The sequence below is a fragment of the Ceratotherium simum genome, chromosome 22 (genome assembly GCF_057802395.1).
Source record: "Ceratotherium simum simum isolate JZ-2026a chromosome 22, ASM5780239v1, whole genome shotgun sequence".
NCBI lineage: Eukaryota > Metazoa > Chordata > Mammalia > Perissodactyla > Rhinocerotidae > Ceratotherium > Ceratotherium simum.
The window spans coordinates 36,761,718-36,900,921 of NC_141921.1; the positions used below are offsets into that span (position 1 = coordinate 36,761,718).

General features: G+C 56.1%; 3 protein-coding genes across 5 annotated transcripts in view; all 3 read left to right on the forward strand.

The window, feature by feature from the left end:
- IFFO2 (intermediate filament family orphan 2) overlaps positions 1-30,544 on the forward strand; it is a 48,288-nt gene extending 17,744 nt beyond the window's left edge. The window contains exons 2-9 of the mRNA XM_004426109.3: positions 15,159-15,219; positions 16,386-16,481; positions 17,662-17,802; positions 19,132-19,271; positions 23,105-23,225; positions 23,358-23,450; positions 24,654-24,784; positions 26,084-30,544. Of these exons, the coding sequence (XP_004426166.2) occupies positions 15,159-15,219; positions 16,386-16,481; positions 17,662-17,802; positions 19,132-19,271; positions 23,105-23,225; positions 23,358-23,450; positions 24,654-24,784; positions 26,084-26,189 (889 nt within the window). The 3' untranslated portion in view covers positions 26,190-30,544. The remainder of the gene's footprint in view (positions 1-15,158; positions 15,220-16,385; positions 16,482-17,661; positions 17,803-19,131; positions 19,272-23,104; positions 23,226-23,357; positions 23,451-24,653; positions 24,785-26,083) is intronic.
- Positions 30,545-32,373: 1,829 nt separating this feature from the next.
- Positions 32,374-58,687, forward strand: ALDH4A1 (aldehyde dehydrogenase 4 family member A1). 3 transcript variants are annotated; one of them, XM_004425643.3, is made up of 15 exons: positions 32,374-32,498; positions 41,583-41,676; positions 42,418-42,510; positions 44,906-44,953; positions 45,791-45,946; positions 47,761-47,910; positions 47,996-48,070; positions 48,843-49,030; positions 51,267-51,340; positions 53,301-53,497; positions 53,652-53,699; positions 54,500-54,652; positions 55,417-55,538; positions 56,336-56,454; positions 57,171-58,687. In XM_004425643.3, the coding sequence occupies exons 1-15, from the start codon at positions 32,443-32,445 to the stop codon at positions 57,281-57,283; spliced, it is 1,686 nt and encodes a 561-aa protein (XP_004425700.2). In that variant the 5' UTR covers positions 32,374-32,442; the 3' UTR covers positions 57,284-58,687. The 3 variants fall into 3 exon arrangements, with proteins under 3 accessions (XP_004425700.2, XP_087302831.1, XP_087302830.1); XM_087446705.1 differs by lacking the exon at positions 57,171-58,687 and adding an exon at positions 56,790-57,152; XM_087446704.1 differs by having other exon boundaries at positions 32,438-32,487; positions 41,581-41,676.
- A 9,274-nt stretch (positions 58,688-67,961) lies between these two features.
- Positions 67,962-92,004, forward strand: TAS1R2 (taste 1 receptor member 2). Its single transcript, XM_004425642.2, has 6 exons — positions 67,962-68,143; positions 69,606-69,906; positions 72,320-73,093; positions 76,927-77,136; positions 89,764-89,887; positions 91,076-92,004. The coding sequence occupies exons 1-6, from the start codon at positions 67,962-67,964 to the stop codon at positions 92,002-92,004; spliced, it is 2,520 nt and encodes an 839-aa protein (XP_004425699.1).
- The last annotated feature ends 47,200 nt before the right edge of the window (positions 92,005-139,204 follow it).

A 139,204-nucleotide genomic window follows, 5' to 3' on the forward strand; every position in this document is an offset into this window, starting at 1 on the left:
GGAGGACAGGAGGCCCGAGTGGACGACAGTGATTAAGTCGCCCCAGGGACACTAACTCCCGGGGCTGGGCGGGAAGGGGTTAAGCAGCTCTACTTGCCAGGGCTGGACTCCCAGCTGGTGTCCTGACCGCTCAGGCCAACCAGGCCATCTGGCTTGACAGACACCGCACCGTGTTCCATCCATCCTGAGGCAAAGTCACCAGGAGGAAGCCGCCCGCTGCCCTCGTGGGCCTGCTGGGTGGGCACGGACCCGGCCATCTGTCCCCAGGAGGCCAGGCAGGTTGGGAAAAGGCCCTCCACTGGGCAGGCTGCCCTGGGGGTGGCTGGCTTCCGTCTCCCAGAGGCAGGAGGAGGGAGAGCCTGAGCTCCCGGGGGCGCTCAGAGCTTCCTTATGCACATGGGTCCAGAGAGGTGCAGGGACCGGCCCAGGGTCACACAGCGGGTCAGTGCAGGGAGAGTGGGACTCGCACCCAGGCCCTGCTCGCTGCTCGCCCCATGGCTCCAGCTCACGAGCTCATTCATCCAGTAAATACTGGTTGAGGGCCTACTACATGCTGGGCACTTGGAGACTCTGGGTACCAGACAGCACCCCTGTCCCAGCGGGAGGGAGAGGGAACCCAGAGGAGGAAGCCTCTGAGGGGAAGAATGGCACATCTCAGCCAAGCCCAGGCCCCTGGATCCCGGGCCAGCCCCCTCAGCTGCTGGAAGTGGGGCCTGCTCGCTAAGATGCACAAAATATCAAATGCTTGGTGTCCACAGTCTTGTGCGATCCTCGCAACCCAGTGAGGTGGGTACTGTTGTTACCCCATTTGATAGATGAGGAAACTGAGGCTCAGAGAGGTAAAGTCACTTTTGCCAGGTCACCAGCTGGGGAGTGGCTGAGTCTGCCTGTCTGACGTCCAAGTGTTTGGGGACAGGGGGCAGGAGAGCAGTGCCAACGGCCTCACCCCTTGCCCCAGGCCACTCCCTCTCGTCCCTCTCTCTGGGACCATCTCCTTTTTGGCCTCTTGCTGAGTCCAGGCCAGGGACTGTGTGGCTGAAAAGAGGGGAAGAGGGGAAGAGGGGAAGAGAGGCCCCGGTTGGATTTGAGCTGGAAGAGAAGCTGGGCTGGCCTTTCGGCACGCCTGGGTGGGTGACCCTCTGCGCCACCCCCCGCCCTGGGGCTGGGCACCTGGCAGGACCTGGCCACTGCTTGGGGGCTCCCTCTGGAGGACCCCTGGTGTCTGAAGGACTCCCTGCCCATCTGAGGGCCCTGGGGGGCTGGGCCAGGCCAATGGGCACCTCACTTCAGGGGCCACGTGGTCGGGCCAAGCCGGGCCCAACCTGGCAGCCCAGGTGGGGGCCTCAGCACTTTGTTTATGGGGTTTGGAGGTGATGCAACTTGGGGTCCATTCTGACCCTCAGAAGACTGAGGTACACGCTCCCTGACCTTCCCGCTCCCATTATGAGGCCACCTGGCACAGAGTAAGGAGTCCAGGCTGTGGGATGGGAGAGGCGGGTGTTCTAACCCAGCACGGGGTGCTCCCTAAGGAGAACAGAGGCAGGTGAGTCTGCTGCTTATGAGCCTGGGCTCTGGGGCCTGGATTCAAGTCCTGGCTCTGCCACCTCTGAGCTCTGTGACCTTGCACAACTTGTTTCACTTCCCTGGGCCTCAGTTTCCTCATCTGTAAAACGGGCATAATAATAGTAGCTACCTCATAAGGCAGGTGTGAGGATTAAATGAGGTAATAGAGCCTATCGCATACTAACACTTCATGTCAGCTGTTTTGATTATGTGACCCTGGACAAGTCGCCTCACCTCTGTGAGCCTCGGTTTCCCCATTGGCAGAATGGGGGCGAGGAAACCAGAGGCTCCATTAAGGTGCTTGACTGTCACAGAAGGATCCCTGGGTGTCTGTCCATTTCATTCCCCCTCCCGTCTTCCCAGAGGGCACTGACTTCTCTGTCCGCTGAGAGGGGTACCCCAGCCCCAAGGATGCTCTGTGTGTGCGTGTGCGCTGGGGACACCCCGGGCCCTCCCCACCGGTCCGCATCGAGTTGAGTGTCAGGGCCCGTGTGACAACGGGAGGTGGGTGTTGAGTCGTGAGTTGGTACCCTGGAGCTGTGTTTAGTCGCTGACCCCTCTCCTGGCGCTGGGATCGCGGTCTGTTACCCGTCCCGGCCGTGCCTGAGCCCTCCCGGCCGGTTAGGACAATTAGGACGCTGCACGTGCAGGCAGCCGCCGCGACCCGTCTCCAGTTGCACAAGCCCACACGTAATTGGCTGCCTGGGTCCTTGTCCCTCTTCCCGCCTTCCTCCTGACGATGGCTCGGGAACGTCCTCCTCCTCTCACCGCAGCAGGGCAGGAAGCACACGGGCTCTGGGGTTCAGTCCCTGCTCTGCCGCTGTCTGGCTGTGTGACCTTGGGCATGTCACCTCACCTCTCTGAGCATCCGGCTTCTCACTTCCGTATGCCTGGGCTTCTGAGCGCCCCCGTCTGACATCCTGGGATCCTGTGTTCTGTGAGTTCTTTTTCACACCTGGAGCCTATTTGTGCTTGCCCATCCTTATTGGATCCAGGTGGGGAGATGAAGAGACTGAGGCCTCGAGAGGGGACTCATTTCACAGATGAGGAGACTGAGGCCTCGAGAGGGGACTCATTACACAGATGAGGAGACTGAGGCCTCGAGAGGGGACTTGCTCGAGGCTGCAGAGCCTTGGTTGGAATCCAGGACGGGGTGGGTGCCAGCTCCTGCCCGGTGGGCTCTCTGTGGCTCCGACCCCTTATTTGTCCAGGCTGCGGATGATGAGGGAGACTTGGAAACCAGAGCAGCTGGCCCCAGGGTTGCTGGCGGTGAACAGGCGTGCCCCAGGGAGTGATGTGGCTTTGATGGGGAGACGCATCGAGCTGCAGACCCACAGCGCCCTGCATTTACCTGTGGGCGGCACAGTCACCAGGAATAAACAACCGAGAGACCCAAAGTGCACATTAGGTTTCCAGAATAGCCTTGGGAGTAGCTGATTTCCTCAGAGCTGTAAACATATCCCTGGGTGGAGCCCCCCAGCCTCCTGGGCACAGACCCCCCCGGGCCTCCTGCTTCTTGGCCTGGGTGCCCAGACCCCCTGCTGGCTTCTGGACCTGGGCCGGAGCTGGAGCCCCGAGGCCGAGAGGCGCTGAAGGCCGGCTGGGGTGGGGTGGGGTGGGGTGCAGCGTCTCTGGGGCTCGGTCAGACCTGGGCGGAAACGCCAAGTCCTGGGGAAGGAGAGCTGGGAGCGCCGACCTTCCTGCCGTCCACCCCGTGTGAGGCAGGCCCAGGTGCTGAGAGGAGAGAAGAGGATCACTGGAGGAGAGCAGCAGAGCTGAGGGGACTGTGGAGGTTGTCTGGGGAAACTGAGGCTGGTGGGGAGGGCAGGCAGGAGGGCATGTCCAAGGCGACACAGTGAGCCAGTGCTGTGCTCCAGATGAGATCTCCTGAGGAAGGCCCTAGTGGTGACACTCGATGGGCCCTTTCTCCAGGAAATATTTACGTGGTGCCTACTGTGTGCCAGGCTCCGTGCTGGGCTCTGGAGTGGCAGCTGGGAGCCAGAGATGGGCCTGATCTTGCACGAGCTGGGCTAAGTAGGGAGACCACCAGGGGAACAGGTAACCTCAGTAGCAAGTGACCGGGGCCTTCGGAGCCAGAAGAGGGGCCCTTGACCTTGACCAAGTAGTCAGGGAAGGCTTCCTGGAGGAGGGGGTCTATAAGCTGGGTCCTGATGTCGGCATAAGATGAGCAGGAGAGAGAGATGACAGAGAGGGTGTGTAGAGCAGAGCCTCCAGGCAGAGTCTACGGCACAGGCACAGGCCTCGACTGTGATGCAGCTGGGCACGCCTGGGGCTAGGGGTGCCGCGGGGATGCTGTTTTGTCTTGCCCTACCCTAGCATCTGGCCGCTTGCTCAGGGCTCCTCACCTACCAGGTGGGAACATCTCTCCTTTCAGAAGAGAGTTGTGGGCCCCTTTCTCCGATGTGCCTGATCTCTCAGCCCTTGCTCCTTGGGGAAGGCAGAGTGCCACCCCAGTGAGGGGAGGAAGGGCACTTATGGTGGGGTCTTCTTCCACCCGAGGGAGAGGCAGCCTTTTGACTGATGGGGAAACTGAGGCACAAAACAGTGTTGCTGCAGGAGCTGGGGTGAGGACCCGGGGCCCCTGCTTTTCCGTGGCTCCCTGGGCAGCTGTCTGGGTTCCAGCAGCTGCCGAGCCCCCGAGAGTGCAGCCTTGTCACACACAGTGCTTTGGAGGGACACAGAAGCCTTTTCCAGGCCTGCACCCTCGACCCAGCAACCCACTCTGCGGAGGTAGCTGGACGGTGTGCAAATACGTGTGCACCGAGAAGCTCTTGGCAGTGTTTAGATTGCTGGCACTTGGGAATAACAGTGCAGGACCCGTTAGATCATTGGTGCCCCAGCCAGCTCTGTATCACCCGCTTGGAAGGATGCTTGCCGTGTGTCGTGAAATAGAAAAAGCACACTTGAAAACCTCATATGGTCTGATCCCATTTTCACTTAAAAAAAAATCTCGTAAGAAAAAAAAAATCTCAAAAGCAAGAATTGGGAAGGATGTGCAGCTAATATTCACAGTGACTCTCTCTGGGGGGGGCACTGGGTGGGTTGTAAATTTTTTTTGGTTTGGTTTCCCTGATTTTTTTCCATTTTATTGTGTAATCATTGTAAAATACTCATGCAATTAGAACAAGGGGACAATGAGCAGGTATTTTTGTCTTTTTAAAATTTACAGGGATTTCACTTTTTGACTAGGTGATACATTACATCATTCAAAATTAAAAAGATACGGAAAGAGAGGAATTCAGACACATGCTGTAACGTGGATGAACCTTGAGGGCATTCTGCTAATAAGCCAGTCACAAAAGGACAAATACTGTATGATTCCACTTACATGAGGCACCTGGAGTAGTCACATTCCTAGAGACAGAAAGTAGGATGGTGGTTGTCAGGGGCTGGGGGCGGGGGAATGGGGAGTTCTTGTTTAATGGGAGCAGAGTTTCAGTTTCAAGATGAAGAGTTCTAGAGATGGATGGTAGTGATGGTTGCATAACGTGAGTTTACTTAACGCCACTGAACTGTACACTTAGAAATGGCTAAGGTGGTACATTTTATATGATGAGTATTTTACCATGATTGAAAAAGAAGATACAGAAGGGGACAGAGTGACAAGTCTCTCTCCCATCCCTGTCCCCCAGCCACACTGTTCCCTCTCTGGAGACAACCACTGTTTTCAGTGTGGTGGTGGATCCTTGCCTCCCTCCCTCCTGCCCCCGGGTACTGATGGGCAGAGCAAGGATGCTGCTCGGCCCCAGGAGCCCAGGATGAGCACCCCCTGCCATGCCCGCTCCAGGGCACAAGGCAGCCAGTGCCTGGATCTTCCCGCCCTGCTGAGTTGCAGGGATTGAGGACCTGAGGCCGGGATGCCTCGGGGGAGGAGAACGCTCCTAATCCACTTCCTTGCTCCGGCCCTTGGCTCCCGAGTGGGCACTGGGGAATGTTTGTTGAATGTCGTGGGGGAAGGAAGACGGAATTGAAGCCAACAGCCAGACGGAGCCGGGCTGCCGAGGACGCTCGGAGGGTCCTGGGCTTGGAGTCCCAGAAACACCTAACACCCCCTCGCTGGGGTGTCCTCAGTGCCAGGTCTTGTGCCACACTGGGACATGGCACTGGACTGGACACGAGAGAGATGAGACGTCCTCCCGTGTGTCTGTTTGACGGCCCCGTGTGTTGCCGGTTGATAGCAGGGCATTTGGTCTGGCACCCAGGTATCCTGCTGGTGCCCGGGACCCTGGCCAGTCCCCCAGTGGAGCTGCCACCCCAGGCTGAGCTGCCCATTCTCCATGGCGAGAAAGACAACGTGAAGCCCACGTTCCGTGGCTAATCATTAGCATCCTTCTAGTGAGTGGGGCTCTGTGCTAAGTACTTACGGCGTATGGACTCATTTAATACGCCAGCCCCACGAGGGAGGTGCTTCCATCAGCCCCGCCCCTTAGATGGAGAACCTGGAGCACGGGAGGGTCAGTGCTTCGCTCAGAGGCACACGTCTGCCCCGGCCAGCATCCCCGTCTGGTGGGGAAAGTGTGGGACCTCTGCAGTCAGCGCCTGGGGGCCTCATGACAGTCTGTCGCCGTCCGCCCACCGTGCTTTCCATAGAGCAGGGGGACCGAGAGAACTGAGCCCTTTTTACAGAAGAAGAAACTGAGACCCGGAGAGACAAGGGTGCTGTCTCAGACCTCAGAGCTAGGTAGCGACAGGGAGGGCAGGGCAGGCAGGAGAGCCTCCGTTTATTCAGAGTCATCTCGTTCACACACTGGCAGCCCCGGGGAGGGGTCTTTATGATCCCCATTTTGTGGATGAGCAGATGGGGAGGCTCAGGGGCAGGGCATCATTTGCCCAGAAGCATGTGGCCAGTAATGTTGGGATTTGGACTCAGTTCGGTCCAGCTCCGAAGCTGGTGCCTGTTTTGCTCATCAGGTGCTAGCTGCAGCCAGTTGGAGGGGTGGTCGGGGGCAGGGCTGTGGGCCGATCCGTCTTGCCCAGTGGAGGAGGAATGGCAGGCCTTTCCCGTGTGGTTCTAGGGCCCTGAGAAGTGAGTAAACGGTCAGAACAAATCCCCAGCCAAGTGGCTCTTTTCCAAGTCGGTGACTGTGGCCCCTGGGCACACATCTGTGCCTCTGACCCTGGTGTGGTCATTTGGGGGGTTTTCTGAGCAGTGTGCTGGGGGGCGTGGAAGGGAGTGGGGTTTATGGAGCTGATGAGACCCTCTTACCACCGAGAGGCTGCTCAGGCTTGGGAGTCAGAGGGACCTGGGCGTGACCTGGAGCAAGTAATTTCTCCTGAGCATCCGTTTCCTCATCCGTAAAGTGGGAGTGCTGACACCTGGCTCACGGAGCTATGGTGGGTGTAAAGTGACTAGACTAGCACGTAATAAGCATTTTATGGTAAATGCAAGTCCTCCCTTTCTCCTGGGAGAGTAAAGTCTGATAAGACAGGCAGAGAAGTGAAGATTTACAGCACCCCACATGCTGTGAGGACTGCATGTGCCGGGACTGGAAACACCGGGATGGGCGGTGACTCATCCTGGGGAAATCCTGTAGGGCTTCCTGGAGGAGGTGATGAAGGTGTCGCAAGCCTGGAAGAGATTGGAAGTGGTACCCCAGAAACCTCACGGTGGCCTGCAATTTGGGCTGCAGATCCCTCCTCACCGTGAGATGCTCATTGAGTTGCTTTCCTTCTCAGAGTAGCCTGGTTTGGGGCCCAGTGGGCAGTGCCCACTTGGTGTGGTTTCTAGGCAGAGGCATTGGGAGCAGGGCCATGCCCAGCATCCAGCTCTGGATTATGAGCATCCACAGAGCTGCCAGGTCTCAAATGTGTTTTCAGTAAATGACACCAAAGTGGGAATGGTGCTGGGAATCTGGCGAATATGGACACCGGGTAATTGGAACAGGTGGCTCATATAAATGGCCAAAACCTTGGATTGGCATGGGGCAGGTGGTCAGGGGCTTCTCTGGTCCCAGGAGGATGCTCCTAAAGGTGCCTCTGGGGGTGGCACCTTGAGACTATCTGGGCTCTGGCTGGCGGGTCCTCTCCTGCCTTGGTCTCCCCTGCTGTCATGGTGACTCTTGTCAGGACAGACCCCAGAGGGCTGAGCGTGTGCCCGTTCAATCTGAGGGCGTGTCTGAGGGCACGGAGGGCAGAACAGGACATTTGCTGGGTTTTGCTGGCAGTGGAATCGGTGGTGTTAGTGTCTGGCTTCTTTCCTCTGCCACCCCCACCCCCGTGTGCCCCTGGCCACCCAGCCAGGTCACGGTGGCGTTTAGCTCATTATCATTATCATCATCAACATGACTGTTATGGCAGCATAGTGGCTCTGGGGTCAGCCAGTCCTGGGTTCAGGTCTTGCCCTGTCACTTGCAATGTGGTCTGAGACCACTCTCTCAGTCTCTCCAGACTTTTCTGACCGTCTGTCACTGGGAGGTCATGAGGGTGAGGATGCTGGCCCTGCCTGCATGCTCAGGGGGTGCCAGGCCCTGTCCTAGGCACCTGTCATACATGAGTCCATTGAATGTTTGCAAAAAACCCTGTGAGGTGGGTGGTTGTAGCGAGGCTCAGAGAGGGTCGGTGGCTTGCTCCGGGTCACAGAGCTGCAAGATGTGTAGCTGGGGTTTGATCCTAGGACCCTCTGGCTCCAGAGCCCCTGCCCTTCTCTTCTCTACGCACATTGGTTTGAACTCAAAGACTGATGTCCCAGCTGGCTTTGAGACTTTGCGGTTTATCAGATAGCTTTGTGGTCGGTTACCGGTGCTGAGGGCAGGGGCCGGAGAACCGACACTGTTACCCAGAATAACTCGCGGTGAGTTGACTTCCCTGAGGCTGTCACCTCTTCTGGGCTCCCAGGAAGGGCCACATGCAGAGTCTGCAGACAGCACTGCAAATGTCACATCCAGAGGGACTCTTGGAGATCGTGTTATAGATGGGGAGACTGAGGCCCAGGCAGAGAAGGGACCTGCTGAGGTCATGCAGTGAATTAGTGACAGAGCCGGGACTTGAACCAGGGTCTCCTGCCTCCTAGCCCAGAACCCTTTCCTCTGCAGGATGCTTCCCTATGGACATTAGACACCCCATGCCCCCTGAGCAGGCTTGCACAGACCTCACCCACTGGGATCTCTGGAGGGGGCTGCTGTTTCAGGTCGTGGGGGAAGCATGCTGGGTGGAGGCTCACGTTTGGTATGGTGGTTCCTCAAACCCGGCCCAATACCATCTTGGAGCCTGTGCTCCGGCCTGCCCAGGCCATTACTGTCCGCCCGTAATGGAATTGGCTGCCCTGGTTAAGTGTTCACATTAAATTAATACCTCCTCCGTGGAGACAATCAGTTGGCATTTAATTTGTGTTTCCTTCTGCGAGTACAGCTGGGCAGCTGGGCCTCTGATGGGCATGTCTGCGAGGCGTCCCTTCCCGGGATCGGGGGCTCAGTGCAGATGGGAGCATCAGAGTCCCCAGGGAGGAGGATGGTGAGCGCAGATGAGGCGGTACCTGGAGGTACCCGTGAGAGTGGGGCTCAGGGGCATGGGGGGTCTCCCTGCTCGCAAGCTGGGGGACCCAGCCCTCCATTTACTGGAGAGAAAAGATGCTCACTGTGAGCCAAAGGGGAGAAGGAAGTTGGGAGGTGGAGAGACTGCATGTTTCCGTGTGTGGCTGCCTGGGAGGAGGAGCTCCTCGGAGGGGCAGGTTCTTATTATGTATTCCACCCGCCCCCGCCCTTTTTGCGTCTCTATTTTTTTCTGTCACAAACGTGAATTGTTCGTGGTGTCAGACGGGGGTGGTGTGGAACGAGGAAGTTGACTCAGTGGTGATTTTTAAGCTCTCTAGGGAGGCTCAGCAGAAGCACAGCAGGTGGGGGGCTCCGGATCTTCACGGGTACCCCGGACCCCACCGGAGCGCCCCCTCTGACCTGTTCCCCGTCGGCTTCTGCGAAACCGCATTTGCAGAAAGGGTCCCCCTGGTCTGAGTCTGGGCCGGCAGCCTCGTCCTCCAGCTGGGGTGTTAGTCTAGAGAAGAACGTACCACTGGGCACCGGCTCGGCCCCAGCTGTGCAGCGAGGCCCGGGGCCAGGCGCTGGCCACGCGGGGAGTGGAGAGGTGCCTCCGTGCGTCTGTGGGTGGGCTCACACAGAAGTGGGGGACAGCGCAGAGCCCAGGGGCACCGGCGGGCACAATGGCTCCAGTGCACCCCAGCCACCCCCAGGCAGCCTGCACCTGCTATGCTGCAGTGGGGTGAGCTCCCCGTGGCCTGGGGGGAAATTGCTCTCCACCCATCCTCCGTCTGCCAGAGGCCGGCCCACGCTTGGCCCAGAATGAGGTTTTCCACTGACAGCTCCTGCCCAGCCTCACCTGAGTGAGTCGGCCTAGGTGTGCCGGCCACTCGCCTTCCCTGAAAAGGTGTGGACCATTCCTCTGGCCCCCTCCCAGCTCTCTGAGGTCTGGCCGCCAAGCCAGCCACAGCCTCTGTGGTTCAGACTGAGCCATCTCATTAATTGTCTGCTGTGTGCCAGGGGTGGGACTGGGTGTTTTCATCCACATCGCCCACCTCATGTAGTCCTCACAACCACCCTCAGATGGGATTGTGTGCTTCTCGTTTCACAGATGAGGAAACTGAGGCCCAGAGAGGGTCATTGACTTGCCCAAGGTCACACAGCTGGGAAGTGGCAGGGGCCCAGTCTCTCGCTGCTCAGGAGTCTCCAGGACTTTCTCCCCAGAAGCCCCAGGGCTGTCCCTGGAGCCTTAATGGTTTTGCTGGGGCCATACCCACTTTCCTCTGAGCCGGAGCCCCAGAGCCTCTTTCTCTGATGGCACAGGAAGTGAAAAATCTGTGAGTCAGTCCCTCTGCCTGTGACTTCACTTGGCTTCCCGCCCCTCGGCAGCCAGGCATCGTAGGCCCCTTTCCTGTGGGTCTGTGTCATGAGAGCTGATGGGGGAGGGGGAGGTGCTGGCCCTGAGTGTTGCCTGGGGGTGGGGGCTGTCGTGGAAGCTGCCCATCCCCTCCCCCCAGGGGCCTGCCGTGACTTCTCGTCTGTCACGTGGTGGCAGCGGTGGCCCCTTAGGAATGTGGGGAGACCACATCTGGCTGGGGCGGGTGCTGCCCCCTCCCCCTCCTGGCCGCTGGCCTCACATGTGTGCTCCTTCTGCTAAGATGGTGGCTGAGGCCCGGGATCTCGGCTGCAGTGTCGTTTTGTGGAGTCATTTCCTCTCCCTGCCCCCATTGTCCTGACATCTCTGCCTCCCCTCCTGGCCGGCCAGCCGGCCGGCCGGGGCGGGGGGTGGGAAGGTGTGTGGTGCTGTGGGAAGTGGGAGAGGGAGGGTTTCTCCTCCTCACTGCTCTCTCCCTGCCCTGGCTGTCCCTCTCCTGGCCTGGCCTCCCCCTGGAGAGGCTCTGGAGCCAGTGGATGGAGCTGAGGGGGAGCCAGGGCTGGGAAGTCGGCTCCCGGGAACCCCCAGGCCGGGGCGGTGCAGACGAGGATGTTCCAGGCAGAAGAGCCCTGGCTGGGGAAGGGCGAGCAGGAGGGCTGAGGAGTGATTGCAGCTTGGGTTCATTCATTCATTCATCATTCATTCAACAAATCCATGCAACAGCTATCTGACACCTTACCAAGTGTGGGTGGGTTTTAGGGGCAGGGAGTGTGCAGCGAGACTAGTGATGGTAACCATAACCAGTTCTCTGCACTAGTGGAAGGGCTGGACCCCCAGCTTTAGACCTGGTTCCTCCGATGACTTGTATGATGGCACCCCTCCCTGTGCCTCTTTTCCCACCAGAACAGGCATCTTACCCATGTCTCCTCCACGCCTGGACAGGCCGGGGCACAGGGTGCCTGAGACTCCCTGAGATGGGTGCTGGAGGGCTTCGCCGTGCTGCCCACACACTCGTCCAGGTTCACTATTCGTAGACTCCACGCTCTGAGCCCCTGCGTGTCCTTGGCATTGGCACAGGGGCCCTCCAGGACTGCCTTTGTCCTCGCCCAGCAGCCTGTCCCTGCCGCCATGCTGTGGATCACGCCCCGTGGGACTCCAGGGGCCTCCGGGGCTGTGTGTCGGCCCCTTCCTCCTTGGATCCTGATGTCACACTCAGTTCAAGGCTCGAGGCAGTGGGAGATATGAGCATTGGTCACCAGAGGGATGGGAGTGACTGAGTTGCGGGGGCAGTGGGCTGGGGCCAGGAGACATGCCCTGAGATCCAGCCCAGCCGGAACCATCGGTGGCTGGGGGCCAGGAACCATCGGTGGCTGGGGGCCAGTCCCATATCGGTGAGAGAGAGTGGGAATAGAATGGTTTTTCTTGAGTGCCCCTGGGTGTGTTGGGCCCACCCTTGTCTCATTTACAGGCAGAGGGACCCAGGCTCTGAGAGAGGGAGGCAGATGCTGGGGTTCAGAGTCATGTCCCTCCACTCTCCTCATGAGTTCTGGCCTGGGCCGGGGGAGTGGGGGTCCCTCTGCCATTCACTCCTGCACGACCCGGGTCCTGTTTCCTTATCTGTACACTCAGAGGTTTGGACGAGTGAACTCTGGTCCCTTCCAGCCTCCTCTTTTGGAGATTCTCTGAGTCTCAGTTTTCCCCTGTCAAATAGGAACAACCCCCCTCCTAGCTGTGTGATGTTGGGTGACAGTTTTGGATGGCAGCTTCTTCATCGGGGTGGAGGGGGGGTGTGCCTGGGAAGCAGGTGCTGCTATTTCAGAGCCCACAACATGGTTGACCCGTTTTCGGTTCAGCTGCGTACTCCCTCCCCAGGCTGCGTTGCAGTGAATGTGGGCGTCTGGGCGCCTTAAGCAGCACATCCCCCGTCGTCCCCTCACCCCAGTCAGCCCGAGCAGCTGAAGGGCAAAGCTCTTCTGCATTGTCAACATCGGCCAGGTTTCCCGCCGTGGTGGGGAGGGATGTCAGTGCGGGCAGCGGATTCAGTCTGTCACGCCAGCTGCCGTCGACATGCGGGGGTCTGTCCTCCATCTCCTGGGAGCAGGCACGCCGGCTGCCCACCCAGCCCCGCTTTGGAAATAAAAGGCTCGTGAAATCATTTGTGCAAGCTCATGTGCTGGGGTGCAGTTTAGAAACAACTAGCGAGGTGTGGGCCGCTCAAAGTGTCGTCTGCAGGGGAGCTCATTGGAAATGCAGCGTGTCCACCCCACCCCAGACCTGCCGGATCTGGGTCTGCATGTGAACAAGATCCCTGGGGATTCCTGTGCATATCACGTGTGAGACTTGCTGCTCTAGAGCATGGGCTGGGCTTGAGTCCCATCCCTGCTTACTGGCTGTGTGACCTTAGACAAGTGACCTCACCTCTCTGAACCTCAGCTTTCTCATCTGCAAAATGGGTTTGGAGGAAAAGTCTTTACCCAAGAGGGTTAATAATTCACAGGAAGGCTGATGAGATATGAGTACAAGGCATGGACCCTGGTGTGTGGGACCCAGACCGTGCTCGCCAATCAGTGGCTGCTGACGTGTCTAGAGAGCCAAAGACATGGCTTGTGTTCTCGCTCTGGGTTGACTTGGGACAAGTTGCTTTTCATCTCTGGGTCTCAAGTTTCCCATCTGTACATTGGGTCTGTTGACCCTGCCCCACCTTCCTTGTGGAAAGGTTGCTTAAGGAAACGTGAGGGGGGGCTGGGCCTTGTTCCCAAAAGTCCGTCTGGGAAATGGGTGTGTGTGGGTGAGATGCCCCTGGGCGCTGCGTCTTCACCCCTCGCTGCCCCCTGCTCTGCTGCTGCTGCTGTTGCTGCAAGACGCAGTAGCGAGGCGGCCCCAGAAGCCAGGCTGCAGCCAGTGCCACCCCTGGGCCCTCCCTGGCCTCTGCTCTGCTCAGCGGCTTTGGAATGGAGTCCCCAGCCCCCCTCAGAGCAGCCTGGCCAGGAGAGATGATTCAGCTCGGGGCTGTGTTCTGGGCCTTGGCCTCCCCAGATGCCCCGTGCTGCTGGGCTGGGGTGAGGACGCCTGTGAACTTCAACCCACGCGGCGTTCCTGTCCCCCACGTTAGGCACGGGGCTGGTCTCCTGGCCTTGCCCCTGACATACTGGGTGACCTTGGGCAAATTCCTCGCGCACTCTGGGCCTCAGTTTCCCTGTTTGTACAATGAGGGTGTTCAGTCAGGTGGTCCCCCCTGCATTAGACCCTTAGGTTCTCTGGCTGGCCCCCCTTAGCTTCCTCTGTGTCTTTCATTCCTGGCAGGAGCCCCCACCCCACTGCCCGTTAGGTTCTAGACCTTGCAGCCCACGGTAGATCTAGGCCTGGCCGCCCGTGCTGGGGGCTGGTAAAGACCACGGGGAACTGGGGAGACGGGAGCGTGTGTGTCCGCCAGGAGCCCTGGCCAGGCCCGTCTCGTCTTGTTTGGGGGAGAGGAGGAATTTTCCTCTGTGTGTGCAAACAGTATCCGTTTTCTCTTCTTTCCAAAAGCCGGTGACGTAACCCAGTCTTCATCCATTCCTCCCCTCTGGCCTATTTTTAGTTGGCCCTGACAACATCCTAAAAGGCTTCCAGACCTGCCTGCTCCGAGGCCATGTAGGGAGGCGGCCGTGGGGTGAAGAAAGAGAGGAGTTCTGTCCCAGGATGGAGGGAGGGGAGAGAGAGGGATCCCGGGTGGGGCCCTGATGGGTCCTGGGTCTGCGGGGAGCCTGGCAGGTTACGAGCTCTCAGTTTGAGCCTCCAGCCTGGGTCTGAGTCCTGGCCCCACCTGTCCTCACCATGACCTCTGACTCTCTGCCTTGCTTTCTTCACCTGTTACCTGGGGATAAGATGGTTGTTAGGAGGGTTGAATTACGGCGTGTAGCACGCTGCTTGGTACGAGGTCGGCACCCTGTTACGGTGAGCTGGTGTTGTTATGGCACCATAATTATCACCATCCCCTCCTGCCTCCAGTGCGTGCTGGGGGCGCGCTGTGAGCCCGGTGTGCCTTCTGCGTCTGTCCTGTCCTGTCCAGTTTCAACCAGCATGCGCACGAACGAGGTAATACATGGAACACCCTGGAACAGGGCCTGGCACAGAATAAGCGCTAAATGAGTCAGAGCTGTGTTTATTATTTTTTGTTTTAACGTAATAGAGCAGACCCGGGTTTGAAGTTCAGCACCCCCTACTAACTAGCTGTGTGTCTTTGGGCAAGATGTTTAACTTCTCTGAGCCTCGGTTTCCTCATCTGTAGGTTTCCTCTTTGTTGGTTAGGGTAGGTGGCAGGATTGCAATGGTTAGGGCAAGGGAAGTTTGTTTCTTTCGGGTGCAAAGAAACAAGAGTGTGGTGCTGGCTGCAGCCTGGCTCCCGAGTGCCAGCTTCCATACTGTGGCTTGTAGCAACATCAGGAGCAGCAGCATTTACACAGCACTTTACAGTTTGTGTGAATCGGGGGTGGCAGTCCCTCCCGTCTTCGTCTCCTCCTGGTGCTGTGCTCCTGCCTCGTGTGTGGCACTCGTCACCACCACCTGGTGTTATGGTTACTCGTCAACCTGGTGGGTCCTCCCCCGACCCCCCAGACCGGGAGCTCCAGGAGGGCAGGCAGGGATGGGTCCACTGGGACAGGCTGAGGGTGGGTGCTGGCTTTGTGTCTGCGGGCTACATTGGCGTGGGGAGGTCACGCTCTGACCACCTGTCCTTCTTGGTCTTGCAGGTGGGAGGAGGAGCTTGCCAAGCGCATGAACCTGCAGACCATGGTGGACACGCTGCAGGAGGTAAGAGCCCTGAGTCCCGACCGGGAGAGGCTCACCAGAGAGCCATCTGGCCAGTGGGCACAGTCCATGGGGCAAAGCTGGGGGGGCAGTTCCCAGCCCAGACCCTACTCTGTTACCTCCTGATGCCTCAGTGCCTCCTCGATGGAGCCAAGGGGCCTCCTCCACTTCTCTTGCTGTGGAGCTAGCAGGGGACCAGCACAGTGTTACAGAAAAGCTCGGGTACAGGAGTTGGGAAGCCTGGGTCCGAGTCCCGGCTTGCAGGACCTGACTGGGGGCTAGATGCCTTGGAGAGGGCGGTGGGCCTCACTGGGGGTGGCCCCCAGCCCCAGCGGGCTCTCTGTGGCGGCCATGAGGACGTTCCCTTGCTGTTCCCGGGAGCTCTGGGCCCCGCACCTCACCCACCTGCCGTGTGCCCCGGGCAGCAAACTCCACCTTCTCAGCCTCTGTTTTCCTCTAGTCAAATGGGCACAAGAACAGAGACTCCATGAGAAGGCCTGGAAAGTTCTTCCAAACATTTTAAAAAATTGCTTTCTGGAATTTAAAGTGCTGATCTTCTCAGAAAGTTAGAAACATTAAAATAATGTCAACGTATAGGAGGAAGAGGATGAACGTCCCCCTTTTATAACGAACGTGCTTTCTCCTTTATACATATAACATGCTCATGGTCAAATACTTGAACAAAACTTACTTCCAGCTCTGGCCCTCCACTGTTGATAAATCAGTGTGGGACCTTCTGGTCTTTTCTGTGCAAACACACACATACTCTGGATGTGTACATTTGGTTGGGTTGACACATGTGACTGCCATTTTTGAGATCAGAGTTGGTCAGCTATTGGCGATTTCACATGAATTGACATAGTATTTTAACCTATTGGATCCCTCCCTTGTGACATGAATCTGCTCTTTTTCTCTTAATATCTGCCATGGATTTTTCCATGCGTAAATATTCCTTTTGAGAAGGGTTTTACGCTGAGTGGTGCTCTGCAGTGAGCAGGGCTGGGTGGGAGGCCGGGCTGGGATGACGTCCTTGGCGCCCCTCCCTGGCACTCAGGCACCTGGCCTGGTTACACGTCAGGTGTCCAGGGCTCTGGACCCAGGTGTCCAGTCCCTCTTACCCCTCAGGGTGGCCAGCGTCCCTAAACCCTCCCCATCTCCGTCCCCCGTAGGCGGCACAGGAGGCAGAGGCCATCCAGGAGGAGATGAACGAGAAGATCGAGCGGCTCAAGGCTGAGCTGGTGGTGTTTAAGGGGCTCATGAGTGACGTAAGTACCATGGCCACTGCCCCCAGGCGTCACGACCCCCCCCCTCCACCATCATGCAAAATGCTTCATTCACTCCGAGGCTCCGGAGCTCAGCTTCTAGTTAGAGTCCTGGCTGGCTGCGTTTGACGTGAAGGTGACGGATGCATCAGAGACCAGGCGCCCTCCCCCACGTCCGCTTCCCTTGGTCTGAGTAGAGATGCATTAATCTGCCGCTTAACCCCTCCCGCCCTCCCGGGGCTCCTCTGATGGTCTATGTGCGTGTTTGCTCCGACTCCTGCCCGGCTCGCCGTGATGAGGGAGGGTGGTGGCCGTGGGCCTCGGTGTCTGGGCACAGGTTGAGGGAGACCCCCAGGTCTGGTCTGTGCCAGCCTGAGAGCCCCTCAGGCCAGCAGTCTTCAGCAGGGTTGCTTGTAAAGTCGGGAGAGGCCAGTGTGTGTGTCCTTTTGACGATCGGAGCCCCTCTGAGTAACCGTGGCGGGGGGAGCTGTTGGCAGCGAAGGCCTCCTTCCCGTTGGGGACCCGGGAGTCCTGCCCCCCTCACGCAGTGGGCAGTATGTAGGAAGGGCTGCCAGAAAGGAGAAGGAGCCCAAATGCGGGTGACTCAGCCTGGCCTGGCTTCTGGTCCTGAGGGTCGTGAGGCTGGCGTGTCTGGAAGAAGCCTTGGGGGCTTCAGGTGCAGGCCCCCTGGCTTCCCCTCACTGGGGTCCAAGGGGTCCCGCTTGCCCTAGGCGGCCTCCCGCTGTCAGCCATGGGAGGAATCCTGGAGAGAGAGCGCCGCCTTGGCAGGCCCCTCTGTGTGGGGACAGATGGGGCACGGGGGTGGAAAGAAGGGACGTCTTTCAACAGAGGGAGTTGTTTTCTTTTTTTTTTTGCTCTAACAAAGTAAACACTGACACTGCGTCTGCTGAGAGGGTGCCTTCCAGCCCTTAGGGAGACTGGCAAACGGTCTCACGTTGTCCACGTGGCACCAAACCTGCAGTTCCCACGTCCCCTCCACCCCTGCCCTGACCCAGTCCTTCACGCCCAGGAAAAGCTCAAGGCCCCCCTCGGCCTCCGGGGCCTCCCACCCCGCACCTGGGGGCCTCCCGCCTCTCTGTGCAGCAGGAGCCTGGGGGCGACTGCTCCGCCCCCGTGCTTGCTCCGTCCCTCGCTCACGTAACCCCTGCTGTCCTCCCTGCAGCCCATGACAGACCTGGACACAAAGATCCAAGAAAAGGCCATGAAGGTGGACATGGACATCTGTCGCCGAATCGATATCACGGCCAAGCTGTGCGATGTCGCACAGCAGCGGAACTCGGAAGACGTGTCCAAGATCTTCCAGGTGAATAGGGCCACTCCGCTCAGCAGCCGCCACGCCCACCTGCCACTGCCCCCTCTCAGGGCGGCCGCCCTCCCCCCCCTGCCTGGCCAACCCCTGTTTCCCTGACACCCCGCTCACTCCCCCTCCCCCAGAGGCAGCGTTTACCCACCCCTCTGGCCTCCCCAGGAAAACAGAATCAGGGACTCGTAGACTGGTGGGCTCACCATCACCCATGCTGACCCTTCATCCTGTGGCTCAGGAGGCCACTCACTTGGGCGGGGGTGGCGTGACGGCTTCAAGGAAGGAAAGGGCAGAGCCGAGACTGGAACTCAGGTCTCCTGACCCTCCAGGGCTCCATCCACTGGTTCACGCAGGGTCCACTGCCCCAATTCTGTGCTCTTCCTCTGGGGGCCATCGCCACATTCGGGGAGCCAGGGCCAGGCTGGGGAACCCTGGGTGAGGTGGGCTGTGCCCTGGCAGATGAGCCTCAGAATTCAGAAGAGGAGCTGTTGGCCTTTGACTGTTTTCCATTCCCCCTGAAGAGTCTGTCGGCACCCCCCCCCCCCAAATGAGCAAGGGTGTGTGTCCCCAGAGAAGGCGAGAAGTTAGCACCGGCAGGCTGTCCTCCGGGGAGTGCTGGGGGGCTAGTCCAGCTGCCGGAAGGGTGCGCGTCATTCTCCAAAGGCTGCTTCTTGAGTTTTGGATTGTGGTTTGGCTTTTGCTTGAGCCCAGGGCAGTCCAGTGTGTTGTCGCTTTAAGTGTGTGAGTTTGTGTATAGCTGGTGAGGTCTGGGCTTCCCCGGGGCCCTTTGTCCACCTCTGTGCCTTCTCGCTGCCCCTCCCCTGGGAAGTGGGGGACGCCGTTTCAGCCCTCTTGGGTTCGCTCGAGTCTTGTCTGCTGGGAGTGGAGGAAGCTTGGTGAACCTGGAGCTGCCCACCCCTCTGCCTTTGCGTGGGAGCGGGAGGGCTGTGGGGAGCATGGGGCCGTCTGGGCCTCTCCATGTCTCTGGCTGGCTCTGAGACCTCCCAGGTGACTCTGCGCCCCGGCCTGGCCCACTGCTCTCCCGAATTCATGGGGCTGTTTCTCTGGTGAAGGGGCGAGCTGGGCCAGCCCAACCACCAGGGCAGGGAAGGGTCCAGGCCGTCTGTGTCCTCCATCCTGCATGTCACCCCCTCACGCTTCCTGCTAACGCTGCCTGCTTCTTAGAGGACCTGTGCATCTCTCCCGGCTGTGGCTGGCCCCAGCCACGCTCCATCCATCCTGCGGGAAGCCAGCTCCCTTCCCAGCCCACCGCACCCTCCATCCCAGCAGAGCCTGCCAGTTACCTTGATCTCTTCCTTTCCGGGTCAGGTGGTCCCCAAAAAGAAAGAGCGTAAGGTCGCTTCGGACGATGACATCTCCGAGCAGGACGGGGAGGGGAACCGGTTCTCGGATGACGAGGTCGGCTCCATGAACATCACGGACGAGATGAAACGCATGTTTAATCAGCTGTGAGTATCGCCCTGCCCCAGTGCGGGGGGGGGTCCTCTCCACTTCTGCAGACTGCTGGGCGGGGGTGGCAGACTGGGGGCCTAGGCTGAAAGTAGCCCACTGGTGTGTTTTGTATAGCCAGCATAGTGTTCTGAAAGAATTTGCATTCATTTTCAACATGTATGATTTGGGGAGTTTCACATTTTCAGAGAGGGCCAAATGGTGGTGGACGTTGGATTTGTGTGCGAGTCTTGATCAAGCCTCAGACCCACTCTCACTCGTTTCTTTGTGGTGGGAGGGCTTAGAGCTGACCCACACCGGGACCCACCACACTGGCCGAGGGAGGGCTCCCAACGTTCACTGAGCATCCTCCATCTGCGAGGTGCTTTACAAGTGTGACTCAGTGACCCCAGACAAGCCTAGGAGGTGGAGTTATCGCTCCCCTTTTGTAGATGAGGACACTGAGACTCAGAGAGGGGAAGCCACTTGGCCAAGACCATTCTGCTAATAGGTGCAGAGCTGGGATTCACAGCCCGGCCTGTCTGCCTGTGTTCTCTCACGGTGAGATGCTGCCTGGGTTAGTGACAGAGTCTGGGGCTGGATACCGTCAGTGGTGGGCTGGGGCCGGCTTGGACTGGCTCGTGAAAGCTGGTAGTGTGCATGTCTGCCCACTCTAGCTTCAGTGATGGCACATTGGTAGCTTAAAGTTTGCCATGGTGGGAAATTGGCAAATGCTACCGATCGGGGTTCCTCTCCCTGCCCCTGCGGAGCACTGGTTTACCAGAACCTCTCTGGGTCTAGGTGCCTGGGGCAGGGATGTGTGGTGGCCTTGGCCTGTCCAGTGCCATATTTCCAATCCTGATCTATCTTTAACTCTAATCCGTGTTGTACCCTAAAGTGGAGTGGGGAAAGAGGGGAGAGGTGCTTTGGATGACTTAACTAAGGGCCTGGGGTCAAAGGGCAGGGCTGAGACTGGGCCTCTGGGGTCCACCTTTCTCCCTGGCCCACTCTTGCCCGCTCTCTCTGGAGTCCCTCACAGTTGGGCACCTGGGCTCTGAGAACTCAGTTTTCCCCCAGGATCCCATTCCTCCCCATACCCATTCCCCCCTGACTCACCCATCCCCCTGCATCAGAGTCTCCAGGCTGAGCCAGCTTTCTGGCCTGATGTGCCCCCTGGAGTCCTGAGTTTCCGACAGCAGGGCTAGGGGTGAGCTCCTGCCTCCGATGAGCCATCACAAAACCTCCCAGAACCCCTCCAGAGAGCACGCTGCTGTTAGCAGATCACTCTGACATCTGCTCCTTCAAAAGCCAGGGCCCAGAGCCTCTCCTGACAAAGCTCCTGCAAAGCTCTGGGGTGGGCTTTTACAGAGTCCGAAGACCACTCCGCCCAGCCCCTTCCCGTACAGATGGGGAAACTGAGGCTCAGAGAGGGGCGCATGAGAAATGGGGACAGAGCTGGCCCTCGACTCTGGGTCCAGTGCTTTGTCCCAACCAGCTGTGTTCGTGCTTGGAAGAGATGTCCCTCCTCTGCTCTCTCTGGGACCATCCCTGCCCCGGTCCCTTTGCCCCTGAGAAAGGCGACTCTAAGGAAGACAGGAGTTGGAACTGGGCAGGGATGGGTTTGCCCGCCACTTCCCTGTACTTGCCATTCCCTTGAAACAGAACGGAGATGGGGCTGTGTTTTGTGGGTTTGCTGTTTGAGGGTGACGAGGAGACTCCTAGATTCTTGATCCATCTTTTGACATACCCCCACATCTCATATTCTCATCTCTTGCTGACGAGAGGGCCTTTGGAAGAGAACCCTGGTCGGCTCTGGGTTTTCTGAATGTTGCTCTGGGCATTTCTGAGCCTAAGGCAGGATGTACACCCCACAGACACAGGCTGGGTTCATTTGGTCGAATGAAAGGTCTTCTCTGAAGAAGTCATTGTCCCCGTTTTCATAAAGTCCCTAGGGAATTGTTAGGCTGCCCATGAATGGAGTGAGCGGAAAGGGACAGTCCTGAGAGCCGAGTCGGGGGCTCCACTGGCAGTGCTCCTGTGTGTAGGAAAGAGCATTCCTGTGCTGCGGAAATGGTGCCTGAGTGCTGACAGGTCTGAACTGGGTGATTTAGTGTCCAATCAGATTTATCTGGTCGTAAAGTTGTCTAAGTTAAAAAAACATCCTCTGATCACTCCCCCACCCTTGCAGTTCTAATCTAGGCCATGCCGACCCCACCCTGAGTGGGGCCCCGGCCCCTCCCACTGATATCTCCCGCCAGCTACTGGCTGAGACCCAAGCAGAGATGCCCAGGCCGGTTCCACTGAAGTCTCTAAATGAGGCACTCGTGTCAGGGTTGTCTTGTTTTAATCAAAATCGGTTCCTTGGGCTTCAGACCAAGGAGCAGGGGAGGAATTTGCTACTTTCTCTGCACAGTGGCCAGCCCTCCTCCTCAGCCCCGCCCTCCAGATCTATGGGGAGTGGGGATGCCTCTTCTGACCCCTTTGTCTTGTCCATCTTCCCGTCCTGTCTGGCTCCCCTATCTTCAGCTGGGATATCCTTCAGATCCCAGCCGCTGGGAAGGAAGTGAAGTCAGCAGTCGAGTATGTAATGCAGTGACAGTCAACCCCAGGGGCTCCTCTGAAGCTAGCCAGGCGCGGCGCCTCCCTCTCCAGCCCTGGCGCCTCTGGTCCCTGGACCCCGGAGCCACCTACAGGCTCCGGCAGGAACTGCTTTTTGGCGGGGACCCTGGCTCCAGGGGGCCCTCTTGGTAGCTTTTTACCAGAAATTCTTTCTTCTTGGGCCCTGCCCAGTGGCCCCCAGCCTGGTCCCTTGTAGGGAGTTTGGGAGTGGTGCCCTGGAGGACCCAGGAAGGAGCCGAGGGAGGCAGTGCAGGCAGTGGGGGGCCCTGCCACGGGAATCTGGAGACTTGGGGCGCACATCCTCCTCTGCGGCTAAGTCCCCCGGTCAAGTGATTTCACTCCTGCAGGCATAGGCTTCCATCTGAATAATGGGCGTGTTAGGCCGAATGATTTTTAAGATCCCCTCCGGTTGGGGTAATGAGTACATCTCCAGAAACCCGTTAATCCCAGGCAAACCTGTCTGCTCCATCACCCTACTTCTAGTTCTAGTGAAGAAAGAAGCCCTAAAGTCACTCAGGCTTTGAATTCAAACCTGATTTCCAGCATGTGTTGGTCTAGGAGTCCACCTAGTCCCTCTGAGCCTCGGTTTCCTCACCTGGAAAATGGGAATAATAATCAGGCTTGCCTCAAAGGATTGTTGTGAGGGTGGAATGGATTGCATTTTAATACATGCTGAGCGGCCGGTCCTTGCCCAGCACATTTGGTGCCCAGCGAGGTTTTGATGGGGAGGAAAGGGCTGTAGGAAACAGGAAGATCTGCCTGTCAGCCCCAGTTTCTGTTACAGGCTAGTCGCGTGACTTTGGACAAGTGAGTTATTCCTTCTGAGCTGCAATTTCCTCATCTGTAAAATGGGTATAATAGTATCAACCTTGCCGAGTTGCAGAGATTATATAAAGTGCCAGGCTCAAAGTAGGGGCTCAGGAAATGCACTGTTAAATGAATGGAAAAAGTTATTAGATTGACTTGGGAGGCAAATATCTTTAGTCTCCATTAATTCAAGCCAAGCATCTTAAAAAATATACATTTTAAATTGTATGAATAATATGTGAATACCTTCTGCATTTTAAAAGGGTTAACCCCAGGGGTAAGGCACATGTCCACTTTGGCCACTACCCCTGTCTTTTTAGAGGGCCGCCTTGTAGGAGCATACCCGTGGGTGGTGCCCCCCTCTCTCCCCCATCCGGACCCCTGGAGCCTGGCCTCTGTTCAGTCACGCCCTCTCGTGTCCCCCCAGGCGGGAGACCTTTGACTTTGACGACGACTGTGACAGCCTGACGTGGGAGGAGAATGAGGACACACTGCTGCTCTGGGAGGACTTCACCAACTGCAACCCATCCATCGACCTGCAGGGCGAGGTGGGCCGGGCCTGGCTTCCCAAAGGCCGGGAGGCGGGGACCGGGGCCCTCCCTTCAGTTATCCCTTGTCCCCGTTCTTTCCCTGCAGCCTCCACCACCAGCTCAATCGTCCCCTTTGTTCTCTTTCCCCAGCAAGAGGAAAACCTGGGCAACTTGATCCACGAGACCGAATCCTTCTTCAAGACGAGAGACAGGGAGTACCAGGAAACCATAGGCCAGATCGAGGTGAGGGTGCGGGCTGTGGAGCCCCCGGGGAAGCTCCACTGAGGCCACAGGGTTGAGACCCCCGGTGGTCAAGTGCCCATGTGTGCAGGGGCGAGTAGAGGGGGGCAGGCCCAGGATCAGGAGTCAGGAGGCCTACCGATTCCTTGCCTGGCGCTGGGCAAGCCATACCCCTCTTAGGGCTTCAGTTTCCTAATCTGTAAAATGGGGGTGATGATCCCTGTCTGCCCCAGAGAATTTTTTTTTGTTCCTCAGCGTAGATGGTGATCCCAAAATAAAGAGAGCTGACATTTGAGTGACATCATTTGAGTGATGCTGGGCACTAGTAAGCCCTTTGAAGTCCACCCTCCCTGGTATCCACATGCTGTGTGTGTGCCCAGAGGTCCCTCGGAGCCTCCACCTGGTGCAGTAGGCACTGTGTATCCCGTTTCACAGAGGAGGATGAGGTTAAAAGAGACCAAGTGACCTGCCCAAGGCCTCAGCCAGGAAGCGGCCTTCGAGCCCAGTTCTCTCTGCTCCAGAGCCTGTGGACTTGGCCACGTCTATTCCTGAGAGTCATTGCTCTGGTCACGCTTGGGAGAGAGAAGCAGGCTCCTTCCCTGGGGGGGTGTATCATTTGGTAGAGGAGAAGGTCAGAAACGTGAAAGAGACTCGAGGACTTTTCTTTTTTTTTTTTTTTTTAAAGATTTTATTTATTTATTTTTCCACCCAAAGCCCCAGTAGATAGTTGTGTGTCATAGTTGCACATCCTTCTAGTTGCTGTATGTGGGTCGCGGCCTCAGCATGGCCGGAGAAGCGGTGCGTCGGTGCGCGCCCGGGATCCGAACCCGGGCCGCCAGCAGCGGAGCGCGCGCATTTAGCCGCTAAGCCACGGGGCCGGCCCTCGAGGACTTTTCTAACCAAGTCCGTAGAAAGGAGATGCCGGGCAGGGTGGAGTTGGCAGAACCAGGTGGGGGCCCATCAGGGAAGGCTGGCCCTGTGGTTGCTAAGCAACCAGTCCCCTTTCAGCAGAAGCAGTTCTAGAGGCCATGGACCACTACGCAGAGAGCAGAGAGAGGATTGATGTCCACGAGGCAGGGCCCTGAGGGTGTGGGGGCCAGGGGTGGCCTTGATGCTGCCACCGCCGAGGTCGCGAGGAGGGAGGTTGCTGAGGTTCTGCTACAAGGGTGACTTGGCCTGACTCTTACCCGTGTTGGTTCCTCTCAGCTGGAGCTGGCCACAGCCAAGAGCGACATGAACCGGCACTTGCATGAGTACATGGAGATGTGCAGCATGAAGCGTGGCCTGGACGTGCAGATGGAGACCTGCCGCCGTCTTATCAAAGGCTCCGCAGACAGGTACCCCGTCTTGTCCTCCCTGGGGACTCAGTGGTTGGTTGGGTTCTTGGGGGGAATTCGTGGGGCTGAAACTTACAGCCTGGCCTGTTTCATCTGCCCAGCCCATCCACCTAACCCTTCCGGGCATCCATCCATTCATCTGCCCATCCATCCATCCGTCCATCCAAGCATCCAATGGATATTAGCCACCTACTATATGCTAGATGCCTTACATATTAATTTCACATAACTCCCACAGCAACTGTGCCCCCAGTGATTCAACAGTTACTTGTCAAAGGCCTGCTCTGTGCAAGGCTATGGGGATACAGTGATGAACAGAACAGTCACAGCCCCTGTCTTCAACGGGCTTACACCCCACTTTCTGCTGAATCGGCAGCTGGAGGGAGTGGGCAGGGCCCTCCTCTCCACCGTTGCTGATGGGGCTCGCATTTGTCCATAGGAAGCCGTTTCCCTTCCTTTCCCAACTTCCAACCCAGGGCTAAGTGGGTCTGTCCCAGGAGACTGACATGCATCAGGCCCCTTTCTTTGCTGGGGGACCCCAAAACAAAGATAGAGCCCCTGCCTTCAAGGAACATGCAGCCTCATTGGGGAGACAGACATGCTAATAATAAAATGAGATGATACATGTGAAATGCTTGGCATAAAACACAAGTGTATGTTAATTGTAATTTTGTTTCTCTTATTATGAATGTATTCCTGCAGGCCATGGTTCAGGCCATAAAAGAGGCAGAAGCTCCGTGGGAAGCTGTGTGTGTGGCCCTAGGCTTAGCATGACATCCATTTAACTCACTGAATCCTCCAGAACCCACTGTTGTTATCTCCATTGTTCAGATGGAGGAGTGGACACTTAGGAAGGTTAAACAGCTGGCCCAAGGTCCCCCAGCTCATCAGTGATAGACCCAGAATTCGAAGCCAGTGCTATTAACTGCTATCCAGTGTGGCCTCCCTTTGAGCTCTGAGTTAATTGGGGTTTACTGAGCATCTCTATGTGCCCAGACCTGTGTTTGGTGGTTGGAGGGTCAGAACCAAGCTTGATCCATGGTCCCTGCTCCCGAGGAGCTCTTAGCACCCAGAACTATAAGAGGCTAGTGCAGGGGGTCCCAAGAGGTCTTGAGGGCTACTTTCAACGCGTGAGCTTAGAAGATTCTAAGGAAAGCAGAGCAAGGGCGAGGTGTCAGGGCAGGATCCCCTGAGGTTAGATTTTACAGGAGTGGCTGCTCGGCCTGTCTCGCTCCTTGAATCCCTTCAGGGGTCCGCAGGCTACCCTCTGACCGCCCCCCATTCTCTCGTGCCTTCCAGGAATTCACCGTCCCCCAGCTCTGTGGCCAGCAGTGACTCAGGAAGTACAGACGAGATCCAGGACGACTTTGAGCGGGAGGCGGACGTGGAGCCCATGGTCAGCTGATGACCGAGGCCCCCGTGCCTGGTGGTCTTGGTGATGGGGCCTCTGCCCCTTTCTCCCCGTGGGGCCAGGAAGGCTCCTCGGAGTGGGGCTCCAGTCCTCACCATACAGACTTCCTCTGCCCTCCCTTGTCTGGAGGCCCTGAGGGACCGCTGCTTCCTTCCTTCCTTCCTTCCACCCCACCACCAACCAGTGCCCCTTCTCCATCCACCCACCCAAGGAATGGTGCTGTCAATTTCTATTGTTCTCCACATTACAAATGCAGACTTCTGTCCGGACGATGCAGTGTTAACTGTGCCTTTTCCCTTAAGCTGAGCCACTTTGAGCTCCAAAGAATTATTCCTTGCAGGTGTTTTTATACAAAACTCTAGGTGAGGGCGGGGCCCCCGGGCATGGTATAACGCAGATTTTCTACCCTCCCACCTGCTCCTCTGATTGGCTGTGAGCTATGCCCTCCCCTCCTTTTGCTGGCCAGCGCTGACCAAGCTGCGCTTGGAGTGATCTGCCTACCCCCAGGAAGGAGCTGTTTGCTTCTGCAACCTTCCCAGGCCTGGACGGGGACCTCCCAGGTGTTCTTCACTTACCGAAAGAGAGAAAAGATGGAAGGAGGGAGGGAAGACAAATTTTTATTTTCTTTTTGGATCGAGTGGCAAAGCGGAGGGACAAGGCACTGTGGGGGAAGGTGGAGCCTCACTGTGTTTAAACTACTATGCAAAAAACAAAACCAACAGAAAACAGCAGCTTGCCTTATATCATTGTGGAAGGTAGGCCCTCTCCCAGACCCCTGGTTTTCCTGGGAGGGAGGCCAAAGCTAAGGCAATCTCTCTCGCAGCCTCCGAGGGTGAGCACTGACTCGGAGGGGGTGCAGTCAAGGTCGGTCGCGGGGCCTGGCTCCTGCAAGGCCCTCGGTCACCTGACTGCTTGCTTTCTTGGGACTTCTGTGGGTTGGGGGGGTCTTTTATTGCCCTGATGACTTGATGTTTTTCTGTCCCTTTCCAGCCAACGATAAAGGGTTGCAGATCTCTAATTTCTCTGTGAGAAAGTCTGAAGAGGCCAGGCCTGGTATCCACCTCTCCACGGTGGAGCCGGGTCAGTACCGCCTGCCGCCATCTTGGTTCTCCACTGTCTCCCAGTCGCCTGCTGTTTGGCCATTGGTAGACACTGGAAAGGGAAAGGAAAGGAGGCAGCAAGGGCTGCTGGTGGATCAGAGGTGGCAGGAGTGGAGCGGGAGTGAGAACCATCCTTGTTCTGCTCACAGGCACATGCAAGCCTCTTTCCATACTTCACTTGGTTGACTGACCAGTTGGGGAGTTAATCTGAGCCAGTATCTCCCCAGGACTGGAGTGGGCCCGAGTTGAAGGGCGCTGTGTCGAGGCCACCCGCCAAGTCTCAGCTTGGAGCCAGCTGAGCAGGCTTTGCTTTTTTTTTTTAAATTTCTTTTTGTACCCACTACCGTGGGCTTTAGTGCTGATTTTTGTTTTCGTTGGCCCAGGAGCTCCCCCTGGAGGTCAAAGGAGCAAAATGTGCCCGAGGACCAGACCTTCCCACCTGCTGCTTCTGTCTGCAGGCAGAGGAGGGCTCTAGCTTTGAGTAGGATGTGGCCCTGTCCTTCCTCCAGGGCACCGGTAAGGGCCTTCTTTCTCTTCCATTCCCTTACCTATTTTTCAGTCTTAAAACCATTGTACATAACATTCATATAATATATATGTGGAGAGAGTGAGAGAGTGTTAGTGACCGTGTGTCATTTTTATTTATCAGAACTTGGTGGCCTTTATTGTGAATTTTTTCCTCTTTTTTTATGTTGAGGGGACCTCCTACTGGTTCCCAGTGGCAGTCTGGCTGAGAGGCTTCCATTCCCAGCGTCTCTGATTGGCCGCAGTCCCTTGGTGGTATGTGGAGGGACGATGGTTTCAGAGGAGAGACAGCCCTTCCCCTCCTCCTCGCTGACCCTTGTTCTAAAGGTTACAGGGTTCAAACATATTCGATTATTATTGTCGTTATTGTTATGTTGTTTTAGTTTTAGTTTTACTTTAACCAAAGGTTATCAGAGCCAGTTGGGCTTGGACCTCAGCTGCTGAAAAGATTTTCCGTTTTTGAGATGGGGGAGATGGCCGCCCCCGAGGGCCTCCTCAGTCCAGGCCTGCAGGAGGCATCGAATGGCGTGGTTAGGCGGGCAGACTAGAAGCCAGCCTTGGGTTGTTTTTTAAGGTGGTGGGAGGGTGGCAGACGTATCGTTAGGGTTAAGACAGTAAGGCAACAGTGTAAGTATTGGGGGTAACTAGGTGGCCGTGGCGACTGGTGGCCAGTGGTATTATTTGTGCTTTCCCCCTTGTATACATAGGATGTTTGTCTTTGGGGACTGGGGTACTCTGAATCTGTCCAGGGAGTATGGAAATGGCAGGAGCCAGAGACATACGTTGGCTGGAAAGTTATTCCTCCTGGTTTTTAATAGCTGCTCTCCCCTGGGGAGCAAAGATTTGGGGCAGGTGGATGCAGGGGGGCAGCGAGAGTGTGGTGACCAGCCTCCTGGGTGGGGTCCTGGGTCTTGGCCTGGACCAAGGCCTGGCTGCCTCCCTCCCCACCACTTTTTTTTTTTGAGTTAGTTGCCAGTGGGCCCTGCTTGTCCCCCGCCAAGAGCCCACAGCTTGCCAAGAAAGACCCCAACGCTCGCTGGGGCAGCACCAGGTCCAGTTGGGACAAACTGGTCCGTCCTTTGTAAAGCTGTAAATACTTAATATTGGTTTTCTATTTCTAAGCCCAGTGTCATATTGACATTGGTATTTTGGAATTGTTCTCAGATGGGCTCTCCTGTGCTGCCCTCTTTCACTCTCCTATTTTGGGGGGGTTTATAAAAAGAGAGGATTGGGGAGGGGCAGGGAGAGTAGCTTCCTTTTGGCTCCCTGGTTGTGGAATATGTGCACGCATACACACACACACAAATACACACACACACTCTTCTGAGACTCCGAACAGGGAAAAAAATTATTGGCAGGTACACACATTTTGTTTTCTTGTAGCAATATGTCTTGAGGTCTCTGAAGGGCCAGTCCATCATGGACTTAGCCCCTGGGTGTCCTTCAGATGACCTATGGAGAATCAAACCACTTTGGCTTGGGGTGGGGGAGAGGGTGTGGGGTAGGGGATAATATAAGGTATAACTTAAGCTAAATGTAATCTATTTATAAAGCAAGAGTCTCTCATCTATTTTTATGAAAGGAAAGGTTTTTTTAATCTAGGGTAGGCAGTTGTGGTAGCCCAGCATTTTTCTGTGGACAAGATGCATGTTGCTGCTGGATTTAATATAATCAGTACCCATCCCCATCTCCCGGTCCTCACCGCCTGCTCATCTACACCCGTGAGCAGCTTCAGCAGAGTGCAAGTCCCACCTCACCCCATTTCTCTGTTCCCTGCTCCCTCAGCTCTCTGGTCCTTGGAAGTCTTAGTGGGGAGGGTACTTGTGGGAGTAGGTGGGCAGTGAGGAATTCAGAATTGGGAGGGGGAGGGGTACTCCGTGGGCAACAAGCCCTGCTTTTCAGAGGGTGGGCTCTGATTAGTTCCTTGAGCTCTGGTCTCCCGAGATCCATTTCCAAGTCAGCTGTGTTTGGGAGCGAATTGAGAAGCAGCAGAGCGTGGGCAGCAATGGGGCTGTAGGTTCAGGGGGCACACGGCTCCTTGGGGCCTGGGCCCTAGTGGGTCCCAGGTTGTCAGGCACTTGGAAGAGGAGAGGAAATGCTGTGACTTGCTCGTAGCCCAGCCCTGGCTGTGCCCGCTCCAGGCCCGGGCCTGGGCTACAGTCCTTGATGTGCTCCTCCAGGGTCCTGGTTAAGGAACTAGGGTGCTGGGGGCTTCCCCAGACCTGAGTCATCCACCTTGAGACACTGAGCTTGGGTTCTAGAAGGGCTGTCTCCTAGAGTGGGGAGTCTGCAGGTGGCCGGTGGGTATGGGTAAAGGCAAATTCTCTCTGGAAGGGAACTTTCCATGGGTGGAAGCTTTCTAGGCTCAGGATGGGCTGTGTGTTAGTCTTGGGCAAATCCCTCACCATTCCCCTTGCCAAGCCCGAAAAGAAATGAGGCAAAGGAAACTGCTCCCCACCCCCCAAGACCCATTCATGGACATTTTAGCATCAACCTGATTTTTAGCCTCATCCAGGGAGACTTTGTATCCTGCAGTCCCATCCCACCCCACTGTTGCTGTTTGTCTGCCAGCTGGGTCTAGCATCAAGGGGAAGGGGGGGTTTATACTCATTGAAAGACTACTGATCCTACCGGAAACCAACCTGTTTACTGTACTGTTGTAAATATCATGCCCTTTATATCCTGTATATTGGCTTCTTTTAAATAAAGTGAAATGTCTTAGAATTGATGGTGTTTTTTTTTAAATTGACAATAGAGTGGTGATGGGGGATGGGGAAGAGGACTGAGGGCCACATAAACACTAAAACAAAGTAGCCAACTAGTGACACAATAGGGGAATTTCACATCACTGGTTACATTTGCCTCTGACAGTTGTACACATTTTACAGAAGGGGAAGAGAGAGCCAGAGAGATTAAGGCTGAGTAATTGTTGTAGCCTGGTTTGGAATTAAGGTCCTGTTAATCACAGAGCCCCCATTTCTTGCTTTCTTTTTTGTGAGGAAGATTGGGCCTGGGCTAACATCCATGCCCATCTTCCTCTACTTTATATGGGACGCTGCCACAGCATGGCTTGACAAGCGGTGGTGTCAGTGGGCGCCCAAGATCCGAACCTGCAAACCCCGGGCCACGGCAGTGGAGCGTGCATACTTAACCACTACACCACCAGGCCGGGCCCCAAGCCCCCATTTCTTAAACCTCCTCCCAGTGCCCATGAGAGGCCACCTCCTGGGGCTCTGGATTTGACACTGTCCAATGTTCTTGTTAATGGCCAAGTTCAGGGAGACATTGCCCTATGTGAATGGCCCACCGACTAGGGTTTTCTTCAAGGATGAAGGGAAACAACCCCCACCAATTCCAATTTATTTTCTACCCTAAGACGTGCTCTTAATGTGGTTTCCTTTCGCCGCTCCCCGCTCTGTTTCAATTCCCCAAAGTGTCTTAAAGGGATGATCTGGAGGAAGGGAGTAGCATGAGATAACCAGGGCATTCTAATGTGGGGATTATTACCCCCACTTGATAGACAGGGAAACTGAGGCCCAGGGAAGTTACGTATTTTGCCAATGTCCTAGGGAGGAACCACAATCAGCATCAGAACTTTGGCTCCTAAGCAGATTTTCGGTTCACGCTGCTGGAGGAAATATAAACAGATAATTAGACGAGAGTGTTAGAAAAGCTATAACAGTTCCTTAGGAATAGAATGGGTCCCTAAGACCGTGTCATCACGAAGGCTTCAGAATACGAAGGCTTCAAATAACGTTCAAGCCTTCACCAAACTTCTGCAAGAGAAAACTGAAATTTTGATGGGGGGAGGGGAGATAAAGCGCAGGACCAACTGGTTCCGCGGCCAGAGGCTTTGAAAGAAAAGTTAAGCAAAGACCGGCTCGCGTTTTATCTTTTATTGACCGTAAACTGCAAGGAAGCAGGCCGATTTATCTAAGCGCCAGGCCCCGGGCAGCTGGGTGGCCCCGCGCCAGGCCGGTGGGGGGGGGGGGGAGTCTGGGTCACCGCCAGGGGGCTGGCGGCAGGGACTCCAAGCTGGAGGCAGGGGACTGGCCGCGGTGTGGCCCTGCGGGGTCGAGGAGCCTGGTAGCCACACGGCAAGGACAGCCTAAGTGGTCGCGCCGCGACGCCGCGCGCCAGCGACACCTGACCCGCGGCCCTGCGGTCCTGCCGCCCCGCCTCACACGTGACCCAGCCCCGCTCTCTCATTGGCTCGTTCAGCCCCTCTCCCCGCCTAAGAAGGCTGCAACATGACCGCCCCTCTGATTGGCCTGGGAGCTTCCATCTGTCGCTCTGATTGGTCGATGGGGCTCACGCCCTCTCTCCCGCGGCCCTCTCGAGACCTGCAGGGTCATACCATAAAGAGAGGAGGGGGAAACGTGTATATTTCACGGCTTCCCTTTTGGGTCGCCTTGTCCTAGGTCACGTAGGGGCCTCTATCATGCCCTCCAAAAGAGAATTATTTTAGTAACAGAAGGCAACTTTCGGTTGACCCCGACTCGGAGGACAGGCCGGCAGACCCGGTCCCCCCGCCCGCCGAGGTGGTGCGCTCCGGGCGGGGCCGCCCCTCCCCGCGGCGCCCGGGCTGACGCCCCGGCGCACAGCCGCGCCGCGAGCCCGAGATGCTGCCGCCCGCGCTGCGCCGCGCCCTGCTGGCCCGCCCCTGGAGGGGGGCCGGGTGAGTGAGCGCCGGGCCTGGGGAGGCCCCGGGAGGCGCCTGCTGGCCCGGGAGGCGCCGGGGCCCCCCGGCCGGACTCCCTCCCTGCCGGACCCCCGCCGGGTTCCCCTGGGGCTCCCCTCCCCCGGGGTCGCTTCCTCTAGTGCTCCCGCCCCCCACCCAGGCCCTCCTCCCACTGCGATCCCCTTGTCTCCCTCGGTGGTCGCCTTCCTTCAGGGAGGGGGACCCCCTTCCCGAATCTTGCGGCCGAGTGGGGTTCCTCGGTGCCCTCCTGGCTCCCACGCTCGGAAAGTACCTTCCCCATCACTCGTCTTCCTCCTAATACTGGATCTTCGAAATCTGCCCACCGCCTGAGTGCGGCGGCTTCCTCCCAGGAGCACCTCTATTTTTAGCACAGCCCACTTCTCACCTCCCCACCCTCGGTCTCACATCAGGACCCACCTCTGGGGTTCCCTGAGTCTTGCCTCTCCTCTCTCTAAGCGGATTTCTACCTCTCTTTTCCTCTTCCCCTTGTTTCAAGTTAAGTGTTGGGCAGAAAAGGGACTCCTTCTGGTAGCTGGAATATGGGCCAAATGCTGTGCTAGGCACTTGGTATGTGCCTTATTGTGATGATTAAACGAGTTAGTACATGTAAAGTGCAGTGAACAGAGCCTGGCACATAGGCAGGGCCCAGTTATTATTCATCATGATCATCGTTGTCACTTGTATTTCAACTTCTCCTGTGTGGCAGGTAGTATTATTCCAAATTACAGATGAAGAAACGGAGGTTTAGTTTCAGGGTGGAGCTGCCCTGCAAACCCAGATTTGCAACCCCCTACATTGTAGAGTAGGCTTCCTGGACCCTTGTCTGCTCAATGACAAATGTTTTCGGAGCTCTTTACTGCTCTGGGCTCCACCGTGGGGGGGTGGGGGTGGGGTAGGACACAGACTCTGCCCCCCAGGGACTCATGGTCTGCTGAGGCTGCCCCTTATGGACCCGTGTTTCTGTTGGCCTCCCTTTCAGAGCTGGGCAGCCCCCGCCCGCAATTTGAGTTTTGTTTACCTGACCCCTAGGACTGTCACCAGCTATGCCTCCCCTACTGAGCTCAGCTTCTTTCTGAGTTAATCAGTGTCCCAAGGGATGCACAGGGGTGGCCTTCAGCCATCGGCCCAGGTGAGTTTCATCACTGCTGTGTGTCCTCTGTGAGTGGGGGTGGGATGGAGAAGGGCACAGGAAGAGGACATGGAGAGAAGGGCTCCTCTTCCAAACTGAGGTGGGGGGCCATACTTGCCACACCCTCAGAGTCGTCCCATTTTCAGGCCTCTCCCTGCAGTCTGAGACCAGCCCTCTCAGACCCTGGATGGAAGTCCCATAGATTCATGTGTTAGCTGAGTACCTACCGTGTGCCTATGCCATGCTAAACCCTGGAGGGAAGGGTCCCCGGGGGATTCACATGTGGATGAGTCCTTTGAAGTTTTCAGTTTAATGGGGAACAAAGGCTTAGACATAAAAAACCCTCTAATGTCTGGTAGAAAGCAATCCATATCCCCCCCCAAAAGCCCATAATAATAATATTTATCAAGCAGTCAAGGACCATAGGCCTGGCACCGTGCTGATAAGCCCTGTATTAGCCCCATTTTACGGATGGGAAACTTATCTGCCCGTGTAGGCAAATGTGGGACTAAAATCGCCGTTGGTCTGACTCCAGATTCTTGCTCTTTTTAATTACAAAGCCTCTTGAGTGGAGAAGAACGTTTTGCAACCGGAGAGAAAGCATTTTGCAACCAGATCTGCAGGCTCAGATCACCTCGTCTCATAACAGTGGCTGGCCCAATGCCCCAGACAGGGTTTCTCAGTTCAGCACTACTGACACTTGAGTCAGATGATTCTCGGTTGTGGGGCTGTCCTGTGCGCTGTAGTGTGCTTAGCAGCATTCTTGACCTCGACCCCCTAGATACCGTAGCACCCGCAAGTCGTGACAACAAAAAAGTGTCTCCAGACATTGCCAGATGTCACCCGGGGGGCAAAATCCCAGTTGAGAGCCGCGGCTCTAGATGAAGAGCTTTGGTGTCTGGTCACTTGTTCATTTATTTGACAGATATTTAGGACACACCTGTGGCATGCCTGCATTTATGGAGAAACAATTTTAGGACATTTTTGGTGATATCTCTCAGTGTCCTATACGTAAAACTCTAGTGCCGAGAAAAACCATCTCCAGGAACTGGTATGGGTGAGGTTCTGTAGTGTTTCCCTTTTTGCCTGGAGTGGCAGGAAGCTCAACCAGTTTTTACAAATACTCTTGATTGTGCATTTTCTTTTAATTTAATTAATATGTGTCCATTGTAAAAAGTGCAAGTAAAGCAAAAAAGAATGCAAAAATCACCTGGAATCTCACCAGGCAGAGGTAACCATTGCCATCGTTTTGATTAATATCCTTTTAAATTTCCACGAACATATATATGCTTAAAACAACAATACAAAAACGGTCTCATGTGCAAATACTTTTTTGTAGCTTGCTTCTCTCACCTCATGGACTTGTCTACCTTACTCTCTGGCCCCAGGGCCTAGAACTGTGTCTGGCACCTGGTAAGCGCTCGGCAAACAATTGGTGAATGAAGGAATGATCTTTGAGGTCGTCCTCGTCAGCAGATCTTGATCACGTCCAGTCTTGAGACAGTCGCCACAATGGCCTTTATGGCCTTTAGGGATGGTCACTAATGACAATGGCTGCCACTTACCTTTGATGCGGGTTATTTTACCTAGCTCCTCAGCAACCTCTGATGCAGGTGTTATTGTTCCCATTTCACAGTTTAAACAACTGAGGCCCTGGGGGAATTAAGGAAAACTTGCCCTCGGCCTTAAGCTCGTAAATACCAGGCCTCCATCTCCTTTGACCCTGACTTCTTGCCCTTTTCTCTGTTTCATTGAACTTTATCATCTGTGTCCTCGGTTGTGTCTCTGCAAATTCTCTTTGGAAAGAGCCAAGATACATATTTATATTTATATATAAATTCAATAAATAAAAGAACTAGCCCAGGCACATCGTCTGCGTACAATGAAGGTTAGTTTTGTCCCTTCCTTACTCTGGTACCAGACCCTGCCGGGTGCTGGGGGTCCAGAGATGACTCCAGCTGCGTCCCCCAGCGGCAGGGGGCTTGTGGGCTGGAGTTGGGCACTGTCCCGTCCCCTGCAGGAATCCTCTCAGCCCACCTGCCTGTTTAATTGTCAAAATTTCACAACCCCCCAATGCTTGTCTCAGCCACCTGCCCCCTGGATGGGCAGAGGTTGTGCGGGGCAGGGGGCTGGCACGGCCTGTCATTCCCTGGACACACTGTGCTCTCTCAGCCCTCCAGGCAGTGGCCGGGCAGTGCCCCTGGTCTGGAATGTCATCCCCTGGCCACTTGGTGAGCCCACACTCCTCCAGCGCTTTGTGGCCTCGGACAGGCAGCTCTCCTCTGGCCCTTCAGTGTCCTGTCTGGAAAATGGGGATAATCTGATGAACAGCCACGTAGCACAAGGATTACAGATGATGTGACAGTGGCTTCCTGGGTACCCAGTGTGTGCTTGGTAAATAATTGAGTAAAGGAATAACTAGAACCTAGAACGATCCTGATACTTGCTTCTAAGGTTGTTAAAATGCCCACTCAGGCAACATCGGCTCTGGCACACCTTGGAGCACCTGCCTCTGGTGCCGGGCACCTGGCTTGGCACATAGTAGGTGGCTACTGTGATTGGTGGCTGTTGGAATGGCCCAGAGGACAGCCTGTGGTGGATCCTGGCTCCACCTCTTAGCAGCTCTGTGGCCCTGGGCAGGTTACTTAACCTCTCTGTGCTGCCTCATGTTCCCATGTAGAAAATAAAGATGATGATAGCCACCTGCAAGAATTCTCTTGGTGATTAAATGAATTCATACGCAAAAACCATTTTGAAGAGTGTCTGGCACCTAAAAAACTTGATAAGTGTTGCTTCCATCCTTATTTTGGTCCCCTCCCCCACTGGTGGGCTGAACGACCCACTGAACGACCGTCCTTGATTGGGATATCAAGGCAAGAGGGTCCCAGCAGCACAAGGATGGTGGCAGGTGTGGAACTCAGATGTCCTCAGTCCCTTCCCTTTATTCTAATTCCCCCGGTGCAAAACCCCTTCTGTTGGAGTTGAGCCTGCTCACCCCAGGGGCTGGGGCAGACACGTGCCCTTCTTGGGGGCTCCTTAGCCCCCAGACCTTCCCTGGCAGAGACCACGTCGTGGAGTGGAAGGCCCTGGCTGAGCTGGCAGTGTCAGTGGGCAAGCCGCTGCCCATCCTGGGGTGGCCTCTTCCCTCAGCTGGGGATTGAGGAGGTGCCAGCTGGACGGTGAGGAGGATGAACCTGTCCCTTCGGCTCCAGCTGACTGTGGGTCTCTGCAATGTTCCAGGTGCTTCTGCAGTAGTGTGTGCCTCCTCAGTGAGGAAGACCAGGGTTCAAATCCTGCTCTGTCACTGACCGAGCTGAGGCCATGAGCCGAGAGTACCGTGACCTCTGAACCTCAGTTTCCTCACCCGTAAAATGGGGTTAATAATGGTGCCTCCCTTGTGCATTTGTCCTGGGGATTCAGTGAGATAATCACTTAGCGGAGTGCCAGGCGTGTTATAAGTGCTTAATCAAAGTCCCTCGGTGGCGCTGAGGTGGAAACAGCTTGATGCCCCTCCCTCTGGGCTGGCCCTGGGCCCCGCACTTTCTCTCTGCTGGCCTCCTCTGCCGGCGCTTATCTCAGCGATAAGGGGAATTAGCCTTATCGGGCCCCTGATAACAGCTGGGAAAGCCTGGAAGGCCCATGAAGCAAGGATAATTTCCTGTCTACTCCTCTCCTTGGCCGTGGCCACCGATGACTCCAGCCACTGGCCAGCCCAAGGGACCTGCGCCCAGTTCTGGGGGCCTGGTGTCCCTCTGACACAGCTTGTGCGTTGTTTTAGAGGTATTTCTCAAGTGCTTACCCTGGGCTGCGCGGTGTGTCCGGAACAGTGTGTTCACCAGCACAGGGGACAGGAGCCGGCCAGGTGGAGCTTACGGCCTGGCCGGAGCCCAGACAGTCAGGGCTGCTGCGAGGAAAGTGCGGGCTGAGAGATGAGCCAACGGGCCTGTCCAGGCTGTGCGAGGCCAGCCAGGTGAAGAGCATCCACGCAGAGAGGACCACGGAAAAGACCAAGGGGCTGGACTGCAGCAAACGCGGTGGGAGGGGGTGGGGGGTGATGGGAGATGAGTCTGGAGGCCTCGGTCAGCATTCTGAATTTTTATTGTAGAAGAAACGAGAAGCCACTGAGTAGTGCTGAGCTGAGCGCTTGTCCTCTCTGTGTGCCTGTGTGTGATCAGATTTTCCTGTTAAAGCTTTAACTTTGGCTGTGGTTTGGAGAGTAGCTTGGGGACACTGGGGCAGGAGTGGCTGTTGCCACGTCCAGGCAAGAGCTGACAGTGCCTTGGACCAGGGTGGAGGCCCTCTGCTTCTCCTCTAGATTTCTGAGGTTGCACTGGCGGGCCCACAGCTCCATCCAGCCCTGACGTGATGTCTTGGTGTTGTGGCCTTTGCAGCTCAGATCTGGTGCCTGCAGAGGGAGGGGAGGGGCAGCTGAGGTCTCGTGCCCAGGCTGTGAGGTCCCCGGGTGAGCAGAGGGGCACCCCGGGTTGTTGGGGGAAGCGGGGTCAAGTTGACACTGCCCCGTGCCTCCTTCCTGGAGTGGGAGGGCTGAGCGCCGCCCTAGGAAAGGTCGATGGGACGCATCTCTGCCTCCCAGAGCTGGGCACCTGGTGGGCGCTCAGGAAATGGGTGATGAATAAGGGAGTGAGCCCTCTTGACTTCATCTGAGTTATGTCTGCATCTCTGTGCTGTGCAATAAACATGTGCTGACCGCATGAATGAATAGGAATGCAGTCCTGCCTAGCAGGGCCGCGCAGATCCTCCTAGAGGCCCCAAGTCCTGTGAGAGAGTGATCTCCACCTTCCCTTGAGCCAGTGGAAGGGTGCTCATGGTAATCCCGAATGGCCCATGAGCCAAAAACACATTGAGAGAGTCCCTGGATTATTTTTGGCTTTATTGACTCTGGCTGATCTTTGAATTAGTCTCTCCAGGCCCTGGAGACTTTCTAGGCATAGAGATGGCCATGGGCACATATGATCCTGAGGTCACAGTGGGCCTCTGCCCTGAGGGCCTCTCCCTGCGGAGGGAGACCTGCAGGATTTCTGTTCCTGACACTGTCAGGGAGGGAACACAGAGAGGAGAGCTTGTAGCTACTACATTGTAAGCTTTTGCCCTGGGTGGACTACGGTGCTACGTTTATTCCAGCAGCATTTTTGACACCTTGGGGGTGTCTGGGAACCAGTTTGCCTTTGAAAACCTGGCCTGGTGGAGTAAACATTCTGGAAGACCTTTGCAATTTTCTTAGAAAGACCTCAGAGGGGGAGGGGTGAGGAAAGGCAAGTGCTTTTAATCCTCATGATGACCCTTCAGGCAACAGGGTGTTACTCCCATTTTTCAGGCGACAGAGCAGAGGCTCTCAGAGGTTGTGATGATGTGCTGAGGTCTCAGATGGAGCAGGTGTGGTTTGTGGTCCTGGGTACGTCTGCTCCTAGAGCCTGTGCTTCTCGCCTCCCCGGGAATGGGGGTTCAGAGCAGGGTTGGAGCCGCCGCCTTCCTGGCTCCCAGCCCAGCGCTTGTTCCCAACCGCGCTCTCCTGGCTTAAGGAGGACATGGTGCCGTCTGATCTGCTGATTGGTGGTGTGCTGCTCCTGAGGCCCAGAGAGAGGCTGCTGGAACCTTCCAGATGGCCTGGGAATAGATGCCACCCTCCCCTTTCCTGTTCAGGCTTGTGGCTGCTGGTATTTTTCCTGCCTTTCTGTTCTTCCCCACCACAGGAGGTGAAAGCCTGCCGTGTGGATTTTAATTTATTGAGCCAGTCTGTAGCTCTGCATTGTCATCTCTTCAGATCTCCATCATAACCCCATGAGATGGGGTCACCGTTTGCCATCCTCTAGGAGGAATCCAGCTCCAAACCAATGACTTGCCCCAGGTTACCTGCTCGTGGAACGCTGAGCCAGCCCCACGTGTCTTCCTTCAGTTTGGGGAGGGGTGGGGCCCGAGGAATGTAACTGGCTTCCTTGGGTGTGTAGGTGCAGCCTGGGGCGGGGGGACAGGAGGAAGAAGGTCACTCCTTTTGCCCGTGGGGATTGTGGGCCACCGGCCTGCCCCTGTCTCCCTCCTCCTCAGCTGCACAGGCCCCTTTCTGCTCTTCCTACCTGCCCCTCCCTCTGCCTGGAATGTCCTCCCAGCTCTTCTCAGACCTCCTGCTGGTCTCCTGCAAAGGTCACCTCCTCAGAGAGGCCCTCCCTGACCACCCTGGCTGAAGTAGCCCCTCCTTTCCCCTTACTCACTCATTGTTGCGTCCCCTCTGTCATCGTGTTTGTTTCTTGCCCGTGCCCCCCACTGGAGGTCAGCTGCGTGCAGCCAGAGGCCTTCCTTTCCCGGTCACTGCGGTATCCCCAGGGTCTAGAACAGCATCAGAGACGTGGCAGGTGCCCAGTAACCTTGTAGAAAGAATGAAGGACCTGCCCTCACGGCCCTGGTTTCGTGTCCTTCCTCCAGGCCTCCCAGAATGCGTTGTTGAGCCTCCAGACCCCTTCCCAGTGAGAAGGGAAAAAAAGTGCCCCTGACGCTCGTAGCTGGGCCGTTTTGTTCTCCTGTTGGGCATCAACAGCCTTAGAGAACGCCAGCCTCAGACGAGGCCTGAGAATGGGATGAGGCGCCACAACCCCCGTCATAATTTTGTCTAAGCACAGAGGCCACCGTGCCACCCCCAGAGTACCAGACACCCCCCTCTCTTGCTAAATGAGGAACTGCTGCTTTGAACATGGGGAACACGCCCCCGTGTTCTGACAGCATCCAGTCGAGAGCAAACCCCGGCCTCCTTAAGCCCTCCCCAAATCACCCAGCCGGCACCCAAATCCTATAACAGGTTCTTTCTAGCACCCTCTTCTCGCGAGGCCCTACGTCCCCCAGATGTGCGCGCTCCCTCCCGCAGTGACCAGTAACCCGACTTGTCCACCGCAGGTGTGTTCCCTCTGGTCTCTGCAGGCTGTTGACACTGGGGGAGATCCATCTGGCTTTTTCTGGACTCAAATCCAGGTTTCTCCTGATCTTGATCTTAAACTAATCTTTTTCCTTTAAGGACCTAAATTTCCCTATTTCTATAATGGGGCCGCGGGTGAGAGCCATTGGATGCCACGATGGATGGGAGGCGTTATCAAGTCTAATGTGCCCTGTGTGCGTTAGGTGGCCTTTGTCATCGTGATTGTCCTCATTTACAGATGAGGAAGCAGGCCTGGAGGGGAAGCCCCACAGGGACTGGGGATGACTGACCCTAAAGTCCCAGCTCTTACCCACCCGTCCTCCCACCTGTGACCCCCAGACACATTAGGGAATGTGGTCACTGGAGGTCACTAGTCAATGAGGTTGTGAAGTTCAAGACTGAATAGGCCCCCAGAACAAGGAGTTCTTGAAACTCAGTGCCAGGAATCAGCCCCTGAACCTGCAGACCAGTCCTCCCTGTCTCTGGACTGAGCTCAGGGCCCTCCTCCAAGTTCACGGTCCAAGCCTGGACGTTCTCGCCCACCCAGAGCTCAGCTCTGCGTGCCGAGGGAACTTCAGCGGGTTCACATTCCGAGAGACTCAGCTCTGGAGTGTGCTGCCTTTTCAGGTTCGAGACAGAAGTCACGTGGCTCTGTTTGGGATAACGTCTGCATTGTGGGGAAAGAGCGCGAGAATAAACCCTCTCTGTGTGCGGAACACTTGGAAATGGTTTTGCATCTATGAATTTAAACTTCAAACAACCGCGTGACTTTGTACGATGATCTCACTTTCTAGATGTGGGAACAGGCTCAGAGGAGGCAGGTCACATGCCCAAGAACACACAGTGGCAGGACTGGGACTTGAACTTGGGCCAGCTCTCACCCCCCAGTTCTGTAGTAGCTTCTGGGCCAACCCAGGACCCCACCGTCGGAGATCGAGGGGCTGGGGCTGGCACTGGCGCTGGCAGTGGCGGCTGCTGATCTGCTCTGTTCTCCACTCTTGCACCCCAGACTGCGGTGGAAACAAACCTCCTCCCTGACGGTGGCCAATGAGCCCGTCTTGGCGTTCACACGGGGCAGCCCTGAACGAGATGCACTGCAAAGGGTAATGGGAGGGTTGGGGACACGCAGTGGGTGGAGGGCATGGGGCGGAGATGCCTTCAGCTGCCCTGGCGATGCTGCTCCGTGCCTACGGCCGTCACCCCCTCCTGCCCCACCTCAGCCCTGGAAGGAGACGTGGAGCATGGGAGAGGCTGGGGGCAGCAGGGTGGCAACCTGGACCACCTTGGGGCCTGAGTCCAGGTCAGGGGTCATAAGCCCACAGATGTTTTATGCTTGAAAACATTCTCCCCTTAATTGCCAGTATTTTAAAAATCATGAGATTTCACATAAATTTCAGATGCAGGTTTTTTTTAAATCTGTTTGTAATGAGAAGACCTGGCAGGACAGACAATGACGATGGATGGAGGCTGAGTCCTGCTGTTCCCAGGGGAACACATGCTCTCTCACCCAGACCTGCTTGCCCCCTTCTCATTTCTTTTTTTTTTCTGGTGAGGAAGATTGTCCTTGAGCTACCGTCTGTGCCCATCTTCCTCTATTTTTTTATATGGGGCGCCACCACAGCATGGCTTGATGAGTGGTGTGTAGGTCTGCGCCCGGGATCCGAACCCATGAGTCCCAGGCCGCCGAAGCGGAGCGCATGCACTTAACCACGACACCACCGGGCCGGCCCCCCCACTCATTTCTGTTGCTGCCTGGGCATCTGCATTTGCAGACTCTGGATTGGGGTTTTAGGTGGGTGGAGAGGAGAAGGAGGTGCCCATCTGCCCTCTTGTCCTCTCCCCAGGCCTTGAAGGACCTGAAGGGTCGGACAGAAGCCATCCCATGTGTGGTGGGGGATGAGGAAGTGTGGACCTCGGATGTGAGGTACCAGCTGTCGGTAAGTCCAGTGGGTGGGCAGGGCTCGGCCTCTCCCTGAATCTGGGGTGTGTCTCTTGGGCCACACATATAACGTAGGGTCTCTGCCTCCAGAGGGGTTTATAGTCCCCTCCTGGATTTTGAATTCCATGCACTGAGATAAAAGTTCCGACAGCAATCTGGGGGGGGCTGCCAGGAGGAAGTTAAAAACAAGGACTACTGCCAGCTTCGCCAGCTCTCTAGAAAAGTTCTCCCATTGACCACCTGGAGAGTAGGAAGAGAGGACTGGACGTCAGAATCAAAGCTAATCCTTCCAAAGAAAGGGGAGTTACCCAAGTCCTTGTCTGTATTTGGGAACCACTGGTCTAGCTGACAGTGAGCTTTCATCTAAGGTAAGCACCCGGGGCCGGGCCAGGTGTCACCTCCTCCGAGAAGTCCTCCTGCAGGAGCCCTGCTCCTTCTGCAGATAGTCTCAGAGGCCCTGTCCCATCGCACGAGCTCCTCCTTCAGTCCCTGCCACTCCTCTTGGAGGCGGGAGGAGCAGGAAGTTAGCTGCCCATTGTGCAGATCAGGGGACAAGGTCAGAGATGTTAAATGACCTGCCTGGGGTGTCACAGTTAGACCTGGAAGATGGATGAGATGTCCAGGTTTTCCAGTCTGTATCCCTTTGATTTTGATGTAAATGAATTCATTCACCCTGTTTCTGAAGAGGATTAATTTGCATACAGTGTGGCAAGGTCATCTTGCTGTGACCTGTGATGACCTTGGCCTGAGAAACCCACCTGCTCCGAGTTCAGGGAGGCAGGAACTGGCGTAGGCTTAGGGTAGACCAGGAAAGTCTTAGGTCTCTCATTTAGGGGAGCATAAAGGGTTGGCCCCTTTGCAGACGGGTGAGCACCTCTGGCTCTGTCCAGATAGAACCCTGAGCAGGCGTGTGCAGGGGTGAGGGAGAGGACCCAGGGCCCCCACTCTAAGGGTTCCCAGGACGGCCTGGGGCAGGAGTTGCCCACAGAGGCGTCCCAGAGCCCCTGCTGCTGGATCAGCAACCAGATGGCCTGACACCTGGAGCCATTGGAGCAGGCCTGGGGTCAGCATGCTTCAGGCCCTCCTCAGGTCTGACCAGGTGTGTGCCAGGTGCTAGCCCAGAGCAGCTCCCACGGCCTCGCTCACCGGCTCTCGTCTCTGTACCTGCCTGGAGCCTGCCCTCGCCTGCAGCCCCCCGAGGCCTCCGAGGCCGCTGCGGCCCCTGGGGATTTTCCAGGCAGCTGGGATTTTGATAACCCCCTGGGCGGGCACTTCTTTCCATTTTCCGTGTTGCCTCCGTGACCTGGCCCCGTGGTAGTGGTTGGGACCCAGGCATTTGGGGGCGGTGCAGGGGTGAGGGCAGGAGCTGTGTTGCGGGGACACATTGCTAACTTGGGGTATCCACAGTCCACTGGGACATGCTCAATTGAAGCGCCCGGGTCCCAGGTCCTTCCTGGCCCCTCAGTGCCACAGGCTGGTCTCAGGTGTGGACAGGATACAGGTGACTGTGCCAGGGTTAAAGCGAAGGGGAAAGGACCACTTTCTACGCAAACCTAGACCAGCGCTGCCCAATAGAGCTTTCTGTTTGCGATGATGATCGTGATGTTCTGCTGTCCGTTGTGGCAGCCACCGGCCACATGTGGTTGTCAAGTGTATGAAAGTTGGCTCATGCAACTGAGACAGGGAAAAGAAGCGAACTTTTTCCCGCTGTATTGCTCACGCTAGTCTCCAGCACTGCCGGGTTCTGTTTGTAAATGTTCTCGAGGATCTTCCCTTTTGGATGAGTATATCGGGGCCTCATGCAAGGGGCTCAAGAGGCAATTGCTCTGTTTCCTAGGGACTTAGGGGCATGGCAGAAATCCTGAGCGTTTCACACCAGTGCGTTGTTTTGGGCCTCCCATGGTCACAGTGCCCATCACTGAGCCGTGGCCTCATGCCAGACCTGGTTTGGAAGGATTTGCGCCTGTGACCCCATCTGGTCCTCTTCTCCGTGCTGTGAGGCAGGAAGTCCCCATTTCCCAGGCGGAATGACTTGGGAAGTCGGTGAACATAAGGCCCCACAGCTAGGAGGTGGCAGATTGGGATTTGAACCTGTGTCTGCCTGACCACCAAGTCCATGCCTTCCCTGAAAAAAGATTGCGCAGTCCATGTCCTTCTGGACTGTGAACCTTCTGGAACAGGAACCGTGTCTTACTCATTGAAGAGCAGGTGCTCCTTAACTCTCGAGAGGGAGGTGGTGTGGGCCGGGGCGGCGGGTGAAGGCTTTGTGGGGAATGGAGGGAGAGAGCGAGCGTGCCGAGGACTCGTGCCTGGCAAGCGAGCTTTGAGCCCGGCCCCATGCTCGCTGTCCTCGGTGAGTTCCCGCAGTGACCTCAGCCTTCTCTCTCTTTCAGCCCTTTAACCACCGACACCAGGTGGCTAAGTTCTGCTATGCAGACAAGGTGAGTCCCTGTGACTTTGGGGTTGGGGCACTGCCCCTGTCTGGCCTGCGAGCTGCTGATGTGGAGGTGGATGTGTCGCTGCTTCCCTCTGTGGCCGTGGGGGGTGGGGGCTGGGGGGTGGCTGGCCCTGGGAGAGTCTCTTTGGCAGGCCAGGCATGCAAGGGTTAACTTGAGCCAGTGGGAACTGCCTGGGCCAGGGCTGGACATCCCCGGACATGCACATTTTGGTGAGGCAGATCTTGCTTTGGGAAGTGGGGGTAGGTTCTGGAAGGTTGAGTCAGGGAAATTGGAGACATCATGGATGGAAGGGCAGGCAGAGAATTGGCATCACAGAAGGCCATTCAGAGGGGATGGGGTGACTTGTGGCCGGGGGTCTGGGAGCTGGCATCATGTGGCAGTGAGGGCACTTGGCATCTGGGATGCCAGCGGCAGGTATGTGTCTTGGGCTGTGGTTCTGGCCTGGCAAGGGCAAGGCCAGCCCCCTCGAGGGCTGGAGGCTCTGGTTGGTGGGGTCAGGGGCCCCAGGTCCCAGGAATAAGTTGAGGCTGTGATGAGCCCACAGGAGACAGTGGAGCAGGTTTAACAGCTGTGGGACCTAGTGCCAAGTCCCTGGCCTGCTGCCCTACCTGGCGGGTCCCTCAGACGTCTCCAGACGAGCAGGACGGGCTCCGAGCCTGGGGTGGCCCAGCTGGCAATGGGACCGCGGTGTCTGCAGCTGTGGGGAGAGGGGGCTGGGGCCAAGGGAGCCAGGGCTCTTCCAGATCTTCCTCCCTCGCTCACTCCCCTGGGACCCCTCCTGCCGCAGGAGGAAGCCCCTGACCTCTTCCTCTTCATTAGGCCCTGCTCGACAAGGCCATCCAGGCCGCCTTGGCCGCCAGGAAAGAGTGGGACCTGAAGCCTGTCACAGACCGGGCCCAGGTCTTCCTGAAGGCGGCAGACATGCTGAGCGGGCCACGCAGGGCAGAGGTCCTTGCCAAGACCATGGTGGGACAGGTGAGGTGCCCTTGGGCACAGTTGGGGTCGGGGTGGGGGGAGTCCTACCCCATCCGATTCAGCAGACATCGGCTGAACGGCTTCCGGGTGCCAAGCCCTGCTCTGTGTGCTGGAGACCCAGAGATGCCCTCGAGGGACGAGGCCTAGGAGAGGGACAGACAAACAGAAATGGTGGACGAAGTGGACTGTGAAAAGCCTGCGTGTCCTACCATGGAAATGTCCCCTCCCCTCCATCTCTGTCCCCGTCCTGGGGCAGGCCTGTTGTGTTTGCCTGGACTGATGGTTGCCCTGTGCAGTCCTCCAGGCTCGGTCAGACCCTCAGTCCTCAGAGCAGTCTTTCTTACACCTCAGCTGGTCACTGCAGGTTTGCAGACCAACAAGATCTCTCTGTCACTGAGTCACGTCCCAAGTCCTGAGCCCAGCACCCAGGGCCCTTCGTTCCAGCCTCTGTCCAGCTCGCCAGCTGCTCTGCCCTTCCCACCAGGCTATCCTGCCTTGACATTGCCGTTAGCAAGACTCCTGGACACCGCAGGTGTTCGTCTCCCTGCCTGTGCCTGGTGTCTCCTGCCTGGAATGCTCGCTCTCTTTTCTCTGCCCCGTGAACTCCTACCCATCAAGGTCCAGTCCAGATATCACCTCCACTATGAGGCTTCCAGAACCTTCTCAGTCTCAAAGCATCAGTCCCGCCTCTGTGCTCCCATAGCATGCGGTTCGTTCGTCAGTTACAGCTCAGATCACGTTGGGATGTTATGACTTCCTATGGGTTTGTCCCCCTTTATGAGCTTTTTGGGGACAGTAATCACGTGTTAATGTTCTCTGTCTTTCTGGGCCTTGCACCGTGTCTTCCTGGAATCATAGGAGTGAGTGCATGTTGAGCCAGTGATTGGCACTGGCAGCACAGAGCTGGGGAGGAGCAGAGGGAGATAGGGTTAATTTCACCGTCCCCAGGAGTAAGCCTTGGGGTTGGGTCCCTCCGGGAGCTCTTCCTGGGGGTTCCGCGCCGAGAGCCCCTTCTGCTGCCTGGAGGTGGTACAACAGCTCCCCGCCCTGCCAGGTGTCTCCTGGTTCTCTCAGCAGCCCCTGGGGTGGGTGTCGGGCTCCAGAGTGTCCCGAGTGAGCCACACCTGGGCAGAAGACACACAGGCTCCAAGACCAGATGAAGGTGATGAGACCAGCCTGGTGGTGTAGTGGTTAAGTTTGCACACTCGGCTTCGGCCGCCCGGGGTTTGCGGGTTTGGATCCTGCGTGCAGACAGACCTACACACGGCTCATCAAGCCATGCTGTGGCGGCCTCCCATTTACAAAATAGAGGAAGATGGCGACAGACGTTAGCTCAGGGACAATACTCCTCACCAAAAAAACCAACCAAAAAAAAAAACAAGACCAGATGAAGGTGTCTCTATTTTACTGAAGACTCAGGAGCTTGTAGGAAGCACGGCGGCCGCACAGAGCAGGGGGCAGTGCATCTCAGCCCAGCCTCCCCTGCTCTGCATCCCAAACAGGGCGAGCTGCCAGTGACCCCATGTGCCAAGAGGGGCCGCCGCGAGCCGAGAAAGCCCTATTCTTGCTGCCCGGAGTCCTTCCCCACGGCTCACGTTGCCGTCGGGAGGAACGGGCAGGCTGACGAGATGTTTACAGCTGCCAGGCCTCCTGGTTCTCGGCCCAGACGCCCCAGAAAGGGCACGTAGTCGTCCCGGGGAAGGAGCCGCCAGCACCCTGCACACGATGTCACCGAAGGCGCAGGGCCCAGTGTCGGGAGAGGGCTAACAGGAGGCACGGCCACCCCCACTGACCCCGGCCTTCCCGCCTCGCAGGGTAAGACGGTGATCCAGGCCGAGATCGATGCCGCGGCCGAGCTCATCGACTTCTTCCGATTCAATGCCAAGTTTGCCATGGAGCTAGAGGGGGAGCAGCCAATGAGCGTGCCGCCCAGCACCAACCGTGTGGTGTACCGCGGGCTGGAGGTACCCGCAGGCGGCGGGGCGGCGGCGGGGCTGCCGGGGGCCTGAGCTCGGCCTCACCGCCCCCCTCCCCCTTCCCGTCCCCCAGGGCTTCGTGGCAGCCATCTCTCCCTTCAACTTCACCGCGATCGGCGGCAACCTGGCGGGGGCGCCGGCCTTGATGGTGAGACGCGGGCAGCGGGCGGGGATGGCGGGAGTGTCACCATTCCCGTCTCAACAGACAAGAGGCCCCGCCCGCGCCCCTCGGGTCTCGGCCCTGGTGGTGGGGGAAGCACAGGAGGCGGGGGCAGCATGGGGCTTATTTGTCAGGGCCGCACAGCTCGTAAGTGCTGGGACAGATAAGGATTCGGGTTTAGTTTTAAAGTCACCCCAGTCTGGTGGGGGAGCCGCAGCCCTGCCCCCAGAGGGCCCGGTGGCTCACGGAGGAGCAGGAGAGGGGCTGAGAGTTGTCGGGGGTCTGGACCCTCCGCCCCAGGGCGGCTGGGTGACCTTGAGGACGCTCATGCATGGGGCCATCCTCGTGCATCTTGCACAGGCAGGCGTGGCACACATGGAGGTGCCCACGTGCCCTCAGCCGGGACACGTGCAGAAATAGCCCTGCGAGCACTTGCCCGGCCACACCCAGTGAGCGCCCAGCGACTCGGAAACACCCAGAACAGACCTGCCCGAGGGTGCTGGCAGGACCAGTCTGCGCGGGCTGCTGGAGGAAGGGAGCCCTGGCCAGAGTGTGGGAGCAGACGGGCAGGGTGTGGTCTTGTTGGCAAGGGGTTTTAGAGCAAGTGCCCGACACCTGGAGGAGTGGCGTTGGGTAGGGGACATCCTGGCCTGCACAGAAGAGGGTGGTTCCAGGCGAGGGATGGCCATGCTTCGGGGTGAGGTGGGAGTCGGGGCAGGTGGCCCCAGCCTCGTGGGTCATCACCACGCCCCCCGGGCAGGGCAACGTGGTCCTGTGGAAGCCCAGTGACACTGCCATGCTGGCCAGCTATGCCGTCTACCGCGTCCTCCGGGAGGCTGGCCTGCCCCCCAACATCATCCAGTTTGTGCCAGCTGATGGGCCCACATTTGGGGACACCGTCACCAGCTCAGAGCACCTGTGCGGCATCAACTTCACAGGCAGCGTGCCGTGAGTCCCTAGGGTGGGGTGGGGCTGGGTGGCGTGGGGACATTCACCCAGCAACTGCCTCGTCACCTCTGTCCCAGAGCTGGCGCTGTGAACCCAGAAGTCAGGCACTGACTATACCCACTTACTCGCTGTGTGGCTGTGGGCAAGCCACTTCACCTCTCTGAGCCTCAGTTTCTTCACCTGTACAGCGGGAGTCATAGTCCCTACCCTGCAGAGTAATTGTGAGGGTCAAACTAGGTAATGAACAGGGAAGAGCTTCACAGGCTGGGAGCTGCTACAGGTGTTTGGCGACACTGATTTTGACACCTCATCTGTTACTGGAAAGGGTACAAGGGAGCCTGGAGTGAATTGCAGGAGGAGATCAGGAAGGCTTCTTGGAGGAGGTGGCATCAAACAGGAGTTGGCCAAAGGGGGGTTGGGGAGAATGTTCTAGGAGAGGGCAGAGCATGTGCAGAAGCCTGAAGGCTAAAGTTCTCGTGGTCTGGGAGGGGAGGTGGAGGTGGCCCGTGTGGCTGAAGTGGCGTTTGAGGGGCAGGACACAGTTTGATCATGGTCGCTCGTTTGTTCACTCACCCAGCAGGTGTTTATCGAGCCCCTGCTCAGCGGTGATGGCGTGCAGGAGACAAGGTCCCACCTCTCAGGGGATTTAGTCCGGTGACTGTAAGGCCCTGTGAGCCTGCAGAGGTGTCTGGACTTTATTCCAGAGGTGATGGGAGCCACGGCAGGTTTTACACAGGGGGAGTGGCTTAATCAGAGTTCTGTCTCAAGCACAGGTTGCAAATGGTGGCTCTCCGGGCGGACCTGCCGTGTGGCTCTGTTTTCTTTGACCCCTAAGAGAGATGGACCAGCCTTATACACTGGGACAGTTTCATGTGAAAATCCAAACGTTGGCTTCTCTTGACGACCTGGACCCCGTGGTCGCTGCCCGCATTTCCATGTGGTGCCACTGGCCGGAGGCGGGTGGGTGCTCCCCGGTCCCCGACTGTCCCACCAGCCCGGGTCTCTGCATGCCTGGATGGCCTCGTTCCATCCCTGCCGGCCCCTCCAGGCCCCTGCGTTCGCAGCCTCTGGCACATGGTCGCTCTGGCCGCTCTGCGCATGAGGCGCTAGTGGCGGGAAGCAGGAGGCCGGTGAGGAGGCTGACCACGTCTGGGGAGGGGCGACGGGGGCCTGAACCTGGGTGGAGACGGTGCCAATGGAGAGAAGGGGGCCGATTGCAGTGAGCAAGGAGCAGGGTCAGGTGGGGGGTCGGCCGAAGAAGGTGAATCATGTGCTGGTCACTCTGAGGCTGAGCTGCCCAGGGGTCGTCTAGATACAGATGTCAGGGTTTGCTCTTGGAGACCTTCCAGGTGTCCTCGGGGACACCTACAATGGCTTCTCCCCTCTGCTGGCCTCAGGCTCCCCCTGCCACTCCCCGCCAAGGTTTTCCGGGTGGCGGTGGCAGCGTTAGAATTGCTGAGGAGGGCCATTTTCCAGAAGGCCCACTCTGCTGGCTGCGGGCCCCACGGTCTCTGCCTATTAGCGGGCGGGGCGGGCCGGCCCCTGTTGCCGTGCTCTGGTGAGCAGCGGGCTCAAAGGTGGGAAAGTCATAAATTAGCATTAGCTGCTGTGTCGCCAGCTCCCGGTGATTAGCATTTTTATTGTTTTGAGGTGCTGAGGTTGGTCACACTCAGAGCCCGGGGAGGAGGCAGGGGCCGGGCGCCCTCTCCCGGGACCCTCGTTGGTTTGGCCTCTGGAGCCTGGGCGCTGGGCTGGGGTGCCCTTGACAGACCACGGCAGCGTCTGTCCCCGTCAGGCACTGCAGTGTGCCCAGCACTGACTCTCATTCGGGTGAATCAGGACAGCCCTGCCGGGTGGCATTGTTCTCTCTTGTTGCCAGAGGAGGTGCAGAATTTGAGGCTCAGAGAGGTTAAGTAATGAGCGTAAGATCACACAGCCGTGTCTGAGTCAGGACTTGAACCCAGCACCCCGTGGCCTTCTCTGCACCATCTTGCCACCACGCCTCCCCTTGCTCCCTCCTTGTAGGCCTGGAATGCAGCCCATTTCCAGGTGCCACCACCTACTTGGCTCCCCACCACGCTGCCGTGACCCCTGCCCGCCTCCTGCTGGGCCGCGACCCTGACACTCCTCCCTGGGCTCTTCGGCCCGTCGTCTGGTAGGGGCTGCCCCACCCGAGACCCTTAGCTTCTCAGGAACCCGAGCGCGGCCCCTCATCCGTGTCTTGTCCTGGTTTTAGCACCTTCAGACACCTGTGGAAGCAGGTGGCCCAGAACCTGGACCGGTTCCGCACCTTCCCACGCCTGGCCGGAGGTGAGGGCCCCTCTGCACCCCTCCCCTGGCCCCAGGGACCCCTCCCATGGCTGTGCTGAAAGAGGAGGAGTGGGGGCGAGGCAGCCTCCGGGGGTGGGGGGTGGCCCCGCAGGAGCTGAGAACCGGGGGGCCCTGAGGGGAGCCTCTGCCCTGGCAGGCCCCGGCTCGTGCAGAGCGCGTGTGCCTCAGCAGGTGCATTTTTTCGTTCATTCATCAGTCCTTCAGCAAATACGTTACTAAGTGTCCACGCGGGCACTTTGTGGACACTGGGGAGGCAGAGATGAGGAGACGCAGACCCGGCCGTCACCCACTGCTCCCGTAGCAGGAGGCAGACGGTAAACGCGTGTCAGGTTGCCACCAGGCTGTGAGGGATTAAAGGAAGAAAGAGAGGCGACGGGCAGGGCCCCCGAGGGCTGGGAGTGGTGGTGACCTCGGTAGTCAGGCAAGCCCTCTTCAAAGAGGGGACATTTGAGCTGAGACCTGAATGACGAGAAGAAGCCAGCCTCACAGGGACCTGGGGGACGAACCGTCCCAGCACCAGCACCGTCCAAGAGAACTTTCTGTGATGATGATGTTCTGTGTCTGCGTGTCCCGTATGGTAGCCACTGGCTGTGTGTGGCCATCAGGCAGTTGAAATGTGGCTGGTGTGACTGAGGAAGTGAGTTTTCTGTTTTATTGAATTTTAATGAATTTGAATTTAAATAGCCACGTGTGGCTGGCAGCTGCCGTGTGGCACAGCCCTGGTCTAGGCTCGGGGAGCTGCCAGCTGCCATGAGGTGGGAATGAGCTTGCATTTGAGGAAGCAAGGCCAGTGTAGCTGGGGCAATGCTGAGACCTCGGGAGAGGGAGGGGGTGACAGGAGATGGGGCTGAGGAGTCGGCAGGGCTAGATCTTGTTGAAATATTAATAATTGTCCCACAAAGAAGCAGTTTCATGGTCAAGGAAATTAGGCACATGCTGTGTTAAAGTAAAATGACTTTCTTGCCTGCAGGACTTGTCAGAGCCTTTACTGCTCTAACATGCATTGTGCATGTTCAAGAGCAAGATCTGATGTGTGTTTCCCAAACTCTTGAGGCCACAGAGCCTCATTTTTGCAGAGGCCCCAGGGGCCAAGTGTTTTGTGGAACACACTTTGGGAAAATGCCAAGACCTCGAGGGAGGGACGGCCATCCGGGGCCACACAGCACGGTGATGGCAGAGCTGGGGCTGGTGCTTCCGTGTTCTTGCTCCAGGGCGTGAAAACTGGACCCCTCTCCTGTGCTGGGGGGAGCTTTGGTGGGGTGTCAGGGAAGGTGAGCCCTCCTCAGGACCAGCTGCAGCATCTCCAGCTCCCAGCCCTCAGGGCCCTCCAATCCAGCTTTTACGAGACGGGGAACAGCGAGCCCCTTCGGGCAGCTGCCCGTGGTTTTCTGCTCTGTCTCCTTCCCCCGCCTCCCCGAGGGAGAGAGACCACCACTTACTCTACTGCTTCCCACCTCAGGCCTGTGACTCAATCCCTCTGTGCCTCAGTTTTCGTGTCTTTGAAATGGGAATAATGCTGGGAGGTTGAGAGACTTCAGTGGGGGAGGCTCTAAGAGAGCTGCGCCCACTTCTGGGAATGGACTGGCTCTCGGGAGCCTTGGGTGCTGGTCCTTCCTCTGTCCTTAGGTTGGGCGGCACCCCCGCCCCCAGTCTCAGTTTTCTCGTCTGTGTAGTGGGGGTGTTGGTCCTGAAGAGCTCTGACGCCCTTCACCCCAGCCCGGGCCTCCGTTTTTCCATCCGTGTGGGGGGAGGAGAGGCCCGGCTCATGGGTTTCTGGGACGTTGTCCATCCCTAACTCTGCCTTCTCCTGTTCTCGTCTGCCCAGTACGGGGGCTGGTCGCAGGGCCCTGTGGACGGGTGTAGGCGGTGTGCGGGGTCCCTGGGCCGGCGGGGGCACCGGCTCTGCTGCCCTAGTCATCCCCCACCCTGGCCCTTGTAGAGTGTGGCGGGAAGAACTTCCACTTCGTGCACTGCTCGGCCGACGTGGACAGCGTGGTGAGCGGGACCCTGCGCTCGGCCTTCGAGTACGGAGGCCAGAAGTGCTCGGCCTGCTCCCGCCTCTACGTGCCTCGCTCGCTGTGGCCGCAGATCAGAGGGCGCCTGCTGGAGGAGCACGGCAGGATCAAAGTGGGCGACGTGAGTGGCGCCCTGCTCCCCGCCGCCACGCAGCGGGTGGCTGATGGGATTGGAGGCTCCCGAGCGGGTGGGGGGCTGGGGTGAGTGGGGAGGGGCTGCCTTTGTCTCGGGCCTGCGGTGACTCGGTCTCTCCTGGCGTCTCCCTTGCCTCCAGCCTGCAGAGGATTTTGGGACCTTCTTCTCTGCAGTGATTGATGCCAAGGTACGGGCAGGAAGCGGGGTGTTCCTGGGGGGCCGAGGCCTGGACCGGGTGGGAGGGGGAGGAAGAGATACGGGGGGCCCTGACCCGGGGTGACCCGGCCCCACTGCTTCCAGCAAGGCAGCTCGATAGCCACGCGTACCCTCCCACGCCAGCTTTGAAAACGGCAGAAGCATCCTCAACCAGAGAAGAACTCGCCTCCCACACCCCCTGCAACCAGGCTCAACAAGCTCCTTCAAGGGTCTGTGTTCATATGCACACGTACAAGAAGGCACACATATCTGTGTGCACGCACCTACATATACGTGCACATGTGCGTACACATCAGTGAACACTATCACGTAGATCTCTGTGTGGGCGTGCGTGCAGGTTTCCCACATGAACACACACACATCTCCCTACACAAACGCATTCACCCACGGGTGTGCACGCACAATCGTGTACACATTGATACGTGTATATAGGCACACGTGTAGGTCTATATGCATAAGCATAACCACATATCCCTACGTGCTTAAACATAAAGACACGTGGCCGTGCATATGCCCATGTGTTCATTTATGTGTGTGTTATGCTTGTACGTAAGTATACCTGTCATTCTGCCACACACACACACACACACACACACGAGCGTGCACGTCCGCCCTTGTCTCTGCCGTGGCTCAGCCAGACTGCCTTGGCCCTCCCCCCTCCCCCGTTTCAGAATTCGGGCTCTTCAGGGACGGGTGTTTCAGGGTGCGTGTGTTGGGGGCTGCTGGTCCTCCCCGCCGGTCCCTGACGCCTGTCCTCCCCGCCCACCGCAGTCCTTCGGCCGCATCAAGAAGTGGCTGGAGCATGCCCGCTCCTCGCCCAACCTCACCATCCTGGCCGGGGGCAAGTGTGACGACTCCGTGGGCTACTTCGTGGAGCCCTGCATCGTGGAGAGCAAGCACCCTGAAGAACCCATCATGAAGGAGGTAGCGGGGCGGGCAGCCTGGGCGTCGAGGGGACAGTCTCGCCCGAGCACAGTGCACGCGTGGGGCCCTTGCACGGCGTTTTTTCTCACTGCGTTGCCCCATTCCACAGATGGGAAGAGTGAGGCCCTCAAGAGGGAACGTCTCACCCTAGTGGGAGCAGAGCCGGTCCTCAAGCTCGGGTCTCCTGACCCCACATCCAGTGCTCTGTCCTGATGCCGCTGACCCTGGCTGGTGTCAGGGCACTTCCACTGCCCACAGCCCCGCGGCCATCCTGACATCCCTCACTGGGGCTGGCCGCAGCTGGGCACTTGCTGAGATGAGTGGGAATTCCCATTTTACAGATGGGAGACGGAGGCTCCGAGAGGTCAAGGCACTTGTCCAGGCTGGCAGTGCAGGGGTGGGGGTCTTCCCCCAGCCCCTTGGTGGCAGAGGGGACTGTGACACTGCTGGGCAGTTCCTGTGCCAGCTGCTGCCAGAAGTCTCCCATTGCCAAGGGTCCTGGCTGCTCGGGTGTGGGTTTGGCTGGCAGGGAGGGCCAGCAAGTGTCCAGGGCTCTTTTGCCGGGGTGGTGGGCTGGGGTGGGCAGGGCAGGAGCTGGGCACGTTGCTGTCCTTGGAGGGAACTGAGCAGGAGGCAGCGCCGTGCAGGGGCTGCGGTGTGGACTGAGGCCTGGGGACGGGCAGAGGCAGAGGCCACGGCAGGGAGACCGGGAGGCCTCAGGACGCTGGTCCAGGCTGGGGCTGAGCCTGGGGCTTCTCTCCCAGGAGATCTTCGGGCCTGTGCTGGCCGTGTACGTCTACCCGGACGACGAGTACAAGGAGACGCTGCGGCTGGTGGACAGCAGCACCAGCTACGGCCTCACGGGGGCGGTGTTCGCCCGGGATAAGTGAGTGGCGCAGCCCCTCGGCTCTGGTCCTGGTGTCTGTCCCCACCGCGGAGACTGCCCTCCGGGATGTGGATCCTAGTCATCGTGCCGCCCCTCGCTTTCTCTCCGCTCCCTGCCCCTCAGCCCTGACCCGCAGGCAGGAAGGCTCCCGAGCACAGGGCTGCAGAGGCAGCCGGGCTCCTTGTTAAAATGCAGATTCCTGGGCCCCATTATTGAGCCTGGATGTCTCGGGCCGGGGCCCCGGAATCCGTGCTTTTCACCAGCTCCCCGGATCTGAGGGGCCTATGCTGCAGAGTGGGTGACAGAGGCCCCGGGGGCAGCGCACACTGCTCGGCTCGCAGAGGCAGGATTCGAGCGCGGGTCTCATGCTACACCTGGGCTTGGCCTTTTCCTCCCCCACTCACTGGCTGCTGCCCCACGTCTGCCTCTGAGACAGCGGAGGTGGGATTGGAACCTGGGGGGAGGGTGGGGCTCTGGGGCTTCCCCCAGCCCTCGGGGGCCGGGAAAATGGACCGGGGTGGGCCACTCCCTCAAATGTGTGCAGCCTGACCCTCCGTCCTGTTCAGTCCTTGCAGCAGCCCTGCGAGGGAGGGGCGCTAACCCCCTTCCAGAGGAGGAGGCTCAGAGACTCTAAGCAACCTGCGCGGGGGTGCACAGCTAGCGGCTGGCCCATGTCCCAGGCCTGGCCTAGTCCTCCACCTGGACAGCCGGCATGGGCCGGGGCAGGGGGTTGGAGGTGGGACTGGGGCTGGAGGGCGGGGTGAGCCGGCTGCCCTCTTACCGCTGCCCGCCTGCAGGGACGTTGTCCAGGAGGCCACGCGGATGCTGAGAAACGCTGCTGGCAACTTCTACATCAACGACAAGTCCACCGGCTCGGTGGTGGGCCAGCAGCCCTTCGGGGGGGCCCGAGCCTCTGGTGAGTGGGTGGCCCTTCCCAGGGGGGAGCCGAGTTCCTGGCAGGAGGCCCTGGATCCTTTGTCACAAGGGTGTTGAGAGTGATAGGAACAGCACCACTGACTGAGCACTGTGGCCCAGGCGCTGCAGTAACTCAGGGTCCTGTCAACAACCTTGTGAGCTGGGGTACTATTATTGTTGTTCCCATTTGACAGAGGGGGAAACCGAGGCCCAGAGGTGAAGTGACTCGCTCCAGGGCCCATGGCTAGGAGGTGGTGGAGCTGGCTTTGTGCCAGCACCCGTGCCTTTTACCACCATGCTCCGGCTCACTTCAGTCCAACTCCCTCCTGTTTACAGATGGGGAAACTGAGGCTCAGAGAGGGACAGTGACTTGCTAAAGGTCCCAGCAGCCTAGAGGCAGAGCCAGGGCCGGAACCCAGATCAACGGACTCCCAGTCCAGTGCTCTCTCCGCAGTGCATCCCTGCCTCCCGGACACCCTTGCAGGGGGGCACATGGACCCGGGAGCATGGGTGTCCTGCCTGCTCGTGGTTCCTGCCTCGTCCGGCCCGGCCGTGTGCTGCCCGGGAACCTCGGCCGCGTGAACACGTTTGGTCGTAGTTTAGCTGTTTGCTGTGTGGGCTTGTGCCCCATTTATTCCATCAGCTCCCCTTCCCTTTTCCCTTCTGCCCAGAGCTATTGCATCTTTTCAGAAAAAAACAGAGCTGTCTTTTCTGCAGGCACCAATGACAAGCCGGGGGGCCCCCACTACATCCTGCGCTGGACGTCGCCCCAGGTCATCAAGGAAACCCACAAACCGCTGGGAGATTGGCGCTACTCGTACATGCAGTGAGCCCCGTGCGGCGCCTCCGCCGTCCTCCTGTCTGTCCGTCCAGACTACTGACTTAGTGCGCTGGCCCCTCCCAGCCCCCCACCCCGCTCCCCGTGGACAGCCCCCTGTCAGGGCCAGGGTCTGTCCCCCTGCCCTCACTGGCCCGTATCCCGGCCTGTCCCGCCCCTCGGGGTCAGGTGCCGGCTCTGGTGTGAGATCACGCCGGGAGGAACAGGGCGGCTACCTCTCATCCCATCAGCCGCCCTAGAAATTCCATCTGGTGGGTGTGACCTTGGTCCCGGCTGGTTCTCTGTCCTTTTCTCTTTACACGGTGGCCCAGGGGCTTAGGGACCTGGGACATGGCGGTGGAGCAGCTCCCAGCATCTCTTGGGGACCAGGAGGCAGCTCTGGGCCCCTCAGCAAACCTCCCCACCCGCAGAGGGGCCTCCTGGCCTTGGCCCTGGCTCCTCCAGGTCTCCAGGCCTAGGTGTGACCAGGTGGCCTGCAGGGCTGGCAAGTCGCGGCTGCAGGGCGCAGGGCATCAGCTGGCCTCGCCCTCCTTGGTCTGGGCTGCCCACCGTCCTCGCTGGCACTTTGCCCAGACCCGCAGAGCCCGCAGGGGCCTGTGCCGACCATCCGCCTTAGACACCCATGTGCCTTTCTCCAGGGGCCTGTGTTCGCCCGGGGCCCACGGGATCCCTGCCGTCTCCCTGTGCTGGGGCTCGGGTGCTACTGGAAGTTACTTGCCGAGGGGGGGATGTGGTGGTCCTTCCCGTTTGGGCTGTGAGTCTGGAGGACCTTGGGTGGCCCTCACGCTGCTCCAGCCTCCCCTGGCTCTGTGGCCCCGCCCCTAGCCACGCTCAGGGCCTGTGTCGGCCTGGGTTCCTCCTGCAGGAGCTTGGTTCCCCCAGGTGTGCTAGAGCAGGCCCAGGTAGACGTTGCTCCCACCTTCTCCCAGCCCCCCGAGACCTAGCCTTGGGTCCCCGTCCAGCCTGGGCCGAGGATTGCCTGTAGAATCTTCTCTCCTTGGCGTGTTAGTGGCTCTGTGTGGACTGGCCCCTGTGGTCTGTTCTTGGACGCAGCCAATTGGTGGACACTGGCAAATACCTCCTGGTTGGGTTCTGGGTGGCCAGGGAGCCATAAGGGATGACATTTAGGGGGCCCTGAAGGTACTGGGCTCTCCTCAATCACGGCTGACTTGGGGGCCCCCCCAGGGCCAGTGTGGCCTTTCCCCCAGTGCCACTATGTCGCTTGTGGCCCACGGTCAGGGTTCTGCTTCCCCCCACGTTCTGCACTGTTTCCCATGCGGGGCCGGGGCAGTCGGTGGGGGCTGGACTTGTGCCTGGTTCTGCTGGTTCGACACTGTGAGGTGGCAGTGGGATTCACCCTGATGCCACCCAATAAAATGCCTGTTACTTAATCGAATCAGTGGTCTTTCTGTTGGGGGTGACGGGGACCGGCCAACAGCTCCTCAGTCCGATGGTGTTGCCAGTGTGTCGTCCGTGTCAGGAGCGCAGTGCCCTCAGTGTGGTGGAGGGAGGGGCTGGCACTGATGTTTGGGAATCCGAGCTGGAGGTGGCGGGAACTCTGGGGTCAGACAGGCTGGGGCTGGGTGATCCTCAGAAAGTTACACGACCTCTCTGACCTGTCTCTTCATCTGTAAGAGGGGGATAATAATACACACACACATACACAGAGGTTGTCGTGAGAATTAAATGAGTTAATTCATATAAGTGCTTAGTACAGTGCCAGATACATAGTTAATGATGCAGAAATGTTACCGTTTACCCATTGTTGTAACAACCACTGTTAAGTGCTGAGATGGGTAATTTTATGTGTCAGCTTGGCTGGGCCACAGTGCCCAGATATTTAGTTAAACATTATTCTGGATGTTCCCGTGAAGGTGTTTTTTGGACAAGATTAACATTTAAATCAGTGGACTTGCAGATCACGCGCTCCGTAGTGTGGGTGGGCCGGCCTCATCCAATAGGTCGAAGGCCTTAACATAACAAAGATTGACCTCCCCTGAGCAAGAAGGAATTCTGCCAGCAGACGGGCTTTGGACTCAAATGCAGCTCTTCCCTGGGTCTCCGGCCTGCTGGCCTACCCTGCAGATTTTGGGTTTACCAAGCCTGCATCCTCATGTGAGCCAGGCCTTAGACTGCATCGCTCTGTCTCTGTGCGTCCTCGTGGTTCTGTTTCTCTGAAGAACCCTGACTAATGTACATGCAGGGACCTTGCATACGTTTTCTCACCTCCAACAGCTTGTGAAGTATGTTCCGCCATGCTCCCACTTTGCAGACGAGGAAACGGATGCAGCGAGCTGAAGGGACTGGCCCAGGGTGTGGTGTGTCTGGGACATAAACCAAAACCCATTCTCTGTCTTCCACCCGGAAGTCCACACTTGGTGCTGAACCGCCCGGGAAAGACCCGCTCAGCCGGCCGGGAGATGAGGCGGAGGGGGCAGCCGTGGCCCGGTAGCTGGAGCCCAGAATCCGTGGGTCCAAGCCCACGTGGGCCAGCTGGGGGGTGTCCATCCCAGCCTGTCTCCACCCCAAGATCATGTCAAAGGAGCTGTTCCGAAATCACATGGACACCTCCCCTCTGAGGCCCATCAGAGCTGCTGGGTGGAGGGTCTCAGCTGTGGGGAGGGGCATGGAGCCCTTCCTCCTCGGCAGCGCCCCCACCTGGCTCACCCAGGGGCTGCCACTCCTTTGTGCCAGAGAGGGGCTGGACTCACGGACAAAGGGCCGCACCCGGAGACCCCGGGCTGGAGCTCGCTGAGGGGAGGGGAGAGGAGCCGGGGGAGGAGAGGGTCTGCATCTTATAGTCGGGGGTACGCAGGCCAGTTGATGTTTTTGAATGAGTGGAGTGACTTGCTCCAGGTCACGGGGACAGTAGCAGGGTTGGCTCGTTACGAGGCAGTGCCTTACCTACCCAGTCTCATGACCTTGACGTTGACCTTCCCAGGTAACAGTTACCTGCCTTCTATGGAGGGACTGGTGGAGGTCAGGTGTAGCTCGAGGTCGCACGGCTGGTTAGCAGGAGGGCCGGGGTTGGAACCTGGGTCTGCGGGTGTCCACAGCCCGTGCCCCTTGCCACCTGCTCCATCGGGTTCCCATCTCCCAGCTGCCCCCCTCCACGTCATTGTACCCTGCCTTCCCCCAACGGGGCGCCTTGGCCTCCATGTCAGCCAGGGCAGGGGGTGGCCGAAAGCTGTTCTCACTCTGTTCCTTCTGCCCTCGTCCCCCGACGGGCTGGTGGCTCCCGAGGGCCCAGTGCAGGCCTCTTTGCATGGTCACCACAGCAAGTCCCCATGTCCGCGGTGGCCCGCGGAGCCTCTTCATTTCCCTGCGGTGGCTGGGGGCCCGGCCCCGGTCTGGCCTCAGAGCGTGAACCATTTGCCTGAGGCCGGACGTCCCTGCCGCCGCCGTTCCGCGGCTGCCGGTGGGGCGTGCGCTCTAAGGAAATGAGGGGCCGCCCGTGCTGGCCCGGAGCTCCCGGGGGCTGGAGGAAGAGGCACGGTGCAGACCCACCCTCCTTGCGGAGTCACGTCTTCATTTTCATCAATTCACCCACCCCCGCGTTCATCCTCACAATTCCCGTATGTTCTCTGTCTAGGGGCAGCCTGGTAAGTAGTAGGGGGCAGCCTGAGTTGAACGCAGGCCGTGGGCCGGGCATTGTGCTAAATGCTTTAGCTGTCACGTCCTCGGAGCCTCACCGCAACTCCGAAGGTACAGTCTGTTACTCCCATTTCACAGATGAGGAGACTGAGGCACCGGCAAACGAAGTAACTAGTGCATCAGGAGGAGACGACCGCCTGGGTTTCCGTCCCCACCTCTGCCTGCCATCAGCACCGCCGCGCCGCCCTGGAGCACAGCCCTGGGCTCCAGTCCCGCCTCGACCCCTCTTGCCTGGGCCTTGGCTCCCCACACTCAGACGTGACCTTTCCCAGGGAGCTGCGGGTCAAATGGCAGGTTTAGGAACAAAGCGCCAGGTCCCGCGCCCTGCGCAGAGTGAGATGCTCGAGGGAGAACATATTTCAACCGCTCCCGCCACAGCTTCACCGGGACACCCATGCCCGGGAGGGGGGCAAAGCCAGCTTCACCGGGCGCCTGTGCATGGCCTGTGCTCCTGCTCGTTCTGGGCCACACCAGCCCGTGAGGGAGGCGGTGTTATTTTGGCCCCATTTCACAGAGGGGGAAACGGAGGCTGAGGGAGGGGCAGGGGCACAAGCAGAGCTTGTTCCTGATGGCCCTGCCAGCCGCCCGCCCTGTGCCTCGCAGGCATCCAGCACCTTCTGGGTGGGAGCCGTGCAGCCATCACAGCTGCCGCCGGGGCTCGAAACTCAAGCAGCCAGCCTTGTCCCCTCACATGGGTTGTGGCAGCCGCCCCGGGTGTGGCGCGGGTGCACTCGACTCTCAGGCGCCCTCGGTCCATCAGAATTCCGTCCCGGAGCCCTGTCGTGCCCTCCTCCAGGCCCCTGTGCCCAGGCAGGTACCCTCAGTCCCTGCAGCATTTGGCACAGAGGCCGGGGTGAGCCAGGGAGCTGATGTTCTGTTGGGCACCCGCTCCGTGCCGTGCATCAGGGCAGGCATCACTGGCAGGGGAGTGAGGCTCAGGGAGCAAAGGGCCTGGAAGAGGTCATAGAGCCAGTAAGCGGCAGAGCCAGGATGGGAACCCGGGTCGGTCGGATCTGAGTCTCAGGAAGATGAAGATGTACAGTCATAGACCCAGCCTTTTACTGGGGCAAAAATCGAGGGGCCTGTACCAGCTCCATGCCAGGAAGGAAGCCATCAACACCGTAGTATAATATTGGCCATCATTTACTGGGCAGGTGCGTGATGTGTAATCTCATTTAATCCTCCTCATGGAGGGCGGCTGTGGCCATTTCATAGATGAGGACGCTGAGAGGAGGCAGCCTGCTGGCTGGGCCCTCTGGGGCCCCACGGAACAGGACCGCCCTCCTCCTCATCCCAGCCTGTCATGCTCCCGTCGAGAGCTCCCTGAGCCTCTCCCTCCCCACGCGGAACATCCCCAGTCCTTCACCTGCTCCCTCTGGGACAGGGTTCCTGGTTCTTTGTCCACTTTGTCACATCCTCTGGTGGTGCCAAGGAGAGCAGTCTAGAGTCATCTTGAGCTGGGCACCCGGCTGTGTGACCTTGGCTGAGTCCCATCACCTCTCTCAGCCTCGGTCTCCTCTTGTGTAAAATGGGAATGTAGTGATAATAGTACTCATCCCTTAAAGTTGCGATGAGGATTGAATGAGCTAAAACAGGAAAATGAACTTAGTGCTGGAGGCCAGGAAGGGGTCAGTCAACGTGAGCCATAGCTGTTAAAATCATCCACCTGTGTGAAGTCTGATCACCATGTCATATGGCAGGACTGTCACCTCCCTTGTTCTGGACAGTCTGCTCCTCTTGATATAACCTTAAATTTAAGACGGCTTACACTAATTCAATGGAAGGAGTATGAGCTTTGGAGGGAAACGAAACTGGGTTCAAATCCCAATGACCTTGGGCAAGCCACTTAGCCTCCTGAGCCTTGGTTTTGTTGTCTGTACAGTAGGGATAAAAATCCTTCACAGAGCTGTGGTGAGTAGAAGCAATCATGCTCGAAATCATTGTAGAGGCTCCACAAACTTTGCTTCCCTTCCCTCCGTCTTTAGTGACTCTCACCCTTTTGGCCCTTATTGAGCTTGTGGTCATTTGGAACCTCCAGATCTTTTTCTGGTTGAGACACAGGCTGAGGTCACCCAGCAAAGTTTGGTGAGGCTCAGGAGGGTATCCCGACCAGAGTTCCTCCCTCAGGCCTTAGCTGACCCCTAGATCCCCAGCCTCCAGGGGCCACCCCACCCGCTCCACTTTTGACTCCTGCCCTTCTCTCGTAGGGGTGACTGATGAGGCTGGGCCCTCTGGGAACCGGCTCTGAGGCCTTGCCAGTGACCTCCTCCAGGGCGGCTCAGAGGGCCATCACCCAGACCCTCCTTGAGGAGGCCCTGCCTGTCCCCCCCACGCCCCCCAAGCCAGACTGGGGCTAGTGTGTTTCCAGCTGCCAGCGTGTCCCGGAGGAGGCGGGACAGGTAGGAAAGAGACGGGGGAAACGGCGAGGGGGACAGAGAAGCGAATGGAGGGATGTGCTCATGGGGACAGAGACAGAGACAGATTGGAGGGCGGGGTGGGGGAGAGGCCTGGTGCAGCCCCCAGGCCCTGGGGTCAGGCCCCCTTGGGGGCCCCCCCGTGCTCCAGCCCCCTCCCACCACCACGGCAGGCGGAGGAAGGGCGTCCCGGGTGGCCCCCTCCAGCCCAAAGCAAATGCGGCCCGTTCCCTTCCGTGAGCACGGGGACGCAGATGCCAGGCAAATGGGCAGCTTCTCCCGGGCCCCCGTTTCCACGCTTGCCCCCCCGCGTACTTTGCATAAGCCTGTCATGGCTCTCTGTCGCCTTGGCAACCGGTGGCCACACTGGTGTGAACACGGGGCCCTGGGCTGGGCCCTGAGGTGACGGTTGTGTCGGTCTGGGGCGTGTGCTGTGTGTGCAGCCCCGAAGGAGAATTGCAGTGACGTGGTGTCCCGGGCACTTGTCCCCAGGGCGGCCAGCACCCCAGCCACATCCACTCGCCCCTGTTAGGTGACGTCAAGGCCAGAGGGGACCGTGGAGACCACAGCCCAGGGTCTGCGGATGAGCCTCGGGGGCGGAGCCTGCAACCCCTGGATTTGGGTGCACGGCTGCCTGCGCTGGGTGCGCATCAGTGTCCAGAATCTCAAAAGGATCCTCGTCCCTGAAATGTTAAGGAGTACTGAGTCCATTTGACAGGTGGGGAAACTGAGGCCCAGAGAATTGAGGTGACTTGTCCAGGAGTAGCCTGCAGGTTGGAGCAGAGCTGGACCAGAACCCAGGACTTGTGACTCTCCATCCAGTGCTCCTTCTTCAGATTTTTGGTCTTCAGAAAGATTGTCCGTCCATACTGACAGCCCACACTAAGAAGCTCTCCCTGTCCGGGGGACCCTGTTATTCCTTCCTCATTGGAGCCCCTTGGTTGCCACCACTTCTGTTAGGGTCTCAGATTCCTCCAATCCACATACTCGCTATGTGGCTTTGAATAAGTTCCTGTTCCACTCTGAACTTCAGTCTCTTCATCTGCAAAATGGGGAATAATAGCACCTCAAAAGGTAGTGAGAATAAAATGGGGAGATGGAGCATGGAGAGTGGTCCGCAAAGTGCCGGGCTCGTCGTGAGCCCTCAGAACGTGTGAACAATAGAAATAAGTTGTGCTCATTTTCAGCATCCTCGCCCCGTGCTCCGTGGCACAGACCCCGCCCCCCCAAGGAGCTCCTGGCTGGCCAGCGCCTTCCCCCTCCTCACCCTGTCTCAGGGGCCTGCGCGGCGTAGGGCATCGCAGAGCCGTCCTGACGCACTTTTGACTTGACTGGAGTCGAGAGGAAAGCAACCTGCCTCTCCGGCCCTTTGGCGACTGCCCTCTCTAGGCCTCAGTTTCCCCATCTGCACAGTGGGTGGTCCATGGACCTCTGCAGCCCTCTCAGCTCTGCCCTGATACACCACACGAGGGAGGCCCTGGCGCCCCGGCATCGCCCAGCACCTCCTGCCCTCACCAAGGCCCTGATTCTGTCTCCAGACTGCGAGCCGCAGCCCTCATGTGTCACCAGCTTGTCGCTTGTCCCACACCCAGCCCGGCCACACAGTGGGCTCGGCCGGTGCCCACGGGGTTACTGGCTGTCCCAGCCACTCTTGCTCTCCACCCCGGTAGCCCACCCTGGAGGAGGGGCCGCACCCCGGGCGCTCCGGTTAATTTAGATGCCCTTCTTCTCTCCACCCCAACCCTGCAGCTTTGCTGAAGACGCGGCCTTTGCTGGGCGTCCCCAAAGCATCCCGGGGCTCCCAGCGACCGGCCTCGTTGTTGCCCCTCTTCAGAACCCACACGGGCAGTCTTCGTGCCCTGGAACCCATCCTCCCCCGGCAGTGGCGGCCACAGCCCCTGCAGGCAGAGCAACCCAGGGCGTGCAGCCCCCGGGCTGCGTTCCTGCTACACCACCTGTGGGCTGTGACTTCTGGCATGTCGCTTAACCTCTCAGCCTCGGTTTCCTCGTCTTAAAAACGGCTGCTTTGCAGGGTGCTTGTGGGAATTCAGGCACATAAAGTGCCTGGCGTATAACGTGCCCCGGAAAAGGCCATGTTGTTCGTACCCTCACGGCTCCCTGAGTGTCCGGAGGGCAGCTGACTGTGGTCTCGGAGTCTTCCAGAATGCCATCCTGGGAAGGGCCCCAGGGACCCCGTTCCAGGGAGGCTGGTGTGGCCGTGGCTTGGGGCGCGTGATGGAGGAGGGAGCGGGCTGCGAGGGCAGAGACAGGGAGGAGGGTGAGTGGGCCAGGCTGGGGAGGCCTCGAGTGCCAGGACTGGGAGCTCAGCCGTGACCCTGCGGCCATGGGGAGCCCCAGGAGGTGTCAGAGCAGAGGAGCGGCAGACGCAGAGCTGTGCTTGGGGGGTTTAAACCGTCAACGTGAGGTGGACAGAAAGGTCTAGAAAGGAGGAGAGGAGGGTCTGAGCTTGGGGTGTGGCGAAAGCGGAGGGGTCTGGAGAGAACCCGTAGGGCAGAGGGTGAATTAGTGCCGGGGTTTCTGACTGGCCGACACAGAGGGTGGATCAGGGCAGTCCAGAGAGGGCCTCCCCATTGTGCAGACAAGGAAACTGAGGCACGGGGAGGGGAGAGCCAAGCCCAGAACCCGCACCTCCAGACACCTCGTGCAGGGCTTTTCCTTTTGTTTTATGGGTTGGGTCTGCCCCTCCCCTTCACTGGTTTACATAGGCCCAGAGAGGGGCAGGGACGGGCCAAGATCACACAGCCAATCCTGTGTCTGTCTGCAGCAGTGGGAGACCTCTCCCTGTTGCTTCACCGTTTGTGTCTGTGGGACAACTCCACCCCAGGAGAGGTCAGGGGCGAGGGCGGGGTGCCCCCTCCGGAGCTGCTAAAGACATCCAGCATCTTCAGGGTAACTTCGAGAAGCTTTGGGCTCTTTTAGCCAGGCACAGAGCCCGTGCTGCCCCCGTGGCAGTTCATTTCATTTCAAGAAGGGACAATCTCGCACTTTGGTAAATTCAGCTTTCTCAGGGTCTGCTCTGCACCCCAGAGTCCACACGTGCCATTTTATTTAATCCCCACATGGATCCCCTGAGGCTGGAACTATGATCCCTATTTCAGTGGGGGAGGAAATAGAGGCTCAGAGAGGTTAAGCCACCTGCCTGTGCTCACACAGCACACAGAGCTGACGTCCAACCAGGTCAGCCAGTCATGCTGTCTCGAAGTTCCTCGGGTGTAGAAGCCCACATCAGCGGGAACCAGCCAGCAATGTAAGGTTGTTGGGGGTCCCCAGTGACAATACAGACAGGAGGGTCATTGCAGCTCAGAGCAGGGGTTCCTGTGAATTGGGGTCAGGGATGGTTTCTGGCAAGAGGCGAGTCTCAGACCGGGCCTGGAAGGAGGAGCAGGGCTTGGCTGGGGTGGGGCAGAGGGAGAGCGTGGGGTTTTCAGTCACCTTTTTGTGCGTTGGAGCCTCCTCCCGCACAGCCCTGGGACTCAGAGCAGTTGGCAGGCCTGTGACAAGCCATCTGAGCTGTGCATTTTGTGACAAGTCCCCTAAGGCTCCCGCTACGCCACACACGGTTAGGGCTGGAAAGGACCAGAACAGCATGATAACGTGGAGGAGGGTCTCTGATCCCAATGAATCCCTAATTTGCCGGAGCAGCCTCCCTCCATCCCCCTCCTTGGGGGGTAGTCACCTTTGACCTTAGGCACTTTCAACTTTCCTTTCTGCCGACACCCCTGCCCCTTGGTGGCGAGTCCCAGGCGGGGCACCCTGAGGAGCTCCCTCCGCAGAGCTGGCTGATGGTTGCCGGGCAGAGAGACAGCAGCCTTTGGAGGGAGCGAGATCCCCGCCCCCACTCCTACCTCCCGTTCTCCTGGCTGCTGCTCTGCTATTTTTATCAAAAGCAGTAACCTCGTGATGTAATACGGCGATTAAGAGCTGGTCCCTAGAGTCTGGTGATGTGGTTTGAATCCCAGCTCTGCTGGCTGTGCAACCTAGGGCAGGTTTCTCAACCTCTCTGTGCCTCAGTTCCCTGGGGTCAGGAGTAGTCCCAGTTACTGTGAGCATTCAGTGATGGCGAATGACAAGCGCCCAGCGTGATGCCTGGTTCTTACCGACAATGGCTACTGCCTTTGGCACACCTGCTATGGGTCGGGTGCCATGTATACATTACCAAGTGCCAGGCCCGACTTGGCCGGGCCCCGAAGCTCCGGGTCCGTTTACCACCCTACTGTCTCCTGATGTGAACACCTATGTCCTTTACTCCCAAATATTTGAAATGTCAGGGGGATAGGCCTGTCCCAAACCAAGTGGCAGAAGACTGGGGTGTGGCCGGGTTAGCAGGACACCCTCTATCTCCAAAAGGAGTTCTCCCGGACCACCCAGGGCCCACTGTGCCCTAAGCAAGGATCGTCCTAATTGCAGCCTCCTCCCCTTCCTCAGAGCCCTCAAACCTCTCCGCCTGTCCCAGTGGCTTTCCCCGCCCCACAGACAGTGGCAGGACCGCCCCTATGTAAATGTCTGTGCAAATGCCCTGGTGTCGAGCCGCCAGCTCTCCAGTGAGGCAGAGCCATCTCCTGGGACCCCCGCTTTCCAGCCATGGGACCCCAGGCCAGGGCGGTCTGCTCCCTGTTCTTCCTGCTACAGGTTCTGGCTGAGCCGACTGAGAACTCGGACTTCTACCTGGCTGGGGATTACCTCCTGGGGGGCCTCTTCAGCCTCCACGCCAACGTGAAGGGCATCGTCCACCTCAACTACCTGCAGGTGCCCAAGTGCAAGGAGTGAGTCTCTAGCGTGAAGCTGGAATGGCGGCGGGGCCGGGGAGTGGGAAGCCCGGGCTTCCCCTGTGGCCCATGGGGGACCAGGCCAGGACCCAGGCCCAGGGCTCAGAATGCTCCTCCTCGTTCATCACCAACCCCCAGTCCTGGATGGGAGAGGACTGGCCCCCAGGGAGATCCCACACAGTCCGTGTTACGGAGACCATTGGCAATTGTATTCTGAAATGCTGAGACCTGATTGTCACAATGTCACATCTCTTAATAAAGAGTTATAGGATGTTTGAGCCTAGAGTGGTGTTAGAGACTATCAACACTTTGGCAACTGGGGGACTCCCAGTGAGTCCATGTCAAGACCTAGTCTAGGGACTAGGGACTAGACTTTGAGAGGCAGAATGTGGTTTTTCTGTAGCAGGTTCTCAGGCAGGAGGGGAAGGGTGCATTTTCCCAGGACTGTGGTTGGGTGGGTGGGAGTGCTTTCAGGGCTGGAAGGGATTTCCTTTGCCCCCTCTCCCCCATGAGCCCCTTGGGATGGCAGCATCCCTCAGAGATTGGGTGGGCCATCTTCATGCAAGCATGGGACACTGGGATTATAAAGTAGTGACCTCGTGCAAAGAGGGCGAAGGCATTCTGGGAGAGAGGCAGAAAGGAAGGAGAGTGCCAAAGATGCTGAAGGGCTGACTATAAGAAACACACAAGTTGTATGATGTTGGGGGAGATTATATGCTGGCTTGAGAACTGTGAGGGTGATGGTGCCGGTGGTGGTACTAGGCATGATGTTGGATATTCTGATGCTTGTGATAATGGTGGGGAGTCCAGTGAAGTGATGGTGGTGAGGATGGTGATGGAGGTGATGACGGTGATGGTGGCGATGTTGATAATGTTGACAGTAGTAATACTGGTGATAATGAAAATGGTGAAGAGTATGGTGATGATGGTGATGGTGGTGGTGATGGTAGTGATGGTGACGATGGTGATGGCGGTGGTCATGGTGGTGGTGATGGTAGCGATGGTGATGATGAGGGTGATGGTGGTCATGGTGGTATTGTGATGGTGTTCACAGACATGTGGTGACAGTGATGGCAGTAGTGATGATATTGGTAACAGGAATAGTAGGTGATGAAGGTGATAGTGGTGATAATGATGATGGAGGTTATAGTGGGTAATCGTGGTCACATTTATGGCCATTGGTAGAGTGATGACAGAGGTCATAGGTATGGGGATGGAAGTGGTAGCGATTGATGTGATCTCTGACACAGAGATCACAGTGTCAGAGGTGGTTTTAGGGACAATGGTGATCCTAGAGATGTGACATGGTAACAATGATGTGATAAAAATTCCAGAATCTTCTGGAGTGGCTTGTTCTTAGGCAACGCCTTGGCTTTCCTATGACAGGCAGGAGGGACAAGTTGACTTTCCCAGCCCCTTCCCTCGTCTCCTCCCTCATACCCCCATCTGGCCCCTCCAGGTATGAGATGAAGGTGCTGGGCTACAACCTCATGCAGGCCATGCGCTTTGCGGTGGAGGAGATCAACAACCACAGCACCCTGCTGCCGGGCGTGCTGCTGGGTTACGAGATGGTGGACACCTGCTACGTCTCCAACAACGTGCACCCTGTGCTCTACTACCTGGCGGGGGAGGACTACTTACTGCCCATCGAGGACGACTACAGCCACTACGTGCCCCGTGTGGTGGCCGTCATCGGCCCTGACAGCTCCGAGGCCGCCATGACTGTGGCCCATCTCCTCTCCCTCTTTCTCCTTCCACAGGTGAGCCCCCGGGTCCCGGGAGAAGGGGCTGCGGAGGGGCCGAGGAGTGATTGTCCAGAGGGCTCACTTCCCCCGCCAGTCACGGGGCGTGGCGGAGGTGGGAGCAGAAGCAAGGTCAGGCCATCAACCCCCATCCGTGAAAGGCAGCCTGGACTACCGGTTAAGACCTCAGGCTTTGGAGGCACACAGACCTGGGTGTGCCTCTCCGCTCTGCGTCTTGGCCATCGCGAGACCTTGAGCAAATCTCTTAACTCTTCTGAGCCTCAGTTTCCCCACCTGTAAAATGGGATGGTAAGAGTTCCATCCCAGGACTGCCTGAAGATTAAGCAGTCAACCTATGGAAGAGTTTCTAGGTAGGTAGTCAGGAATGTTGTTACGTAAGGCATCTTGCACAAGAACGGGAACTCAGAGAGTGCTCACTATTATCCCGTACAGTTGCCTAGCACATGGTCAGCCGCATAGTAGGTCCTCAAAAAAGTGCCGTTAGTGTTACTACCCTTATTAGCACTATTATCATCATCGTGCTGAAAGTACCTAGTCCAGAACCGGCATAAAATATCTGTTCATTAAAGAGCAGCTGGCACTGGGTCTGACACACAGTAGGTGCTCAATAAATGTTAATATTCTCATGTGAAGCATCTAGTCCAGGACTGGCCTCATTCTTTCCTTCATTTAACAAATGTTTATTGAACATCTGCTGTGCCGGGGGCTGTTGTAGGCACTGAGATACAGCTGGGAACAAACCAGCGGACATCACGGCCCTCATAGAGCTTCTCTCGAGGAGAGACAGACAATAATTGTGAATACATAAATGATAGAGTGGGTTAGTAGGTGAGAAGTGCCATGGATGGAAGGGGTCGAGCAGGTAAGGGAGATCCTGCATGTCAGGGGTCAGGCGGTGGGGGTGGGTAGAGGGAGATTGCAGTTTTAAGCAGGGCGGTCAGTGGGTCTCACTGACAGCTGGACAGAGACTTGAGGTGAAGGAGCGAGGGCGCTATGCGGGCATCTAGGAGAAGAGCATTCCAGGGAGAGGGGTCAGCAGACACAGAGGGCAGGAGGTGCCTGGTGTGTTCAGAAGTGGAGCAGAGGGAGAGCAGGGGGAGATGAAGTCAGGGGGGTAAGGGCTGGGCGGAGGATGGGGCCCCGTAGGGGCCACTGAAGGCCTCTGGCTTGTCCTGAGTGACATTGGGAGCTGTTGGCAGGTTTTGAGCAGAGGAGTCACGTGACTGATGTATGTGTGAGCAGGGACACCCTGGCTGCCACGTTAAGTGTAGATTGTAGGGGAAGGGTGGAGGACATTGTGGTAACCCAAACCAGGGATGGCAGTGGCTGGACCAGGAGGGAGTGGGGAGGTGGCCGGCACTGGGTGGACATGTTCTGGAGGTCGACCCATTGGGATTCTCTGATGGATTGGATGTGGCATGTGTGAGAGAGAAGAGCCGACGAGGACTCCACAGTTTTGGCCTGAGGAACTGGAAGGATGGATCCACCATCAACTGAGATGGGGACGTTGTGGATGGAACAGGTTCAGAGGAGACAGGAGTTCAGTTCTGGAAATGTCAAGTTTGAGATGTCAGGTAGGCAGTTGCAAATAGCAGTTTGAAGTTTAGGGGAGAGGTCCAGGCTGGGGCTATTGGGAGTTGTCAGCATACAAAGTATTTAAAACCAAGAGTTTGGATAAGATCACCAGGGAGAGAGAGCAGATGGAGAAGAAACCAGGACTGGGCTGAGCCCTGGGGTCCTCCAATGTTGAGAGTCGTAGAGAAGAGAAGGAACCAGCAAAGGAGATGGAGCAACCAGCGAGGTGGAAAGAAAACCAAGAGGGTGAAGTCCTGGATGCTGAGGGAGGAGATGGGACTAATCTGATGATGGGACAATGGTGATGACGAGGAGGAGAGCACTATGCTGGCAGACGCACAGTAGGTGCTCAGTAAGTGTTATTAGATGATAGGAATGATAATGATATAAATCACCTAGCCCGGGGCTTGGCATACAGTAGGTGTTCAGTAAGTGTTGCTAGATGATGAGCATGAGGCTGATGCTGATGCCAAGCACCAAGCCCGGGCCTGGCCTGTCGTGGGTTCTCACTAAATGCTACTATGCTGATGACCATCACGATGATGGTGTAGCCCAGCCCAAGGCTGATGATCACCTAGTCCAGGGGGTGGTACACAGTAGGTGCTCGATGAACGTTCCTACAACGATAGTCATGATGACGCTGATATAAAGCACCTATCCAGGGCCCGGCACACGGTAGGTTCTCATAAAATGTCACTGCACTGATGACCAAGATGAGGATGGTGTAAACCACCTAGCCCCGGGTGTGGCTGGCACTGTGCGCTCCCTAAATGCCACCAGGATGATGTGGCCGGTGGCGCCCTCGCTAATGCCAGCGGCCCCTCCCCTCCGGCAGATCACCTACAGCGCCATCAGTGACGACCTGCGCGACAAGCTGCACTTCCCGGCGGTGCTGCGCACGGTGCTGGGGGCCGATCACCACATGGAGGCCATAGCACAGCTCATGCTGCGCTTCCGCTGGAACTGGGTCGTCTTGCTGGTGAGCGGCGACGACTACGGCCATGACAACAGCCAGCTGTTCAGGAAGCACCTGGCCCACCACGACATCTGCATCGCCTTCCAGGAGGTGCTGCCCACGCCACAGCCCAACCAGACCGTGACGCCGGACGAGCGCCAGCGCCTGGCGGTCATCGTGCAGAAACTGAAACAGAGCACGGCGCGCGTCGTGGTCATCTTCTCGCCAGACCTGGCCCTGCACAACTTCTTCCTCGAGGTGCTGCACCAGAACCTCACGGGCGCCGTGTGGATCGCCTCCGAGTCCTGGGCCCTTGACCCGGTCCTGCACAACCTCGCCGAGCTGCGCCACACGGGCACCTTCCTGGGCATTGCTACCCAGACCGTGCCCATCCCGGGCTTCAACGAGTTCCGCCTGCGCCGCTCCCAGGCCAGGCAGCCCGCGCCCAACAGGACCAGCAAGGGGGCCACCTGCAACCAGGAGTGCGACACCTGCCTGGACGCCACCATGTCCTACAACACCATCCTCACGCTCTCGGGCGACCGCACGTCCTACAGCGTGTACTCGGCCGTCTACGCCGTGGCCCACGCGCTGCACAGCCTCCTGGGCTGCAACCAGACCGCGTGCCACAAGGAGGTGGTCTACCCCTGGCGGGTGAGGCCCGGCCGCAGGAAGCTAGGGCCCGCGGAGCAGGCAGAGTCCGTGGTTGCCATGGAGACCACAGGGCGCCCCCTGCTCTGCTCTAGCCTCCCCCTCCCTTGGTGGGTTCTGGAGAAGCAGGTTGGGGGGCCACAGGACATGCCCGCCTCCGGACACTGGGACCAGAAGTCCCTCATGGTGCCACAGCAAAATGCCTTTTTTAGTATTAATTTAATTATCCCCATCCAAAATAGTCTGTCGTTGGAGATTCAGGTGAAAGTCCCTCATGGGAAGGCTCGCAGGCGGTGGGAGTGCCGGGTCCCCTGGCCGTCTCTCCAGGGCTGAGGCCTGGGGGCGGGCTTGTGTATTCCCATCAGCTCTCCGAGGCCCTGCTTCGGGGGTGTGGATCTTCTCCTTGTCCCAGGTCTGCATCTCCTTGACTCAGACCTGGGATTTAAATCTGTGTTTTCCTGATTTACACACACACACACACACACACACACGCATGCACGCACCCTACTATGAAGCCTTCAGGGTGTAGAAGGTTTTACTGAGGGTCTGGAGGAGCAGAGGGGCTTTACATCAGAGATGTACACTTTCTACCTTGCTCTCTGGGCGTAAGCACTTCACTGGCTTTTTCACAGTTTGGGGCCAGCTGCCCACCCTGTTGCTCAGCCTCCCCCCCAACCCCTGTCCACGTCCCATCTTAATGGTCCCCTTCCTCCCTTTTGTGGGTCCCCCATCCCCAAATACCTGCTCACTTCCTCAACAGAGCAACTTGGCTCTTTAAAAGTCCCCTCCCTTATTCTATTTGTTTGTAGGGACCTCTCCACCCCGTATTCTCAGAGCCTAGCCTGTAACTCTAAGAGTTCGTCTTTCAAAAGCAGAGCAGGAAGTCAGAATTGCAGCCATGAGTGGAGGGGCGGCAGGGGCAGCACTGGGTGGGCGGGAGCCGGGGAAGGCAGGGTTTAAGTAGGGGAGGGCAGGCACTGGACATTCCAGGAGGAGAGTGGGAGAGTGGTGGCCTGGACAAGTGGTCGGGCCAGCGTGGCCGAAGCGTAGGGGGCGAGGGGAGCTGCGGGTGGCCTTGGAGGGCATAGTGCTGGAGGAGGAGTTGGGGCTTTGTCCTGGCCGCAGCAGGAGCCTGCAGAGAGGTCAAGCTGAGCACCAAGGTGACGTTTCTGAGACAATCTAACAAGCCAGTTTAGGGTTGGGGTGGAGCGGGGGTAGAGGCCGGAAGCAGAGAGCCCGGGTCATCCTATGTTGGCTTTACACAGGGTCTCCACTGGCATTAACAGTGTGGTGTGTGAACCAGGAAACGATGCCATTTTGCGCAGATGAATCAGATTACGATGCCCTTTGCTCCGGGTGAGCACGGCCCCACAGCGGGTGCATGGCCTGATGAGCTGGGCGAGCTGGGCTCCAGCCTTCCCTCCCCATCGCCCTAACTGGACCCACTTGTACAGACCCACGAGCTGCAAAACCATCTGTGGCGTCCTTACACCACCCCCCCGCCCACGCTGGGTCATGCCACGCCACCTTGTTTATTTTTGTCGTAACACTGATCTCAAGGTGTTATTATGGTGTTTATTTATCTGCGTCCTTGCTTGTTGTCTCTTTCCTACCCTACCCCTCAAATGTAAGCCTGTGGGAGCAGGGACCCGTCAATCCTGTTCAATGCTGTGTCCCTGCTGCTGTCAGTGGGTCCGGCTCAGAGTTGACCCTCAGTGAATGTTTATTGAACGATGGGTGAATGACTGAGCAGGTAGTATGTGCCCAGCACAGAGCTGGCCTCCTCTACATGAATTATCACTTAGCCCCAAACACCCTGTGAGCAGACGCTGTTACTTTACTGTTTCTCTCCCACATACAGGTGAAATGGAGGTTCTAAGAGGTGACGGTCACCCAGCTCAGGAGTGGCCAGAGGGTGGTGATGAAATAGGGCAGGGGCGGTGGGTCTGGAGAGGAGGGCACCCCTAGGAGAGGCCTCGGGGGAGACGAGGAGGCTTGGAGATGGAGGCCGGGAGGATGTGCTGGGAGGTGACGGCAGGGGATCCGATCAGGAGGAGGCTGGGTCAATGCTGGCTGGCACACGTGTGGGGGCTTTGGCTGTTCAAGCGAAAGTTCAGCAGGTTGTTGAGGGTCAGAGTTGTGAGTCCTCTCAGAATCTTCTGGTCCAATCCCTTTATTTTACAGGTCGGTGGAATGGGACCCTAACAGGGACCATCTAGCCAGCCAGGAACACAGGCTGGTTCATTTCCACCTGTTGCCACCCTCACTGGCGCCTCACCCTTCTCTCCGCCTCTGCCCACCCCTCAGCATTGCAGTTACAGCCCATCTGTTGGGAGGCAGGTGGTGATGAACTGAGCAGAGCTTTGGCATCAGGCAGACCTGGGTTGGAATCCCAGCTCTGCCACCAAGAGCTGTGCAACCGTGGCCAACTTATTTAACATCTCTGAGCCTCGGTTTTCTCATCTGTTAAATAGAAGGACTCATGATACCCTGCTGAGTTATTGAGGGACTAACAATAGTGTGTGCCCGTTGCCTGGGGCGGAGGGGAAGCCAAGTATCCTCCACATTCCTTTCTGATGCCCATGTCTGGCCTTAGGAGAGACGGTGGGGCTGGGGGCAGAGCCACTGCTGGGGGGTGAGGAAGGGAATCAAGGCTCATACCCCATAGGGGGTCCCGAGATGCCCAGGCCCCTGCCAATAATAGTCCCGGCCACTGCCCCCTCCGGAGAATTCCGGGGACAATGTTTTCTGAGCCCGTCTTTTGGATCCCTGGAGTCCCAGGTTGCTCTCAGCCCAGCTTGGCCAGGTCACTGTAGGGGTGTGACACGGACAACAGCATCTGGCTCCCCAGGGGCTCTGCCCTCCTGATCCCCATCCTCAGGCCGACCACTTGGCAGGAGCCTCCCTCCTCTCGTCTCCCAGGACCATTGCCCTCAGGCACAGCAGCCTGTGCAAATTCCAAAGAGGTTTCCAGAGCCAGGACCTCACTCCCCGGGCAGGGCAGGGAGAAGGCTAGGGCCCAACTCCCTTGGCTATCTGTCTGTCAGTCCCCAAGGTGAGGTGAGCTCTGGCCCCCAAGATATAGCCCAATAGACTCTCCCATTTATGGAGAGAAATCTAGAAGCCAGATTAATGGGATATCAAAGCTGGAAGCCCTTTTGGGATCAGCCCAGAGAGGTTCAGTGATGCCCAAAGTCACACAGCAAACTGAGAATACAGCTGGCATTGGAATTCAGGCCAAAGGATGCCATATCCAAAGCATGTTCTAGTATGTACCAGCTTCTACATACTGAGAGAGATGGGGGAGGGTGGGAGAGACTGGAAAGACAGCTGACTCTACAGTGTAGGGATGCAGAAGGGACCCGGGACAGGAAAGAGCCCAGCTAACCCTTGCAGGTGGGAGACGCAGTCGACTCTGGACCACAGGTGTTGGGTCCCAGAGGGATGGCCGAGGTAACTTCCAGGAAAAGGACTGAGGTGAGGACTTACTATTTTTCAGGCACTGTGCTAAGCCCCTGATGTGGATAAACTCATTTATTGCTTCAAAGCCCAAAAGATAGTGTTTCATTGCTCCCACTTTGCAGAAGAGGAAACTGGGATTCAGAGAGGTTGAGTGACAGGCCCAAGGCCTCACAGCGGGAAGCAGAGCTGGCGCCTCAACTCAGACGTGTCTGACTCCGGGTTCGGAGCTCCCTGCCGCTGTCTCTGAACTGCTGCGTTTTCAGTCCTACTGCCCCATTTTACAGAAGTGGAAACCGAGGCTGGTGGGGTGGTGGAATTTCTCCCAGGTCTGACCTGGCCCTGGGTGTCAGCTTCACTTCCTCTGGCCCCTCCAGCTACTTGAGGAGATCCGGAAGGTCAACTTCACCCTCCTGGGCCACCAAATCTTCTTCGACAAGCAGGGGGACCTGCCCGTGAGCCTGGAGATCATCCAGTGGCAGTGGGACCGGAGCCAGAGCCCTTTCCAGAGCGTTGCCTTCTACGATCCCGTGCTGCGGCAGCTGAGGGACACCCGCCACATCTCCTGGCACACCCCCGGCAACACGGTCAGCTCCGGAGGGGCTGGGGGGGACGGGGCCTAGGGCTGGGCGTCGGGGCTGTGCTGGGGCGGCAAGGGACCCAAGATTCATTACCGCTGGCTGGTGGCGTCTCTATTTGTGGGCGTGTGGCCCGGGGTCCTGTCCTCCCTCCACTGACGGAGAACTCTGGATGTTCAGCGCTTTCTGGCTCTTCAGGATGGAGGGGCTCAGGGGCCCCTGCAAAGGAGACGTTTGCTGGACACATGTGTGCTAAGGATTCAGTTCTCATGTCACCCCTAGGAGATTGATGCCACTAGTCTCCCTGTTTTAGGGGTTAGAAAACTCAAGGCACAGAGTGGTTGCATGACCTGCCTAAGGCCACACAGCTTTTCCGTGTCTCCATATACAGCATTCAGGTACATCTTATCAATTAATATTCATGTTTGTGGTACGGTAGCTTTGCCTTCAACCGTGTCTCACATCTGTTAGTCTAAAGCTCCTTCGTTTTACCCTCTTTAGAGAATCAGCTGTCAGAGTGCCACCGGTGCGCAGAGGGGTAGAGACCCAGCCTTGTGTGGTGGGGGAGGGGATCCAAAAGCTTCTCAAAGAGGCTTCATCCCGCACCCCCATCCCCAGTTCCAGAGGTACTCCGTGCTGCTAGTTCCTGAGAATCTTGGGGGATTTTATGGAGTAAGTTGGGTTGGTTCTTTATTAGTTTGCTAGAGCTGCCATCACCAAGTACCACAAACCGGGAGGCTTAAGGAACAGAAGCGTCTTGAGGGCTGTGAAGGAGAAACCACTCCAGGCCTCTCTCCCGGCTTCTGGGGGAGTGCCTGCCATCCTTGGCTCTCCTCGGCTTGGAGAAGCACCACCGGCTCCCTGCCTTCATTTCCACCCTGCGTTCTGCCTGTGGGGGTGTCTGTCTCCAAATCTCTCCCTTTCATAAAGACATCAGTCACCTAGGAGTCAGGTCCACTCTACTCCAGTATGACCTCATCTTAACTAATCTGCGATGATCCTGTTTCCAAATAAGGTCACCTTTTTAGGTCCTGGGAGTTAGGATTTCAATATTTGAATTTTGAGGGGACACACTTCGACAAATAACAGTGTCTTAGCCTGGGTTTCCCCCAGAAAGCAGAGCCTGAGACAAGGGTTTATGTGCAGATAGTTTATTCCAGGACATGATCCGGGGGAACAGGAGTGAGAGACCAGGGAGAGTTCAACAGGGAAGAGGGAAAGTCAGTGCAAGGGAATGTTCTAAGCTGGACACTGCTGTGAGCAATAGGGCTCAGTCTTGCCAGGACCTTCTGAGGAGCCACTTTGGAATAGTCCACCAGGGGCGGGAAGAGGATGGCGTTGATCCATTGGCCCCATACCGGCTCCCACGGCAGTGGTCAAGGGTCACTCCATGGGGTGTTAACTCCTTTGCACTTCCGGGTCACACCTGTAGGACAGCCCAGCAGCTTCCCACGGGCATCTCACAATGCAGCCCCGGGGCAGAGAGCAAGAGACCTGCAGCGTAGCTGACGGGAGCTGCTGATGGGTGACGTCTGCCTGAGATCGGTGGTGCAGCCATGGCCGGAATAAAAGCTGGGCCAAGAAAATATGAGGGAGGCCCAGAGACGTCCACTCCTCGTTCACCCATTGCGTCTGTGTCCTTCATGGCGCCTGGTGATCGGAGTTTCTAGGGCAGCAGCCAGCCCCGGCTCTACCTGAGGGTAGTTGAGGGGACCCAGCCACAGGCCCTGCTGCTGCAGCTGGGCCCAAGGTGGAACCGATACTCGTCATCTCTCCCGTCCACCGTCTATGCTGGGTCCCCTCACCCTTGGCCATTTGGCTGCTCTAGGGCACGGGGCTGGTGGAGTGACATTGACCCCCAAGGTGTCTGAGCCCTTAGTTGCCTTGTCTTTGCTGGCCTGTGGTTGTGACAGCTGTCCAGTAGCAGTAATCACTGGGCTAGAAGCACCAAGGGCCGCCTTGGTGAAGCCCTGGGTTCCAGACCTACCCCTTCCTACCTGCCTTGTGGGGCAGCAGCCCCAGCCCCTCGTGTTCATCAGAGTCAATGACCTCCTCCTTTCTTGGCCTTCTCGTTCGCTGGCATGACGCCCCCTAAATGACCAGGTGGTCACCGTAGACCCTACGTGTCTGCTGGTGGACGTAGTCCTCCTTTGGAGACCAGAACCTCTATTCTAGCAGGGTCTAAGGTTGTGGGGACAAGAAGCACCGATTCTACCAGCCCCTGAGAATACTGCTGAGTGGGGCCAATCCTTTCACCCTGGGGGTGCTGGACCCACTTATTCTAGCTGCTGGGACCACAGCGCTATGTGCCACCCTTTCACTTGATGCTTATACCTCGTCCTAAAGGGCAGTGCCCCACCCTCAGGGTGTCACCCCCAAGCTGGTTCCTTGGCTGAACCTCTAGTGTGCCATCCCATCATTTTATTAGGCTGGATACTTCTGGATGATGTGGTGTATATTGGGATCAGTGGATCCTGTGGTCATGTGTCCATGTCACACACCCTTCACCATAAAATGGGTCCCTTGTCAGGGATCCCCAGGTCAGGGAGGGCAAATTCTTACAAGGATGAGTCAACGCTCCCTCCAGGGAAGAAAGGATCTGATGTGACACATCTGCCAGCAGCTGGCTGGCTGGTCTTCTTACAGAATGGTACCAAATCGCAGGCTCAGCGTGGTATCTGTGACTGGCAGGTAGGCCTTCCGCAGTGGCAATAGCTAGGTCGACCATGGTGAAAGGAAGCCCAAGCTGTTGGGTCCGTGCCCACGGCCTCCATCCCTGACCCCGTGGCCGCTCTGCTCACGGCCCATTGTGCCAGCCTTGAGTGGCTGAGGACAGAGGCCAGCTGACCTCTATCGGACGACTCATCTTTTCTCTCTGATCTTCGATTCCTCTCTCCGCGTTCTCTGATGGGCATTAACACAAGAAACAAATCTTCGTGCTTTGTGCTCACTCCCACTGATCCACGCGTATACCTTTCCCACCAAACTATCTTGTCTCCATTCTTCCAATCTTGCTCTTCCCAGGCCCCTGAACAACCCACCAAGCCATTCCTCATTGCGTAGGAGCCCAAGAATATCCGTGCTTCAGGACGTTTCTCCATCCATGCAGAGTGGACAAGCGAGTTCCCTGCTTGCGTTTCTACAAACTGGGAGCATCTTCCCTCCTTACTGTCCTTCGGAATAACCCCCGAGAGGAGCTTCCTATGACAGTAGTTCATTTTCAGCTCACATTAATCTACCAAGCTGACTTATGTGAATCATTCCTGAACGTTCTCCTTCTCTATCAATTGGCCACAGAGAATCCCTCTGTGAGGCCTTAGGTGTGATTTGAGGGAGAGGAATTGTCACAACAGAGGTAGATGTTGTCGGAATCACAACCATTGACTTAAGAAATGTACTTGTACCCTCTGGACCTGCTTTGGCCTGATCCCACATGCACCATCTCCATTGTGTGACGACTTGCCACTCTTTCTGCCCAACCATAGGACTCCGTGAATCTGATAGTCACTTGATGTCCTGAGGCCACGTGCTCCATTCCCATGAAGGCCCAGCAGGACACCACGAGCTAATTTCCAAACAGTGAATAGTACTTTGTTGTAGAAGGCACGTTGTAGTTGCCTTGTTGCAACTCTCCTGTTGGGCCTGCCCATCCTTATCCACCACAGGTCACTCTAACATCATGAGCTCTGCTTGGCCATACGGCCCGAGGGACAGCATAGCTTGCTCTGCAGCCAGGGCCTTCTTCAGGGACTTTCTCTGGGCCTGCTACCCTCTGCCTTGAAGCTGGAAGCCATCTGAGTCGCCTGATAAAAGTCGGTTGGAGCAGTATCTCCAAAATTTCACCAACTGCCATACATCCTTAATGGAAGGAAGTATAAGATGCAATGACTTGTCCTCTACCTTAGAGAGGATGTCCTGGCATTCCCCAGACCACTGGACCCCTAAAAACATCCTTAATGTGGCAGGCCCCTTGAATCTTTGTAGGGTTTCTCTTCTACCCTCTAGCATTCATGTCTTAGTTGGGCATAAAGAGTACTTGCCACTTCTTATTCACCAGACCCAGTTGGCATGATGTCATTAATGTAGTGGACTAGCTTGATGTTCTGCAGACTGTCAGAATGACGAAGTTCCACGTGGACAACATTGTGATAGAGGGTAGAAGAGTAAACCGAACTCTGCAATAAGACAATGCGTGTTAGTGGTTTGAGATCTTTTTTAATATTGGCATTTACAGTACACATTTCCCTCTAAGTACTGCTGCCCCATAAGTTTTGGCATGTTTTTTAAATTTTTATTTTAAATTAAAACAACACATAAAATTTACCATCTTAGCCATTTTTTCCAGTTTTTAAAATTGTGGTAAAATACACATAACGTAAAATTTACTGTCTTAACCATTTTAAGCGTACAGTTCAGTAGTATTAAATACATTCACATTGTTGTGCAACCATCACCACCAGCCATCTCCAGAACTCTTTTCATCTTGCAAAATTGAAATTCTATACTCGTTAAACAATAACTCCCCATTCCTGCCTCCACCCAGCCCCTGGCAACCACCATTGTACTTTGTGTCTCTACGATTTTGGCTACTCTAAGTACCTCATGTAAGTGGAATCATATGATATTTGTCTTTTTGTGGCTGACTTATTTCACTGAGCATAATGTCATCAAAGTTCATCCATATTGTAGCATGTGTCAGAATTTCCTTCTTTTTTAAAGACCGAATAGTATTCTATTGTACGTATATACCACATTTTGTTTATCCATTTATCCATCTTGGATTGCTTCCATGTTTTAGCTATTGTGAGTAATAGCTATGAACATGAGTGTACAGATATCTCTTCGAGATCCTGCTTTCAATTCCTTTTTGAGCATATACGCAGAAGTGAAACTGCTGAATCATATGTTCATTCTGTTTTTAATTTTTTGCGGAACTGTTACACTGTTTTCCACAGTGGCTGTACCATTTTACACTCCCAGCAGTTGCATAAAGTTTCCAGTTCCTCCACGTTTTCGCCACCACTTTTTATTTTCTGGATTTTTGATAGTAGCCATCCTAATGGGTGTGAGGTGGTATCTCACTGTAGTTTTGATTTGCATTTCCCTAATGACTACTGATGTTGAGCATCTTTTCATGTGCTTATCAACCATTTGTATATTTTCTTGGGAGAAATGTCTATTCAAGTCCTTTGCCCATTTTTGAATCGGGTTGTTTGTGCTTTTGTTGTTGAGTTTTAGGAGTTCTCTATATATTCCAGATGTTAGTCCCTTATCAGATTTGCAAATATTTTCTCTCATTTGGTGGGTTGCCTTTTTACTCTCTTGATAGTGTCTTTTGATGCACAAAATTTTTAAATATTCATTAAGTCTATTTTGTTTAGTTTTTCTTTTGTTGCCTGTGCTTTTGATGTCATATTCAATAAATCATTGCCAAATCCAATGTCATGAAATTTTGGCCTGTGTTTTTTTCTAAGAGTTTTTATGGTTTTAGGTCTTTAATTTAGGCAATGGATCCATTTTGAGTTGATCTTTTTATGTGGTGTTAGGTACGGGTCCAACTTCATTTCTTTGGATGTAGATATCTAGTTTTCCCAGCACTGTTTGTAAAAACCGTCTTTTCCTCATTGAATGACCTTGGATCCTTTGTCAAAAATTATTTGACCATGTGAGTGTTTATTTCTAGAATCTCTATTCTATTCCATTGGTCTATATGTCTGTCTTTATGCTAGTACCACACTGTTTCAATTACTGTAGCTTTGTAGTAGGTTTCGAATCAGGAAATGTGAGTCCTCCAGCTTTGTTCTTTTTCAGGATGGTTTTGGGTATTCAGAGTCTATTGAGATTCTATATGAATTTTAAGATGGGTTTTCTATTTCTGCAGAAAAAGTCATTGGGATTTTTATAGAGATTGCATTAAATCTGTAGATTGCTTTGGATGGTATTGACATTATAACAATATTAAGTCTTCCAATTCATGAACATGGGATGTCTTTCTTTAATATTTTTCAGAAATGTTTTGTAGTTCTCATTGGGCAAGTCTTTCCCTCCTTGGTTAAGTTAATTCCTAAGTGTTTTATTCTTTCTGATACTATCTTAAATGGAATTATTTTCTTAATTTCCTTTTTTGATTGTTCATTGTTAGTGCATAGAAATGCAACTGATTTTTATGTGTTGACTTTTTTTTTCTTTTTTTTTGTGAGGAAGATCAGCCCTGAGCTAACATCCATGCCAATCCTCCTCTTTTTGCTGAGGAAGACCGGCCCTGAGCTAACATCTGTTGCCAATCCTCCTCCTTTTGTTTCCTTTTTCTCCCCAAAGCCCCAGTAGATAGTTGTATGTCATAGTTGCACATCCTTCTAGTTGCTGTATGTGGGACGCGGCCTTAGCATGGCTGGACAAGCAGTGCATCGGTGCATGCCCGGATCTGAACCCAGGCTTCCAGTAGTGGAGTGTGCGCACTTAACCGCTAAGCCATGGGGCCAGCCCCATGTGTTGACTTTCTATTCTGCTACTTTGCTGAATTCATTTAATGATTCTAACCTTTTTTTGTGTGTGGAATCTTTAGGATTTTCTACACATAAGATCATATCATCTGTGAACAGGTAATTTTTCTTCTTCCTTTCTCATTTGGATGCCTTTTATTTCTTTTTCTTGCCTTATTGCTCTGGCTAGGACTTCCAGTACTCTGTTGAATAGAAGTCATGAACGCGGGCATCCCTGCCTTGTTCCTGACCTTAGAGAAAAGCTTTATCTTTCTCCATTAAGCATGATGTTGGCTGTGAGTTTCTCATATATGGCTTTTACTATGTTGAGGTAGTCTCCTTCTACTCCTAGTTTGTTGAGTGCTTTTATTTTTTATCATGAAAGTGTATTGAATTTTGTCAATGGCTTTTCTGCATCAGTTGAGATGATCATGTGGATTTTCCACTTCACTTTCTTAATGTGGTGTATTACATTGATCAATTTTCATACGTTGAACCATCCTTGCATTCCAGGAATATATCCCACTTGGTCATGGTGTTTAATCCTTTTACTATGCTGCTGAATTTGGTGTCCTAGTATTTTGTTGAGGAATTTAACATTGATGTTCATAAAGGATATTGAACTATACTTTTTCTTGCAGTGTCTTTGTCTGGCTTTGGTATAAGATTGATGCTGCCCTCACAGAATGAGTTAGGGAGTGTTCCCTCCTCTTCATTTTTTTGGGGAAAAGTTTGAGAAGGATTGGTGTTAATTCTTCTCTAAATATTTGGTAGAATTCACTGGTGAAGCCATCAAGCCCAAGGCTTTTCTTTGTTGGGAAATTTTTGATTACTGATTCAATCTCCTTACTAGTTATATGTATATTCAGATATTCTATTTCTTTGTGATTTAGTCTTGGTAGGTTTTGTGTTTCTAGGAATTTGTCCATTTCATCAAGGTTATCCAATTTGTTGGTAAAAGATTGCTCATAGTACTCTTTTATAATCCTTTTTATTTCTGTAGAATCAGTAGTAATGTCCCCACTTTCATTTCTGATTTTAGTAATTTGAGTCTTCTCTCTTTTTTTCTCAGTCAGCCTAGCCAAAGGTTTGTCAATTTTGTTGATCTTTTTAAATGACCAACTTTTGGTTTCAGTGATTTTCTCTATTATTTTTCTATTCTCTATTTCATTTATCTCTGCTTTAATCTTCATTACTTCTTTCCTTCTGCTAGCCTTGGGTTTTGTTTGTTCTTTGTCTAGTTCCTTAAGTTGTAAAGTTAGGTTGTTGATTTGAGATCTATCTTGTTTTTTAATGTAAGCATTTATAGGTACAAATTTCCCCTGTTAGCACTGTTTCATCGTATCCCATGTTTTGTAATGTTCTGTTTCCATTTTCATTCATCTGTAAGTATTTTCTAATTTCCCTTGTGATGTCTTCTTTGATCTGTTGGTTGTTTAAGAGCTTTGTTTAATTTCCACAAATTCCACAAAGTTTTCCTTCTGTTATTGATTTCTAACTTCATCCCATTGTGGTCAGAGAAGATACTTTGTGTGACATCTAGTTTTTTAAAACCTATTGAGACATAATTTGTGATCTAACATATGGTCTGTCCTGGAAAATGTCCCATTTTCCATCTCCCACTTGAGAAGAAGTGTATATCGTCTTGCTGTTAGATAGTGTTCTGCATATATCTGTTAGATCTAGTTGGTTTCTTGTGTTGTTCAAGTCCTCTATTTTCTTACTTATTTTCTGTTTGGTTGTTCTATCCATTATTGAGAGTCGGGTATTGAAATCTCCAACTATTATTGTGAAATGTTATGTGATGAATTGTCTATTTCTCCCTTCAATTCTGATGGTTTTTGCACCAATTATTTTGGGGCTGTCTTGTTAGGTGCATATATGTTTATAATTATTATATCTTCTTGATGGATTGACACTTTTATCATAATAAAATTTTCTTCTTTTTCTCTAGTTACCATTTTTGTTGGTATTTTCCCTCTCTGGCTTCCTTTAAGACTTTATCATTGTCTTTGTTTTGTTTTGTGTTTTGCAATTTGAATATGACATACCTAAGTGTAGGTGTTTTGGGTATTTATCCTGTTTAGAGTTCTTTGAGTTTCCTAAATCTGTGGTTTGGTGTCTGTCATTAATTTTTAAAAAGTCTCAGCCATGTTTCTTCAACTATTTCTTCTATTCTTTTCTCTATTTCTTCTCCTTTGAAGAAAGGGCATGTGAATGATATTTCAAGCCTTGTAGACAGAGAAAAGAACAAGTATTCCCATTATACGTATGTTACACTTCTTGTAATTGCCCTATAGTTCTTGGATACTCTGGAGTTTTTTTCCACTCTTTTTCTCTTTGCTTTTCAGTTTGGGATGTTTCTATTGACATATCTTCAAGCTCACTGATTCTTTCACTGGCTGTGTCCAGTCTACTGATGAGTCCATCCAAGGCATTCTTTGTTTCTGTTACCATGGGTTTTTAAAACATTTCTTGCATTTCCTTTTGATTCTTTCTTAGAGTTTTCATTTCTCTGCTTACATTGCCCATCTGTTTTTGCCTGCTGCCCACTTTTTCAATTAGAGCCCTTAGCATACTAATCATAGTTATTTTAAATTCCTGGTCTGATAGTTCTGAAATCTCTAATATCTGAGTCTCGTTCGGATACTTGTTTTGTCTCTTCAGACTGTTTTTTTTTTCCCCGTCTTTTAGCATGCCTTGTAATTTTTTGTTGAAAGCCAGATGTGATACATTAGTTAAAAGAAACTGAGGTAGATAAACCTTTAGTATGAGGTGCTATGTTTACTTTTTGTTCTAGCTGTGGTGTCAGAGGCTAAAGTTGCCTCTAGTGTCCTTCTTTCTTGTCCTCCCCCCACTGCTGCCTTTGTGTTTCCCTATAGACTCCTTCTTAAATAGAATCTGAACCTTGCAGTTCTTTCATTTGTAGTCCCCTGTCATTATATGGAGCCTGAATGATGTGGTGGCAAAGTGTGAGAGGAGGAGAAGCATTCTAGAATAATCCTATGACTAGGTCTCTTTCAGTGAGCCTGTGCCCCTAGGCTGTGTCCTTCACAAGTGCTTCTCTGCTCCCCCACCTTAGGTGAGACAGGAGGGCTGGAGGGGGCTGGAGTTGGGTACTTCCCTTCCCCTACGTCATTTAGGCTCTGGTAAAATAGTTTCCCCTGAGGGCAGGCTTTTGTTATGGAGAACAGAATTCTCTGGTGTATTTCAAAAGGTTTACTTTTTCCCCTTCCCCACTGGAAGCATGAGGGATTTTTCTTTAATATTCACCCTGAAAACCTGGTGAGGCTCCTGGAGGTTAAGGCTGTGCCCCTAGAAGTCTCTCCCTCGAGCTAGTTGGAGCTCAGTCTCCAGCAATTATTCATTTACTCTTTCAGTGTTCCTGCCAGTTGCTGCCTCCAGAGGCAGTTTCTGCTCCTGGTGATTCTTTGTGTTTGCCTGTCTCTCCAGTTTTGGGGTCTGCAGTCTGCCCTGGGACCCCAACATGCTGATGGATCTAAGAAGAGCTGTTGATTTTCAGTTTGTTCGGCCTTTCATTGTTGTGAGGATAGAAGTGATGACCTCCAAGCTCCTTACGTGCCAGACTGGAAACCAGAAGTCCCCCAGTCTCTCTTGAACCCACTCTAATGAGGTTTTCATTCACACCAGTTTTCAGAAATTGCCTTTGTCAAGGTCACTGACGTCTGCCTGTTGCCCTTCCAATGGTCATCGTCACAGTCAAGCTGTGAATGGCATTTGACGCAGCTGATCACTTCCTGTCTTTGTAAATGATATCTTTACCTGTATTCTGAGCATTCTCTCTCTTGGTCCCCCTACATCCATGACTGTTCCTTCTGGGTGTCCTTTTCTGATTCCTTCTTATCTCCTTGACCTTTAAACCCTGGAAGTTACCAGAGTTCAGCCTTTGGACGTTTTCTCTTCTTTGTCTACAGGGCTTGAAATATCATCCATATGCTTGCAACTCTCAATTTTATATCTTCAGATTGGACTTCTCCCCTCAACTTCAATTCAGGCATTCACCTGGCTACTCGAACCTGCTCCCCCGAGGTCTTCCCATCTCAGCAAAAGGCAATGTCATCTTTCCTTTGTTCAGACCAAAAACACTGGAGTTATTCTTGACTCCTTTCTCATCCAATGTAGCAGTAAACCTTGTCCAGTCTACCTCCAAAATACCTCCAGAAGGTGACCACTTCTCGCTCTTCCACTGCTGCCTCTCTGGTCAGAACCACCATCATTTCTCACCCGGGCTATCGCAGTGATGTCCTACCTGGTCTCTGGCTTCTGCCCTCGCCCCTCACAGCCTACACTCAACACGGGAAACAGGGCGATCCTGTTAAAAAGAAGTCAGATCCCGTCACTCCTCTGCTCTGAATCCACCGGTAGTCGCTCATTTCACTCAGAGTAGAAGCAAAAGTCTTTGAACTGGTCAGCCACTCTCCCCCTTGCTCGTTCTGCTCGAGCAACAGTGGCCTTCGTGCTCCTCAACTACGCCAAGTCTCACCACCGTGGGACCTCTGCACGTGTTGTTCCCTCTGCCTGAATAGACTTCTTCACCACTTGCTCCCTCGCAGACTTTAGGTCTCTGCTTCAATGTCACCCACCCTGTTTGAGATTGCAATCAGCTCCCCCATCATTTTCCATCCCCCTTGCATGGCTTTATTTTCCTTCATGGTATTTATCGCCATCGGTCATATCACATATTTATATGTGTGTTGTCTCTCTTGTCTATGAAAATACTCGTTTCACAAGAACAGAGACTTTGCCTCATTTGGGTCACTGCTGTATTCCCAGTGCCCGGCATCTGTGTGTGCTCAACACCTTTGTGAATGAGTGGATGGGTGACTAGCGGGTTGAGGTTCCACAAGTAAGAGGTAGGATTCATTTGATTACTTAGGGGATGGTGAAGAGATGACTTTGGAAGGGGGAGAGGATACACGGCAAGGGAGTGGGGTGCGAGGGTCTGGATGAGGTGTGTGTGTGTTGTGTGTTTGTTAGCATGTGTGTGGTCCACGGGAGGCAGAGGAGACCCCGGGGGCCCTGGAAAGGTTGGCAGGGGGTCAGACTTAATTTTGGCTGTTGGAGAGTCTCTGAGGTTCTTCCATGAAGAAGTTTCAGGGAGAAGAACAGGACACCTGGAAATGTCACCTGACAGCCATGCACAAGAGGGACGACAGGGGCGGAGCATGGGGCAGGGGCCCTCTGAGAGCCAAGACAGAGGGGCTCTGGGGTCGAGTGGTCCACAGGATGTCCCCTTGTCTGGGCCTTTGGCTCTTCTCACGTGTATTCTGGCAACACCCTCCTAATTGGTCATCGGAATGATTTTTACACAACCTGAATATAATCAGGCCACCCCCCCACTCAAGAACCGTGGTCGCATCCACTGCCCCTACATTTTCAGCGTGCCACAGACGAGCCTTCAGAATGCGGCTCTCCCACCTCTCCTGGTGCTTCCTGACTCCAGCCAGGCCCAGACACGCCCTCTTCCCACACATGCCACGCCCTCCACTCCTCTACCCCATTGCTCTGTTTCCTTTACTTATAATTCATTCATTCATTTCCTAAACAATCATTGGAGGCCTCCTCTGTGCTGGGTTCTTTTCTAGGTTCTAGAAATAGAGCAGTAAAAACCATAGACGTGGTCACTGCCTACCTGCTCTTGTTCACCTGAAAACTCCCGCTCCTATAAAGCCTGTGTTAATCAGGAATCTTGGTTGCAAGTGGACAGAAGACGATGTAAGCAAGAAGTTAATTTATTGCCTCACGTCACTGAAAACTCTAGGGGTAGACCATGAGGCTTCAGGCAAGGATGGATCCAGGGTCTCACTCTCTCCAACTCTCAGAGCCTTCACTGGGCATGTTCTCCCCTGGGAGACAAGATGGCTGCCGGCAGCCCCGGGATCACACCCTATCCACTCAGGACCTCAGAAAGTCTCCATCTCAACGGTTGGGTGCTGTTCCCTGAAGGAAGTGGATTGGGTCTTGGGCAGGGAACACTACGGGGGCCCCAGTTCTAATGGCAGTCCCAATAGCCCTCTCCCTTGCAGACAGGGCCCAGGCTTCTCTCCCCGAGCATCCTGCTTGTTGGGGAGAGTAGGGAGGCCCTGGAGTGTGGGGAAAGAGGACTCAGAGTCTTTTGCCCTCCTCCCTCCAGATCCCCGTGTCCATGTGTTCCAAGAACTGCCAGCCTGGGCAGAGAAAGAGGTTTGTGGGCATCCACCCGTGCTGCTTCGAGTGTCTCGACTGTCTCCCTGGCACCTTCCTCAACCAAACTGCAGGTATGACTCCCAGGCCCGCACCCCTGCCCTGCCCTGCCCTGCCCTGCCTCTGCCCTGCCCTGGGGATCTCCAGGACCCTTCCTCTTTGTCAGGGTCTCCGGGGTCTCCTCCAGGGGACACAAGTGTCCAAAGGCCAGGGACCATGTCCGGGTCCTCTCGTATCTCCCCAGCCCCTGGTGTGGAGCAAAATCCCCAGTGCAGGGCTGGCTCGGGGAGGGTGGGAGAGGGCACAAACCTCCACCAGGCAGGGATGTGACTGATCCCCACTCCACACACACAGCCCGAGGCCCAGGGGTGTTAGGCCAGGGAATGTCCACCAGACGAAGAATGAGTGAATGGCTCTCCCAATGGGAGGAACGCTTCTGGAAGGCAGGGATGGTATCTGATCTATTTCTCTCGCCTCCCAAGTGCCTAGCGTAGTTCAGAGCATATAATGTTTACTCAGTGAACATTTACTGAGTGACTTCCTCTGTTAGAAGAATTAGCATGTCTCCCTACAGAACATGACTTCCAGGAAGGTGGGGACGTGTCTCTCTGTCCACATTAGTGTTTAGCACAGTTCAGAGTTGGGGCTCAAATTTGTTTCTCATGACTTCGCTGATTAGCAGACTAAGTGGATGAAGACATCTACCAATCAAAGCACTTACTCTGTGCCCAGCAGAGCGCAGGGCACCGATGGGTGCTCAACAGAAGTTTGTCGAATGATTTCCCTGCCTTCCTCCCCCAACTGGTCCATAGCCTGGAGGCAGGGGCTGGGTGTTATCCATCTCTGTGGCCTCTCGTCTCAGGTGTCTATCACAGTGATGGTGCTCAAAAAAATATTTGTTGAACGAAGTCTTTGAAGAAATGGTTGAGTGTCTCTCCCATCAGAGGGCGGGGTCTTGGAAGGAAGGAATTATAGCTGTTAGGCTCCGGGTCAAGGAGACCGCGATTCAAGTCCTGCCCCTGTGACTTACTGCCTTTGTGACGTTACCTTGCTGAGCCTTGGTTTCCTCGTCTGTGAAATGGGGCTGCTGTGAGGAGTTGATGAGCCGGTGGGTGTAAGGGATGCGGTGAGCGTTGGCTATGACGGTGGGGGTTGCCTTTCTCTCTCTCTCCGCCCCTGGGGACTGGCCCAGTGCAGGCCTGGAGGATGCAGGTGCTGGGAAGGTGGGTTTGGCTGACGGGAGTTGCTGTGTGCTCTTGCAGATGAGTTTGACTGCCAGCCCTGCCCCAGTTACGGGTGGTCCCACAGGAACGACACCTCCTGCTTCAAGCGGCAGCTGGTCTTCCTCCAGTGGAACGAGGCACCCACCATCGTTATGGTCATGCTGGCCGCCCTGGGCTTGCTCGGCACCCTGGCCATCTTGGTCATCTTCTGGAGGCACTTCCAGACGCCCGTGGTTCGCTCGGCTGGGGGCCCCATGTGCTTCCTGATACTGACGCCGCTGCTGGTGGCATACCTGATGGTCCCCATGTACGTCGGGCAGCCCACGGTCTTCTCGTGCTTCTGCCGCCAGGCCCTCTTCACTGTCTGCTTCACCATCTGCATCTCCTGCTTCACGGTGCGCTCCTTCCAGATCGTCTGCATCTTCAAGATGGCCAGCCGCCTCCCGCGCGCCTACGGCTACTGGGTCCGCTACCACGGGGCCTACGTCTTTGTGGCGTTTGTCACGGCGCTCAAGGTGGTCATCGTGGCAGGCAACGTGCTGGTCGTGACCACCAGCCCCACCACCCGCGCCGACCTCGATGACCCCCAGATCATGATCCTCTCCTGCAACCCCAATTACCGCAAGGGGCTGCTGCTCAACACCAGCCTGGACCTGCTCCTCTCCGTGATGGGCTTCAGCTTTGCCTACGTGGGCAAGGAGCTGCCCACCAACTACAACGAGGCCAAGTTCATCACCCTCTGCACGACCTTCTACTTCACCTCCTCCATCTCCCTCTGCACCTTCATGTCCGTCTACGACGGGGTGCTGGTCACCATCATGGATCTCTCGGTCACCGTGCTCAACCTCCTGGGCATCAGCCTGGGCTACTTCGGACCCAAGTGTTACATGATCCTCTTCTACCCGGAGCGCAACACACCAGCCTACTTTAACAGCGTGATTCAGGACTACACCATGGGGAGGGATTAGCACCGCCCGTCCGGACGGAGGGCCTTGGCGTTGGGACACGGAGACCAGAGGGCTTGCTTGTTCAACTCCGGGTGGATGGGGGAGCCAGCCCTGACTATTACCACCCCACTGTGGTCTCTAATTTGGCATCCCTCCAAGGTTCTCTGCGTCCTGGCCATTTTTACCCACCTAGTGATGCATGCCTAAAAACAGTCACACTCTGTTCCTTTCCCTGGAGCTGTTTAGCTTGCCGGGCACTGCCACCCCATTCTAGAAAAACCACCCAAGGTGACCAATTGTTCTCCAATTTAGCAGCCTGCAGCTGCCATCTGGTGGTCACAGCGGGTATCTGCAGGTTCCGGCTCATTCCCTTTGCTCCCGCTGCGGGGAAGGGAAGCCATACTGTGGGCTGGGCTGGGCTGGGGTTGGTTCGGGAGGATGTGAGCTCAGAAAATGCTGCCCCAGCATCATTCACTAGCTCCGCATGTGTCTGTGTCTCATCTCCCAGATTCTCCCAGAACTCGGACCCCGGCTTCTCTGTTATCTCTGAGTAATGGCTGAGCACAGTGGGCTCTTCATAAATGCTAGTGAATAAACCTCTCTTGGGTGAAACGAATGGGTTTCCTTCTTGTTTCCAGAGGTCCCCTGAGAAAGAATGTGTGGGATCAGAGAGACCTCTGTTTGGATCCCAGTGTTGCCTCTTCCGAGCTGTGGACCTCGGGCCAATTATTTGCTGTCTGTGAGCCTACACCTCCCTTCTCTAAAATGGAAACCAAAGCTGCTTCACAGGGACGTTTAAGGGTCAGAGATAATGTGCATAAAGTGCATACAGTAGGTACTCAATAACTGTGCATACAGTAGGTACTCAATAAATGCCGGCCATTGCAGATCCACATGTCCTTGGAGCCATCAGGGACAAAGTAAGGTTGTGTTTCCTTTTTACACTCAAACGACCACGGTATATGCTCTAGTCCACGGTGCTCGTCTCTGTTGGAAATGAGCCTCACCCCAGCAAATTCTGGGTGTTGTCTTGGGGGTCCTCGGGCCTCATGCGTGCTCCAGAACCAGATGGCGCTGTTGCCTTGGCATTGCAGTGCCTCAGAGCAGCTGGGCTGCTGGGCATGGCTGTGCCCGTACCAACCCTCCCCCCTCCAACGGTGGGCTCCGGCGGCAGGAGGGGCTCTGACTCCCCCGTCCAGGGGTCAGACCTGGCCTCTCACAGCTCACCAGGGAGCCAGAACCTCAGTGCTGAGGCCTCCAAACTGCTGCTCAGAGAGGTTGAGTGACCAGCTCAGGTGCACCCAGCTTGCGGGTGGGAGAGCTGGTGGCGGAGCCTCACCACCCTCAGGCGGGGAGATGGGCGCCTTGGAGAACCCGTTACTGCAGTGACGGCGTGGCCGTCTCAGAACTCCCCTGGGGGTGATTTATCATTTGGCGGGCACCGACCCTGCAGGGGCAACTTCCATAGCTTATTTGCAGCTGGGAGGGCAGGACTATCTCCTCCTTGTCCTGAACTCACCTCTTTCGTGCTTCAAGTGGTGGGTGGCGGGATTCTTGGCTCGAATCATCTGGGATTTGGGGAAATGGCCTTCATGTGTTTGGACCACTTCTCCATAGTGGCAGGGACGGCCCCCATCTGTGGAGTAAGACCCAGACGGGCCGGCCTGGAAAGCTGGTGCAGGGAACCGCAGTCACCGTGGGGGACTCAATGTCCCCGCCCAGGCGCTGTGGCGTGCCAGGGGCTTCAGACTGTAGGGAGAGGGCTGGCGGATGCAGTGACTGGGGGAGAATCTGGGGGAAGCCGGCCCTGGGAAAGGACAGAGAAGCGTTTGGAAGGCAGGAAGTTGGAGTGTGGGGGGAGGGGTGGGGGACTAGGGGGAGCAGAGGTGGGGTACATGGAGGCCCAGGGTAGCTCGGGCAGGAGCACGTGGCTGAGGGTGGCCGGATTGTAAGAAGCAAGCTTGGAAGGGTAGCTGGGGCTACACGTGGGGGACCTGACCCTAGTCTTCCCTGGTGGCCACTGCCAGCGTCCGTGCACAGGCTGGCTTGCCCCTCTCCTGGGTCGCCAGAGGTGCTGTTCCCGGCCCTCCACCTCCTCTGTGACCAGCCGCCTCTGGCTCGGTCCTCTTCCCACAGTCCTGGCTTGGTGGGTTGGAGAATGCGGGGGAAAGACCCCAAGGATGGACTGTCCGTGTGAACATCCCATCTCTGTCCCCTCCACGTGCTTCCCAGGGGAGCCTGGAGCCTCGGCTGAGCCCCCGCTGGCCCTGAGCTTCCGGGGGGCAGCTCTGCACGGTCTGTTCCTGGATGCGCCTGTGTCCCGTCCCCACACCCTCGGGACCAGATTGTCAGGCTCAGGGAGTTTTAAGCTCTTAATTCTCTTTTCTTGCATGCTTCTGACGCCCTGCTTTAAATCTTTTTTTTTTTTTGAGAGATAATGACCTCATTTCCCTGGTTCTGCCTCATGGACTGCCCTTAGGGAGAGAATCCTGGGATCCCACACCTCCATCTATAGCACCCTGAGCTGAGATCTTAATCCTTTCTTGTTCCCCTCCAGTGATGGGAGACTCATTGAGGACAATGCTAGCTAGAAAATTCTTAGATTAGATAAAAACCCAACTAGCTGTGAGCTCCATTTATAGACACTAGTTTTATCCTGTGGGACCACAAACTGAATCTCTTTCCTCTTTCTCTTGATGGTCTTTTATATGTCACAACTAAGAGAAGAATTGCCTTTCAAGGAGCACCTACTATGTGCCCAGTGCTTCACACACGTGATCTCTAATCCCCACAATGACCCTGCCCGATGGGGACCAGTGACCCTCGGCGGCCACACACTGATGCCTCCCAGCATCCCCTTCCCTCCCACCCTACCCGGCAGCCCTGCCCTCCCAAGGGAGATCCGTGGGCTCCAGGGAAGCTGACTCCGTGTCCTGGCTCCACGCGGTGGAGTAGGCGACCTGGGCCAAGCCAATCCACACACGCCCTTCCCTTGGCTGCAGTGATTGGCTCAGGGGTGGGCACATGACCTGGGTTGGCCCAATCAGAGGGACTCTCAGGACTCTCGCTGGGACAAAGATTCCTTCTCTAGGGACCAGCAAGGCCAGGGGTGCAGGAGGTGAAGGCAGCTCCGTGGGCCCACAGGCAAGCCAGCCTTGGAGGAAGCTGGACTTTGCAGAAGGCAAAGGGGAAGGATGGAAAACCTGGGTCCTCGGAACTTTTTGAGCTGATGGATCTTGCCTGCAGGCAGCGCTGCCTCTGAAATCTGCCGTTTCCTGAGTCCCTTAATGTCCATTATTGCTGACGATAGTTCCAGTTGAATCTTCTGCCACTTGCAACTCAAAACATCCTTATCCTGCTGAAGAGGGAGCTGAAGTTCAGAGATGCTCTGGAGGGAGGGAAGAGAAAGAGAGAGACTGAGAGGAAGAGAGGAGAAGAGAAAGGAAGAGAGACAGAGAGAGGGAGAGCAAGAGGGAGATTGTCCAGCCGTGTGACTCTGGGTGAGTGGACTCACCCTCTGTCTTGCAGTTTTCTCTTCTGTGAGATGAGGTGATGGCCACGGTACTGTCCCGCAGGGCTGCCATGGGCCGTGAGATGCCGCAGGTGAAGCCGTTAGCAGGAAGCCTGGCAAGTGTTAGCTACGATTATTGTAAGGAATTCGGACTTTGTCCTAAGAGACTAACTTGGAGGGTTTTTGAAGAGAGGATACGGGCAGTGTGGGTCTGAGAGAGGACGCAGGGAGACCCCTTCAGGGTCGGCCACCAGGTCCAGGTGAGTGTGCACAGTGGCCTGGACCAGTGGTGGCTGTGGAGACCGGGCAGCATCAACGCTCCTTGGTGACAGACCCGCCCTGGAGTGAGGAGAGGGATCCTGATTTGGGTGGTGGCTGGCTGGGAAAGCTGTCGGGTGGGTGGGTTTGGACCACCTGGGAGTCAGAAGGAACCCCTGAGGTCATTCACACCACCCACTGGCCCCTGTGTGGCCTGGGTCAGCTTTATAAACGTTGCCCAGGGTGGGCCCGGGAGCACCAGATGGAGGGGACCGGCAGGAGCTCATAGACTTTCCTGGAATTTGGGACCACTAGGTGATTCCCATCCTGGCTCACTCCACAGCAGGAGCACCTGTTTCCTCCAACTCCCTGGGAAGAGGAGATGAGGCCGACTCTCCCTGGGTCTCAGATCTCCCACCCGAGGCCCCCGAGGAGGCCCTCAGGCCTGCCGCCTTCCCCTTCTGCAGGGAAGAGGGAAGTGCAGGGTTTTCCGTACGATGACGCGTGGCCCCATCTGCTTCCAGTTAGCAGCTCCGGGTGAGCCTAATTGGCAGATCAAACCCTTCGATGTTCCACGTTAGATAAGTAGTCAGAGGAGCCCCAGCAGAGTCTGACACTTTTGGACAGAGCCCAAGCCCTGCGTCCGACCACCGCGGGGCCCGGGGTGCTAATGGGAACCAGGCCCTCGTGCACGGAAGTGGGGGGATATTAACAAGTGTCAAAAGGCTTTGAAGCGCCCTGGCAGATGCGGCCCTCCCTCTGCCCTCTGCGCCGGGGAGGGGCGCATGGGCTCCTGAAACAAGCTTGAACGTTTAGGAGGAGAGAAGAGCCCTCAGAGGGTGGTTTCCTGATGCCGGCCATGGCTGGGGACGTCCGAGAGCTGGCGGGTCCTGCAGAGATGGACACAGGGAAAGCCATCGGGCTCGAAGCGGAGAGACCTCTGTTCTCATTTCCTGGAGGACCTGCTGTGGGTCACGTGACATGAAGGGACTGGCTCCAGCTGTGTGACTTTGGGCAGGTGGCTTTACCTCTCAGAGCCTTAGCTTCCCCAACTGTAAAATGGGGAAAACCATCCTGCCTCACTCAGGGTGCACAGATTCGGTTCAGATCCCTGCTTTGCCAGTTACTGCCTCGGACGTGATACTTAACCCGGCAGAGATTTACTAACCTCACCTGTAAGGCAGGGTTATTCAGGAGCCATCTTCCCAGATTGCTGTGAGGGTTACAAGGGTTACATGAAATAAAACGTGTCAAGTCCTCAGAACTGTGCCGGGCCCAGAGTAAATGCTGTATAAACGCCAGCTGTTGTATCAGTCAGCGTTCGATAGGTTGTGCTACGTGACAAACATCCCCTGAATATGGATGGTTTACAGAAGCAAAGATGTATTTCTTTCTCATGGTGCAAGGCGGCTGTGGGCTGGCTGCAACCCTTCTCCGTGTGTCTTCTTTCTGGGATTCAGCAAAGGAGCAGAGCAATGGCAAAATCTCTTAGAGCTTCTGCTTGGGGTGCCACATGTCACTTCTTGGGTGGCACATGTCACTTGCACTCCCATTTCATTGGCCAGAGCAAATCATGTGACCCGCCCCTCATGATGGGGCAGGAAAGTGCACCCTCTCACAGGGAAGGACAGTGAACGTGTGGATGATGACGGGATCGACCACCGTCATGCCTGTGATTACCACAGGCCAAGGGGACGTGGGGGTTGATTATCCAGATGTTTTGTGGGCAGTTTGCTTTGAATTGTGGCAAAATGGTGAGTTTTTCAAACTCTGTCATTAATGTCCCTCCCCTCCCTTCCCGGGGCTCTTGCTCAGTCTGTCTGGTCCCTCCTGCTATAGGGAAAAGACCTCACAGAATAATTCACAAAAGGTGAAGGTCAGTTTCCCCCCCGAGAGGAAGGCTTTGGGCTTGGCACGCAACTAACTGCGGAATTTCAGGTGCCAGAGGAGGACAGTCTTGCCAGGGAGGCCTTCCCAGCACCCAAGAGGGCGTTCAGCCCTGGGGAGGATTGATTGGCTGGTTAGACCCCACACCTGGTCTCGGATCTGAGCCATCAGCGATAGTGGGGGCCTTATGGAGGATCACCCCCTTAACTTTGCTTGGAATCATGGGTCGCCTGTCCCAACCAGAGACAGTGAAGACCTGCCTTTCGGGGGGACCTCTGATCGCCTGTGCCCTCTGTGGCTCCTTTCCCTGTGGCCTGGAAACCGTGGGCTCCTGGGACGGGGCACGTTGGCCGACCCGAGGGTTCTGGACTGCACTGGCCTCAGTCCCTTCTCCCAGCCCCGGGGGCTCCCGCCTAGCACTGGTGAACACAAGTCACGAGCCCCCAGGAGTGTGCGTGTCTCCAGGTCCAGGGAGGATCTCGTGGCGGTAAACCGAAGGTGTTTTAGCAACCACAGCAGTGACAATGGGTGTCATTTGTGAGTGTTTCCTGTGAGCCAGGTGCCGTGTTTAGCGTTTTACACACATCATGGCCACCCGCTCAGGTGTTGTCATCACCCCACTTCACAGACGAGAGAACTGAGCCTCAGAGGAGTCTGGGGTGGTCGTCTAGTCACGGATGGAGTTGGGACTGGGAGCCAGGTCTGTCAGACTCTAAAGTAAAAACGGAAGTGACACTTGTAATCATGGGGGGAACAACACTATAGTGGCCTTCGTCATGAGGGCGTGATGACACGTCACATGACAGCAGTCCCAACAACAACGGCCACCATGCAGGAGATGGCTGTGGATTCAGACAGCAGGGTGGGGAGGTGTGAAAGAGGGCCAAGCTTGTGTGTTGATTTTGTTCCTGTCAGACATACACCATTTTGTGCAATCCTTATGACAACCTTGCAATGTATACAAAATTATATATTATAAACCACATATTTTCTGAAGAGGAAATTGAGGCTCAGAAAGGTATAGTGAATTGTCCAAGGGCTTAGAGCAAGTGGGTGGCAAAGCCAGGATTGAACCTGGGGTTGAACTTGGTGATGGTGGACACAGTGGTCATACTGTTGGCAGGATGGTGATGTAGGTGGGGGCTGTTCAGTTAGGGTAAAGGAGAGTAGGCTATAACAAAGAGACCCCCAAGATGCTCAAATGTGGCAGAAGTTATTTCTCTGCTGTGTAACAGCTGGAGGTGTGCAGTCGAGAGCTGGTGGGCAACTCTACCCACCCGTTCTCTACATGTAGCATCTAACTCTGGACCCAAGGTGGCTGCTCCAGCTCCCAACGTCACATCTGCATCCCAGCCAGGGAAAAGAGAGTGGAAAGGGGAGTACATGCCCATTCCTTTTCAGACACAACCTGGAAGTGACAGATATAATTTCCTCTCGCATGTCATTGGCCAGAATTTAGCCATCTGGCTACACTAGCTACAAGGGAAGGTGGGAATGTAGTATTTAGCAGGCATCCGTTGTGGACACTGTAATGCATCACCCGGATCCCCCTTTGACTGAAGGACTTCTTCCCCAGCTGCTGGGAGGGCTGTTGGCTGGTAGTCCTCAGCTGCTCTAGAAATGGCTCTTGGCGGGAGGAGGGAGCCTTGCCCAGGATATGCCCCCTTCCAGTGGGGCAGCGTCCATGACTGGACGCTGCGGGAATGTCCATATTGTGTCTCAGGCACAATGCAGGACGACTGCGAAGAGCCAGCCAATCCTCAGGGGGCCTCGCGGGGTCAGCCGAGGCCCCGGTTGAGATGGCGTCGCGGCCCAGCTTTTCCCTCCGCCCAGCCCCACATTGTTCCCTTCCTTCCACAGGTGTTGACCCCCAGGGCACTCCCCAGGAAACCCGCCCGTTAATCTCCGTCTCGGAGGCTGCTACAGGACCCAGCCTGCAGTGGCACCCCTCAAACACACCCGGGAGTGCTGCTGTGAAGGGAAGAAGTGGGGGGCCCTGATGGACGGCAGTCTGCTTCAGGAGCGGTGGGAGCATGGCGGGGTACCTGCGGGGACGTGAGGGTGTCGCTAGCCCCGGTGAGGGCGTCAGGAGGCTGGTTGTCACGGTGCTGGTGGTCACGGCCGTGATAGAGGGGGAGGCCGTGATGGTGCAGTGTCTGTACTCGTTCACCTGGCGTGGGCCGCCTGCCCCTGGGCCCTGGCTCTGAGAACCCGCTCTCTCCTGGCCTTCGCCTCAGGAGCAGACTCCTGCAGGGGCTGTTCTCTTCCTCAGCATTCCGTCTGGACAACTGTCAGCCTGCTGTCTCGCCCCTGAGACTCCCTAGTCCCTCTGTCTCCTAGCCAGCCCGAGGCCTCCCTGGACGGGGTCCCGTCTACCGCTGCTAATCTCCAGGCCCAGCTCAGGGCCGTCCAGTCCTCCCAGCCCTGCTTCCCCGCCGACCAGCCACTGGGCCCTCCCCGGAGGCCGAGACCCAGCCCGCGCCTGCTCTCTCCAGCTAGGCTTCTGGGTTCAGTGTCAGCTGCAGGGGGACCCCTTTGCTCCCAACCCAGATGGGCTCAGCGATGATGGTGGAAAGGGTGGTGGAGTGTGGAGAGTAGTGATGGTGATGATGATGAAGATGACGGTGTTGGTGGAGATGCTCGCGATGATGATTATCATGACAGTGTTTCTGCTGGGGGTGAAGGTGCCGTGGCAGTGATGACAGTGGTGGCAGTGTTTGTGTTGGTGGTGGTGCTATTGGCGGTGATGGATATTGTCGTTGGTGATGCTGATTGTGATGGTGATGATGGTGTTGGTGTTGGTGGTGGTGCTATTGGTGATGATGGTGGTGGTGGTGGTGATGGTGATGGTGATGATGGTGTTGGTGTTGACGTTGGTGGTGTTGGTGGTGCTGATGGTGATGATGGTGTTGGTGTTATGTTGGTGATGGTGGTGCTAATGGTGATGATGATGGTGTTGGCTGTGGTGGTAATGATAGTGTTGTTATTGGTGATGGTGTTGATTGTATTGTTGATGGTATTGTTAGTGATGATGGTGTTGGTTGTATTGGTGATGGTGGTGATGGTGGTGTTGGTGGTGATGGTGATGATAGTGTTGTTATTGGTGATGGTGTTGATTTTATTGTTGATGGTATTGTTGGTGGTGATGGTGTTGGTTGTATTGGTGATGGTGGTGATGGTGGTGTTGGTCTTGGTGGTGATGGTGATGATAGTGTTGTTATTGGTGATGGTGTTGATGGTATTGTTGATAGTATTGTTGGTGGTGATGGTGTTGGTTGTATTGGTGATGGTGGTGATGGTGGTGTTGGTCTTGGTGGTGATGATACTGTTGTTATTGGTGATGGTGTTGATTGTATTGTTGATGGTATTGTTGGTGGTGATGGTGTTGGTTGTATTGGTGATGGTGGTGATGGTGGTGGTGATGGTGGTGGTGATGGTGGTGGTGGTAATAGTGTTGATGGTCTTGGTTGTATTGGTGACGTTGTTGTTGGTGGTGACAGTGATGAGGATGTTAATGCTGATCCTCTTCCTCCTGGCTGAATGCCTTCATTAAGCCTCTGGTTTAGAGGCCGAAGGCCCAGGTCACCTCCTTTGTCGTTTCCTATACCAGCAAGACATAGACCTTGTTCTTTGTCAGATCTGGGTCATTAGGGGGTCCATCCAGATTCTTGCTGGGGTGGAACCGACCAGAGGGTGGAGTGCAGTGAGGAGGAAGTTGGTGGACAAAGCTGTGCTCCTTTCTAGCCCCTCACCATCAACCCCCTTCTCAAGAAAAGGGTGGGCGGGCCTGACCCATCCCCGACCCTCTGTCACCCCAGCCCTGAGTGGCAGGCTGTGGGCTCATGGCACGAGAGAGAGAGAACACTGGACAGGGAGCCAGGAGGCTGGCCTGGTTCTGACCCCCTGAGTGACTATGACAAGTCCCTTTGCTGCTCTGTGCCTCGGTTTCCCACTTGCATAATGAGGAGGTTAGACAGGAGCTGAGGGTTAAGCTGTCTCTCACAGTGGCAAAGGACCTCCGGGGCAGCAGGGACGCAGGAAGTCCACTCCGGGCTGCCCTCGTCGCCCTGCCTGGGCTTGCCATCGGCCGGCCCGGCCACCCTCTGCTCCATGTGCGGCTGGGTCACCCGGGGACCACGCGGGAGAGAGCGAAGGGTCTGGTATAGCTGGTCCCTTTACAGCTGACGTGTGTGTGCGTGTGCACGTGTATACCTTCAAAACAGATCACAAATACACCCCTTGCAGCCTGACCACCTCAGCCTCACCCACCCTCATCTCACCGTGCATTTCCGGGCAGCCCCTCACTGGCCTCCCAGCTCCCGCCCCTGCCCCCCTACAGTCTGTTAACCAGAGTGTCCCAAGTGCCCTTGGAAACCTCAATCAGATCCTGAGACTTCTGTGCTCAAAATGGCTCCCCCTCCACTGGGGTGAAAGTCGGAGTCCTGCCAGGGGCCCACTAGGCCTGCCTGATCTCCCGTGCCTCCCTGACCTCACCTCCTCCTGCTCTCCCCTCTGCTCACCCGGTCCAGCCACGCTGGCCTCCTTGCTGCTTCTAGAACATGTTAACCATGCACGGTCCCACCTCAGGGCCTTTGCATGGGCTATTTCCTCTGCCTGGAAGGCACATCCACGTGGCTGGTTCCCTCACCTCCTTCAGGTCTCTGCTCAAACATTTCCTCCTCAGTTCCACCTCCCTGAGCCTCCTTCTGTTTATAGTCGCACACCCCCTCCGTAAGCACACACTCCCCTCCCCCTCCATGCTGTTTGTCCCCACAGCCCATAGCACAATCTGGTGGGGTACGTTTTTGCTAATTCATCTTGTTCACCTGTCTCCCAGTAGAAGGGAGTTCTGTGTGTTTCATTCCCTGCTGTGTCTCAGCACTTGGGGCAGAGCTTGGCATACAGTAGGTGCTCAATAAATACTTGTTAACGAACTTCTGTGGGTTTTTGTACCATGTTGCAGCGAGGCGCCAGCACTGCTGAACGGACTCAAGGATGCAAACACTGCCTGGCCCGTGTCCGCAGTGGCGGCAGTGAGAGGGCTTGGGACCAGTGTCCCAAGGGTGAGTCCTGGTGCAGCCACTTGAGATGGCGTGAGGTTAGACCGGTGACTGCACCAACCTGAGCCTTGCCTTCCTCCTCTGTAAATGGGACGAGAAGGCTCCATCCCGCAGGGAGAGGGCCCCACGCTCCTTAATAAACAGCAGCTACCATGATCTGACCACTGCCATTAGGCGTCCCTCGGCCTCTCGGAGTCTGTGACATCCACAACCTAACAGGAGGCAGGCAGGAATGGGGGCTGGCCTAGGGCTGGGCTTAGGAACCTGGTAGAAGCCACCTTGTCCCCAGGCCTCCTGTACTTTCAGGCTCCCCAGACCCTCTGGTCTAGGGGGCAGGCCTGCCGGACTGTCTCAGGGCCTAGCTCAGCCGTGTCCACCACGGATATGAAAAGAGCCCAGCCCTGGAAAAGGCCATTCTGAGCCCCAAGGAGTGAGGAGCCAGTGTGCGGAGGGCGAGGGCTCTGGGCTGGGCTCAGAGGACCTGGGCCAGTTCCCAGCTGGCCTCTGGCTCCCTAGACCTCAGGAGTCACTCCGCCCCTGGGCCTCAGTCTCCCCATCTGTAAAATGGTGGACGAGGTCGTCTCTGCTCTAAGGCTGCTTCGGCCGGCACCCAGCAGGGGTCCCGCATGGCGGGGCTGGAGCGCCGTGCCACAGCCGGCCGGGCCGCCTTCCCCTCAGCCCGCGCCTGGCCTTCCTCCCACCCCTCTTCCTTTGGGGTTTCTTGCCCGGGCCTCCCCCCTCTGCACCCCTTTCACGGGGTGTCACGTGTGTGCGCATCTGCGTGGGCGAGAGCATGACTGTACCGCGGGCCTCCCGTCCGGGGCCGGGCCCGGTGTGTCCCCTCCTTCACCCAGCCTGCCCGCCTCCTGGTGCCACCACGCGGCTCCCCGAATGAGTCTCTCGCCCAGAACACAGCCTTAAGACGTGAAACAAAATGAGGAATTTGAGAAAACACTCCATTTGTGAAATTGCCGTGCCCCTCCTCCTGGGGCAGCCAGTGGATCTCATCACCCCCTGACCCCCGGCCTCAGTTTCCCCAACCACTAAAGGAGAGTGGTCCCCAACTTGGGTACGAATCCTCCTGGGTGGTTCTGATGACGAGCCTCATTCTAGACCGTGGTACTGGGGTGTCCCCGGGTCCCCGGCTTGTTCTCAGGATCGTGACCATGGCCCTGGTCCTTCTGGAAAGCCAGTTGAGGGCCCCGCGTACCCTCTCTGAAGGGCACTTCCAGAAGCCGACAGCAGATGGTGCTGTTGACCCCATTCCCGGGCGAGGGGAGGGCAGGGAGCAGCCGCCACGGGAGGCTCCCAGGCGCCCGCCTCCAGGGCCTGGCAGTGCTTGGTGCCTGGGTCACTCTCCTCGGAGCTCGAGGCTGAACTCCGGGGCACACCCTCCGCAGCCCGTCACTTGCCCTGGGGAAAGGCCCCTGGGTGGGAGACACAGCCGAGCGGGGAGCACGGCTGTGCAGACACACGCACACGGGGACACACAGAGGTCACAAGCCCGGCCTGACCATTTTCACGGACCACATGTGCCCTTCCGTGTAACCCACACGGCCCGGGGTGGGCCCGGCTGGGGTGCAGAGGGAGGGGGGCTGAAAGGAGGGACACGTTTGCGTGAATCCCTGCGGGAAAATGTGAGTGCACAAACGCTTATGCCTGTGGTCCGTGTGTGCACGTGTACATGTGAGTGTGGGTGCACGAGTGTGTCTGTGTGTGCACACACGTGTGAGTGGGTGTCATAAGCACCCCAGCACTGTGTCTCTCTGGGCACGACTATTCAGCTGTGTGTGTTGTGTAGACAGGTATGTCTACGGCTGTTCACATGTGTATCTGTCCGTGCATATGTGAGTGTGTGTGTGTGTGTGGGTGTGTGCACTAGTGTTTGGGTATGTGCGTGTGCTTGTGTGGGAATCACAAACTCCTGGCCGCCTCTGGGCTGGGCTGATGGAAAATAAATGGTTTGAGGAGTAGGGAGGGTGTGGACAGACGGGCTGGAAAGAGGAACTCAGCTCTGTGTTAGGAGAGGGGCTGAGGCAGGCCCCGGTGTGCGGAGTTCAGACCCAGATCTGGGAGGGACGCAGTGGTCCCTTACGGCTGGGGAGGCCATGCTGTCACTGTGGTCATGGGTGTAGTGTGTGCCTTCTGTGCCAGGCCCTCCATCCGCCATCTCCCCTGACATCTTCCTCACGTCCCCCTTTCACAGATGAGGAAACTGAGATTCAGGGGGGCCGAGGAACTCGCCCATGGTCAGATGGCCAGGAAGTGGGGGAGCTGGGTCTTGAACAAAAGTCCAGCCCTGAGCCCTGTTGCTAAGTCACCTCACCCCAGCAGGCCTGGCCAGCCGGCCATGACACTGGTGAGAGTCAGGCCCGAGGCTGGGGGAGGGCAGAGGCGAGGGCAAGGGCGGGCTGAGGGCAAGGAGCCCCTGATCTGGGGGTTGAAAGGAGGCACCTGGGGGTGGTGGAAAAATCCCGGCCCTGCAGCAGGAGCTGCCTGCGAGCACCGGCCTCTGCCCTCGGCATGGGGTCAGCCCCCGGGAGCCTCAGTTTCCCTGGCACTGCGCCCTGACCTGGTGCAGGAAGCCTTGTGGGGCACTGCCCACCCCCATTCATTCAACAAACGTTCATTGAGCACAACTGTGTGCAGGCCCCGTTCTAGATGCTGGAGACGCAGCAGGAAACAGGACACGCGAGCTCCCCCCACTCAGGAAACTAAACTCCAGGACACAAGAGACACAATCAAGAGAAAAAACCGAGACCTATTCAGACTGAGGGCAGTGCCTGGAGGAGTGACCTGGCGGGGACGAAGGGAGGCGGCAGGAGCTGGACGGAGCAGGGACTGGAGGCCACGGCGAGGATCTTGGATTTATCTCAGGGGACCAGGGAAGCCACAGGAAGGTTTAACAGGCAAAGACCCGATCCGATTTGCACTTTAAAGATGGCCCGAATGCGACGCGTAGAATTCTGCAGAGAGGGACTCGCGAGCTGCAGGGACTCTGGAAAACCTGCCGTGGGTCCCCAGGTTTAGAACACGGGAGGCCCGGGAAGCGGCGAACTTTGGATCCTGGGGCAAGCCCTCCTCCTGGTCTCATCCTTCCCTTGGTCCCTGTGTCCTGTGACTTCCGGCTCTTTCCCTGAGCAGGAAATTCTCTCGCGCCTGGAGTGTTTTCTTTGCGACTGTGGATGTTGGGGGTGAGATCCCCGAGTGGAGACCCCCTGTCCTGGCACAGAGTTCAACTCCCAGCTCGTCTCTTGTTGGCAAGACGACTTTGGCCAAGTTACCTCTCTGAGATCCTCAGTTTCCCTGTCTGTAAAATGGGGATGAGGGTGTGTCTTAGGGCATCAGACAGGATTAAATGTGATGGAGCTCACTAAGGGCCCGTACGGCCTGTAGTGGGTGCTCCGTCAGTATTCGCTGTTGCTATGGCGCTGTTTCCTTAGTTACCCGGATGGCCTGCCCTGGGCCACTTCACCCCCTGAACCCTAGTTTCTCCTCCTGTAGAATCACACCCATTTTGAAGGTATAGCCAGAAATTCAGATGAGAGGCGGGAAAGCTCATGGCACAGAGTAGGGGCTTGGGAATGGTGGTTTCGGGGTGCTGCCCCAGCTGGCCCAGGCTGCTTTGGGAGACAGGCACCAGCTCTGCAGAGGTGGCTTCAGGGGCAGGGGCACGGCCAGGATGGTGTCGGGGTTAGCACGTGGCCCCGCAGGCCCTCCTCCGCCTCCCTCGGGCTCTGGGCTCTCGAGCATCTGCGCCCCCTCCAGCCGCCCCCTTCACCCTCCGCTGGGCCCCAGGGAGCAGGCGTTCGGCCGTTTCCCGGAGCCCCTTCCCTTCTCCCGATTTGCATGTTTAAAACGCATCTGCAGACGCATGCTGTGTCTGTGGCCCATCTCCCTCCCTCCCTCCCCGCCCGAGTCTCTGGACTGAGCTCTGCGTGCACAAGAGCCCAGAACGGCACATCCGCTCAGCCCCTCGCTGCCGGCACCATCTGGGACGCCCCGTTCCTGTGTGGGGGTGTCGGGGTTTCTATTTCCCCGTCTTTGCCCGCACCCGTGGGGCTGTGCGCTCCTTCATCGGCTGCTGAGTGATGCTTTCAGATCACAGGCCTGACATTTCGGTGTTTGTGTCTGTGCCAGGTGGGCACCAGCCCGAGCAATCGATTCTCCCTGCATAATCGCTAAGCACCGTCCATAACATCTCACCAGCCCCCATCGGCCCCTCGGGCTGCTTCCTCTGGGCCTCATGCTGCGTTGCCCATGCCCTCTCTTCTGGGACTGGGCACTCTCTTTCCAAATCCCAGAAAGAACCACCCCTTGCTCCCTACTGCCATCCTCCTTCCACTCCCTGTGAGGCTGGTAGGGCTGCCTCAATTTCTGGTCACCTTCACCTTCCCCTGTGTCGTCTTGCACCAGCCGTGTTATGTTGTCTTCAGTTCCTCTAAGAGGAGGTGCCTTTCCTACCCCAGGGCCTTTGCACATGCCGTGTCCGCCACCAGAACTCCTTCCCAGTAGACCCAGCATATTCTCCTTTTTGCCTAGCTCATTCCCGCTTGGCATTCAGGTCTCAGCTTAATGTTACTTCCTCCAGGAAGTCCTCTTGGATTTCCAGAGCAGGTTGGGTTATTCTATTCCACTCCTTTTTACAATCAGCTGGTTTCTTTGGTGCTCTGTCCTTCCAGTAATGATTTATTTGACATCTGTCCTCCCCACTCCATTTGAGTAGGCCCTCTTTCTCTTTTGTTTACTTCTGTACCCTTTGGCTCACATGGTGGTGCTCAATAAATGCTGATTGAATTGAGTGAATGATTGAATGACCACTTACTGAGTGCAGTCATTCAGACCAAGTCCCCGCCTTTTGGCCATGAAAATTTCCCTCCCCACAATCACGAGGCAAATGCCTGGTCCTTTCCAGGGCATCCTTTGAGTAATGAGGTGGTGAGGCGGGGGGAGGAAGGTGTGGTTCTGATGATGGGCGTGGACGAGGCCAGAGCCCAGGCTCACTCCTCTGTCTTTGGCTAATGTCGGCTGAACTGAACCTAAAAATGATGATGGGGCTGGTGGTGATGTGGAGGTGATGCTGGTGAGGTTAACGGCGACAAGTCTTGGCGGTGATGGCTGTGGTGCTGATGGTGGCGGTAATCAAACTAACGATGCTGACTTTGGTTATTTATTTGGTGGTGAAAATAATGGCAATTTTGCTGTGGTTTGGGGGCGACAGTATAAAGCACGTTTAAGAAGACGGAGGCTGGAGTCAGACAAGCCTGAGTTCCTCCCATGTCTCTATCACTTTAGAGATTCAAGAAACCCTTCAGTGCCTCAGTTTCCTCATCTCTAAAGTGGGTACAGTAAGAGAACCTACTCCATTGGGACAGGGCCCAGAGCAGGGTTGATGTAAGGGTCAAAGGAAAGGATGCATGGAAAGCTCTCGGCACAAGGCTTGGCCCACCTGAGGTTCTGAGCAAACACGTGTGGAAGGACGTCATTGTGACCATAGCTTGTGGTGACGGCCTCAGGGCTGTTGCAGTTGCTGAGCAGGACGAAGGTAGCATTTGTGATGAAGGTGATGAGGGTGGCGATGTTGGTGCCTTTCCTGCTTCACGAGGAGTGGACGGTGGCGAGGTGATGGCGGTGCTGGGAGAGAGGGGATGATGACTTATTAATTTAATCTGTCGGTTCAATAACCAGCATATGTTTTGTGCCAGCAAATTTTGGGGGAAAAATAAATATAACCCTGGGTTTTCAGGAATCATCAATAAAATAGCAACGACATATACACACATTATAAAACAAGGTGGCAGGTGCCCAGCTGTCACGTGGATGATTTGCACCAGAGGAGATGCAGGGGTTGAGGATCGGGAAGGCGCCCGGGGAGGTGGCCCCGGGGCTGGACCTTCCAGGAGGCGGGAAGGTGTGAGCACAGGTGTGGGCTCAAAGGCTGGGGAGGGGCGAGAGGCAGGAAGGGGAGGACCCGGAGAGGGAGAAAGAGAGAGAAGGCTGGAGAGAGAGGAGCCGCTGCCAAGACGTGAAGGGAGCCAGTGCTCTGTGTCCCCACGTGGAACCTGGTGTCACATGAGGAACCCGGTCTCCAGTCTGAGCTCCATTTCACAGATGGACACACTGAGCACATTCGACGCTCACTTTAGAAAGCAGGTGGTGACTTTGCAGAAGGCACCCTCGGAGGCATCGGGCTGGCACGTGACACGGCGGAACTGAGGTCCATTGGAGAGGAACTGACGGGGGAGTCTGGGCATCCTTCCTTTCTTTTCATTTGCATATTAAAATGTATCTGCAGATGCATCTCGCCCGTCAGCCTCCCTCCCCGCTGTGCCTGCATCTCTGGGGGACTGAACTTTCTGCAAGCACAGAGCCCAGAGGAGCACGGCCACCCGGCCCTCCTCCCCAGCGCCTCCCATTCTGATGTTAGCGCCCAAGATGGGAGTCACGACCAGAGAGGGCAGCGCCTTGCCCAAGGCCACATAGCTCGGGAGGCAGGGCAGGGGCTCGAGGAGCATAGGTGGAAGCCGCAGTGTGACCCCCCACCTCACCCAGGGCTCTCCCACACCGGGTGGACCACAAGGGTGGGGAGCAGCTGAGGGCTGCGGAAACACAGATGAAAGGAACTAACTCTTATCCAGCAGACACTGTAGTGTGATCCAGCCTGTGGACTTCGGAGCCAGAAAGACCTGGGTTTGGATCCCAGCTCTGAGTCCCATGTACTGGCTGTGTGACCTTAGGCAATCTACTCAGCCTCTCTGTGCCTCAGTTTCCTCATCTGTAAAATGGAGATGAAAATGATGGGGCCTCCCCACCGCAGAGGCTTGAGGGGATTAAGTAAGTTTGTCCGCAGCCCCTAGGACAGGGTTCCCCGGTAGTAAGGGTGCAGTTATTATGTGCCCTGCGCTTCCTATACACAGACTGCCTTTTTGAATCTCCCCCTCGAGGTAGGAATTGTCCCCATTTTGCAGGTGAGGAACTGAGGCTCGGAGAAGGGAGATGGGAGACTAGCCTGGCCAGGATTCATGCCCGGGCCTGGCTGGCTCCATGCCCGCTAGGCTGCCTTGGCAGGGGACGTGCAGGGGGTGTCTGGAGAACTGGGGGTGGGCCGGGGGTCTGGAGAGGGGACGGGAAGCAGCGAGCCTGACATAGGCGCTCAAGAATGTGGTCCACTTCCTCCTGGGCCCCTGGGAGCCTGGTAATCCTGGGGCGGCTGGGATGCGGGGAGACAGCTGTGCCGGGTATGGCGGGGGTGGGGTGGGGGGAGGCCCGGGACCCTGGGCCCCCTTCTCTGTTTTTCCTACAGGGTGGGGGCTGTGGGCCGATTAACCCTGGCGGAGCTGGAGCCAGGAGGCGGGGGAGGCCGTGGGGAGAGGACGGTGCAGGAACTGGCGAGGTCTGAAAGAGGCCCGTGGGGGAGCCCCCCCGGGTAGCCTGTCCCCAGGTGGGGCCAGCTGGCCTTCCCGGGGAGGCACTGGGAGACCGACCTTCTGAGCACGACGGAGGAGGAGGAGGGGCACGGGCTTGTAGCAGGGTCACAGCTGGAAGGGCCGTTGGGGGCCATCTAACCCATCCCCTCGCTTTACAGAAGGGGAAACTGAGGCCCAGAGAGGGGCGGCAACTAGCTCAAGGTCACACAGAGTCGGTGACTGAGCCGGGAACAGGCCACGGCCTCCTGGCTCCGAAGCTGGGACCTTCTCCACTCGCCGAGCCGCCCCCCGCCCCTCCCTCCTGTCACCGGGCAGGGGGCTGACCGGGCGGTGGAGGCAGCACCCTGCACATGTCAGGAGCCCCACAATGGGAGCTTCTACCTGAAATAGTGGTCGTGATGATACTGTCATAGCTCGCAGCCTTTTGATTTGATACATAGTTTATAGTTCTCATAGTTCCTGCTTTATAGTATTTTATAGTTTACAGAACCCTTCGCATCCTTTATCTCGTACGATCCTCACCCCACTCCGCGTGCGTACGTGCCCTCACTCCCATTTGACAGATGTGGACACCAGGCCTCCGAGAATTGAAGTGATTTACTCAGTCACACACTAAGTGATAGTAATAACGGTAGTAATAGTGAGTAATAGCGAGTAATAATCGTAGCTAACCTGTATAGACGCTTGCTGAATACAGGCTCCGAGCTATGAATGCTTCCACAGACCCAGGGGGTCCCGCCAACCGTGCAGGAGTCGCCCCTAAGTCCTCCCTTTCCTGCACCCCACGTCCCGTCCAGGAGCAAGTGGACGATGCCTCCTGCACGTTTCCCAAATCTTGGCGCCAGCTCCGTTGGTGCCATGTTGGGATTGGCCGCCATGTGCTCTCACCTGGACAACACCTGCAGCCCCCTGGCAGGCCTCTGCCTCCGTTCTTGCCCCCTCAGTCCATTCTCCACAAAGCAGCCAGGGGCAGCTTCCCATAATGGGAATCAGATCAGCTCACTCGCCCCTTTACAGCCCTTTGGCGGCTCCCGCCATCTTAGAAGAAAGCCCAGGATTCCTGGAGGGTCCACGAGACCCCTGACACAGCCCTGCCTCCCACGCTCTGGTCTCACCTCCCACAGCTCTCCCTTCACTCTCATAACCCTCTCCTTGCTTCAGAAACAATGGCTTCCTTCCTCTTCCTTGAATTCGCCAAGCTTGTTCCTACCCCAGGGCCTTTGCACATGCTCTTCCATCTTCCGCCTGGAGTGCTTCGCCGCACCCCTATGCACTGCTGTCTCCTTGTCAATTCGCCAGCTGTGCTCACAGTTCTGGCTGATGCTGACCTGCATTCACATCCCTGGGCTTGACTATTTTCACATCACTTTCCATCATCTGAAATCATCTTGTTTGTTTCTTTTGTTCTTGAATTTATGATCCGTCTACTTGACCTAGTAAATGTTCCGAGAGCAGGCACTCCATCTGTTGTGTTCACTGCCATACCCCCGCTTCCTAGAACAGAGCCAGCACGTGGTAGGTGCTCAGCAAGTCAGTGATAACTGACTGACTACATGACCAGGCTTATTGTGAGCCCAAATGTAGCACATTTCTTCTTTATCAGCCTACCTGGCGGTCGGACACTGACTCCCAGGCTAGGACCCCCTTTCCCGCTTCACTGATGCTGTCAGCGAGCAGAGGACACTTCGGGCCCAAACCCTGGTGCCCTGAGACTCAGGCTTCTTCATTCCATATTCAAATCACGGACTCCTTGCTATGTGCCAGGTGGCCCGCTAGGCCCAGAGGCGAAGAAGGTGAACAAAAGGAGGATCCTGCCTTCAAGGGGCTTAACATGTGGAGCATAAGATAAGAGAGGGAGACAAAGATTCTAGTGCAGGTGAGGAGCATTTATTGAGCACCTACTGTGTGCGAGGGGCTTTGCAAACATGATTACATTGAATCTTCGTGGAATCAAGAGCTGTTTGATGGAGGGGGGGATAAATCCTCACAAAATCCCCGCACAGTGGGGATCCTCACCTCCATTTTGCAGACGGGGAAGGTGAGGGGTGCAGAAGAGAGTGAGTTGCCCAAAGGCACCCAGTTGGTAGGAGGCAGAGCTGGATTCAAACCCGGGTCTGTCTGACTCTGAAATCTGTGCCTGCCAGAGAGCGGGAGGGCGAGTCTGATTGGATGGGGAGGATGCAGTTGAGCAGAGTCTAGACGGAGGGAAAAGTCTGGACCAGGGCGGGTCGGGAGGGGAGGGCACCTCGGGCAGGGGTGCAGTGAGCTAGGGCAGCGAGGCAGGAAAGAGCCGGTGGTGGTGGGATCAGAGAGGAGCTCTCCTGGGGCACATGGGGCAGCATGAGGAGGAAGGGAGGCTGATGAGGGAGGACGGTGGCCCTGCCCAGACCTTGTCATTTGTCTTAGCATCACGGTGGCGGTGTGGGCGACAGAGGGAAAGTATGGGGTTGAACCCCAGAAACTTCCTGCAAGTCGGTCCAGAGGGCCAGATGCTGGGGGAGGCAGCTTCTTCAAGCTCAGCGCGGCTCCAGGGGGTGTCGGGGGGGTGGAGGGGAAAGGAGAGGCCAACAAGAAAATGGGGTGAGTTGGAGAGAATTTAATTTCGAGACTTGAATTTGCAAGGCCGTGAAGCAGTGACTCCACTGCGTTGAACAAGAAGGGGTAGGAGCCCCGGGTTCTGGAGATGCCGGGCCTGGGCTGGAGGTCCAGTTCGGCCCCTTCTGCGCTGTGATCTGTGTGGGCCACACGGCTCTGAGTCTGGCTTCTTCATCGATGGGACAACGGGAATTCCCGTTGTTACGAGGTTTGAAGGTCTCAATGTCTGGGATGCGCCCAGAACCATGGCCGCCAAGTGTCTAAACGCTCCATAAAGATTAGTCTCCAGGTTCCCCAGCCCCCTTCCCCACCCCAGGGGAAACCCCAACCGTAAGGGCTTGCAAACTGGATTCCCTAAGGAGGCCAGGCTGACCCTGTGCGTGGTCGGGTGGGACTATGTGGAACATGTAGCCTGAACATTTTTTTCAAGAGAGGCTAGAAATATGGATTTGAACGTGCAATCTCCCACAGCTGCGGTGTGAGAAGACCCTCTCCTCCCCAAATACGATGCCCATAGGCCCTGAGGCTGCCAGTTTGCAAACCCTCCATAGAGCGCCGGGCTGGACAGATTTGGGAGGACCTGCTGAGGTTGGGGCGAGGACTGTTATCTGACAAGTTAATCAGAGAGAAAAGCTCTGTTGACCTGGCCGAGGTCACAGTCAGAGCAAGTCACTGGAGTGACGCTGGGATTGAAAGACAAGGAGACAGTGTAGGAAGCAGCGAGGCCTGAGAGCAGAAAGCTGGGGATCTGGCCTTGGCACTGGACCAGCCTGCTGTGTGAGCTTGGGTAAGCCCCTCGCCCTCTCTGAGCCTCCGTGACATGAGTGAATGGGCTCTATCAAGAGTCCTAGCTTTCCAGGCTTGGGGGGTGGGGCCTGAGTCTCTGGCCTGGGTTGGAAGGTGGGGGAGAACGCGGGGGAGAGAGCCCCCCTCCCTGCTCCGATCCTGGGAACAGCACGAGGTCTAATCTTCTGTTGACATCCCGCTGGCTGTAGGGGCTTGGGTTTCTCCAGCCTGTGTGACCCTCTGGTTGCAGGCGCTGGGATGGAGCACTTGCTCCGTGTCACTCTGGTGCGGATTAGGGACCTTGAGTCCCGATGATTGGGGGTGCTGAGATGAGGGGAGATTGGGGCAGGGCTGAGGGCCAGCTGCTATCTGGGGGCTCTTCTCCCCTTGGTCTGTTTGTGAGGGATGCGTTCGATAACCAGACGGGGCCTTGGGAATAACGATGCTAACTGAGTAGCCTGCACCATCTCACCATTACTATCCCATTTAACAGAGGGGAAGACTGAGGCTCGGAGAGGGGAGGTTACTCACCCACAGGCTTGTGGTTTTTAGATGATGGTGGGATGTGAATCCAGGTAGCCAGTTCTCAAGCCCACACGTTTCACTCAGGTGTGGTCACGTGGACCAACACTGAAGGCAGAACACAAGAGGGATGGACGCCACCAAAGGGGCGTGGCCTGGGCTAGAGGGCCTGCCACAGGTCTGTCAGTGTGCCCTGGGAGGGGCTCCCCAGGGCAGCTGGCGTTGGAGTCCTGGAGAGCTTCGGTGAGGAGTGGGGGGTGCTGGGCCGAGGGGCCCTCTGCCTGAGGCCCGGCCGTGAGGACGGTCTGTCTGGCCTCTCCACTGCCCAGCCTCCTCCAGGGCTCATGGGGCCATGGAGATGGGCCCGTAGTGGGTTCCAGAAGGCTTCGGATAGAATATCAGTGGCTGAGCCCTTGAAAATCTGATCTCGCCCCAGCCCACCTCCCCGAGGTTTCCCCCGGACCATCAATCAGCAGCGAGACACGATCGTATTTTATAGCCAGGCCAGGGTGGGGGGGCATGAAACCCAAGCCCCCCTCTGCCTGGGGTCCTGCCTGCTTAGGAGGATCAAGGCAGACCCGGGTGGAGCCTTAACCCCTTGTGGTCCAGGTCCTGCCAGCTGTGGGCACAGCTCCTCTCTCCCACAAACCCTGCTAAACTAGATCCCTCAGGGGTCATGGAGGGACTTAGGGGGCGGTGGGGAAGTGTTCTGGGGTCTTGACTGCTCCCCGGGACCTGCAGGAAGGCCTGTGGATTAGAGGATGGTTCTGGCCCACACTCGTAAACGTGGGCTCTGGCTCAGGGTCTGTCCGTCTGCGGCTGTGTGACCTCAGGCGGGTTGCATGCCCTCTCTGGGCTTCACTCAGCTCTAATCTGGGAATCCCAACAGCTCCCTGCTTGTCTTGCTAGGGGTTGTCCTATTGTCTTTAACGTGGGTGAATGTTGATTCTGGGCCTTGGGCCCCACCATCTTTATCATGCGGTCCGCCCCCCAGGAATAGTTTAATCGTAATAAGGGAGTCTTTCTTAGGAACTGGTGTTTTTGCGTCACAGGCGAGGAAACTGAAGCCCACACGAGAGTTGCCATGACCCGGATCACTGCTGTGGATTGGGCTGGAAGTCAGTTCTCTGCTGTCGACCCAGGGCTGGGCTGTCCTCTGTTCTCCCTCCCTCCCTCCTGTCAGCGGAAACCAGCCTGTCGGCCATCCCGGCCTGGCCTGTCATCAGGGCTCAGGTGAGCAGCTGGCCGTCCAGCCGCACCTGTGGGCGGAGGCCGGGGGACACGGGTGGGGGATGAGAGCAGCCCAGGGTCTGCCTGAGGGCGCCGTGGCTCTGAGCCCTCGGGGGGTCCTTGGGAAGATGCCACGTGGTCTCAGGAGAACCAGGGCTGGTGGCTGAAGCCACAATTGTTAACATCAGTGGAGGTCTGGTGCCACACGGGGGGCGCCCCCCAGCTTTGGGGTGAGCTGGTCCCTGGCTGGAACCTTAGAGCCCGATTTTATTGTCTCTCAAATAGAAGAGCTTGCCTAATTATCTGGAAGCTCAAATAAAACAATGTCCACTTCCAGTTGCTCCGCGCTCAGTGGAACCTAAGTTATGATCAGCTCGGCAGGGGCTGAGTGCCCCGTCACTGAGGGGCATTCAAGCAGACCTGTGGTTGTGAGGCCGAGGAGGCATCTTGGGGGAGGGCGTCAACTAGGTGACCCCGAGGCCCCGCTCAGTGCTGGGGGGGAGGGGCGGAGTGGCAGGGGAGGTGTTTTCTCGGGTCTCGGGTCACCGGCTCCTGGAATCACAGGGGTCGTTTGGAGCAGGGGGAGCCCCAGGAGTGGTTTCCTCTGGTGGACGAGGGTCTGGGGACGCGGGTGTCACACCAACAGCTGGGGTGCTGGGGTGATGGATGGCTGTTAGAAAAATTTTCTGAAGGCCTGTCAGGGGGGTGGGCAGGCAGGCCTTGGGGAGCTTGGAGCTGTCATGGGGAGGGGCTCGGCGCCCGGCAGGTGGGCGGGTGGAGCCCTTACCCCCAGCTCCAGAGGCCCTGTCCCTCCCCCTGCCTCTTCTCAGGCTGTGCCTCCGGCTTGGAGACCCTCCCTGCCCCCTTCCTGGCTCCCGGGGCGGAAAAGAACCCAAGTCCTGGGCGAGGGTCAAGCCACAGTCCCTGCTCTATTCTAACTGGCCTCGTGAGCTCTCTGGGCCTCAGTTTCCCCACCTGTAAGTAGAGAGCATGTTCCAGGGCACAGTGAGCCAGGCAGGCTCCTCTTTCTGCTTCGGATCTCAGTTCAAACGTCACCTCCTTAGAGGGACGGCCCTCCCCTCCAGCGACCCATCGGCTGACGTCCCGACTCCCTCATTCATAGCAGCTGCGCACTTTTCCCTGGCGCTCAGCACAAGCCCTGTGACTTTGTCTGCCCCTGTCCCCCCCGGGACGGGGCTCCCGAGGGCAGGGCTGTGACCAAGGAGACACTGATGTGTCTCCAGGGCCTCCACAGACCCTGGCGCATAGTAGATCCTCAGTAAATGATTGCTGAGTGGATGGATGAGCCCCTGGTGGGCCCTCCTCGAGGTGCCTGGAGGCTCAAGGAAGCAACAAGAAACTTCTGCCCCCAAGACGCTGACACTCTGATGGGGGTGGGGGTGTCTCCTCAAAATATGTTCATTCTGAAGAGGGGCAGGAGGGAGCGAAGGGTGGGATGAGGGGCGAGGGGAGGAGGGGCAGGAGCTGATGGGGACGGGCTGGGGGGGTCTCTGCCTCTCTGTCCCCAGGGTTTTACAGGAGCGCGGGTGTCGTGATGGCTGAGGGGAAGCTCCAGCCTGGAAGCAGGGCCTGGGGTAACGGGTCCCTCCTGCCGGGCCAGAGGCCTGCAGCTGTTCCTCAGAGCCTTTGGCATTATTTGAGTTCTTTCTGCTTTTGGGTGGCGGCGGGACGGGGCACATGGCGTGAGATGGCCAGGTTCAAATCCCGGCTCTGCTGCTCACTTGCTGGGTGACCCTGGGGCAGGCTGTTCATCCCCCTTTCACACCCCGCGTGCGACCCCGCGGGGGCTGTGAGGCACGGCAGGTCCCTGTGTAAACACTTGGCAGGCATTGCATCTGGCACACAGTCAGCACCCAGCAGGCCCGGCCTCAGTGATCAAAGGAACATTCATACCCATATCTGGGCAGGGAAAACCGAGTCCCAGAGAGAGGTCCTGCATTTATTTAATACTGAATTGTGCCCGACAAAGGTGCCCTCGACGGTGCTTGTCCTTCTCCCCGCTCTGCCTCATTTCTCTGTGTTCGACTAGACTTTGCAGAAACTCCACCGGAATCCTGCCTCTGCTCTTGATAAACCCAGACTTGTAGAAAATAGAGCTGGGAGGGGCCTGTCCTAAGGGTCTGTGGCCCCTCCATGCATCTGGCAGACGCGCAGGTGAGGCTAGAGAGCTCCGCCCGCCCGAGGTGGACAGCAGAGCAGGTCGCAGATGACACCTGGGCAGGAAGCCACCTTAGGGAGCTGGCTGCTGTCTCCTGGCCGTCCGGGGACAGGCGAACGGAGCGGGGGCAGCGCTGTGGAAGGTTTCTCCTCCTTCTTCTTTTTCTCTTTTTTTCTTGTTTTCTTCCTTAAAAAAAAATCCAAAAAACAAAAAACCCCAGATCTCCCATGACTTGGAAAAATGGCCCGAATCCCATGTCTGGCTCCGGAACGTTTTATGGCCCTTTCCAGGCAGGGGTGTGAAGCCCCGGTGACATGAGCTCCCCTGTTCTGCGGCCCTGGCCGGGAGGGCTCATCCATCTCCCCAGCTGGCGGCTGCGTGTGGGAGGGCCCCGCGGGGGGGGCGGCACCTGCTGCCCTCACTCTCCCTGAGCTGCTCGTTCCAGTCGCTTGTGGAGGCTGTGATGGGGGAGGGTGCTGGGGGGACCTCTCTGAGCACCCCGACATTGCCCGGGGTGACGAGGCTGTGATGAGAGTGAGGGTCTGTCCAAGGCCTAGGCTTGCTGGCGACTGTGCCACACTGCTCTCCTCCCAGAAGAGGGGGCAGGTCCCTGAGAGTCCCCAGAGAGGAGAGGAGCCGGCCAGGCCCTGGGAGGGGAGGCAAACAAGTCGACCAGCAATTACAGAGCAGCGTGGAGCCCAGGCAGTGAGGGGAAGAGCGAGCTGGGCTGAAGGAACAGCATCAGGGAGGGCCCAGAGGCACGGCGGGGCAGGGCGTGCTGGGGAACTCTGTGCGGGCTGTGAGGCGGGGAGCAGGCGGTCCCGGCCGGGCATGTAGGCCGGGCCTCCATCACGGAGACAGGGCCCTGCATTTGGACTCATCCTGAAGGCGATGGGAGTTACTGCGGGTTCTAAGGCAGGAGAAGACATGGTCAGATCTGCGTTCCCCAGAGAACCTCCTGCTCCCAGGGTGGACAGCGAGGTGGAGATGGAGGGGCCTGATGCGCCATAGATGAGGCCAGAAATGCATTTGGACCCAAAAGCAGTGAGATGGAGTCGACGGAGAACAAGCTCGAGTCAGACACAACTGGCTCACGCCCAGCCCTGATCCTCCGGGCAGTGTCCCCTCGGCAGGCCACCTCCCCTCCAGCCTCAGTTTCCCCACCTTTGTAATGAAGGAGTCAGATAGGCAAGGTGTGGGGGACCCTAGACCAGCCCAAGCTACCACCCTGCTATACCGTTTATCATGATGGGACCAAGTGGACTCACCTCTCTGAGCCTCAGTTTCCCTATTTGTAAAGCGCCAAACTCACAAGGGAGTTAGGGGCATCGATGCACCCTTTGCAAGGTGCCAAGCATGGGGCCTGGCCGTACTAGGTGATCAAGACTGAGGATTTCGTCTGTTTTCAGCCCCTCCCAGGCTGAAATCGCTCTCTTTCTGTGATTACTCTAGTTGGGGGCTTGCTGGGAAAACAAGGGGCAGCGTTGAAGGGATGTGGGGCCTGAGGGACCCCCGGGTGGGGCGGAGGGAGAAGGCCGGGGTTCTGGAGGGGCCACTCAGGTTTCAGAGAACCCGGGACCGCAGAGCTCCTAGGAATTTTCCCAGGCTGGCGGCAGGCAGCTGGAAGCCATCCGTCCAGGGAAGGAGCGGGGATCACGGGTGCTGCCAAGGTCTTTCGCTGGGAACGAGAGCTTGGGAGGGAGGCAGAGTCTCCCATCCAGCTTGGAAAGATGAAACCCTTCTGCCTGGGCAGCTGCTTGCGAGGATGCCAAAACCCCACCAGCCTGGCCCCTGGGCTCCCCTGGGGCTGTGACAAGGATCGGGGGCCACTTGGAGCCCCAGTATCCCTGGAGGCAGGAGGGCGGGCCTGGAATCTGCCACCCTGGGTGGGGGCCTGAGGGCATTGCCCTCGGGGTGCTGAGGTTTCTTCTGGGTCGCCAGGGTGCCACAGCCTAGGAGACAGGGAGGTGGGGTCCCCATGGCATAGCGAGAGCCCCACTTTGGAGTGGGCCAAAGTGGGGCACTCAAGTTCAAGTTCATCCCAGGGTCAGTATTATCTGCTCTGTAGGGTTGTTGTGAAGATTTGAGATAATATATGGGAAGCACCAGCACACACATAGATGCTAATTACATTACTGGAGGGGATATAGACTAGTGATTGAGAGCACAGGCCGAGACTGGCCGCCTGGGTTCAAATCCCACCTCCGCCACTTCCTGGCTCGGTTAATTAATCACCGTTCCCGAGCCTCCGTTTCCTCTCGGGCTGCTCTAGGAGGCTGCCTGGCAGCACAGTGGCTCCTCAATATGCACCTGCTGTCATTATTACGATTGTTGCCACCAACAGCGTATGAATACTTTGGACCCCGATCTAGAGGGAGAATCTTCTTTTTTTCTTGCCAACCTTGATAACGGTAACAGCTGCTACCCACGCCGTGCCTTCTGTGTGCTGGGTGCCCTGCGTGATGTGAGAGCATGCGCTCTCCCAGAGTCTGCCCACCACCCAGGGTAGAATGATTTACTGTCCCGCGTTGACAGGTGAGGAAGGGGAGACCTTGAGATCTGTGGAGACTCACCCCACAGTGGGTGAGGGCCAGGGAGAGGTTTCGGGCCAGCATCACTGGGCCCCAGGAGCCGGCTCAGGGAGGGTTTCCAGGCAAAGGAGATAGGCATGGGAGCGGGAAGGGCACTGGCTTGTGAGCCAGGAGCCAGCACTGTGTTCTGACACACCGTGCGTAACCTCTCTGAGCCTCTGTCTTCTCCCAGTTGAAGCAGAGGTGACGATGGTAGGTCCCGCGTGGAGTTGGGAGGAGCCTGGGTTGAAATTGTGCAGAACGCTTGGCCCTGAGTGAGGGCTGCTGGCGGTGGACTGTCGGTAGGGGCTTGTGTTGGTGGTGTTAATGGGATCGCTGGTTTCCCCATTAGGGTGGGAGCTGGTGGTGCCGGGCTGATGGAGCAGCAGTGGCTGCGGTTGGCATTATTGTGGCTGCTGTTGATGTGGTGTTGGTGATGGTGTTGGCGTCATCGGTGTTGGTGTTGGTGATGGTAATGCTCTTATTACTGGTGTTGGAGTTGGTGGTGGTGGTGCTGGCAGTGTTGCCATTGATGGTGTTGGTGTTAATGTTGTTCCTGGTGGCAGTGTTGTGAGCGAGGAATAGTATTGTGGTAGCAGCAGTGTGGAAGTAACTGGAGTTGGGGTTGAGGTTGTTATTGGGGCTGTTGGTGGTGTTAATGTTTTTACTGATGATATTGGGGTTGGGTAGGGGCTCTCATTGCTGTAGTTATTGGTGGTGTTGTGACTAGAGGTAATTTTGAAGTTATTGGTGTTGCTGTTGAGGTTGGTTTTTTTATTGTCACTGGGACTGGTGATGTTGATGTTGGCAGAGTTGGAGCTAATGTTCTTTCTTGTGGTGTTGGTGGTGGTGGTGCTAACATTGTTATTGGTGGTGTCATAGTGTGGGTGCTAATGATGTTATTAGTGGTATGGGTGCTGATGGTGGTGGCGTTGGTGTCGATGGTCCTACCAGGATTATTGGTGGTGTCGGTGGTGTTGGTACTAACATGATTACTATTGTTGCTGGTGGTGGAGGTGTTGGTATTAACATTGTTACTGATGGTGTTGATGTGGATGTTGAAGATGGTGATGCAAACATTATTACTGGTGGTGGTGTTGGTGATGGTACTAACATGAGTACTAACACGAGTACTGGTGGTGTCAGTGTTGGTGGTGTTGGTGGTACCAGCGTGATTACCGGTGGTGGTGTTGGTACTAACATTGCCACTGTTGTTGTTGTTGGTGGTGGTTTGGGGGGTGCTGTTGCTTTCTGGGTCCAGTGTCCAGCCCAGCTAGGCTGAAACAGTGCCAGGGCCGATGACCCTTCAGCTGTTCCCACCAGACTTTCTTTAAGAAGTCTATGCCCTGCAAACAAGCCTGTGTCCTTTACAACTGCCCTTTCCTTGTTTTCCTTTTGGAAAACTCCAGCCTGGACTGACAAAGCCTTCGCCAACAAACCAACACCATCACTAATAATGTTAGCACCACCATTGACACCAACACCACCAGTAATAATGTTGGCGTCACCACTGACACCAATACCACCAGTAATAATGTTGGCAGCACCATCATCAATACCATCAGTAACAATGTTAATACCAACAACGAATATGGTAATTATGTTAGTACCAACACCACTGACACTACCAGTAATCACGTTAGCACCATCGACACAGTTCCGTCCGGTTAGGGAGGGGATCAGGGTGTCTGGCAAGGCCAGAAAGAGACAGAGGGGACAACAGGGGGTGGGGTGAGACTTGGCAAGGCAGGGCCCACACGGTCTTTCCCTCCAGGGCCTTTCCTCCCCCTCCCCCTCCCTGAGACCTTCCTCCTCCTCCCCCTTTCTGTCCACCGTCTTTCGTTCTTGAATTCACTTATTCTGCAAGAAATCACTGGGGCCCCTTGATGCCAGGCCCTGGGGGGGGCCCCTGATGTACCGCGATGAACACAACACTGTTTTAGACCCTGAGTCCCTGAGAGCAGGGAACTTGCCTGACTTGTTCCTTACAGTATTCCCAGCACCTGTTGAAGGAATGAATGAATGAATGGATGAATGAATGAATGCATGGACGGGTGGATGCCATCCCTTTTCTCAGGGAGCTCACAGACTGGCGAGATGATCAGTGGGGGCATTGGGAGGGCACCAGGCTCTGGGACCCTGAGGGGGGGAGGGATCACTTCTGCCTTGGGGGTCTGAAGAAGATTTGCTGAGAGGTAACAACTGATCTGGGCGTTAAGGGACCATCAATGTCACCAATGAGCTCTGACAACGTCATCAATGTCAAAGGAGGGAAGTGAGAAGAGCCGTAGTTGAAGGAAGACCTTTCCTTGGGGCCACCTATCCTCACTTCCCCCCGCTCCTTCCCGAGACTGCTGGTGGAGGTCTTGGGCCCGAGGGCTGCTGAGCCGCCCCCGGGGCTGGGTGGGCTGGGGGCTTGGTCACAGCCTTGCCTGTGGGTGTTAGCATGGGCCAGCCTGCTGCTTGGGGTGTCCAAAATCCTCGCAGAGCCTAGAATGTCAGTGCTGGGAGGGCCTTTCGGTCATCCAGCCCAGTGGTTCCCAAACTGGATTCTTCAGAGCCCCAGCGTTCCGCTGAGGGGCGTTTCTGGGAATGCGAGAGGCATGGAGGGGCCTCAGGCACAGCAGCACCGCTTGTGTCTGCTCTGTTCATCTGGGTTCTGGGTAGGAACTTTCCAAAATGCAGATCTTATCACCATCTTCCACGGCTACTGGTTGTTCTTAAGATAGAGATCGTGATCCTCACCGAGGCCTGCAGGCTTACATCCTGCCCCTGGCAGCCTTGATCCTCGCCACACGCCAGCTGCTCCAGCTCACTGCCCTTGGAGGGGTCATGCTGCTCCCTTCTGCAGGACACCAGGCCAACTCCCGCTCTTCCGGGTCATTGCTTCCTTGGGAAGCCCACCCAGGTCCCCCGGGAGGTCCTGTCTCCCGACATTCACGCCTTGCCCTCGTTCCTTTCGCTGCTGGGTCCCACATTCCTCACTGAAGTCCCTGGACATCTGCCTTTCCCACAGTCTGTCAGCCCTGAGGGCAGGGAGAGGGCCTGTCTCCTCGCCGCTCTTCCCCGGGGCCCAGTCCAGGGCCAGCACGTAGTAGGTACTCAGTGAATACTGGGAAGTAACCATCTCACCCAGCCCTCTGGGTTGCGGATGGAGGGGCGAGGCCTGGAGAGGCAGTGACCTGGGGTCGCACAGCAGGTCAGCGATGGAGGCGGCTGTGTCCCATGTCTTTCCCGCTGTTCCCTGTGCCCTCTCCAGGGCTCTTCTCCATCTTCCCTGGGCGGATCTCCTTTCTCTTGGCCTTAATCCTTGCACTTCCCCTGAACACGCCCTGGAACATGAGCAAGCTGGGATGGGCATGGGAAGCTGGCAGCGGCCTCATCTCCCCCTTGGGGGCAGGAAGTCCCCCACCCCCAGCTCTGGCCACTTGGCCCAGACCCCTTTCCTCTAAGCCCCAGCCTGGGAAAGGCTCCCCTGGCCCCAGCATGGCATTCCTGGCCCAGCCTTGCCAAGGGCCTCAGCTGGTGGAGGCCAGGATACAGGATGGGTGGGTGGGGTGCTGGCATCCAGACCCACGGGTGGTTGCGGTATTTACGGGAACCAGCCTCCTGCCCCAGCTGCCACCCCTATCTCAGTCATGATGGCAGCCCCAAATGCAAGAGGTGGTGGGGGTGGGGAGGGATGGGCCAGGAGGCGGCCGGCGGCCAGGGCGAGATGAATAACAACACGGGAGGGGCCAGGCCACTTCTGGGAAACACCCTTGAAAATCGATTCTCGGTGTGGAAAACCGACGGGCGAAGCGGGGTCTTTCGGGGTCTCTCGAGCCTGTGGGCTGTGGCGCCTTGCCCTCAGTCCTCTGGGGACGGCCATTCCCAGGGAGGCTCAGTTCCACCCGGGTCCGCCCGTTCCCGAGGTACCGCGCCTGTCTGGATGTGCAAGGCTGCTGCCAGCTAGACAGAGGCAACACCACCAACAACAGCCCAGGATGTTTGCTTGGCTCTTTCTACCCGCCATGTTCCAGGCGGACTTCGAGGCAGCTCCTTAAATCTGTATTCCACTGCAGGAATGGCCAAATGCACTCCATAGTAGGTACGCAATAAATATCGATGGAACATAGCGTCTTATTCCACTGGATCATCATAACCACCCTGAGAAGTGGTGTTGCTCATTCCCATTTTGCTGATGAGGAAACTGAGGCTCCCAGGTTAGAGTCTCTCTTAGCTGGTGGGGAGCAGACCGAGGACCCCGCTGTCTACAATAGCACAGCGGGTGGGATGCAGGCCACGGCACCCTGGGGGCGGGTCGGGATAGAGTGTCTTTGAGACAGAAACTGTAGACTCATGGTATCACGGGCTCCAGAACAAACAGGCAATCCACCAAGGAACACTTTCTAGTGTTTGCTTATTTTTCCTTCTGATTATTACAGTAAGACACGCTTATTAGAGAAAATACAGAGACGTATTAAGAAGGAAATAAACACGACCGCCCAGCGCCAACACTACTAAAACGGAGGCAGCGGGCAGTAGTCGAAGCCACTCATTCTGGGTTCAAATCTCTGTTCTGCCCCTGGGACAGGCACTCAAGTTCCCTGAGGCTCAGTTTCCTCTTCTGTAAGATGGGGATAACCATCCCTTTCGGTATCGTGGGAAGGTTGTGGGAATAAAATAAGATGATGTTTGAAAGTGCCTTCCATGGAGCATGTGGTCTGAGCTCAAGGAGTTTACAGGTTGTGTTATGAGGATCATGCTGTGTATTCTTTGGAATCCTGCTTTTTCAAAACCTTTTGATTTTGAAGTAATTATAGATCCACAGGAAGTTGCCAAGATCGAACAGAGAGGTTCTGTGTACCCTTCATCCCGTTTCCCCCAATGGTTACATCTTATGCAACTACGGTTCAATTTCAAAACTGGGAAATTGACGTTGGTGCAGTGTATTGTAAGGTTCTGTGTCATTTTAGGTCCCGTGTGTAGATTTGTGTAACCACCACTGCAATGAAGATACAGAACACAAGGATGTCTCGTGGGCTACACCCACCTCCCTCTCACCCACTGCCCTATCCCCTGGCAACCACTGATCCGTTCTCTATCTCTATAATTTTGTCATTCCAAGAATCTTATATAAACGGAATCATACAGTATGTGACCTTTTGAGTTGGGCTTTTTTTTTTTTTAACTCAGCATAATTCTCTAGAAATTCAGCCAGGTCGTTGCATATATCAGTAGTTCATTCTTTTTATCTCTGAGCAGTATTCCATGGTATGAATGTACCTCTATCTGTTTAACCATTCACCGATCAAAGGACATTTTGGTTGTTTCCAATATTGGGCCGTTACAAATAAAGCCGCTATAAATGTTCGAGTACAGGTTTTTGTGTGGACGTCAATTTTCATGTCTCAGGATAAACGCCCAGGAGTGCAATTGCTGGGTTAGATAGTAAGTGTCTGTTGAGTTTTTTAAGAGACTGCCAGACTATTTTCCAGAGTGGCTGTACCATTTCACATTCCCACTAGCAATGTATGAGAGATTCCGTTTCTCATCTTCACCAGCATTTGGTACTGCCATTATTTTTTATTTTAGCTGTTCTATAGGGACATAGAAATATCTCGTTGTGGTCTTAATTTGCATTTCTCTAATGACTGGTGACATTGAACGTCTTTTTGTGTGCTTATTTGCCATCCTGAATCTGGATGTTTTTACTCGACACTAAGCATTAGCCTTCGCAGCCTAAGTTCTTGCAAGCATCTTTTGTGATGGCTGCACAGCCCTTCGTCATATTTAGTTCCAACAGTCTCCTATTGTCCCTGTTATAAATAATGCTGTCAAGATCATCACTATGAATAAATCCTGGTCCACATACCGCATCACTCCCACAAAACAGATTCCTGGATCAAAGAGGGGGCACTGTTTTCAAGGCTTTGCTACACATCTCCAAACGGTCCTATGGGAGATTTCATCACGCTCCCCGATTTTCCCCTAACCCCTTCGGCAACAGCTAACTGTTTTGGAGCACAGGGAAGCATATAACATTCTCTAAAGGAGATCATACCCTGGGGCCAGGCTTTTGGAAGTTGAATCCAGGCTCCACCATCCACTTGCTGTGTGACCCTGGGTAAGTAACTTAACTTCTCTGAGCCCCACTTACCTCCTTTGTGCAATGGGGGAAATTAAAGAATCTTCCTTTATGGGGTTATTGTGAGGGCTGAATGAAGTATTCACATAAAGAACACCGCATAGTGCTCGCTCGACACGTAGAGAAGATGCTCAACAAATTAATATTTACTATTATTATCATCCTCATCATTTGCCATGCCCTTTGCCAGGCTCGGGGGACACAGAGATGAATGATGTAACCACTGTGATGTGCTCGAGATAACAGTCAAGAGTGATGTGGTAAATGGTCATGTGACACAGAGTGCCGTGAGGTCCCAGAGGAGGGAGTGATTCCGTTTGTCTGGATCCGGGGAGGAGGAAAGCGTCACAGACAGACTGAGGTGGGGGGATGAGGAGGCGCCCACCAGAAGAGGGAGGGCATTCCAGGTGGAGGGGACAGGAGGCAAATGCAGGGAGGTTGTGCGGGCAGGGCAGAAGGGGCACGGGTGGGTCAGTGGCGAGAGATGAGGCAGCAGAGGAGATGAGGTGAAGGACTGGACCTGGGAAGATCTTTCACTCTGGCTGCAGTGTGGAGGCTAGGCTGGAGGGATGGGTGGAGGCGGGGAGATGGGGGAGACCCCTGAATGACCATACAACATGTGAATCACGGCCAGATGCAACCTCAGACTCCCTAAGCTGGGAGAGCCCCCAAAAATGTCCAACCTCCTAATTTTGCAGCCACGGAAGTGAGACTGGCAAGTGTCCAGCCCAAGGTCTCACAGCATAGTTGTGGCAGGGCCAGAATTAGGGCGAGGACGGGGGAAGTTGAGTGAGCTCCTGGCCCTGTGACAGGCAGTAGAAGAACGAGGACACCCAGGGACCCACTGAGCCCCTAGCTTCTGTACCCCTTCCTCGCCCCACCCCCAGCCTTTCCGCCAGAGCCCGGACAGTCACATCGCTGGGACCTCCCAAGCGTCCTCCTCCACCAGCCTCTCTGGAGAGCATCTTCCTGGCCATTAGCCAGGCTTCACAGCTAAAATCTGAGGGACTAATGGATGCTGATGGCTCTCTCTGTTAACTGGGTCCTAATCAGAGGCGGCTGCAGACACAGCTGGGGTGTGGGAAGGGTGCAGCCTGCAGTGCTGGTCCCCTGGTAACCCTTCTGCCACCATCACGGGAGAAGAGGCCAAGTCCCAGGCAGCGGGGTCTTCATGGACCCTCATTCATTCATCCCACAAAGATTTACTGGGGCAACTACATGCCGGGTGCTGACACACAGCTGTGACCAAGATAATGTGCAGCACGCGGCCCTCGCTGCCTTCAGGGAGCTGACAGTCCGAAAGCAGAGGCGGATGGTAAGTGGGCAGACAAGACAATGCCAGCTGGTGACAAGTGCACTTGGAAAGTAAAGCAAAGAAGGGCATGGAAACTCCCAGGAAGAAGGGTGACTGGTGCTTGTGATGATGTGATCAGAGAAGGTGACATCTGAGCTGAGACTTGAAGGATGAGAAGAGAGCCAAGCAGAGATCTGGGGGAAGGACATTCCAGGCAGAGAGAACACCAAATGCAAAGGCAGAACTTGGAACCAGGAATCAGAAAGCCTGGGTTCCAAGCTGGACTCGGCCACGACTTGCTGAGTGGCCATTGCTAGCCTGATGGGGTTAGACTTGCTCCTTCTTCCAAGCCTTAGCTTTTGTAGAAGTGGAAACTGTGAGGGTCACACGGGAGGTGGAGGGGGAGCTGGGGTTTCATCGGGGAGCTGGGCAGCTCGGGCAGAGGTGCGGGAAGTTGCCGGAAGCCTGCTAGGCTGGGGCTGCAGGCAGGCAAGGCCCGAGCTTCACACGCCCCAGCTAATTGAATTAACTCTTCACACGCACTTCGCACTTCGACAGCCAACGCCCCTGCCCTAGGATTCTCACATCCAGCCAACTCCTGGCAGTAATTTAGGAAAGCGTATTTCATTTCTCCAAGGTGGCTGGAGAAGGTCATCTGGCAGGTGGGGCCCCGGAGGAGGTAGACCAGATGTCTCCAGAAATGGCTGGGCCTTGGGTGGGAACTGGGGAGATTAAGGGCAAGCAGGTGCAAAACTGGGGTAAGAACCAGTGCTCCCGCCTGTCCTCAGCCCGGGAAGTCCCGGGATGATGGGGAGCATCAGCCCCTGGTTCGAGGAGCTCTCTGTCTGATGTGGGAGGCAGAGCACTTCCCCTGGGAGAACTTCCTGTTGGGGAGAGCTTCCTGTCTGATTTTAAAAAAACAAACCAACAAACATAAAAACACATGCCAGGAAATTTATGAAAGACATCAGAGCCGGCTGTGAGGACACCAGGGGAGCACTGCGGTGCCCGTGTTTTCCGTGAGCTGTGGGGCAGGGGCAGAGACGCCTGCTCGTTGGGCCGAGTTGTCCATCCACCGGGGACCTGACTGGTGGTGAGAGGCGGTGGGGCTCGAAGGGTTAGGGGAGCGGGCTCTGCAGCCAGGCCGCCTGGCTTTGTACCCGGCTGCAGCTCCGGCCCCTGTGTGACCTCGAGCATATTATTTGAACTCTTGGGTGTCAGCTCCTTTCATCTGTCAAGTGGGAGGTGGTGGGGCTTAAATTAATCCACAGAGTGCCTAGAACAGTACCTGGCGCGTTGTCAGTGCTTGGTGAACAGCTCTTCTTCTGAGAAATTGTACTCTCCCCATTTGGCAGCTGAGCAGACCAGCTCAGGGAGGGGCAGAGACTTGCCTGAAGTCCCTCAGCTAGCTGGTGGCTGCTGGGGACTTGCACCCAGGCCTCCCGACTCCGTCTCGGGTCTTCTGTCCGCTGCTACCCCATCACAGCCACATTAACAGCTTCCCAGGATCCTCACAACCGCCCTGTGAAGTGGTCCAGGGAGGAATTGGTGCCCCATTCTGCAGATGGGGAAACTGAGGCCAGAGAACTTTGACTACCTGAGGCAGGAACCACATCTTATTCACTGTAGCATTCCCAGGCCCTGGCACCCAGTGCCTGATCAGACCACACATGTCGAGATGAAGATGAAAAGAGGAAGGAATTGATGAGGGGAGTGGTTGGGAGCTTAATTCCCCTGGGCAGGAGCTGAGACCCAGATCTCCTGCCTCCCAGCCCAGCACCTGTCTCTTTCCACCTCGCTGCCCGTCCCAGATCCAGACATTTGAACTAGGGTCCTGCCCGAGGCCCCTCTCCTGTGCTAGGAATTCTCACTTGCAGCCCCTCTCCCTAAGCTGCGGGTTTATATGAAGGTGGTGGGGGGCGGGGAGCCTCTGGGCCCGGAAGCTGAGACCTCGTGTCCAGGGCCTTGGGAAACTCACGCCTGGCTGGGAAGGTGACAAACACAGCAGAACAGCGTCTGTGACATCCTGTGAGTTAATCTGAGCATCCTGGGCCTCGGGCAGTACAAGCAGTGGAAGCGGGGGGATCCTGTCTCCAGCCTTGATTAAATCAGAATGCTGTGCCAGCCGGTGCCCGTTAGTACAGCCAGGAGGGGCCACTCAAGTGGAGAGATGGGGCCGACTCGTGAGGAGAGAGGGGCACCAGGGTGGGGGTGCAGGGCCGGGCAGAGGCTCTGAGCAGCCCAGAGAGGGCAGGGGTAGAGAGGGGCTCTTTGGCCTTGGGCTCCCCCTCGGGACAATGAGGCTGCTGAACCCCCACCACCCTCACCTGGTGGTGCAAGCTGCCCCTGGAGCTCAGGTGAGCACTGGCTGAGCACTTGGTCTCTACACACCCCAGAAGCATTCATTATTCTGCGTGTGTGGAGGGGATCTCTTGAACTGGGGTATTGTCGGGTGAGTAGGAGTTTTCTTGGCTTACTCCCACCGCCCTTATCTCTTGTTATCTCCATGGCTGGCTAATTCACACCTCTATGCCTTTGCACATAGTGTTCTCTCTGCCCTCTTCCCACCCTTCTGTGCCACCTGCCAAACTCCTACACCTTGTGGAAATAAGCAAGACCCATCAAATGAGAAAAGCAAGGGCTATTTACTCTGAGCTGGCTGTAGCAGGGAGTCAGCCACCCTTACTTGTGCTTTGGCAGAGATTTAAAGGCAGGCGGGGAAGTGGGGAAGCTTTATAGTGGAGACAGGGAAGGCTTCAGGTCTGTGCTGATGGGAGGCTGCTGCCTGCAGGCAGCAGAGGGGTGGGGATCGTTTGCTTGTGAACCTCTCCCTCTAGACTCATTTCCAGGTCCTGACTCCCCGCGTGGCCCCGGCACTGCACAGACACCTCCACCAGCAGCCTGAGCCCTACTGAACCGGGAGCACCCTGAGGGCAAGAGCAGTTTCTTATCCATATCTGTTCTTCATGCCTCGCTCCGGAACGGGAATGGAGCCCAGAGGAGGCTTGCTGAACTAGTGAAAACACGAGTGAGTGAACGAATGCACAGCGTGGTCTCGGAGCCACCTCCGCTCTTCTTCTCCCACCCACAGGCCTGAGCAAGCCCCTCTCTTCCCTGGCTTGGACAGGTGGTGTGTGTGTGTGGGGGTGGCGGGGACCTGTGCCCCTGGGGGAGGTTTATTCTGGAGGGGGCTTGAGGAGACTGGAGAAGGAGGATGGAGAGGAGGGCAGGGGCTCCTTCCCAGGGCAGCCTTCTGACAGCTAGAGCTTTCCAGTGGTCAGGATCCCTCCAGAGGGGATGAGTTCCCCGTCGCTGGGGGTGTGTAATCAGTATCAGAGGTGCTACAGAACCTTGGTTTAATTCATTCACTTATTTTTATATGCTTGTTGATTTATGGAGCACCTCTGTATGCCCAACACCGAGGTGGCTCTAAGGATGGAGGGCAAGCAACACTGGGTGGAAAATGTCAGGTCAGTGATTCCTAGACTGTGGGGTAGAGGGAGCGAGAACCCCTACCCATCCTCGGCCAGAAGTGCCCACAGCCTCCTGCCGACCCCATGTCACAAGGTATTTCTGACAGAGCCCTCTATCTCCCCCTCCTTTCCAAATCACAGAAAAAAGGAAAATGCCATTCTCAGAAACACACCCTAACCACAAAGAAAGCCAGTCCTCACCAAAAGCTCAGCTACTGCGAGTGTTTGGACAAGCAGATGTCACTTCAAGGTGCCAAGGAGCTGGCAAGCTGAGCCCCAGCTGTCAGTGGCCAAATTTGGACTTTAAAGTTTTTTTAAAAAGACTTTTTATTGAAGTATGACATAAATACAGAAAAGAGCACAAATCGTAAGCCTACAGCTGGAAACAGTGTCACCAGGTAAACACACCTGTGTAGCCAGCACCCAGGTCAAGAAACATAACGTCACCAGCTCTCAGAAGCCCCTGTCAGGCCGCCTGCCAGTCCCCACTCCCCCTCCCCGAAAGGTGACCACTGTCATATAAACGGAACCACAGAGGACACACCCTTTGTACCTGGTCCCTTCTTACTGGACATTCTACTGGACTCGCTACTGTGCATAGCTGTACCTCGTCCACCCATCCTCATCGCATCACAGCGCTCTACCCCGTCGCGTGAGTACACCCCAGCTTATTCACCTGTCCTGCTGCGGGGGACACGTGGACAGTGTTCACTTTGGGGCCACTGTGCACGGTACTGCCATGGGCACGCTAGCGAACGGCTTTTGGGGAACACAAGCTCTCACGCTGGACGACACGTAGGAGAGGAATTGCTGGGTCGGAGGGAAGGCGTATGTTCTGCTCCATAGACACTGCCGAACAGTTTTCCGAAGTGGTTGAACCGTCTACACCCCGACAGCAGAGCGTGAGACTTCCAGTCGTCCACACCCTCTACAGCACCTCGAGTCTTCTCCCACCTCCATTCTGCTATGCCGTTTTAATTTGCATTTGCCTAGTGATTAATGAACTCGAGCCCCTTTCTATGTTTAATAGCCATTTGGATACTTTTTTTTGTGAGGTGTCTGTTCAAGTCTCTTGACCATTTTTCTTTGGGTTTCTCTATTTCTTATTTATTAGGAGAAAAAAAATTTTAAAAATGTTCTGGATATGAGTCCTTAGTCAGATAGATGCAAATATCTTCTCCCTCTGTGGGCTGCATTTTCGCCTTCTCCCTGGTGTCATTTGAGAAATAGACAGTCTCAGTTTTAATAGAATCTAGTTTACAACTGTTTTCGTCTATGGTTAGCACTGTTTGTGACTTGTTGAAGAAATTTTTGCCTACCTTGAGGTCACAAAGATGTTCTCCTGTAGAAGTTTTTTTACTTGATCTTCCACATTTAGAGCTGCAGACCATCCGGAATGGCATATGATGTGAGGAAGGGTGTAAGATCCATTTTTTTCATACGGATTTCCAGTTGTCCCAGTGAGTTACTCTAGTTGGGGAGGGTGGTGTGTGTGGGGGGATGTGTTCGCAGAGACATTGTGGTGGAGGGAGAGGGGGGAGCAGGGTGGGGGCATCTCCTTTCCCCTAATTAGCAGAGCAGTCATGGTGGTCTGTCTGTCCCATGACGTCTGTCTCCTAGACCCTGGGATGTAGGGTTTGTCCTTAAACTACTCCTGGTCAGAACCCCAGGCAAGAGGCTGATCTCCAACGTGCCCCTCCCACGTTGGAGGAGCTGATTGTCCAAGGCTCCCAAGCTCTGGGTGAATGAATGCACTGTGAACGCCCCTGTCTGGACAAGGCATGGCTTTCACTCACTCATTCACTAATTCCTTCATTTATTCACCCATTTCTCCCTCCCTCCATCATTCTCCTTTTTCCTCCCTCCCTCCCTTCCTTCCATGAACACCCTAGGTAAAATCCTAATCTCTCATCCTCGACTTCTTTCTTTATTTTCTCCTTGGCATATAGAACCATCTGGCACTACATCTATTTTCCACACATATATATTTACTTATTCTTCACTGAGGTTTAATTATAGACAGTAAAATGTATGCATCTTACGGGTAGAGTTTGCTGAGTGTTGACAAATGTTTACACCCACGTCACCACCTCCCCCATCAAGATGTGCAACGCTTCCATCACCCAGAAAGTCCCCTGTGCCCCTTCCAGCCGGTCCTCCCTCCAAAGGCAGCACCGTTCTGCTTTCCATCGCCATAGATTAGTTTTGCCTGTTCTTGAACTTCGTATAAATGGAATGCTGCAGTAACACTGTATACTTCACTTATTTGTCTTGTTTATTGTCTGTTTCCCCGATTAGAATACAAGCGCTGTAGGCACAGATGTCTGTTTGTCTTGTTCAGTGCTGAATTCCTGGCTTCTAGAATAGTCCCTGGCACATACTCGGCAACATATTTGTTGAAAAAAATGAATAAATGTATGAATAAGGTTATAGAGTTGCCCTTTCACATGCTCGTTTTTTTTCTCCAGCAGGAGGCAGGATGAAGTGGGGCGAGGGCCCCAGAGTCAGACCGCATCCCGGCTCATCAGCGATCTGCTCTCTGAATCAGGACAAGCCGCCTGAGTTTCTTCATTTGTAAAATGGGGATGTGAATGGTTCCTTTCTCTTAGGGTAGGAACCCTACCCATAGCGTGGGATCAAAGGCGTTAATATATATAGAACGACTTAGTAAACTTGCGTTAAATGCTAATGATTATAATTCATTAATTAATCAAGCGTTAATACACCCTTAGAGGTCATCTAGATCATTCATTCATTTATTTGTTCAACAAATAGTTATTGAGCACCTACTTGGTGACACACAGTGGTATAATAACAGTGAATAAGACTTAAAGTCCCCACTTTTCTGGGGGTTGGTATTTTGGTGGAGAGTGTACTAGTTGGGGTATAGTCTAAGCTACTAGGACGAATAAACCCACCAATACAGTGGATTAAACAAGTTAGAAGTTTTTTGTTTATTTGTTTTTGTGTGTGTGTTTACCTTGAGTAGCCCTGCAGAGTAAGTGGTCCAGCCTAGGGCAACGCTGCCATCCTCATCATGTGGCTTCTACCTCTGGGTCCAGTATGGCAGCTGCAGCTCCTACCATCTCATCTGCAACCTAGTGAGGAGGAAGTGGGAAAGCACGAGAGAAATGTCTTTTTCCTTTTAAAGTGTGACCCGGAAGGGTCTGATATCACTTTTACTCAAATCCCACTGACAAGAACTTACTCATGTGACCACACCTAGCCACAAAGAGGTCTGGGGAATAGAATCTCTAGCTGAAGTTTCTAAAAGCTTGGGAACTAGTGGTTTGGGGCACTGACCCCATATCCCCCAGGTAAGCCAGGCCCATTGTGAGCGAGCTTGGGGTATCTTACAGCAAGGACTGCCAGATCTAGCAAATAAAAATACACGACAGAAAGTCAATTTGAATTTCAGGGAAACAACAATATTTGAGATATATTTATGCTAAAAAGTTCTTCATTGTTTATTTGAAATTCTATATTTTATCTGTCATTCCCACTCAAAGCTCTTCCTTGGGTAGGGCCCAAACTAGACCTCCCTGGGTGTCCCAGTCCATCCCAGCTCTGCCTCGGAAGACACACAAGACGCATGGCCACTCCACAAGGCTTAACTGTGCACTGTGGGTGCGAGCACTGCGGGAGGATGCAGAGACACAGGTGATGGGGCACCTGCTCCCTGGGGCACCCAGTTGGGCCAGACAGCTGCATCTATCTCATGAAGGAGCATTAAACAGAAGCCCATGGTTTGTCGCATGGGACCGCTGGTCTGGGGGCAGCCTGGGAGTGCCCATCCCAGGGGTCTGACCGCAGTGGGCAGAGGTCTGCCTGAGAAGGCTTCCTGGAGATGCTGAGCCTTGACTTTGGGGTTTCCATGTGTTGCCAGGGCAAATCTCAAGTCCTGGGACCACCCCGGTTCAAATCCCGGCTCTGCTCCTTCCCAGCTGTGTGACCTCGGGCAGGTCCCTGGCCTCTCCAAGCCCGGGTGTTATAGCTGTCAAACGGGGATCAAAACAGGACCCACTTCGTAGTGTCGGGGTGAGGACCAGCCAAGACACTGCCGATGCGATGCTCGGGCGCACGTGTATCTGGCGAAATAAGACCTGTACGCATGTTTCCCGTCGAGTTGTTAATATTTGTATGGAGCCTTCGGAGGGAACAAAGGACTGGGATTATGATGCAGGACGAGCAGGACCCTCAGCAGGGCAGGGGTGGGAGGGAGAGCAAAGGCAAAGATACAAAAGGGAGGGGGGTCGTCACCCTGGGCACCCCGGGGGGTTTGGCCCCCAGCGCTGGCCGTGGTGTGGTGGGTGACCAGACTGGGGACGGATCAGGGCCAGCAGGACTCTGACCACCGGCAGCACTATCCCTTCTCTTGTTCCCACACCCTGCCACTCGGCACCCCCTCACTCGGTCCAGTGCACCTCTGGTCCCCGCGCCCTGCTGCGTCCCAGCCCACCACGGCCGCGGCCACGCTGTGGAATTTCCAATTTTCAGCTAATGTGCGGGTCGTGACAGAGGCTCAGAGGCCCTGGTCGGACATAATGGCAGAAGAATTGTAAATGTCGCCCCGAGTGAATGGCAATGAGGAAGGGCTGGGAGGGGACCCTTTCCATCGGCCGCGGCGCGGGGCCCGGGCATACATTTTCTCTCGGAGTGTGTCGCATTAGATTTCCAGAGGTGCCCGGGCTCCAGGTACATGTCATTAGTAACAGTTTGGGCGATAATGAATCCTTTTATTTCTTTTCCTCACAGCTCATGAATACATAACGAGGCCGGGCTCAGGCGCATCTGGCCAGGCTCAGCCTCCGCCACCTCATCTCGTCCCTGCTCCAATATCCAGGCAGCCCAGCTGGGGCCTGCCTTAAAGGGGCCGCATGCCCTTTCCTGCCCGGGGACGCCCGGCCAGCTGAGGGGTGAGCCCTGCACACCACGGAGACCCAGGACACAAACGCGGGTGGCAGAGCAGGGGAAAGACGGGGGCCCCAGATCCCGGCTCCATCGAGAGCACCACACAGTGCATCCAGCAGGCACTCAGCAATGCTGCTTCGTGGACAGTGGCTGCCTGGCTGCGGGCAGGCTGTGTGGAGGCTTATACAGACTGTCCCCTTGAGCCTGGCCAGCCACTCCACCGGATGGGGTTGTGACACTGTGACCCCATTTTATAGCTGAAGAAACTGAGGCCTAGAAGAGTGGGGGTTCATCTTGGGCTTAGCAGGGCGGCTGAGGCAGAGCCCAGCTCCTCCCTGACTGCCCAGCATTTAGGTCAGTTCCCAGGGAAGGGCATTTTATCGAGTGATTCCTGGCTTTAGAAAATATTTCCCCAGCAAGAATTCAGTTTCTATATTCATGGTGAATCAGGGTAATTCTATTACTTTACTGAGCAAATGCTTAGTGGGAAAACAAAAGGTTGGCTTTAAAAAAAATTATTTTCCCAGATGTCTACTCTCTTCTTTTCCAAAAATTTCCCTCCTCCCTCTTCACCGCCTTGGCCCACTCTGTTCTTCTTCCCTGTACCTGTCGGGTCCTCCGTAGTCGACTGTATCTCGCCTTCTGTTGTATTTGTTTACTGCCCACTGGGATGGGAGCTCTGTGAGAGTGGGGACCTCGCTCTCGGCAGGATTCCCAGGGCCGGGGACAGTGCCCGGGACACAGCAGGCAGATGACCACCAGGTTCCATCACAGTCGTGGTCACTCCAAGGCTGGGCTGCTGGGCCCCACTGGCCCCGGGAGATCGGGCCTCCAAATCGGCGTGTGGCTGCTTCAGGGGCTCTCCAGGACTGTCAGAGTGATGGGGCCCGGGTGGCCTCTGGGACGCTGAGGGCTGGGTGGACGAGAGGGGGCAGACAATCCTGGTTCCTGGAGGGAGGGGCGTGGATGGAAAGTTTAGACACTGAGGAGACAACGCCTTTGCTGATGGCCTGGGTCGCGACTCTGATAGTTCCACCTCAGTCAGGTGGCACCTACCTTCCAGAGACATGGGGCCCTGGTATTTGAAGGCCACTCTGACCCTGGGACCCGGCCCAGGATGTCCCATTGAGTGCTTGCCACCTGCCGAGCAACATTATAAACACGTTACAAACGTTAGAAGACACTTAAAAGCTTAACTTCTCTGAGAGACAGGTATTATCATGAAGTATTTCCCCACATAAAGAAACAGAGGCACAGAGAACTTAGGCAACTCGCTTAGGGACACACAGCAATACCCGGCAGAGGGAGGATTGGAACCCAGATCGTCTGGGTTCAGCGTGCAGGTACTGGACTGCCAGGCCATCCTGCCTGTCTGACCTGGCTTCGTGAAAAGGCAGGCAGCACGTGAGGACCCTCCCTGCGAAGCCAGCCAGCCCATCTTCCTGCATCCACTGGAGGCTGAGACGCTCTCTGCAACTCCAGTCCTGAATCTGAGCTGTGCTGGTGGGAAGGCTCGAAGGCACCAGGGGCCTGGGAGGCAGCGCCAGGGGATTAGGTTGTGGGCCCTGTGGTCAGACAGGCCTGGGTTCGAATCTTGGGTCTGCTACTTACAGCTGTGTGATCTTGAGCAAGCCACATTGCCTCTCTGTGCCTCGGCCGCCTCATCTGTAGGATGGGGATGGTGCAGCACCCTTCACGGGGGTATTGGAAGGGTCCGTGTGCAATGCAGCGAAGCCTTCAGAGCAGGGCGCAGGATGCTCAGCACGTGCTCGGTTTTCTTAGAAAAAGCGAGGGGGGCGGGGAGGCCTCGGGTCAGGCTCCACCACGATCTCACCGTGGTGCTCACCTGTCTTCACCTCTCACCTCACTGCCCCCACCGCCGCCATCCTCAAGGTCACCTCCCCCCCGCCCCACACACCATCCTTGTAATGTCACTGCAGCCCCCAAGGAGCAGTGACCCCATGCAGGTGCCTGGAATACCTGCGGCCCCGTGGGGCCAAGGGCTGATGACACACACCCGCCCGGGGCGCGCTGACCCCGTCCCTGCCCTCAGGAATGCAAGCTCCCAGGGAATCAGGTCCCCTGGGACCCCCACAGCATCCCCAGGCTCCGACCTGATGATTCTTTACCGTATACCTACTGCGTACCATGTCCTAGGGCTAAGGACTTCACATGTGTCACCTCATGTAATGCTTGCAAAAGTGCTAGAAGGAAGGCATCTTCATTCCTATTTTATAGACAAGGAGAGGGGCGCCCAGAGAGTTTCAGTAATTTGCCCAAGGTCACACAGCGTGTACAAGGGAGAGCCTGGATTCAAGCCTGGGTCTGTCTGGCTCCAAAGCCCATGATCTTAACCACAACATAGCACCACCTGTCTTCCACCCACCCATCTCCGCCTCCCGTCTCTGAACTTCCATGCTGGCTGAGAAGGCTGCCTAGATTAAAGGAGAGAGGGGAATAAATGCCCCGTCCCCTTGCCGTCATCTGTATCCACTTGTCCCTGGTCCAGGGCTTGTCTCGCACAGACTTTGTGCAACGCCTCTCAGGGGTGTGCCTGAGAGCTGGTGTCTGGAGGGCAGGCTGGCCCCAGGAGGCTCAGGAAGGTGGGAGCCGGGTGTCGGTGCCTTGGTGTCCAGCTCTGCGCCTGGAGCTGCTGGCGCCCTTGGCCCAGGCCCCGCCCTACCGGCTTTGCCATCGGCACGGGGCACTCGTGGGGAGGCAGCGTGGTCTGAGCACCCTACACCCTGGGGGAATAGAAAGGCTTGGATCACAGCCCCAGCTCAGCCACTTATTAGCTACAGGACCTTCTGGCAAATGGCCTTCTGCGACTCTGTTTCCTCGTTTATAAAATGGGCGTTAACACTGCTCCTTCCCAAGCAAATATTGGATGTGCTCAAAACAGGGGTCGGCACTTGAAAGTTCTTGGTAAACAGCAAGCTATAATCATAATAAGGATTATTTTATTTCCTTCTCCTCGTGACGTGTCCATTCATTCGGGGCCCCTGCTTCCCTGCCTTGCTGTGCTCACTCTCTCCTCCTTTATCCTATTTTGTGAGAGTTGCCCTGAGGGTTCTTCTCATAACACATCTCTGATCGTGTCCACGCCATCCCCAGGAACCTTCAATGGCTCCCTATGGCCTCCAAGACAAAGACTGAACCACTTACCAGGCATGCAAAGCCCTTCACAAACAGCCCTCCGCCTCCCCATCCCATCTGACTCTCACATGGCCCCGTGCAAACCCTTCGCTCCCTGCAGGCACCCACCCCACATCCGGGCGGGCTGCCTCCTTGGCTTTGCTCTGGCTGGGTTCCCCGCCTGGACGCCTTCTCCACCTCCTCTCACTCTTCTCCCAGCATGAGGCTCACCTCCTCCAGGAAGCATCCCTCC

Bases quoted from the DNA above. Each gene is read 5' to 3' on its own strand.
- ALDH4A1 (XM_004425643.3), top strand. From the start codon at position 32,443: ATGCTGCCGCCCGCGCTGCGCCGCGCCCTGCTGGCCCGCCCCTGGAGG. The intron at 32,499-41,582 runs GTGAGTGAGCGC...CTTGCACCCCAG, and splicing joins CGCCCCTGGAGGGGGGCCGG to ACTGCGGTGGAAACAAACCT. The intron at 49,031-51,266 runs GTGAGTCCCTAG...TCCTGGTTTTAG, and splicing joins AACTTCACAGGCAGCGTGCC to CACCTTCAGACACCTGTGGA.
- TAS1R2 (XM_004425642.2), top strand. From the start codon at position 67,962: ATGGGACCCCAGGCCAGGGCGGTCTGCTCCCTGTTCTTCCTGCTACAG. The intron at 69,907-72,319 runs GTGAGCCCCCGG...CCCCTCCGGCAG, and splicing joins CCCTCTTTCTCCTTCCACAG to ATCACCTACAGCGCCATCAG. The intron at 89,888-91,075 runs GTATGACTCCCA...GTGCTCTTGCAG, and splicing joins CTTCCTCAACCAAACTGCAG to ATGAGTTTGACTGCCAGCCC.